The sequence below is a fragment of the Passer montanus genome, unplaced genomic scaffold, assembly GCF_014805655.1.
Source record: "Passer montanus isolate IOZ18808 unplaced genomic scaffold, ASM1480565v1 scaffold55, whole genome shotgun sequence".
Taxonomy (NCBI): Eukaryota; Metazoa; Chordata; class Aves; order Passeriformes; family Passeridae; genus Passer; species Passer montanus.
Window position 1 is genome coordinate 2,596,196 of NW_024370485.1, and position 122,161 is coordinate 2,718,356.

Sequence of the window (122,161 nt, forward strand, 5' to 3'; positions counted from 1 at the left end):
TTACTTTGGTAGTTCAGGAAATATTAGTCTTGTAAAACAGAATAGCTATAGATTTTCTTAGTACTCCAAACAGCTCTTTTCACTTCCCTGGTGCAGTCTTCCTAGAAGACATTATCTCTTACAAGAAAAGATATGTATTAGATCTCTATTTATGAAACACAATATATGTAATATCTGATAACATACAGAGAGTGCTAGCAGGGAGGGGAATCAAGTCATGCAGCTGACACTCAAGCGTGAATTTGCACATATAATCTTTAGTCCCTGTTACCTTCCTTCTACAACAGGCAGGTGAAAAATGTTGTTCATCTGTCAAAGCACCTTGTGGGAAAGAATGCACAGTCAGATATGGATCTGTATTTATTGCTGTTAAAGTGGCACACTGGTATCAGCAAGATGAGGCTTGTCACTGGCTGATAGTAAAATGTCTCTGGGAATGGAAACCCACATCAGCATCACTGTGGACCTGCAGAAGTACAGAGAAGCAGATAAGGCCAAGCCACAAAACCCCAGTAAGGTTTACTGTCTGTGAACAATTTCTCAACAGACAAAAAAGTATGAAACAACCATCACAAAGAACATGGAGCCCAAAGGTTTGTGCCATGCTCTTCTGTTTACCCAGATCCATAAGGGAAAAGATGAGGAGGAGGAGGTGAATCTCTTTTAGTGCTCCGGGGAGGAAGATGGCAGCAAAACTGCTGTTTTGGCCCAAAGTGGAAGGGCTGAGAGCAGTTACACTCAGAAGACAGAGAAGCCTCCATGACATGAGGTCAGGAATGGAATGGACACAGGAATGGACACAGGAATGGACCACCTGACCCTGATTGCAGGAGGGCTGGTCTCCAGAACAGCCCATGAGTAAGAGGTGCAAGACTAAGTAAGCACCTTTTGCAAGTGGAGTTGCTTATGATGGATGAAAATATAGGTAGCTTCAATATCTTCAGTGAGGCTGCATTGGAAACTTCATTGTTTTTCTAAGCTTTTGTCTGACAGAAAAAAGTTAGGCTGGAGAAGAGGGCCCCATCAGAAAACAGACCCTGTATGAAACAACTCCACAGCCTCTCTAAGAGGGACTGCAGAACAGCATTGCCCACTTCAGTTATGACCTGAGCTCTTGTCATGACAGGCTTTTCAAGCAACTGTGTCAGTCTGAGAAACCACAGCAGTGACGGGGGGAGGGGAAGCAGCAACGGGGAGGAGTGGGAATTTTGGAAAAGGGAAGCAGCAAAGCAAGAACTAAAAGCGGGAGACAGATGATATGAAGCTGTGTCAAAGGGGAAGTGGGAAGGTACAAAAGGGGAATATAGGAAGTGGGGACAGTTTGCAGCCCAGTCAGGCTAAAGCAAATTAATGTTTACCCTGGTGAGCACCCAATGCACAAAGAAAAATTCTCATGGCCACTCAGGACTGCCTGAGAAGGTCACATCAAAAAAAAATCCAGGGTGATGAGAAGACATGCTGTGACCACGTCCTGTGTGTGCAAAGAAATGAGCATTGTGCTGCCTCCATGAAAGAATCCTCCCTGCTATTCTGTCTCTGCTGAAGGACAAGCCTCCTGCTCACCTCCTGCCCTCCTGTACAGGGCTGTGATGTGCAAGCATCATTTCTAAAAGAGCCCCCTTACTTTTATTCCATCATCCTTGAGGGAGCAAAACACCACAGAAAGAGAGGGAGAGATAGATGGTCCTCTGTGCTTTGGATCTTTGTTGGTAAAAACAGTATCATGCATTTTGTCCCTGCTCTGCAGTCTCACACGGGTGCCATGCCAACCCAACACATCCAGGTCGCTTTGAGGTGACCCAGCTCAGGACCCTGAAAGCTCCCAGAACAAAAGTGTCTCACTGAGCAATTAATTCCCATTAGCACCTCCCTCAAACTCAGCAAAGGGAACAAGAAAGCCCAGATGTGTGCCCTGCTGTACATGCAGAAGGAAACCCATGTCAAGAGCACCTCTTGGTGGTGTGAGAGGACACCAGAGCAGCAGCAACACATTTGTATGTGCTCAGTCTGGGGTTATGAGCCTGCTTCCTGCAGGTTCCTTCTTTTTCCTGCAGCCTGTACAAATGAAAGGTATTAATGCATCAGGCGCCAGTTGTTCTTAGAGTGATTACTGTATGTGTTTTTTGAGTGTAATATCCCATTATTAAATAATCCCATTTAATCCCATTGAAATGTGATGGAAAGAAACATCCTGAAAGCTTTTATGGAGATCCCTGTTGTCCCTCTGCAGACACTGGTGGAGGAAGGATATTTATAGATTCACAGCACAGACTTCTGACTGGACAAGAACTGACTGTCCATTTGCAGTTGCAGGGAATTTTCTTGCAAAAGTAATTTGCCCAGAAATGGGCTCTTGACACGGCTTCATAGCTCATTGCTGGACATGCAGATTTACAGTGTCTTTGACATGAGGCCCACCTGTATGTGGGTTCTCCACAACAATCCCTCTTCCCTGACCAATTAAAATAGTGTTCCTCACTGGTCCCTTCCACACTGCTAGTCCCACAAGCCCATATGCCACACTACCAGGACATAAGCAAACACTGGTGGTCAGGTGTTCAGCAGATCAGAGGTCCTTATTCATCCCTGCCACCAGGTTCTAGAATGGTTTTTATCTTTACTCCAGTGGCATTCTCCTGATACACCTGCCTTCTAACTGAGTTAATATATTCTGAGCCTGCCTGTCCTTTCCAGCTTCCCTCTGTAAAAGCCTTTGTCCCTCTCTCTGATGTCCCTCTGTGACCTGGATTCCTGTGTCCCATTCCTGCTCTCATTTGCTGTGGTGTCAGTGGGTTTCCTTCCTCCCCTTTCCCTGCCACCCACAGAGGGAACACCTCGTACAGCTGGTCACTTTGTGCTTCTGAAATAGCGGCAAGACTTGGAAACATTCCATGGCTGAAGGTTTCTGGGCCACAGCCAGGGCTGAGTGACAGCTGGGAGCACTCTCCTCCAGAGCAGGTCAGTCACAACAGCCTCCTGTGGCTGCAGCAGCACAAAGGTCATCAGCCTTTGGAGAAACACTTTACTCAGAGTTCCTTCCTTCAGGAACATCCCAGCAGCAAACCCACTGTTCTTGCTCTAACTGGCCTCCAAATTCTTAATTAATTCTGTGCCACCATATCCCGTCTTCTATAAAACCCATCTCTTGCCCATCCACTCAGGAGGTCAGGCTGGAGCACACAGATGTACACACATACACTCTTTTCAAGGCTTAATGGTGCATGGGAGGAGAAGGAAGGAAGAGGAGGCAAACCCTCATATAAAGAAAGGAGTAGAGCTTCCAGGGATCATTCTGCTCTTGTCTGTTCTTTCTTAGGGTGATTGCTTTCTTCTTCTCAATGCTTAACTCTAAAAATATTTTATTTTCTGAGGGCAATGAGGACTGCCTGAGATAGTTGGGTTGTTCAGCTTGAAGAAGAGAAGGATGTGCTAGCAGTCTGGGCAGGTAAGTAAGTGCAGCAATACTTATCCCCACAGTGGAGGAGGAGCAGAGCAGCCACTGGGTTGCAGCTGCTTTCTAGAGGCTGCATGACTTCCTTGTTCAGCCTTCGCAGAAGTGTTGTTCCTTGTGATGTTTCACCCTTGACACTCAGGGGCGCTGGGAAGACCTGAAAAACCTTCATTACCCCTCATCACCCTAGTAGTCCCACTTCAGATTCCCTTCCCTGCTAACACCTCCTCCAAAGCTTGGATGATAAAGGAGAGAGGAGAAAACCCACCCTTCCACAATCTCACCCCGCTTCCAACCCTTGTTCAGCTGCCCTGGAAAAGCAGTTTGGTGCCCCGCGCTCTTCATTGGGATGAGGTGGGAAGGGAGTGGGTGAGACAGGCAGGGAGAACAAGAAATATTATTCCAGCAGCCGTCATCCCGGGCGAGGAGTCACGCCCGCTCCGCCTTCAGCCAACGGCCTCTGCCCAGCGCTGCCGCTGCGGTGCAGGGGCGGAGGGACCGGAGGCTGATCGTCGAGAGAAGTTCCCTCTTCCACTTCCTCCCTCTTGCAACCTGCTGTTGATACCCACATTTGCCCATCCCTCCCCGCTGTTTGCCTTGGCCTGACTGCCCTTTGCCTCGGGCACCGTCCTCGCCACGGGTCCGGAGCCATGCAAGCCATCAAATGTGTGGTGGTGGGAGACGGGTACGTACCCTGCGGGTCTGCTGGGGCATGGGTGGGACAGGCTCTGACCAGGGCCACGGAGAAGGGTGGATGCTTGGTGAAACTTGCCCCGCTTTGCTTCTGACCTGCGCTCCTCCCTCCCCGGGGCAAGGGACATTCCTCTTGGGAGAGTGTGGAAGAGGGCATTTCACAGGGCATCTGCACGGAAACGCTGATCATGCATCTGCATTTCCATCTGCATCCATGGGAAGTGGTGCAGAACTGTCCCATGCACAGGAGGTGATGGTGTTCCTGCCAGATTCAACTTGTAGGCAGGAGTTAGATTTAAAACCCGTTAGGTGCAAGTGCTCTCCTGCAGGTGAATGGCTCCTTGAAAGCCGTGTGCTCACTGGGAATGACTGGGAGAGGGCATGGCACTCTGGTCCTGGCAAGATGTCTGTCAGGACCTCTATATTCAGCTTTTCTCAGCAGGTTAGCCCTGTACTGGGGCATGCTGGAGACTCCTGGCAAGGGCCCTCTGTGGGCACAAGGAGAAAAAGCTCTTTCCACTGAGATAGGCACAAGTATAGGCCCCTTTGGGAGTGGGAGCTAACAAAGCCTTGCCCTCACAACGTGGTGGCTTCTCTGCCCATGTCCCCTGAAGCCTGGAAATGGCCTGATCCAAGCCATCGATGAGTTAAGCAGTTATCACTGCCTGGGGCAGGAAGGATACAGTGGACAGAGCATCTGCTCACCCTGTGGGATGAGTAAATGCAAGGGAAGGAAGGAGGAGAGTCAGTGCTTGGAATGGAACAGCTTAATTCCTTTCCACCTAGAAGCTGGGCAGACTTATGTGGGGCAGCTGTAAGGTAGCAAATGAAGAGACATTTACAGCAATGCTGCTCCCCTCAGTCACTTCCTCCTTCAGAGCTCGCCTGGGAAAGAAGATGTCCGCACACATACCCGTACATGTCAGACATGTTCTCAGGGGCTCGGGCAAGGGGGCGGGGAGAGGGAATGAGGAAAGACAGAACCCCAAATAAAAACCTCTAAGAAAGGTCCCTGAAGGCTTTAAACTAGAGCTGGATTAACAACTCCACTGGGCATTTATCTGTTACCCACCTCCCCAACCCCCAGTTTGCCCCTCACACAGAGCACCAACTCTGTAGCCTTCCCTCAAGGCAGCATCCCCTCACATCATGGTTAACCCCACCACATGTCCTGTGTCACCAATATCAGTAACAGTCCTGCTCTCAACCCCTAGGGCCTCAATTCTTCTTAAATGTCTTCTGTCTCGTCATTTTGCTTCTCTGTACTCTGCACCTCTGTAAACCTCTCACCATCTTGCAACATGGCCCCCATTGCTCTGAGCTCTTGGTTCACCACCCCTCACCTCCCTCCTGGCCATGCCAGCAATGTCACCCTCTTGGCTCAACCCTAACAACCACAGGACCTTCTCCTACCACTCAGCTCACATGATGTCCCATAGCTGTTCTCGCCCCATATCCCCTCTTAACCTCCCCATATGACCTCTTAACATGCCCTGGGTTCAGTCACAGGAGCCTGCAGATGCCACTAACCTCACCTGTGTGTTGTGACCTTCACCCCTTCACTGACCCTCTGCACAGCTCTCTGTTCAACCACACCAGTTCAGAACCTCCCCCTCGCCATGACCAATCCTCTCGCAGGCCCACACATCTCCTGAGGCATTTCCTAGTGAGCTTCACCTCCCTTGATAACTCCGTGATAAGAAGCAAGCAAGGCACCTGGGGAAGGAGCAGGGACTGAGAGAGGAGAATCTAAGAAAGGGGGGTGGCAGGAGGAAGAAACCAATGTCAGAGCATGCCGAAAAGCTCAGCTTCCTGCTCAGCTGCCCCAGTCCAGCGACAGAGGCAGGTGCCTTGTGACCAGGGTGCCTATCAAGGACACACAGAAAGGCAGAACTGCAGCCCTGTGGCTGGGGACTTTGCAGGTACAGCTGAGATGGTCTGAGAGTCCCCAGCAGCAGAATTCCAACCTTTGCCCAGGAAAGACCTTTCCCTCCCCCTGGGCTGTGCTGGTTGAGGCAGGTTGCTGTCACCACCTCCATTTTGTGTGTTCTGTTACTGAAACAGGGCCAACTATCCTAGGCCACACAAACCTGAGAAACATCTGCATCCCAGCAGGAGAAGGCTTTCATTTCCAACACCTATCTTGGCTGCTTTATTTTCTTCTGATTCTCTGCACTTCTTTCCCTCACCATGGGCTTCAGCTTGTCCACAACACCTTCCCCCACATGATAGCCTCATTGCTCCTTATCCCACCAATACTCTCACCAGCCTGGACTGTGCAGCTACCTTGCACTCCACCCTGCTGCAGCGGGCTGGGGGGAGAGGAAGGCTGTGGGGAGAGGAAGCACCAGCTTCTATCTCAGAAACACCACCAGCAGCCTCCAGCAGCCATGGGGGCAGGCACCCTTCTGGCTCCTTACAGCTCTCTGTGCAGGTGTTGCTGCAGCTTAGTGTGCATGGGAAAGATTGGGTAAGTCAGTAAAAGTTGCTACCAGTCCCTGGCCACAGCAGCTGAAAAGCAGGCAGGAGTGCCTGTACTCGAGTGCTGAAGCTGGCATGGCAGCTTTGCCATGGCACACCGAGCCAATGCACCTGTCCTGGCTCTGAGCCTACAGCACTCTGCATGCACAGCAAAATGGGCTCCCACCTCCATCTCAGAGTGGATATGTTTTACCTGAGTCATCTCTGTACTAGACCATAAAAACAAGATTTCATGCTCAAAGACAACAAACATTTCTGGACGACATCGTGTCTTTCTTCCTGCCAGGCTTCCAACTTTGGTTGTGCAGTGCCTGGCCCTATGAATGTGTTTTTCCTTCCAGAGGTCTCTGGATAGGGCTAGATTAGAGGTGTGGAAGCATTGCCCCATCTCCATTTCACCCTAGCAAGATTGCCTGCACTGCCATGAATTCCTGCCACTGTTTTCTTTCTCTTCCAGGGCTGTGGGAAAAACCTGTCTCCTTATCAGCTATACCACCAATGCCTTCCCAGGAGAATACATCCCCACTGTGTGAGTAATTCATAAACAGGTCTCGGAGTGGGTGGGAGGCGTGAAAAGCAGGATGTGAAGGGGCTCAGTGACCCCTTGTTGTGCACTCCATGGGTCACAATCTCCATGCCAGGCAGAGGAAACCCAGTGAAGGTCTCTCTAACTTTGGATCTGTTACCTTTCACAAGAAGCAACCTTATAAAACCCTGGTATAAATGGGATATTTGGGACACTCCAGACAACTCAAGGTCTATCTGCTTGCTAAGTTTACAAGTAGCAGATGAGATCCTGCTGGCTAAAACAAATAGACACTAGGCTACAACAACTGGGCGAGACCCAAGAGAAGGCAGGTGGATGGACATGGGACCCCACCTCCTTCCCTGTCCAAAGCAGTTGCTGTCATTGGAGCAGTCATAGATTCTGCATGGAGCAGAATCACAGAATTGGTTGGAAAAGATCTCTGAGACCATTAGGTCCAACCATTAGCCAAGCCCTTCCAAGCCCTCTACTAAATCATGTCCCTTCTAACATGCAGCTGCCATGAACACATTCAAAAGACCTTTGTGTTGGTTCCTCCCTATCACTGGTTTCCCTTAATCTGGGGAAAAAAAATGTACCAAAAGGAAATAAAATTTTATAGGACGAGGGCAGACACTTTTCTGTTGCTTTATTGTCCTTTTTTTTCCTACCAAGACTTTACTCCTAAGCATGCAATCCTGACAGTTGTTCTAAAATATTTCAAGCTCAGCTATCAAAGAGTGATGGGGCACATTGTTCTCAGTTCCAGCAGGGCTGTTAAGGAGTGCAGCAAACTACAGAGACTTCAATTCTTCTTCACTTCTAAGAATGAAACTAGGTTTTAGAACACAGAAGAAAGACAGGGGCTTGGCTCTAGAGCAGGCACAGTTGTGGGAAGGATATTGGGAAAAAAAATTTGAAAAGAAAACAATTTGTGAACTTGCATGCAAAGTATCAAAGGTGTAGCTGCAGCCAGGCACCTGTCCAGGACAGCTGAATGATGGGGAGGAGGTTGAGGAGTGGGAATTCCATAAAGGGGAGGTTAACAGGAAACCAGCATCACCCAGGTGAGCTGAGAAGAGGAATCACCAGCGTTTGCTCCTGGGTGCACATAGTGAACCCCACCTACACCACTGGAAGGGCTCCCTCTTCTCCTGTTTGAGCCATGGCCTGTCTCTGAATTTCAGATTTGATAACTATTCTGCCAACGTGATGGTTGACAGCAAGCCTGTGAATCTGGGACTGTGGGATACTGCTGGACAAGAGGATTATGACAGGCTGAGGCCGCTCTCTTACCCGCAGACGGTGGGTCACACTCCATGCCCTCCTCTCTTCCTCCCTCAGCTGCATCTCCATCCCTCACTGCAAAACTCAACATGTGCCATGGAACAGTGACAGGGTTGTTACTGCCTCTCTCTGCCCTTCTATGAGAATATCTCTGTTGATATACAACTGCCTTGAAACCAAAAGTTGAAAGATACCTTAAGGATATTTATCTAAGCTCCTGTAACTCAGCAAGAAAACAAGACATTCAAAGACACTCTTGAGCCCAGCTGACACTGACTTTGTGTGAGGCAGATGCCTTACACAGCTCTGGAAAAAACCTTCCCTTTGTAAAGTTAAGGTGGTTCATGCAATTTAAGAGCTGAGGCAGGAGCTTGTCACATTTCTGCGAACCCCACTCTCTTGACTTCTGCCTTTTAAAAGAGATATGATTTGTGGGCATGTGTTTGATCTGCTGGTGCCTCTAGCAGAACAAATGCGTGCCTCAGATACTGTGTTTACCAGTTTTTCACCACACTGAGAGAGTGATTTCAGGGTTTGAGGATCATCTTCTCTGGAGAATGTTTTTTCAAGCAGTGTTTTGGCAAGCTCAGAAAGACCTCGCTGCATCAGACATTAGTCTGAAGGTTGCCACTGAAGTAAAAAAGGTTAGGAATTTATTAGAAATTATTTGTTTGGGCTAGGTTCAGCCACCTAAAAATCAGACATGTGGTATAAAGTGGTTTTGCCTGCAGTCAGTGAAAGCAGGTCTAGTTCTCAACAACTTGCTTGCATCCACCCTGGGACATATCTCCAGGATAGGTGGAGGAATGTTTCTCCAAGATTTTTGTTTCTGTTTGCGGTAGAAGTATGGAAATGGATAGGCTGGGTCTGGCACCACTGTTCCAGCTAGGTGAAGCCGGATGAAATAGATATAACCTTGATGAGCTGGTATGGTTTTGGTTTTGTTTGGTTTGCTCTGGTTTTAATGAAAATCTGAATTCTACCATGCCCAGGAGAATCGCTTACCTAGAGAGCTAAAACTCTGAGTCCTGTGTGTGTATACTTTTCAAGCTGAAACTAGGTCTGTCTCAACTGCAGGCAAAATTACTTTGGCCTGAAAGCTCTCTGGTGTTCTGTGAGAAATGAGCAGGAAGCTGTCAGGCCATTTCCCATGAGGATGAGTGTGCCAACCGCAAAAACCCCGTCCTCAGAGCTGACCATGTGGCTCTTCTGATAATGGTGGCTATGGTTACCATGACTCAGGGCAGCAGAGATCCTTCTCTCCTCTGGAGGCAAGAAGCAGCAGTCAGGACTTTTATATCATAGAGAGAGTTTTCCCAAGCACAACCCTCTGCTGCAGAGGGAGGGTGCTGCCCACACAGACCTTCCCTCCCTCCCCCTCCTTCCTGCTTCATCATGCCATCCCATGCTCCCATCCTAACTCTGCTCCTTGGTTGTATGCCTACAGGATGTCTTCCTGATCTGCTTCTCCCTTGTCAGCCCAGCCTCTTATGAAAACGTCCGTGCTAAGGTGAGACCCTCTCCTGGTCCACCAGGGGCTGAGGGAGGTGATGGTGGTGGTGGTCTTGCAAGAGCAGTGATTACGGGTGGAGACTACCAGTAGGACATCTAGATTCAAGAGGTCAAACCTTTCTGTTAGTCAGAAATCTCCTTCAGATGCATTTCCTGGTTTGTTTAAAGAAGGCAGCCAACTCTACTAATGGGTTAGTATTCATCTTGCTGGGTTATTGTGCTGTCAGATCACAGACTTATATTCTGGTGGCTTCTTTTAGCCAAGACTGTCAAAGCACAGGCACACAGGACTGGTCCATAGGGTACAGAAGCAGGTACCCACAGCTTTTAGAGGGGAAGTAAGGAAATAAGGGAGAGATTGGTGAACAGAGAACAACAGTATGTCCTTCTTACCACTTTAAGGTTCTTCCTTGGGTGGGAGAGTTGAGGGCTAAGAGCAGCTGGTGCTTTTGCATAACAAAGTTTGAGCTCCCTGTCAGGGATTTTGCCTGAGGACCCAGCAACAGGAGTTGGCCTGGGCCAGGCTATAGTGCCCAACAGTGGATGTGAGGAAGGACAGGCTGTTAGCTACCTTGCTGACATTTTTTTCAGGAGTGCCTCTTTGTTTTCCCATGTGCATGCCCACATGTGTGGCCTCTTCTCACACCTTTGGCATTTTGCTCTGTTGCTAGTGGTTCCCTGAGGTGCGGCACCACTGCCCAAGCACTCCCATCATCCTCGTGGGCACAAAGCTGGATCTCCGTGATGACAAGGACACCATTGAGAAGCTGAAGGAGAAGAAGCTATCCCCCATAACGTATCCTCAGGGTCTTGCTCTGGCCAAGGAAATAGGTATGTGTTTGGGAATCATCTTGGACCTACTGAAAGGAGAGAGGCAGAGAAGGGCTTCACCTCAGTTTAACAAGGTTTTTGTAGTGGTATTGCACAGTGGAATCTCCAAGGGACACAAAGAGACACATCCAGGTCATGGGACAAAATGCACTTCGGGAGACTCAGGAAGGAGATCTGCCTCTTGAGGAAGACTCAAACCTTCAGCTCCCTGTTTTCTGCCTCTCTCTGGCCACCATCCTCCACATACACACACAGCCACACACTTTCACATTCTCCTCCCCTTTTACTCTGCTTACTTCTGTCTGGGACAGTATTTTTTCTGTACAAGCCACAGCTGCGTTGTGGGCAGAGGCCACTCCTCCATATCCGGAGGGGTAGAAGAGAGGCTTTTAACCTCTCTCAGGAAGAGTTGCAACTGCAGTTTCCTGTCTCTGCTTGTGTCTGCTGGGGCTTATACATGCTATCCCAGGTATGGGTGTCTCACCCCACCATCCAGCTCTTCTCAAATGTGGCACACAGAAGTAGGAGAGAGGGTGAGAAACACAGCTTGAGGGAGCTTTCAAGAAGGAGCTCAGCAGAGAGAGTGTCTGGCCAGGATGACATGGTCAGACACACACAATGGCTCTGCTCTGGCTACACGGGTAGCCAGTAGGCAAACCTAGGTCTAGTGCAACTGGCAAGCTTTTTCCTGAAGTCAAGACTGTCTGAGTGAGTGAAATGTGTCCTGACAATGTGTAATGTCTTTGATCACCTGAGATGTGTTTATTCAGCTTGAGGAAGAGCCAGGTGCCATGCTTTCTAGCATAAGGAGCAGAGACCTGGGTATCCCCACTGCCTACTCCAGCTCTTTCCTCCCCACTGCAACGCCTGCTTTCCTCCTGACAGACTCTGTGAAATACCTCGAGTGCTCGGCTCTGACGCAGCGGGGCCTCAAGACGGTGTTTGACGAGGCCATCCGAGCAGTCTTGTGCCCGCAGCCCACCCGGACAAAGAAACGGGCATGCAGCCTCCTCTAAGCAAGTAAGTGACAGGGATCCCTGGCAGTGACACCAGTGGGGCTTTCCTGCTCCTGAACCCACATGGTCGGGGCCCCTCTGTTCCTGGTGAGGCTGTTGGAATGGGTCACCTTCAAAGAGAGAGAGGGAGACAGCTGATCCTGCTTGGGGAAAGGAAAGGACAGGACATGGTATGATGCACCTAGGATCAGCTTCCCTCTCCTCTCTGCTTGACTGTGGACAAGTTGGTTCCCATCTCTTGATGTGGGGCAGCCTAGGATTTTCCACGTGTGCCCTTACAGAGAAGAACTGTCTGTCAGCTTCTGCTGCAGAGGGAAGTACACCCAGGCTGCCCTGGAGATGACCTACCCTGAGACCTATGAGGCCATAGCCTTTGCCTGTAGAAAAAAAAAAAAGGAAAAGAGAAAAGTTGTTGATTATTCATGACGCTTGACAGTGGCCCTTCCTCTTACCAAGCCCTGCTCAACTCAAGGGGTTTTTTGTGTTGTTCATTGGCAAGTGGCAGCTTCTCCTACAGGACTCCTTTATTCCTCATGGTGTCCCTACCTGCCTCCACTGTATTGGCAAGTGGCAGGGACTTGCCAAACAATAAACAACTTCTCCTACAGGACTCCTTTATTCCTCATGGTGTCCCTACCTGCCTCCACTGCAGTGAAGGGCAGTAGAGGGAGGAGAGAGGCTTCAGGACAAGAGTCAGAGCTGGTCAGAGCCTGATGAGAGAGAAGAGTGAGAGCCTGCTAGTTTGGATCCTGTCCCTTCATACTCCCACCATCACCAGAGCAGAGAGTAAAGGAGAGCAGGAAAATGTTAAGCTGGTATTATGAGGTGTGTCATGTGTTTGGCTGTAGATCCCGGTCTCATCCTGATGCCAGGCACTACCCAGCACACAGGAGAGTGATGGCTCCAGCAGCCCAGAGCTCAGCACCTTGCGGCAGTCATTGCTTTTTCCTTCTGCGGCTTGAAGGACAGCTGTGGGTCTGTAGCACTGGTTTATCTGCTCACACAACATCCCTGCTCTTCCCTCGCCTGCCCAGCTGCCCCTTCCCTTCCTTCCGGGCCCCTGAGGTTACAATGTAGTGAATAAGTCATAATAAAGAGACTGTACATTCTTGTCATGTCCGTGGTGTGTTGCACCTCAGGGGGACACAGCCTGGAGCCGTGAGCAGTGCGGGGCTGGGCTGGAGGCAGCGCCCAGCTGTGCCCCTCCTTCGGCGTCGACACGCAGCCCCGCAGGGAGCTGGGGGGCCCAGTGGCTGCAGGATGATTGCTAAGCTGCTGCAGCTGAGCCCCCCACATTCCTTTTGCCCTTCCTCTTCTCAGTCTCCATGTGTTGGAAGGAAAAGTTGTCTCCCCTCTGTGCCACACACAGGATGGGATGCAGGCTTCGGGAGGGGACACCGGGATGCAGACTCCTCTCCGTGGGGACTGCCCCCGCAGGTTGCTGGGGACATCTTTTCACCAAAACATTGCTGCATTAATCCTTCTAAGCTCTGGCACTCTCTCACACTGCCAGACACAGGCAGAGTGAGAATAGGAAGGGGGAGGGCAGGGAAAAAAATTAAAGAGGGAGGAATGAGTCACCAGTCCAGACAAATTGCCTCCAAGACACTAAAATTAAGCTGAAGAGAGTGGTCCCAGCGGTACTATGGATCTGGCAGCTGTGAGCACCTGCTTTCCTGATGCATTGCAGGGACTTCACAGTGAGTGTTACAGGGTGGCTGCTACTGCCACTACTTGCAGGAGAGGGGAGGGCTCAGGGTGTGATGATTGGCACTGCAAAATCCTGCAGTCCTAGGAGGGCACTGAGAAACTATGGAGTTGAGCCAGATTACTGCTCCTGGATGCAGCAACACTTGTGAGCTTCAAAGGCTGCTTCCTGCACTGAGGAGGTGCATTGGTGATGCCAGGTGCAACCAGACACAGTGCAGCTCCTGAGGTACTCTGCTGCCAGGGAGATTTCTGCAGTTCCAATTCATGGCCAGATCTGAATGAGGCAGATAATTCAGTGATGTGAGACAGCACCTACAGATAAAGTTCAGGGTAATCCCTGGCAGGCACCCTGTGGCAGGGAGTTCCACAAATACCTGCACTGCACATGGGCTGCTGGATGAATTGCCCAGGCCCCATCCAAAGGTAATGTAAGTCCAGAAGAGTAAAAATTAAGCCTCTGGTATAGGCATATACCTGTGAAAGGGCAAGGGACACAAAGTACTTGAAAATGGTATCTAACCTCCTTTAAGCATCCTGAGCATGACTCAAGGCAATATATTTCCAGTGGTTTATTACTTCTCTCCAGTTTTCAAGCCTTGGCTTTTACCTTTTCAGTCTGCCCCATCCCCTATAACATACAGCAATTCATATGATGTGTGTGAAACAAAATTCTGTATCTGCTTACCTGTGGAGGTGCACAGGCTGAGCTCTCCTCCCAACACAATTTAAGCAGTTTGCACAGGTCCCCACTGCAGCTGAGGCAGAGAATGGGACGGGACTCAGAGCACTGAGGGAGTGATCTGGAGACCTGGAATTTGTGATGCTATGACTGTGCTTATGCAAGGTCAGCAGGACTGTGTAGAACTCTACTGTTTCATGGCTGTTTCTTCTAACAAAGGAGCTTGGGGACTTCTGCGTGGTGCTACAGACACCTGCCCTGCCATGGTAAAAAAACTCTGGGTGCTACCCATGCCATTCCTTTCCCAATGAGGATTCCTCTCTTTTCTGTGTCTCCAGACAGCATTGTGGCCAAGTTCTGGCCTAAAGAGGCCTGGCAGCTTTGAAGTCCTGCACTGCCTTCATCAGCTCACCTTTGAGCAGCACTGGCTGCATATAAAGTTGCCCAAGTAGGTTTGGATGCCAGACCCTGGCTGTGTTTGCTCACAGAGATACTGTCTTCTTTTGTTAAAACTGGAATTTACCCTAGGGGCTCAAATGCTCACAATAGCAGTGCCAGATGTCAAGAACTGGGTGATGCACAGCAGGAGGAGTCACTGATGTTGGCTGCAGGGCAGGAAAGGGGGTGAGAATGACAGGGAAGCCCTTTGTGCATGGAATGGGATGGAAAATCCTTCATGGGACAACTGCCCTCACAAGATTAATTTCTTTCTTAGATCAATTTCTTCTGGGTCCATGACTTCCAGCAGAGATTAAATTTGGTAGGAAAGTTTGGAGCTGTTAAACTGGAATATTTTCCCAATGAAGGTGCAAAAGAGAAGAGATCATGCATGGAGCCAGGGAAAGGGAAAGAGTTGAAAGAGACAGTCCTCTATCTGCCCGTCTATCCTCATCTCCGTCCATCTGGAGGTGCTCACAGGGCAGAACAGAAGGGAGAAGGGTTTGTGTGCTCAACATCCAATTTCTGAGCACCCTGTCAGACAGGAGGGTGCTGTGTGCCTGCAGCTCCGAGCAGCACCAGTCCTGCCTGCAAGACCCTTGGAACAGGGGCCCGTCTCCTGGGTGCCCCTAGGAGAGCCGAGCCGGGTCTCCCCTCTGCATGCCACTCTCCCACCACATAGCTGCTCTCTGAATCCCCCTTTTCAACCTCTCCCTCTTCCCTCCACCGTCCTCATCTTCTTTCACCGCACTCCTCATTCCTTCATCCTCCCCTCTTCTGCGCTCCCCTCATCCCTCTGCCCATCTCCTTGCGCCTCCCTCTCCCGCTTTTATTCTCCATCCCGGTATCTCCCCCCGCTCATCTTTGTTCTCCTGCCCTGTCGTCCACCCCCTGCTTCTCCTCCTTCTCCTGCCGGTGTTCCCGTGCCTGGCGCCCATTGGCTCCCGTTCCCCGGTGCCGGGGCCGCGCTCCCCGTGCCCGCGGACGGAGGGGGCTGCGTGGGGCAGGGACCCGCGCCCGTGGGGCCGCGCATCGCCCCCCGCCCCTCCCGGCCCGGCACGCCGGGGCCACGGGCGACTCCGGAGCCCGGGAATCGCTGCTCCGGTAGCGCCCGGCGGGGCTCGCTCCCTCCGGGAGCGCTTTGCTCCGCCGCGGTTGGGAAAGAGGAAGGGGGAAAGCATGGCACGGATTCTCCCGGGGAAGCGGAGGGAAATGTGCATCCCGACGACATGTAAGTACCCGGCGGCTCTGCCCGCTCTTCCCGGATGTCTCCCGCGGGCATGAGTCCATGCAGAAGTTAAGTCCGCAGTTCCAGAGAAGAAAACCTGCCGACCGGCCCCTGCTCCCGACCCTCCAACTCTGCCAGTCCAGCCTGGTCCTTGCGAGACAGCTCAAGCCCGAGGTGAGACGGGAGAGCCCTGAGCTGGAGCAGGGCCCTGGGAAACAGGGGGGACACGAGGGGAGGGGGACAAGAGAGGGTGGTGCAGGTTATTTGGCTGTGTTGTCCCTCCCAGCTGCTATTCATGGTTTGTTACCAGGACTAGGCTCAGCTTTCAGCATTCACCGCCTCCTCTCATTCAATGCAGAAATATATATATATAAATAGATATAAATATATATCTATTTATTTATTTATATTTCCCCCCCTAAGGAAAGAAGCAGTGCCAATTTCACATCTCCTTCTACCTCTCTGCCTTCCTCCTGCTCTCCAGCTGCATGAACCAGGCATATTCTGGTAGCACCTGTTAGAGGATCCCAAGCCTCTTGCAACAGGTGCTGTCCACATCAGGAACAGATCCAAGTGCATGCCAACACACTGTCAGTGTGAGTCCAGTGTTCCTCACCAACTCCTACCTGTGCATTTGCTGCCAAAGCAACCAGCAGAGTGGACCCAAACTCGATGGAGCACGGGTGACCAGTGTTTTTTCCTGCCAAATGAGCCAAAATGTGTGACATGGCATTTGAGCTGGTCCATGGTACTTGACAAAGTTAGAATGGCAGTAACAGACTGCACCTGCTTAAAGATCAAGTTTCTCCCCTGCAACTGCCTGAGAAGGAAAATGAGTTTATAGGAAATATATGCTTTTTTTTGTTGCATGCCTTGGCATTTTTGATAGGGCTTCTGAAGCTACCCTGAAGCTGGATTTACTGCGTTGTTGAACACTCTGAACAGCTGGCTTTGAGGTCTGGACCCCAGACACAAATGCTTTGCAAGCTCAACCAGGAGTATCTCCATCCATATTTGGTATTTGTAAGGCTCCAAATGTTTGGCCTGTTTCTTCTTTAAATTCCTTTGCATGCAGGAGGAACATGCAAAGGGATTCCTATCTATGTCTTTAGAGGATCATCCTTTTATGAACATACTGTTCTGGCTTCTGCCACCTTTTGTAGGAATCTTTGTCCCTAGAGCAGCCATTGCCCTCCTCTTTTCTCCAACAAGTGATTTGTGTCACTGAAACAGAATTGGAAAAAATATCAGAGGAAACATCCTTGAACTTAGAGTTTCAAATCACTTCCTATTCAGCTTGTTCATTGCAGCCACTCATGATGTGTGGGACAACCCAGTGCTGCAGGACCCCATGAGATGGGCTTCTGTCAGGACAGCGTGTCACAGCCCAAGGCACCTGAAAACTTAAAAAAATCTAAACAATCCCAGTCCTTGAAAGCTCAAATGCTCTAAAGCAGGAAACATTTATACAATAGCCTGTAGAAATGGCCTTAAGACATAGTTGCTCAACTGTGTTTTTATGGGACCTCTCAGGTGAGGTTCCTTCAATGTAAAATTTAATACAACTGTGGAGTCTGTAGGGTTTGACTGTCTGGTGTCCAAGGAATCCATCTAAAGCTCAGGTCTCCCCTAGGGTTTACAGAACTTGGAATGGCACCCACAAAACAAACAAACAAACAAATAACAAAACCCCAACCAAATTTAAAAAATTCCAAGCACTGTAATAATAGATATTTGTGAAGAAAGCTGTGATGCTACAGAAAATCACATCTGCAAGAAAAGTCTTTGGAGCATCTCTGGCCTCCTGAAAGTAGTTAAGTTTGGGAGTCCTTTCCTTTGACATCCCCAGTTTTAATTTCAATAGAAAAGGAGCTTCAGAGCCCTAAGAGATGTGAAAAGGTGAGCTTGAGGTTTCCCATTCACTTCCACCAAGTCATCTTCTCTTCCAAGGACCTAATTCAGGAGGATAACCCTGTCAGTCCACACCTCCAGAAAATTTTTCCAGAGCTGGAGTAATCCTGGAAGAACCACAAATCTCCCTTGCATTAGGTTTCCAGGGTGTCCACAGGGTGGACAGGGTGTATTTCTCTGGTCCACAGTATGTGCTGGGCTCTGTATTTCATATATGGAGCAGAGTAATCCTGGAAGAACCACAAATCTGCCTTGCATTAGGTTTCCAGGGTGTCTCTGGTCCACAGTATGTGCTGGGCTCTGTATTTCATATATGGAGCCCTGACAAAAGGCACATCCATTCTGTCCCTGCAGCTCCTCTTCAGTGTCAGCAGCGAGCTGGTGGTGAATGGAGAGCTTGTTTGCTCAAGGCTGTCTCTCAGTGAGCCGAGTGCTGTTTCCATGCCAAACCCTCGTGGAGCAGTCAGGCTCCTCTGCTTAGGAAGGCTGGGACACTGCTTTGGTGTTGCAAATAGCTGGGGCAGGCAAAGCCTCTGCAATTAGCACTGTGTTGCAGTGTGCAGGAGAGGGAGGGAATGGCAGGGAGAACAGGAGAAAAAGAGGCAAGAGGGATCTGGACTGATTGCTCTTGGTGTACCCAAAATTATCTTTCCTTTACTCTCAAACTGGCAAAACACAAACAGCAGCCCTTCAGCTCAGGTGCTGAGCTAAGCCTCTCTGCTTGGATTGAAAGTGCTTTTCCTGCTCCTGTGGGGCTAACAATAACCTGGCCAGTCCAAAAAGAGCTTCAGCAAGCAGAAGAATAAATATTCAGAGAATAGGAAAGTCAGAGTTGGAAAGGCACTTTGCCACTGGATGCTTTTCCCTCTTTTGTTTTTAAAGCACCTGCCACTCATAAATGAGGACCAGGCCCCTGGTGACCATGTCCTCAGTATTGGATCCATTAGCAGAAAATGAAAACTTTCCCTGTCCTTGTGCTCGTCTGTTGTTCTTTCCCAGAGGATCTTTCGCTAGAGGAGAGGCCCACATTGAGCCCTGTTTGTCCCTCCATGTCCGCTGTGCCTTGCAGGACTAAATGGGTTTGATATTGTCCTAGATTTTCCAGCATCTGCTAGCATCCACAAACTCCCCTTGATTTCCCATGCCTGCCCATACCTAACACACAGTTAACGCGATGATTTTACCTATGGCTTGTTCAGCTGTCATACCCCCAGTATCAATGTTTTTTTTCTCTTCCCTTCAGCTCCAGATTGCTAACTGATCCTGCAAGGACACTGCCCCCTGCCCTCTTCCCTGCCTCTGCTATGGACACTTCTGCTTTTAGCCTCCCCACGCCGGCAGTGTTGGAGGAGGGGAATGCCTCCAGTGGCTGGGCAGGCTTCATTATCCCCAACAGCTCCTCCACTGTCAGCCCTGGTGTAGTTGTCAGCGGTGTCCTCATCCCCGTGGTCTACCTCATTGTCTGTGTGGTGGGGCTGGCTGGGAACTCCCTGGTCATTTACGTGGTCCTGCGGCACTCTGTGAGTGAGTCGGTGACCAACGTGTACATCTTGAACCTGGCCCTGGCTGATGAGCTCTTCATGCTGGGCCTGCCCTTCCTGGCTGCACAAAATGCCCTGTCCTACTGGCCATTTGGTTCTTTCATGTGCCGCCTGGTGATGGCCGTGGATGCCATCAACCAGTTCACCAGCATCTTCTGCCTGACGGTGATGAGTGTTGACCGCTACCTGGCTGTGGTGCACCCCGGGAAGTCCTCCAAATGGAGGACAGCACGGGTGGCCAAGGCCGTGAGTGTGACCGTGTGGGTGCTGTCTTCCATAGTGGTGCTGCCCGTGGTTGTCTTCTCAGATGTCCCTTTAGGGATGAGTACATGCCACATCCAGTGGCCAGAGCCTGCCTCGGTGTGGAGAGCTGGCTTCATCGTCTACACTGCTACCCTGGGCTTCTTTGGACCACTGCTGGTGATTTGTCTCTGCTATCTCCTGATTGTTGTGAAGGTTCGCTCCTCTGGCCGGCGGGTGAGGGCTCTGTCCTCCAAGCACAAGCTTTCAGAGCGCAGAGTGACCCGCATGGTGGTGACTGTGGTGGCTGTCTTTGTCCTTTGCTGGCTTCCCTTCTACGTCCTCAACATAATCAATGTTGTCTGCCCGCTGCCGGAGGAGCCATCCCTCTTTGGAGTCTATTTCCTTGTGGTGGTGCTGCCGTATGCCAACAGCTGCGCCAATCCCATCATCTACGGCTTCCTCTCCTACCGCTTCAAGCAGGGCTTCCGCAGGGCCATCTTCAGGCCGTCCCGCCGAGTCCAGAGCCAGGAGGAGCCAGCGTGCCCCCCAGAGAAGATTGATGACGAAAGGGAAGAGGGTGAGATCAGCAAGATCACCAGGAATGGAAATGACGGGCAGGAGCGCCCTCTAAGCAGTGGAGAAGGAAAAAGCAATGAGCAAAAACCACTCCCTGAGGAGCCTGCGGGATGCGAAAAGAGCAACAAGCTGCATGTCAGTTGTTTATGATGAAAGGGGTGGTGCAGGGGAAAGAGACATCGGGACTTGGGATCCCCTTCACCTTCTCTGCTTTCAAAGGCAATGGGAGATGATACAAGGGAATAATAAAGTCCAAGAGTAGGCTTAAAAATGAATAGGGCACCATGATCTTGTGGAAGAATCAAGGCATTGTTCTTGGCTTTGGAGGAGACACCTGAGGTTTGTGTGGTACCAGTGTTACCAGAAATTGGTAAAAAAATAAAACCTCCTTAACACTAATGTAGCGTTAAGAAGCAGGCATTCTTTATTTGGCTGGATGCACAATGGAATATCTCCTTCAAAATATCATGCATGCTGAGTACAGAAAAAGCTCCCATTTATGTACTATATTTTACATACATGCTAATTGATTTTCCCAGTATAAACATACATATAATATTAATTTTCCCAAACCCATTGATGTATTTTCCCTCTCCTTTACACATGTGTTCTTCTGTCCTGGGAATCTCTTGGTGGTCCCTTGTGGCTGGTCACCCCAAAGTCATACCTGACTGCCTGGTGAACTGGTGAAAATTGGCACAACTGGGCTGGTTGCTTTCAAGTTCTTCTTCCTACAGAATAAACATTGTGCAGTTCCACGGGCCAGTGGCTTTTGACGAATAAGCATCGCATTCACCACCAGGAGCAAATGATTTTTCATCTGGCAACACCAGGTAAAGGGCAGACTGCATTTAGGGAGAGCTGAAGAGGTGATGGACACTGAGAGTACAGAGAAGCAAGGTCAGCCCTAGAGTGGTGATCTGCCCTTAGATGATCCAGCTTTGGAGGGCAGAGGCTGCCATCTCATGGTGGCACCTCGAGGAAGTCCCCAGATATACCACATGTAGGCAACCCAGTGCCTTGACTTACAAACATGAGAAGTGGTCTACCTTAAAAGATGAGCAGGAAGGAGAAATGTCTGCAGCGAAGACATACCAGCCAGTTGCATGCAAGGCTGGCCCCTCTCTAGTTCTTCAAAAAGTCTTGGGGACAGATTTCCTGCCTGTGGTGGTCATGGCTGGAGACCACTGTCTGCTCAAAACCTCCTCTTTCTTTTCAGAGTTCTTGTGGACTCTGGGCAGGATGACAAAACTTACCTGGGAGAAAAAAAATGGAATATTTCTTTCCTGCACCTTGCATTCTCAGGGTTCTCCTGATGCCTCTGCACCCTGGTGGGAGGAGTAACAAGTGTAGAGAAGAAGACAATGAGACGAGTTGGAGGCAGCATTTCTTTTCTTCTCCTTATGCTTTACTATAAATAAAGAAAAAGCCTTTGGACTTAGAAGGCCAGGTGGGCAAAACCATTCTATGTGTTTAGGGGAGGGGGTGCTATAGATTTGGCTCTCCTGAGAATACACAATGTCTTTGAGTCAGTCTCTGTATGGAGTCATGTTTGGCTGATACAGGAGGTGAAGGCAGCTCTCAGTACAGGATGGGGCAGGAAGCAGACAGAGATCAGGGGATCTCCAGTGTGTGAAAGCTGTGGTTGTAAAGAGTCTGGGCAATACTAGGAACCAATTTATCCTGTAGGAAGTGGTAGAGTATTTGTCCCAGAATGGTGAACAAATGATGTGTCTGCATGTGCACAAAGGTAGTTGTAGGCAAAACTTTGTTCCCTGGACTGTACATGTATGGGGGTGGCTGAAGAGGATTGGTGACCAAGGCTGGTGGCAGGCTGGTGCCAGTCTTGGGCACTGATGCTCATTGCTGGGGGGTGCACATGTGTGCAGGGGTACCTAAGGGGGTGTGCATGTGTGTAAGTGTACACTAACACAGAAGAGGGAGTGTGTTTATGTGTTTATGCAGGATGTTTAAATGCAGATGTGAGTGCCTGGATAAGAGTTGGAGAGCAAGTGTGCTGCTGTGCAGTTGGATGAGTGCTTGCTCGAGTTGGTTGTTGGAAGGAAGTTGTGGATGGGCCCATCTGAGCGTGCAGACTAGAGGAGCAGCACTGTACAAGGGTATGTGGGATGAAGGCCTCCCTCTCCAGTTTGGCTTCATTCCTGCAGCTCTGCTAAAATGACTGTCCCCACACTTTTAACTTCTCCGTGAATGCTATTGCTAAGTTACAGGCACTGAAATGACCCTCGTACCACAGCCCTTTGCACAGTTTTCTCCCCAGACAATTTTGAGAAATGAGAAGGAGGGTCCCACCAGAAGGAAACATACCTCCTGAGGTTAGAAGATATTGCAGGAGGTGACTTGTGAGGGTCAGTTATGGGAGCTGGCTGGGTAATGGAAAGATGTCTCATGGGTCACTTGAGAAAAGGTAAGAGAAGGGAAGGGGTGGCATGGGGTTGGGTGTGCTGGGACAGAAGCCAAAAGTCCTGGACTGGGAAGCAGAACAAGCTGCAGCAGCTGAGGATCATGGGATCAGAACCACTTTATGAGGAAGCAAGAGTCAAGGTCACACAAAGGCAATGTGAGAAGACGAGAGGGCCTGGCAGGCCTCAGAAGTGCAGTGCAGGACACCCGACTTTGGAAAAGGACTGTCACAGGGTGTCAGGTGAACAGACATCTCCTAGCCAGGTCAGAGAGCAGAAGAAGGGTAGGCAGGGACTGCAGACACAACCAACCAAAACACATTCAACTGTGCTCTCAGTCATTGGTACTGCCATCGCCTCCATGACAAAGATTGTCCCCCTGAAATCCTACATCCTCATATTTCCTCTTTAGGCCTGAGACACTGGTGCCAAGCTGTCCATGCCTGGAGGCTCAGCCTGGGGAGCTGAGCTGCCAGCCAGACCACTCAGGGACTGCTCAGCTGCCCTTACAGCGCTCCCCTGAGCACGGGCAGACTCCCAGGAGTGCAGGCTCAGCTCATGGGGAAAAGAAAGAGCTTGGTAGCCAGTTTATATCTTCTGCTATGTCTTTACATCTTTTTTTTTCCTTCAGTCAAGGCATCAGCTTCCCACACCGTGGGCCCCAGTCAGAAAAGCAGCCAAACTATTCATGGGCATGGGATAAAGTTTGAGCTGCCAGCCAGACCACTCAGGGACTGCTCAGCTGCCTTTACAGCGCTCCCCTGAGCACGGGCAGTCAGACTCCCAGGAGTGCAGGCTCAGCTCATGGGGAAAAGAAAGAGCTTGGTAGCCAGTTTATATCTTCTGCTATGTCTTTACATCTTTTTTTTTCCTTCAGTCAAGGCATCAGCTTCCCACACCGTGGGCCCCAGTCAGAAAAGCAGCCAAACTATTCATGGGCATGGGATAAAGTTTGCTGGACTAAAAAAAGCCTCTATTTTAGTTTCTTAGGGAGCTCCCGCAACAACCACTGGATGAAACACAACCAAGAAATCCTGGCAAAATAAGGATGGACTGCCTCCATAAGGGGCAACAACTGGTGGAAAGATTTAAAGGGCTGACTACCAAATGGTCAGGTAGATGGACAACACAGCACTTCAGACTCTGGTCTGTGTTGCTCCTGTTGCAGAGGAGGGCAGAGCCAGGTGAATGCTGGACTCCCTGGGCAGAGCCATCCCTGCAGGACAGAGCAGAGATTGTATTATCTGAGGAGCTTGTAGCACTGCTCGTGGTTGATGGCCAGGCACTGAAGCAGGCATGTGCCTGTGCTCAAGGACCTTGCAGGAAGCAGCTCAGGACGATGGGGGGCAGATAGAGGATGGGTTTCCTTATCCATGGAGTGGCAACCCAGCTGCCATGGGGAGATGGGGGGAGTTCCCCAGCTGCCAACACACTTAACTTTAACAGTCTCCTTCACCACCAAACTGAGCTGAGACTTCATTTCACAACGCCTTTGCAGCTCCATCTGCTGCAAATCACCATTCAAGAAACTCCTTCGACTGGTTGGCTTCTTAAAATACCAACATTCCTTAAGAGCCCCAGCACTGCAATGCCAGCACCAAGCAAGTGTGCCAAGGAGACATCATTTTGACACATGGAATCTGAGCTCCCACCAAGGCAGCTCTGCAGGGCAGCCTGCTGGGGCAAACAAAACATGTTCCAGAGGGATCTGGAAAAAAAAATTACATAGGGGTTTAAAAGAAAAGATACACAAGCATCACATTTTTCTGTCTTGTGTTTTCTTTGCCCCCCTAGGCTGTATCCTGTTTTGCAGTGACAAATTGGGGAAATAAAAAATTAAGATGAACAGAAAATAAGACTGGGGGAGGGGAAGGAAAAGGTATTTCTTGTCCAAAATTCATGAAGAGAAAACAAATGCCACAAAATTCTTCAAACTATCACCACTGATTTAAAGGCTGGTTTTCATAGGAACAGGCATTTGGAATGATGATCAGAAGGCCACTGCCTCCTGACCCCTGTTCTTTCCTCAGCACTGTCTCCCTGTTGGTGAATCCCCAGAGATGTCTGTGGTAATGACATTAATCTGACTGCCCTTGTGATCCCTCTCCCTCTCCTTAACAATGCTGTGGGTGACTCTGGGCAAGCCAGAGGCCATGGGGACCATGTGCAGTGGCTAAATGAAAGTCTGGATGTGTTCAGGGGGGATTTGCTCCAGTCAGCTATGGAAAAGAGCTTTTCTATTCTGGGTGCAGAGACACAGAGATAAGGGCTCCATCAAGCCCTGTGCTGCACAAAAGGTTTCATTCTTGTCACGTAGTGATCAGAGCTGCAAGACTAGAAAGGGCTGCAATGATTGCAGCAGCATTGTGCAATCCTCTTCCCAGTAAACGTGTGATTACAGATGGGCTGATAGAGACACGGGAAACCCATTCTGTCAGAGAGTTTGTGCACACACGTCAGAGCGCACAAGAGCAGACAGAGAGAGGCATTTGTGTGTGCTGTGCATGCATGCATGCAAAAGAGTGTTTATTGCACGATTGCATGTGTGTCTGCATGTGTGTGTGTGTGGATGTGGATGTGTATAAACATACAGACATATTCACGCCATGCACACATCCAAGCACAAATATGTGTGCATGAGACCTTATGGGGCCACCCACACAGGTGCCCACACCCCCAGACCGGCGTGTACCGCTCAGCCTAAGCATGAATGCCAAAAACATGGCACATCCACCTTAATGCACACGGGCTCAGGCTGGGAGAGGGCAGCTGCACCTTGCCAAGGGCCCTCCACACACACACACACACACACACACACTGGGCTGGAGCAGCTGCTGACCCACTCAGTGTGACCTTTCTGCCCTGCAGTGGATCTTTGAGAGGAAAACTGGAAGGCTGGTGAATGGCAGAGGAGCTCCAGTGAGGAGAGCCGAGGGTGTGTTTCCAGGCTGTTACCAACACAGCCCACACATAATGTCATTTGAAGCTGTTGTTAGGGAGCCGCTGTATTTGTCATCAGCAGGGAATCACAGCAGCTCAGATCAGGCGACAACAAAACTGTCCAGGCCATGCTCTGCTTTCTGCTGTTGTACAAGGAAGAAGGGGGTGTGTGGAGGGGGCAGGAAGCATTGTTGTAATGGAGTAGCCTCTAGAGAAAAGAGACAGGGGAATACAAAAAGGGGAAACACCTTTAAAAAGAAGATGCTCCTAGCTCTCCTGAGGATCCGACAGAGAATCGAAATGCTTTATCTGCTCGAACGAGTGGAAAATATGCAAATATTTGCTCATGAAAAATTGCTGTTCTTTGCCTTCCCAAGCATAAACTATGCAAACGCCACACACCACGCAGCCGGCTCACGCAGATCCCGCTCTCGGCGCGTCATGCACACACGGACACACGCGCGTACCCAGTGCGTCAATGCAGCGGGCAGGGACACGTGCCGGGGCTGCAGCACAGCAGCCCGCTCTCCGTGACAAACAGGGCCGCGGGGCACGGCAATCCGGCTGGCAAACGGTGCCCGGGCAGGCAGTGCCCCGCCGCGGCTCCCCGCGGGGCTCTGGAGCCGGAGCGGCTGCGGAGCTGCGGGCGGGAGGGACGCGAGAGCCCATCCCGGCGCTGCCTTGCCCACGGGAACACGGGACACCGGCGGGGGACACGCAGGGGCGGGAGGGACAGCGCCGGGGTGGCGCCGAGTGGCGCGGGGACGCGGGGATGCAGGGGATGAGAGGATGCGGGGCACGCGGGGATGCGGGGGCTGAGAGGATGCAGGGATGCGGGCGCTGCGCGGCGCGTCCTGCAGAGGGGGATCGGACACCGGCCGGCAGCGGCCAGCCGGGGATCGCCGCCGCGCTCCTGCCCTTCTCACCGGGCTCCTGCCCTTCTCACCCGGCTCCTGCCCTTCTCACTGTGCTGCCCAGCGGCACGGAGCCTCTCCGTGCTAACCCCACTCGTGTGAGACACCCGGAGGGACCTGTGCAGGCATGAGAGGCGTGCGTCGCGGCACAGAGAGGCGCTTGTGTCCTGGGCTGCATCAAAAGAAACCAGCAGGTCGAGGGAGGTGATCCTGCCCCTCTACTCCTCTCTGGTGAGACTCCATCTGGAGTGCTGCATCTAGGTCTGGGACCCCCAATATGCAAAGGACATGGACCTGTTGGAGCACATCCAAGATGACAGTGGTGAAAATAATCAGAGGGCTGGAGCATCTGTCCTATGAAGAGAAGTTGAGGGAATTGGGGTTGTTAGCCTGGAGAAGAGAAGGCTTCATGAAGATCTTATAGTCCATTCCAGTATCTAACAGGAGACTACAAGGACTTTTCACAAGGGCATGTAGTGATAGCACAAAGGGGAATGGCTTTAACATGAAGGAAGTCAGGGTTAGATGAGATATGAGGATGAAATTGTTCACTGTGAGGGTGGTGAGGCAGTGGCACAGGTTGCCCAAAGACACTGTGGCTGCCCCTTCCCTGGCAGCATTTAAGGCCAGACTTTGAGCAAGCTGATCTACTGGAACATGCCCCATCCCTGGCAGGGGGCTTGGAATTAGATGATCTTGAAGGTCTTTTCCAACCCAAACCACCCTGTGATTCTATAATTCTGTCATGTCAGTCTGGTTGCCGTAGTGGAAAGCACCCCTCACAGATCCAAGAGTTCGTGAGCTCTTAACCCCAGCTTCCTTGCCCACCCACCTGTCCACTCATGCCCCACCACCCCATCCCCCTCCACAAAGTTTTTGCTTTTTTGGTGAGAAAGCTCATGCATGTCGCTGAAGAAAGTTTTCTCACCCCAACCGCTGTGCACCTTTCTCAGCGCTCCTTGTGAGAGCTGATATGCCCCGAGTAGTGATCTGCTGTTGATAAGTGATACGGGCAGGTCTAGGAGGGGGGTAGGAGAGGATGGCAAAGGAGTAACATTTTCTGGGTCTACACAAGAGTGGATGGGAGGAGGGGGCCTTCAGGTGCACACAGATTCAGAGAAACAGGAGGCAGCAGGCTTGCCTGAAGGTTATTTTTAAGAACTTGTTCAAACAGACTACAATGTCACCTGATATCTCCCACCCAGCCAGGCTGCTGGATCTAGATGCTCACAAGGCAGCAAACGCCTCCTGCTTGCAGTAGGGATAGTCCTTGCAGTCATATGCCAGAGCTTGGGGGATACCAGCACAGTTCCTTGGTCTCACAGGCAGAATCACAAGGCGAGGGTAAGAGTGGGACACTCAAGTTGGAAAAGCTGCTGATGGGGAGAGGGGCAGCCTGGGCAATGCTGTGGGGCATCTCCAGCTGATGCAGCTTGTGAGCTACTGTCAGATTCCCTCCCTGCTCAGCTGTGTCACACAAGGACTGGCTGTGGGAGCACTGGGAAGTAAAGACAAACTCACACTTTCATGCTCAGTATTGGAGGCTGCCAGGTCTAGCAACAGCTTTGCTCAAGCAATGAGTGCAGGTGAAGGGCTCTTCCAGCTGCTCCTCAGCCACGTGGCATTTCAGCAATGCACAGGAAAAAAAAAGAAAAGAAAAAAAAAGAAAGCAGAGTGTTTGCTGCCAGGCCTTGATCTCTGTGTGAGACAGTCCAGGCCGCCAAGCAGCACACAGCAGAAATCCCTGCTGGCAGAAGTGCCTTCAAACTCAGCAGCAGCCTGCATAAAGCCAGGGAACGTGTCATTTCTGCTTGGTCCAGGCCCACACGGGCAAAAGTCTAAAGAGAAATGTAGCCATGCAGCTGACATTTAATAGGTCTGCCCATCCTTAGAGACGTAGAAAGTATTCTGAGCCAGTAGTTTTTAACCATGCTGGTGCTCTTGAGTAACTAGGGCTGGCTGTTGCACAAGCCCTGTGCACAGACATGGAGTCCCCAGGCTGGAAAAGATTCATGTAATCATAGAATCACAGAATGGTTTGGGCTTGAAAGGACCTTTAAAGGTCATCTATTCTTCCCAGCCTCTTCTGCTGCCTGGCCCAGAGATGATCAGCAATCCTGGTACAGCAGAGTGACAGCTGCTGTTACAGGATAATCTGAGGGCACCACAAATTACTGAAACAAAAAACCACATTGCCACCTTTTAATGTCTCAGGTGTACCCCTCCCTATTTCAGGCACTATGGAAGGGCAAGGCAAAGGCACCCAGGAGCAGCCAGACTGTGATGGAGAGGAGGCAAGTGCAGAGCAGTGCTGCTGATCCCTTCCCAGCTCTTGAAACACATGTGAGCTCTCTCTCCAAGGGTAGTAACAGCAGTAGCCAAAAGCCTGAACTTTGCTTCCAGAAGGAATCAGCTGTTGAGCTGAGCAAATTGTGATGCTGTGCAGGGTGGGTGGAAGAAGGGAGGGAGGAAAGGAGGGAAGAAGGGAGAGAGGGAGGGAGAGCCAAGCCTGACACAGGCCAGAGGAGGAGGGGAGGCACTCACAAAGGCCTTGGAGGCAGGATGGAAAAGACAGTAATTACATAAGAGCACTTGGCGAGCATCTGGCTGGAGTCAGCTGGGCTCCGCCGGCCCTCCCTCCCTCCCTCCCGCGCTGCTAAGCAGGAGCAGCTGAGGATACAGGATACGGGATACAGATAACTCCGCGCCGGACCCTGCGGAGGGGAGCGGAGGTAAGAGCTGCTCCGCTTCCCCTCCCGGCTTGCCACACTCTTGGAGATTAGGGGCAGATGAGTGGGGAGCACGGGGAAGGAAAGGCAGCTGTGGTGGAGGAGAAGCAGTCAGGAAGGGGAAGAGAAGTGGCTCTTCCTCTGCCTCTTGGTGCAAATCATATTCCTTAACTCTGGGTTTGGTGAGGGAGGAGCTGCGAAGGGCGAGTGTCTCTCTGTGTGTGTGTGCAAGTGTGCAAGTGTGCAAGAGGGTGGATGGTCCACAAGTGCCACAGGGGGGCTGAGCTGTACACAGGGGCCAGAGAGGAGAGAAAGCATCCATTTCCTTCTCCATACCTGTGGCAGAGGTGGGTAACAGGATGGATGCAGCCACTGAGGTAGAGACAGTCTTTGTCCCTCTATTCTGCCAGTGTTGTGGTGGGTATAGCAAAAGGGAGGAAATGGAGGAGGAAACAGCTGCTTTAGAGCAGGGATCATTGCAGTATAATCCGGACAGTGCTTGCCTGGGCTGCCTCCAAGGCAAAGTGTGTGATGAGGGAGAGCAAAGACTGTTGGGCACACGAGGTGCCCTGAGGCTTGGACTGCACTTTAAAGCATGGCTGGCACAGGTTTACTGGATAGAATTCTCAAAATCTCCTCTAAATGTAACTGCCCTGGCAAAATATTGCTGGTACACACTGTTCCCTTCGGGGAGCAGGGCAACATTACCCCAGCAAAAGTGTCTTTACTGGCATAAACTTCTGCCCAGCTGGGCAATGCCACCAGAGCACGTCTTTGTTAGTTGGCTCCTGGCAGGTCCCCATTCAGCCCAGATGAGACATTAAATACAAAGTCCTGCTCGCTCCCCACTGTGAGCTGTTCTTGCATTCAGATGAGACACAGGCAAAGGCCCCAGCTGATGAGGTCCCCCACGAAGAACATCTGCTTGGCTGTGAGCAGATGGAAATGTGGGACGGAAATGAGGACAATGGCCTCCCTGCTACCTGTTTCCCTTGGAAAGGTGGAAGAGGGCAGGCATAAAGCCAAGAACCCCAAGTAGGTAATGTCATGTTTGGAAATAAGCCAGGCAGGAAAACCTGAGAGAGGCACTGCAGAAGCTTTTTTGGGACAGAGAGGAACTTTGTCTTCTATATCAGTCTCCAAGCTTTCATGCACCCCAGAAAATTTTCTTGCCTTTAGTAGTACTGTCAGCTGCCAAAATTCCCACCAGGAGCAGACAACACAACTCATCACAAAACCCCTCTTCTGTCAGCTGGTAAGGCTCCATTAGCAAGAAGTATTGCCCTAACCTTCCCCCCCCTAATCTCCCAAAAGGGGAAACTGAGGCACGGGCAGACTTGGGCAATTTGTAATGGATATTATTGCATGTCAGTGCTGGAGCCCAGGGAGGAGCTCACGCAGTGCATTTCTCCGTCCTCTTCCTGCCCCAGCTGGAAGGCATGTTCACTCCATGTTCATTGAGCTCCAGGCTGACAGGCAGCCTGAGAATATCTCCAGGCCTCCCAGCCCCCATTCCTCCCTTCCCCCTCAGCTCACAGTGCATATTTTCCCAGAGTTTTCCGCTTGCTTCTCCAGTGGTTCTGGGGTCCTGCCAAACGCCAGCCACTCTCTGGGAAGCGGGGCCTCCCGTTCCTAAACCAAACAAATGGGAGAAGGGAAACGGGGGAAAAAAGTCCCAGCACACGTAGACACGCTCAAAACCTGATTCCCCTCAGAAACCTTGGAGCCTTCTGCAGCTCCTCTCGGAAACTGCAGGAGGCACAGTGCTGACTGGGCATTTCTGACCCCTGCAGAGCAGAGATATTGTCCCTCCTTCCCTCCTCCTTCCATATGTGCACACACTCCCCCCGTCCACCCCACACACACCCAGGGTATAAATACCCAGGTCAGTTTTGGTGCAGGATAAAATCCTCTAATCCTCTTCCCAACAGACTCTGCAGTGTGAGAAAAATCTCCCATCTCTCCCACCCTGCATTCTTCTCCCCTCCAACATGCCCTTCATTCCAATGTTCTGGTGCATCCACATTGTGCTTACCCCAAAGGCACAAGCTTGTCAGCTTGGCGCCAAGCTGGGGACAATGGTCACAGCCAGGGTTTGTTTCCTGATCCCCAGTTTTGCTGGCAGGCAGCTCCCAGCAGCCAGGCTCTGCTTCAGACCAGGCACACCCCTCCCATCCAAAAGGCTCAGCCTGGGACCTAAACAAGGGACATGACCGGGGGATGACACGTGCTGGAGCACAAGGCTTGGGGCTCTGCCCAGGCAGAAGGGATGACCAGAGAGGGAAAAAACTGATGCCTCTCCCAGTTGGCAGCTGCTTCTGCTAGAAATATCATGCCTGGGGCAAGAGGCCACGGTGATGTGCAGAAAAAACAATGCAGGAGAGAATGAAAGATGAAGTTTGGGGACTATGAGTGGGTCAGGCACAGCTGGGGAGAGAGCATGGCCAAGCATGGCCCTGGGACAAGGGACTAAGGCAAAGGACTGAGGGCAGAATTCTGTAGCACCCTGCCTGAAGGAAAGCCTGTCTCCTGCACCAATGCACCTTACCTTGTGCATCCTGAGACGCCAAGGGTGGGACACAGCCCTGCTGCTGTCCTCCCTTGCACAGGGCACAGTCCGTGCTGCCTTCATTTTTTGCTGGCTGGAAGTGAAAAGGCGGAGAATAAAACCAAACCAACAACACGTACAAGAAAGAGGCACTTCCTAGGAAAGAGTTAAAAAGACGCTGAAACCCAAGCCGGTTTAGGATGGAGAGCACCCAAAACCAGGGAGGGAGAAGGAGGGAGAGGAGAGGGGAGGGAGCCGGTCCAAGCCCAGCTTGCGCACCCAGCCAGCGCTGAGCAGCGCCTGTGCCAAGAGCCGGCTTCCTTAAAGCCATGGGCTCGGGGGCCTGCCCTGCAGGCGGAGGGGAGCCGAGCAGGGGCAGGGACGCGGAGCGGGCAGCCTCCGGCCCCCGGGGTGAGCGCCGCGCTGGCCGGGGCAGGCAGCGGGATGGGGCACGGGCTGCCGCAGGGGCTTTCTCGGCTGCCGGCGTGTCTGTCTTTCGTAAGCACACTTCTCGGCAAGCTGCAGAGCCTCGCGTCCTCGGCGGTGAAGCAGCTGTCCCGCGGAGCCGGCCGTGCCCTTGGGAAGGCGCTGGGCTCTGCCCGAGAGCCCACCGGGCACGGGTGGGAGGCACTGAGCCGCCGGGATGGGGAATTTGGTGCGGGAAAGGAGGGGGCTGAAGTTCCCAGCCCACGGGAGAAGAAGCATCTCTGCTGGGACATGGGGGTTTTGGGGTTAAGTTCCCAGCCCACGGGAGAAGAGGCATCTCTGCTGGGACATGGGGGTTTTGGGTTAGATTCCTATAAAGAGTTGATATGCAGTGATAAGAGGGCTGGAGAACTTTTTTACAGCGCTTCCCACAGATTGAGCAGCCTGCCAGAGCATGCTTGTGCTAAAGAGCTGTTGAGGTTGGACTCAATGACCCTAGAGGTCTTTTTCAATCTTAATTTATGATTTATGTTTCCTTCCTCTCTCCCAGCCTGGGGACTGAATATTCTAGTGGCTTTAATGGTTTGTCTAGTCAGCATCCAGCCTTGTCCCAGGGCCAGCACCAAGTCTCCACTGGCCTGGGCAGAAGGGCGTGGGGCATCCTCTTGGGCCAGAGGATTGCAGCCTTGAACAAGCATGTAAGCTCCCTGCACTGGACAATGCTATTTCATCCCACCCCGGCTCCAGCCACAGAAAGATGTTTTATCATGATCTCTGTTCCATCCCTTATGTCCTCCCCCTTCTTATACCTCACTCTTGGCACTTCCTCATATCTTCCCAGGTCACCATGGACATAACCTACCTGCGCACATCCCTGACCTTCCTTTTCCTCCCTCTTGTTGTGTTTGGGGCACCCGCTGATGAACCCAACCTCGCAGAACCAGGCCCTGGTGCTTGCAAGCGCTGTTGTGACTCACTGGACTCTTCCACAGATACCCCACCAGTCCCTCCCAGCCACCACCACTTTCCCTACCCAGTGCCAGAGGTCCGTCCCTATATCAACATCACCATTCTGAAGGGTAAGTCTTTGCCCCGGGATATCAAGGCCGGCTCAGGGACTGATGGCATTGCAGTGGAGGTCACAGCTGGATTGCTGGCATGCTGGTTGTGCTAACAGACCACCAGGAGCCGTCCTGGAGGATAAGTGACCACACACACTGTGCCCAGGGTTTAGGTGTTTTGTGCTGTGATGAGGAGTAGCCTGGGGGGACAGAAGTCAGTGCTGTCTCTGCTGTGATCTCTGTGTCTCAGGATGCTGCCTGCTGCTGACTCTTCCTCCTTGCTAACACAGGACAGCCTCTTGCCAAGCTGGGAGGACACATTCCTTGTCTCAGACTTACAGAGTCCTGTAGTGCCTGAGGAAGGAACACTCCTTATCAACTGCAAAATAAGTATGTTTGGAGGGCATTGGCACCCAGGGAGCTTGTGGGGAAGCCTTCTCCAGCTCCATGGGCCATGTGCATTTGGGAGCAGGAGGAGGGCAGAGGGAAGCAGCAGCTATTTGCAAGCACCTCCAGGTTAAACTTGCAGTGACCCTCAGCTCATTCCACCCTGCAGTGGCTGGCTTGGCTAACAGGAAAGGGTTCCCTATTTTAGATCAGCTCCTCCCTTCAGGACTACCCTTTTAGCCTTTGCTGTGGGCAAAAGCCTGTTCCCAGATGGATGCTGCCACACGCTTCTTGTAGCTCTGTGGTTTGTCTGGGTAACTGGGCGGATGCTCTCCCTTCCCTGCCCTGCCTGGAAGTAGCTGCAATCCATCAAAGCTCAGAAGGGCAGGTAGAGGACTAGACTAGAATGGGATGTCGTAGGAGGACCTTCAATACCACGCAGGGGATGGAGAGGATGAAAAGAACAAGGTACAGATTTTGAATGCTGTCACTTAGAGCTGGAGGCTGCTCTGAGTCCCATTTCTTCTCTTGTATACACAAAGTACATTGTGGTGCTGGTCTCTCTATTGCTACCTGCCCAAGTGTGTGATGGGCAGTGCACACACTCCATGTTAGAACTGCATATTAATTATACAAGATGCTCAAAGCATGCCAGTATTGTGAAAGCACCATCCCTCTAAGTTGCAGTGCTCCATCTACCCAGTCAAGGTGGGATCTTTTCCCTCTGACCCACCCTATTGTCCATCCCTAATCATATTCCCCCACAGGTGTTAGCAGTTCCTCCCCTCCTCCAGCCTACAGCAAGACCAGTGTGCATCCTCTGAGGATAATCGGGTCATAGGGGAGGTGTGTGAGAGGACAAGGCTGTGCTGGAGGTAAAGGAATGTGGGGGAGGAAGAAGAGGTCAAGAGAGGTACTTTGGACTGCTGGGCTCCCTCTGAGGCTGAAGTCTCCTAGGGAGATGTCCTGGTGCCTCCGGCAGAGCTGTATCATTTGGTGAGCAGGGGATTCATCGAGGAAGAGACTCCAGTCACTCCCAGAGCTCTGCTAGCTCCTTTCCCATGAAGAGTAGTGGTATTGTCACCCTCAGAAGTGTTCCTTCTTCTGGCATTGCCCCATTCTTGTGCAATCCTCTGTCTCCTCATTAGTCTTTCCCACCACCACTTCCACATCTTCTGGTATCACACAGGAGTCGTGTCCTCTGCTTCCTCCTGTAGGAGAGAAAGGAGACCGGGGAGAGCCTGGGATGCCAGGGAAATGGGGCAAAGAAGGACCACGAGGCGAGCGGGGTGCCCAGGGCCAGAAAGGCAGTAAAGGACAGATGGGCACAGCAGGAGACCCCTGCAAGCATCAGTACGCTGCATTCTCCGTCGGTCGCAAGAAAGCGCTGCACAGCAGCGAGGGCTTCCAGGTCTTGATCTTTGACACCGTCTTCGTCAACCTCTACAGCCACTTCGACATGTTCAATGGCAAGTTCTACTGCTCAGTGGGTGGGCTTTACTATTTCAGCCTCAATGTCCACACCTGGAACTTCAAGGAGACCTACATGCACATCATGCACAACGAAGAAGAGGCGGTCATCCTGTATGCCCAACCCAGCGACCGCAGCATCATGCAGAGCCAGAGCCTCATGCTGGAGCTCCAGGAAAATGATGAGATCTGGGTGAGGCTCTACAAGCGGGAGAGGGAGAATGCCATTTACAGTGATGATGTTGATGTGTACATCACCTTTAGCGGGTATTTGGTCAAGCCCAGTATTGAATAACTCCTCTTCCTTAGGGCCTCTTAGGCCTTTTCCTTATTCCTCTTCCTCTCTCTCTCTCTCTCTCTCTCTCTCTCTCTCTTTCTCTTTTTCTCTCTTTACTGCCCGTAACCACTGCAATTCACTTGGAAGTGGGCCTGTCAAATCTCAGGCACCGAGTGTGAAACTTGCCACACTGGCTCCCACCTCACGCTCTCTTGTAGCCAGACCTGTATCTGTCCACTTTACATCATGGCACTACCACCTCTTGCCGCTCACCTCATAACCCCAACTTAGGTTATTGGCTTCTTCTCGATCTGCCAGCAAGCTGGCATTTTAGGGCTCTAGAGCAAGAGGAAAGCCAAAATGCTGCTCCTGGGCCTGTGTCCCTCCTTGGGGCTTAATACACAAAGGACTCCTGTGGAAAGGGCTACAAAGTTCCCACTGCTGAGGTACATCCTGGCTCCTCTCCATCCCAACTAGACATAGTTTTGCAGCCTGAAACAAGGTCTTGATGTCACCTCTGATATATGTAATCTGGAGAGCAGACTGGGGTTTGATGGTGTCCTGTAGCACAGGGAAGATGTAGGAGCACTGGGAGAGGATATTGTCTTTCCAAAAGGGAACTGTTGGCCTTCTAAACTGGCTTTCCATAGACACTCTTCTGTGTACAGAGTCCAGGCTGGTCGTCAAACCTAGACGTGGTGGGATTGTCCTCCTCTGTGACAGCTCTATCTCTTCAAAGAGATGAAGGGCCTGACACCTGGCCAGATCCTTCATGGGCGTCTGTCCATGATTCAGTGGGGGCAATCATTCTGTTCCCACTACGGATCACCAGTACAGAACGAGAGACAGAGAGAGCAAACCTTGAAAACCCCCTCCCACACCTCCCCTGGGGTGCTACTCGGTCTTGGCTTGTCAGCTATGGGAAGCTAGTCCAGAGAGCGAACCCAAATCTGCTCTCCTTTGGCAGAGGTGCCATTTCATTGTCCTTCTGAATGTGGTTCTCCCACGCTGGTACTGAAGGATCACTGTTTCAGGGCCTGAGCTCGAGGCTGTAGGGGCAATTGCAGTTCAATCAATTCCAAACGTGGATAGGCTGCCACGTCCTTGCCTCTGTGATGGAATAGAGATTGAGGTGAGACAACAGCACCTTGCCCAAGGGTTAAAAGCTTCCCTGTCCTATGCTCCATGCCCTTTTCTGGCAATCTCATCAGAGTAACTGAGGAAAGCATGTGGCTAAAACAAACCCTCGCTCTTTTTGTCAGGTTGGAGATGTCGCAGTGAGAAAGGAATGCCAGTGGTAGGGTTTTCTAGTACTATTTGTATTGGTCTCACTTGTGTCCCTCCGTGGGGGATGCTGCAGTCCTGGGGGAGCAGGTGAGGCTGGTTCAGCACTTTAGGAAACCTACTTCCACATGTTGTGATGCTCTCATAAACAGCAGTGCCAGGACTTGTCTCCTTTTTGAGTCTCAGGGCAGGACAAGCAGGAGAGACACGGGTATTTCTCCTCTGCTCATCACTGGTCATGAAATCTTCAGACTTACCTGGGTTCTTCTGTCTCATTGAGGAGCCATGGTCTCTGCCTATAGCACCTGGGACTACCCGGGCTCTCCCAGAAGAAATGTGCATCATTATACCAGATTATGTTTGGTACACACAGCCCGGGATAGCAAAGGAACAGGGACCAAGGCTAAATATTAAAACTGACCTTGAAAAAATTGCAGGGCATTTTCTCTCTTGTCCTGTTTACTTACTCTCCATGCTTTTCTAAGGAAGCTCTACAGACTGCAGTGAGTCTCAGGAACTTTGCTCTGGATCCTCCCCACCTCTGTCAATGAGGCAATGTGTATAAAAACCAAGCTTCACTAAGGCAAGGCTGATTTTTTCACAGGGAAACATGTGATGAAGGCATCATGGAAACTAAAGGAGACTGTGGGTTTCTTCCTCTCCCTTAGCAGGTCAAGTGTGTGGAATTGCTCAGAGGCAGGATTTCAAATAGCAGAGGAAGCAGAAAGCTGGAAGTGATGCTCGGGACCGAATCCCTTTCTCTCATCCTCAACAGGCTGCAAACTCAAATATAGTAATTTACAGTGTATAGTGCCCCATATCTCCCTGAAGAGAAGCAAGCCTCTCTAACACTGAATATCTCCATAAACAAGCTTCCTTCTTTCTCCTTTCCTAGTTGGTGATTGAATGCTGGTGACAGGTCTCCTGTGCTATCCATGAGCAGCCAGAGGGTGCCTGATGCACGTGAGAGAGGAGGGCAGGGGGACCAAAGGGTGTGTTTAACAGGCTTCTGGTGCTAAACAAGATGGCATTCCCTTGGTGCTAAATCAGATTTCAGGAGTATTGGGTGCTTTCTGGAAAGTGTAGTAGGCTGAGTTGTGATGTACTCTGGAATTAATGGTGCTTTATGTAACAAAACCAAACAAACTCCAAGAACTTTTGTATATATATATTTTTTCAGTGGTATTAAACTTTTTTCCTTGGTTGTTTTGCACTTAAATCTGTTTTTCTCTCCCAACCTATTCCTTCCAGCTCTGGTTATTGCTGAATGATGTGATGGAAAAGACACTGGCCTGAAATTGACAGGTACAAAATTTAACTCAGCTCTGAAACTTCCCTAGGTAATCCTTGGCAATCTTGTGTCTGCTTCCTTTGCAAAGAACCATTACCTTAAAATACTAACTGCTTGAACACTTCTAATTATGACAATCCTCTCCCTTTTGCTGGAAAAGCTTTCAGGAAATTCAAAAAAGGATTCTTTGGAGATTACAAAAAAACTCTCAGGACAATACAATGGGTTGTAGGAGCAGGCTTCAAGTACTTGTTTATATGGAGGAAGGCTGGGTTAATGTTGGAGTTCTCTTGAGGGAGATCAGATCCCTTTATCTTATGAAATTTTTTAGCACATTCTTCTATCAAGTACTTGGTAAGCACTGTTTTCCCTATGACATTTCTCTTTTCTCTGCCAAGAGCTGAAGGCCAGGAAGTCCAGTGTAGGAGGGATAGTAAACTGTTGACTGGACACTTGTGCTTCCTAATATTGGAATGAGTGGCAGTTCCAGAGTTAAGCTGGACATGCATATTTGGAAGACCTGTGTGTGATGAGAAAGGCCTGAGATTCAGGTCAGAGGTGGAAGGACAAGTGGCAATTGCTCATAAAGTTCAGGGAGAAGGGAAGACATGAGCAGGGGCTGGAGACTTGTAAGCTTGAGTGAAAGCTCTAGAAGGATAGAATCCTAAGGACAGGGAGATGCCTTTTGGGGTCTCAATCCAAGTCAAAGAGGTACATGGAGTTTTGTTTATCATCTTGGGACTGAGGGGACTCCTGCTGAGGTAGAAGGACAGGCAAAAGAACAAGATGAGGTGCCCATATAGGACCTGCTGTTTTGAGTTTAATTTGCCTTCACATAGTTTCTCCTGTGGTTTGATGTGTACCAGACACTTCATTTGGCAACGGGTGGAATACATAAGCATACACATCCCTACAGGCCTCTTTGGTCCTGTGACAGGCCCAGAGCAAGGGCTATATATATCCTAGTAAATGCAATACTCTGTCAGGTCAGAGCCCAGGCTTCTTCCCATTTTTTATTTACTTCTGAGGAAGCAGATAAAAATGTGTCCTCAGGAAGTGTAGTGGTTGTGTTTATGCATGCTCCTGTTCCTTGAGGTGAGATGCTGGCAGATTGGAAGTGACTTTGTCACACTTACAAAAGGTGAGGAAAGGAGAGAGGGGAGGAGGGAGGGGGGACGGGAAATGTGTAGCCAGATCTTCAAGAAAAGTTTTCTATGGTTCAGCCTTTCAGCCTGCCATCTGAAGAGTCTCCTCAGCCAAATTCCTTGGGGCTAAGATGCACAGTGACAGGCAGGGTCTGTAGCTGGTGCCACCCATCACACCATGAATGCCTGACCAAGGAGTTGCTGCAGGTGAGGCTCAGCTCAGGCAAGGTGGACCCTGCAATGCTTTGAAGGAACAAGGTCTAGAATAGGTCAGATCAGCCCCACTGGCCTGCCAGCAAGTGCACCCATGCCCAGAAGGCCATGAGACCATTCATTCATTCATTCATTCATTCATTCATTCGCCCCAGGTCTGTGTTTTTTTCCATGCAATGGAACTGCCATGTGGAACGTGATTCAGGGGTTGGTGACAGCCAATATCTCTCTCCTGGACAAAGCAAGTGCCCTGGGATGTGCAGCTACAGCACTACCCCTGGAGCTGTGCCTATAGTTTCCCCTGAAAGAGTGATCCAAACTGTGCTGCAAAAGGCTCTGTGGACACGTCTGAAGTTTGCTCAAGGCATCTGCCACAGGGCTGTGCTGAAAACTGCCTTCCTGCAGGTCCCTGGTCTTGCAGGTGTGAAAGGAAGGGAGTGGCAGAAAGGATGTGAAGTGCAGGACATGGTGCTGTCCCTGGGAAAGGAAGAACATGCCAGGGACAAGTCAGGAGAAGCTGAAGGCCCTGCAATAGCTCCTTGTCCTGTGATAGCTGTGGGAAAGGGCAAGAGAGAAGCAGGGCAAGAAAAGAATGAAGGAGGCCTTTAACCCTGCAGGTGGGCACAGATGGATGTGCTTGCATCCAAAGCACCAGGGAGAGCAGGACCTGGCTGCTTCACAGCCTTTGTCACAGGAGGGGCATTCACAGGAACTGTCTCTGGCCTTGGCTCAGCTGCCAGCTGTGGTGCAAGGTCTGCCCCACATCAGTGCACTCTTCAGGGGCTGCCACACTGTACTGGAGCAAGTTTCCCCTTGGCTGCAGCCTGCTGTCCTTCCTCCTCTCCCAAACCACCCAGACAACATGCTTCACTCCCACCTCAGCCTTGTTTATCTCCCAGGGTCCAGAGAGGGAGAGGGGGTGATGCAGCACCGCAGCCAGCATCGCCCAGTGCCACGAGCAGAGCTGCCACCTCCTCCATCTGGCACATTGCAGATACCAGCAGTGGATTCAGCCTGCCCAGACCTCCTTTCTCTCAACTTCCCTTTCCCACTGCTGGCTGGGAGCTACCAGAGGATTTGAAGGGTTGGACGTGGACCCTGCTCAAGGCTATGTGGGTGGTGGGGCACAGCTGCATTTGAGGGCAGTTGTTCCACTGCCTCGTGTGGCGTGGCCCTTCTCTGACCGCAGGGGCAAAGCAGGCACTTGCCCAGTCACGCCAGGCTTCGGAGGCCAGCTCAGTGCACACTCTGCTGTGCCACCCACACATACCAGCCTCACATGGACATCTCTCACCTTCCTGACAACGGAAACTGTTGCCCTTTGCAAGCCTGGCTCGCTCTGAAGATGCTATCAGGAGGTGGGCAGAGGGTGCTGAGGCTCCAGGCCCCTTTGGTACAAGCACAGCTCCCTCATCTAATGAAATACCTTCTCCTTCACCCACGAGCTCTCTGTGATCTCTTGCCTTGCAGTTATACCACAGTGAGGGCCAGGGCAGAAGGTTTAAATCAAAAGCTTCCGACAGTTTCTCCTTCCACAGACCATCCAGTCTCTTGAGTTTGTGTCACTTAACTCACAAATGACCCGTGAATTATTGCAAAACTTCACACTTTTCCCAGTCTCTCTTTGCAACAGTTAAAATGGGAAGGGAGCAGGATGCAGAGCTCTCGGCTTGGAGAGGCAAAGGAGTAGGGAACTCCCCATCTACCTGGGCAGGTTGCAGATGTGCCCAAGTCTCACAGGTGCTACCGAGGGCAGGTGCAATGCTTCAAAGAAGCCAGAGGAAAAAATGATCCACGGAGAAGAAGGAAGACAATAGATCTCTTGTCTAACTGACCCCACATCCTGCAGGCACCATTTTCACTGTTCTGATCCCCTGCTCTGAAGCCCTGATCACCTCCTAGGTGTTTGACACAACAATGCCCTAGAGCAAGCATCTTCCATGGGATGCCTGATGATCACAGCGTTCTGTTTGCCCCACACATGCTTTTCTGGGTTTGTGGCATTCTCACATTCACCCCTACAGACACTATTTTTCTCCCCACATGCCCTTAGTTCTTTCCTTGAAGAAGTGGAATGGGACAGATCACTAGAAAGCACATTCCTGGCGTCCTGGCAAAAAAGCCCTGTCACCTGCAGCCACAGCCAGCAATTCAAGAGATCTTTAGGGCCAATGGTGCACAGGATTACTATTCCATACACAATTCAAAACACCTCTCAAGCCCTTGCTTTGCCCCCACTCCCACTTTTCAATGTCTGGTGTGCTGGTGGCATTGTTTTAGTCTAAGAGAATTTTGCAGGCTTTGACAGCTGTACCACATGGTTTTAATTTTTTTTCTTTAATTCTATTTGTTCATTATATGGCAGATACTGAAGCACTCCTCTGACCCTCAGACAAGCTCCCTCCTCCTCCCTTATCCCCAATCCTGCCAGCCGTGGAGGCAGAACACCTGAGCCTTCAGCTCAATGGGTAGACCAGGCAGGGACAGTGGTGAGTTGGCTCAGCCCACGACTCTCCTGTTCTGCAGGATGGCAACCTGAGCCCGAAGGAAATGGAGAGGGATGGATGCATAGCCTTCTCTTTGTTGCAGGTCTTTTTTTTTCACTCCTCCTTTACATTCCTGTTCCAGTCCTCCTCAGCATTTCAAAGCACTGTGCAGAGAGCTCTCAGAGTGCAAAGTGCAGGGGGAGCAGTGGGAGGGCAGGTGAGGACGGAGAAGGGCGAGAGGAAAAGGTCAGTGACGAAAGCCCAGAGCGATGGCTCTCGGCTAAGCTGCGGTCTGTCCGTGGTGCACTATTTCTACTCGACAGCAATTCACACATCTGGGGACCACAACTCCTTCCACCGCCCACGCTGGTCCCTCCCCACCAGGGGGGCTGAGGCAGGGGAGGGGGAAGGAGGGAGAGATGCTGCACCAGCCTGTCCACATCATTTCCAAGACCAAAAGGATAAAAACCCTGAGCAGTCCTTTCCATCAGCCACCTTCCCTCTGAACACAGAGCATCTCCGATGAAGGAACCTGCCGCCTGCAAAGAGGGTCGGGAAAGTAGCAAGAAAGGGGGGGGATCTTTTGTGGTGCACAGAAGGTCAGCACTGGAGAAATGTAGTGACAGTCTTGTCCTTGAAACATAAAAGCAACAGTACACATTTCCTATTAGAATGAAAGCCTCACCTAGGCAGACCGTGGCTAAGAGAAGGGACTCTGGTGCCTGTGCACATGTGCTGTCCTTGGCCTGTTTTCAGGGTAAGCATTCAAGTGGAGCCAAGTGCTTGATGCCCCCCGTGCTTCCCCTCTGGGCCTGAACTGTGCTCTGTGTGTGTGTATGTTTGTGTGCACCAGTGTGTGCTCAGGTGCAAGCCCGGGGCAGTGCCCCCATGGACCTTCCCCGCAGCCTGCTCCAACTGCAGGGCACAGCACCTGCCTAAAATAGCCCTCCCAGCCCCGTGCAACTGCTCTTTGCAACTGCAGGGAGAGGGAGGGTGAAATTCTGAACTGCTTCATGCTCTGTGCCCTTTCCAGCCTCTCATGTGGGAGCTACCAGAGCAACAGGGAACACTGATGCACAAAATGACATTTCCCCCCTGCCCCTGTGTGTCAGTCAGGAAAAGAAGAGGAGGAAAGCGTGACCCTGTGTGTCTTTCTCTCAGTGAAGTAAGTCCCATTTTCTCTGAGACATAGACATCCAATTTCCCAAACAGGAGCACAGCCTGTGGAGCAGATGAGGTGAGCTGCAGCTTGGGCTTTGTGTTGTGGCAATGAACTTGACAGGTACCACATGGACAGGGTTCTGGTTTGGATCTCTCGAGGAGCATCTACAGGTTCCTCAGAGACCAGTGAAGAAAACAGTAGTGTCCACGGTGCTTGTTTTTCCTCCAAGTGGTGGTCTTGCAATGTTCTCCAGGATCTTGTTAGTAGTCTCCGCTAACATGCAGCCTTGCCTACCCGTAGCCATCAAGAATAGTCCTTTTGACTGTGTGCAGCCTCATGGAGGCACAGAGCCACTCTGCTGCAGGCAGTTCCTCCATAGGAGGAAAATCCTCAGAGGAGCAATCCCAGAGGTAAACCCTGGCAGGGCTGTGCTCTCAGGAGGGCTGGGGGGCTCTGTGTTCTGAGCTGTTTCACAAGGTAGTGCTACATCCCCTGAGGGAGTGAAGTGCCCTCAAATCCTTGGGTCAGGTGGTCCACCTGAGCACCACTCTTCCCTTCCACACCTTACACCCAAGTACCTTGGCTGTGGCCTTTCTCATCAGACCTTCTGCCTCCCAAGGTGGGGAGCAGCAACATCGGAGGGCAAATGAGGGGAGAGCTGAACCCAGGAAACCACAGAGCAGAGGGAAAAGAGCTCTTCAGGCTGAGCCCAGGGGAGAAAGAGGAATGCAGTTCCTGAGCAGTGAGCTGTAAGGAGACAGGAAGCTGCCTCCAAACAAGTAATTTCTGTTCTGGCATTTTAACGACATGAAAGTTAATAATTACTGCAGTCACAAATCAGTAACCCCCAGAAGGGCTTAAGGGGGAGTAGGAGGTTGGCCCTTGGATAAGCATGACATCACCAATCATATTTTCAAACAAAATCAACAATCTAATTAACTCCCTTTCTAGAAGCTGCTGAGGCAAAGAGATGAAGAAAACGGAGGAGCAGGGAGAGCTCTGAGCAGAATGGGGGTGGTGGCTGTAATGATTTTTTTTTCCTCTAGAGAAGGAAGGGAAATGTGATTAAACTAGAAACAAGCCTTGATAATCAAAATACCTGAGGGTTTATTCACAAGAATCTCCTTACAGTATTGTGTCTTGCCTTCAAGCAATTTTGAATGTACAATAAATCCCTAAATTCTTCTCAATTTATTAGGTCTGGAAGCTGTCATTGCTTCATATTAGGCTTGTCAAGTATTTGTACCCTCTAACTTTAAACAGAGAGAGATGTAACACACTGACAGGCTGAAAAACAGAGCAGAGCTTTATCTCTCCAAGACTGCCCAGGTAATAAGGTAATGATTTCCCTCAAGGACAAGAGCAGCCACTGATGCTGAATAGCAAATCAGCCAGCATTCAGCTCATTACCTTGCCTGGGCATAGACTTGGTGTAAGGCTGTTCTCTGAGTCCAGTGCTGCCTTCCTGTAGAACATATCACTTGCACAAGCAATCCATCTTCAATACAGACCCGTGAGTTCTGTAGGCAGTCTAGCCATGCATCTTCAACATTTAATGCCAGGAGAACCCACAGAGATTTGCAGTCAAATATGGCCCCATAGCCAATAATGGCCCCACAGACCTGGGCAGTGGACCCCTGGGTGTGATGCAAGAGCCTGGTCTATGAATCTGTTTTTGAAGAAGATGGGAAGGTGTCCTTTACATCCCTTTCTCTGCTGTGGAAAGTGAGACTCAGAGAGGATGTGAGAGCTGCATACACACAATCATGGTCCCGTGGGTAGGTACCTTCCTTCCAGTTCCCACTGCTGAATTTTCCATCGCAGTGTGCCAGAATAAGACCATCTGCATGCACAGGCACCATGATTAAGCTGACAGAGATCACTTGCCACACTGCTGAGGCTCAGATGCCTGCTGGGCCTCAGACACCTCGTCCCCAGGCTCAGACAAGGCTGTAGGCAATGCCCTTCCTTCATGTTGCTAAGCCAGGCCCAGGGTGACAGCCCAGGTCTTCCTTGAGAGTCTCTAGGGGGGGACTCTGGGTCTTAACAGCCCTTGTGGCACCATGAGCACTCATCAGGGAGACAGGCATCCTCTCCTAGGAGCTTTCTTAAAGCTTGGCTCTGCTGCTGGGCTCCAGCCCCTCCAGCCAAAGCCCTGACACTGTCTAGTTCAACCCAAACATAGTGAGGAGCCAGGGCTCAGGTCCCAAGCAGGAGCATCTCGTGACTGTCCCATGCTCCTCCTCATGAGATCATAGCAGCGTGTTCACAGCCAGGCAGGCTAAGAGTGAAACTGCTTGAAAGTAGCATGCTCTCCCTCCCACCCTTTTTCCCCCACTTCTCTAGGGCTGTGACCATCACTGTCAAGGAGTGAAAGTGAACACCTCCTCCATCACCTCCCACCTCTGGCCTCTGACTTGCCTCAAGTGAAGGCACCTGTGAATGCCTCAGCCTCCTGCCACTTTTGTCCATGTTCTTCTGTAGCCTACAGGGCTAGGGAATCCCTGCTTTTGAACATTTTGTGTATTCGTGTACATTTGATGTCTACTGCCTTTATCAGGCATGTCTGTCAGGAAACTCTGTAGGGCAGAATTTGTAAGGAAAGAAATGCAGGAATATCATCTGCTCTATAGGTAGGCTTAGTACTTGCTGCCCAGCATTGTTACTCCATTGTGGTACCCGATTCCAGATCTTAAACTCTATTGCTTAAATACCTCTCCACTTAAACACAGTGATGGAGATTAACCTGAGGGCAGTGTTTAGTCTGTAGCAGCAACATCTCTAGGAATCATGGAGCAGGAGGGAAAAAAATCTCTCTCACATCAGCCCAAGTTTGCTGTTTTGATACAAAGCAAAACCTCTTACAGGCTTGTAATGTGAACAAATTCAATAAAAACCTCACTTATACACTGAGCAGTGGTTTCCCACAAGGCCATTTTTACAGACATTTTTCGGAGTAGAACCACAGTTTAAGGGGAAAATAACTGCAGATTTAGAACAACAGCGTAGTTTTGAGAAGCGCACGCATACGATTGGCAGGAAATTCAATGCAAAGGTTATAGTTAAAATAACATTATTTGGAAAGTACCAGAAATAACTTGCACAGCTTCTAGAGACCTTCACTGTGTATCCTGTCAGGAAGCAAACTTCAGTGGCCACCAGGGCATCTCTGCCCTCATGCCTTCACCTCCTGCTGGTTCTGTGCCCTTTCCACTGCTCCACTCCAGAGGGCCAGGGGGACAGGACACGGAGATGGATCTGCTGAGCCCTCCAGTGGGCTCACTCCGGTGAGCTGGGCAGTTTGCAAGGCATCCCATTAGCCTGACACCCTGGTCCCACTGAGCCAGCAAAGGGAAGGGGTGTCCTCAGCCTAAGAAATGTGATGAGCTGATGAATTGTGGGGTAATTTGACACCACACAATGCTTCTGCCTTTCATACTTCTTCTGTGTCTGTTCCCCCGTTCACCTTTGCCATTTCGCAGAGACTGTCAGTGGACTCACAACTGAAAATGAGCAGTTTCAGCAGCACTCCTCTTCCCTAATGAGAGCAGTGTGAGGGCAAAAAGTCTTGTGCATAAGTACAGGCCTCAGTCTTGAGTATTTTTAAAACTTATACTGTCCCTGAAATGAATCTGGACCAAACAACACCTTTAACCAAACCTCTATCATCACACTTTTACCTGTCACTTTACCACTGAACAACAACACTGACTGCAGTTTACCTATCTCAGCCACCATTATGGGGACAGGAAGGTAAAGACAAGAACACCTTGTATGTGTTGCTGACAGTGTGGTTTTGTTTGGCTTCTCACTTTACGAATGGCGCAATTCCTAACAATATCAGTGTGAAGGAGATAAAAAGTGCCACATTCTCAGTAGCACAACATCTTGGGCAATCAAGTTCAAAAACTGTGCTGACAGCAAGCACAATTTACATGTGCCAGGTGGGGTCTGGACATAATACCATTATCATGTCTCTGGAGGAAACCCTCTCTTATTTACGCCTCATGGTCATTGCTTCAATACATTTTTAAACTGTGTCTCCAAGGAAAATATGCTGAGGAAGTTTGTGTCTCCACACATGGAGGTTTGATTGCCTCTAGCTGATCCATCGGACCATTCCCCCTCCCTTCACAGTTTTGGAAAAGTCAGTCAATTCCAGTTGCCCTTGACAAAGAGATATATCCCTTATTGAGCAAGGGTATCTTGATAGAGAAGTGTTGCTTTTCCATTGGGACCCTCCGTGGGAAAGTCTTTAATGTAACATCAGTCCTTACTAGATGGCAGAAAATCTGCACAAGAATATATTGTAGAGAAACACATCTAGAAAAAAACAGCCTCCAGAGAGGCAGTTGATCATACAAATCCTTGCTTCCAACTGCTTCAGCCACCCATCTCCTATAGGGATTCACTACATGTTAAGTTTTCCTCTTCCACTGTTTCAGGTGCCATAGTGCACAGCCAACCTCATATGATTTTTATGCATATATTAGGGGAAGAAAAAAAAAGAAGGAAAAAAAGGGAATCAGTGGACTTTTTTTCCCTTGATAAGCTGAACAATAAAAAAACCTGTGCTTTGTACATTTGCTTTCCCACAGTGATCTCTGGTCTTAAGGAAAGTATAGATTTCCCTAGCCTGAAGGACAAGCAGGAAAAATTGCAGTTAATATGAATGTTCCATTGCAGCTGCAATGGTGGTGATTCCAATAACTTACAGAGAATTTCTCTGCTTCAGGTGAGGATTTCTGTGCCAGAGAAAGCTGCATTCATTTTCAGAGCTCCTGGGAAAGGTGGTCTGTGGCCTGATGATTCATGCCCTTACATCTCCATCCTGATGGGAGCCCCCAAGGTGCAGCATACACAGCCAGCAGTTACCAGAGCAGGAGAGCACACAGCCCATCCTCTCCCCTGCTCCTCTTCAGCAGAGGCTGGCTGGTTTTGATTCCCTAGTTGTCCTCCCCAAGCCTGGCCTGACAAGAGTTTTCAGATGCATTCAAATGACAGCTCTCAAGACTCCTGGTCCTTGTTGTGTGTGGTGAAGAAAGAGGTGCTACATTCCAATACTGCTGGCTAAGTGAGTGCTTGGTTCTGGATCAACTGCAATGCTTTCCCAGAAATGGCCATGAGGATTGACTATTGCAGCCTTCTGCAAAATGGCTCTGCCTTCAAACTACTCTGTTTGTCTCCAACACTATTTCTTTTTGAGGTCTAGTATCTTCTGACATCCAGTCTCTGGGCTCGGCTTCCTGTGACTAAGAGCCCATCTTCCACCTACACCCTTTTTCCATTACCTGAATCCAAGATCACTTTGTTTTTATACTAGGTTCCATCCTCCAGGTTCATAGAGTCCTCAAACAAGAACTACCTGGAGACTTGAGATTTGCCTCTGGCAACTTTTGGTCAGCAAAACCTTCTTGCCAAACCTGAGCTTGGGCCTTGAGCTGCTCTAGGAGAGAAAGATGAGGAGCACAGAGTGTGGTGACCGCTGTACAAGTAAGAGGAGACTCTCATCATGCGGCCTCACACCAGGGGCCATCATTGTGCAGCCCAGACCAGACAGGAAACGTGATGTGCTGCACTTCAGAGAATTCTATTTCTGTATGGAAAAGAGAAAGGGGTGTGAGGACATCTTTGCAGGTCCATGTCTATCTGTGAACCGGGCAACCATCAGGCTGTGGATTTGCATTTGTACATCTGCCTTGGCTTGGGATGTGAAGGCAAAGAAAGGGGCTCTGTCTGCAAAGGAGAGGGCATAGGAAGTTTTGGAAGAAGGTGAAAATATTTTTTGTATCTTTTTCTGGCCTGTTGAATGGACAAGCCATACCAAACAGGCCCTGCAGCTACTGCAGGGCGGTATTGCCTGGCTGGACTAGCTGCAATGCTCAGGTCAGAGAAGGATGGTTCTTCTTTCTGTGGAGTGAATGGGTTGTTTGGCTGGGTAGGGAGGCAGTGGGATGGGTGTTCTTGTGGTGTCACACCATCTGCAAGTGTGAGGGTGTGCCTCAAACTTGCTCACACTCAGCATTGACCTGGTTCTACTCCCACTGTGACCCAGCATGGATCCTCTAAAACTGGGGCAACCATGTCTGGTTTCATTCAGGTGTTGCTCAGGTCAGCAACTCCAGCTATTTTTCACAAAGTAGTCCATGGTATTTCTACTGTAGATAGACTCCTGCCCCCAGTTTCAAAGTGATCTGTAAACTTGTGTAGACCCTGAGAGCAATATGAGTGATCCATTTAGGTGTCTAAAAGAGGAAGCTATGGGTCTTGCAAGTATCCCAAGAGGTCCTTTTTGCTCTCTTGCCTCCCAGCAATGGTTTGAAACTGGCCCCAGAATGTCTGAGCATTGCTAACACCTGACCCCTCTAACCCGTTTCTACACTTACTGCTTTATCAGCAGGAAGTAGAATGTGGTTTGGTTTTGTTTTTTTTTTATTCTTGGCCTTACTAGCCTTTTCGATACTTTGGGGCCTTGTCTCAGTCTGACAAGGCAGGCAAGCAGCAGCTTCCTGTGCACAGGTGAGAGGGAGAAGACAGAGACCACGCGCATGTGAGAGAAGCAGCTTTGGAGCAGAACTGCTGGGGTGTGGGCACCTCTTCTCTCATGGACATGCACTGAACCAAGATATCTGCCTTTATCGCTCTCTCTTTTTCCCCTCACCTTTCCCCTCACTGGTTGACATTCATCACCTGCTGCTGTCCAACCTCCGACCCCTTCGTCTGGACTGCTCAGTGCCTGGAGCTGGAAGGTAAAGGGGGTAATGCCAGCTCTCTCCCGCATGGGGGTGGCTGATCTGAAAGCATCTTAGAAGGAGTTTCAATCTGACAAACTGCATCTTGCTCTTGGGAAGGGCTGAGAACATATTTATCTCTCTGTCTCTCCACAATCCTCTCAAATCATACCCCGCATCTCACAACCATGCCGCTCGCTTTCTCTCTTTCTCTCCCCTCTCTGCTAATGTGTTGTCATCATGTTTTTCTTCCTCTGAACCTAATCTTTTATCACAGTGGGAATTGGTGTTAAGCTCATGCCGGCCCTTTATAAACCCTCTCCTCACACCCCTCTGGCAGTCCCAGCAAGGTCCAGTGGGGCTTCCATCTTGTTCTCCTCAGGTCTGCCTGAGCTCCAGGGCTGGTGAGAGGTGGGGGTGGTTCCTTCTCCTGTGGGCAAAGGCAGATCCCAAAGTCCAGGTGTCCAGGTGGATGGGGAGAGAGGCTTGGATGAGAAGACTGTAAGTCTGTCTAATATGGAACATGACTGTACAGGCTTTATAAGACAGGGAGGTTCCCTGGGTGCTTTGGCTGGATGAGGGCTGCTGCTGAGCTTCATAATTAAAAAGCCCAAATTTTCTGATACACCTCAAATCATGACTCCTTCCAAAGCAAAACAAGGGTCTACCTGGAGGGGATGATGCATAGTTTGTGAACTACTATGTAGTATTTTTTGATATAGTAAAGCCTTGACTTTGTAGAATGTGGTAAACACTTTCTTCTCCCTGATACCCCCACCTGTCCCAAACATGCTATTCAAAATCTGCCTCCTAAGCCATGAGCTCTGCAACTAACTTCTGTCAGTTGCATCCAGGGACCCTGTTACTCAGCAAGCACCTAGTTATTTCAGCCCTAGGGTTTACCAAAAAAAGAAGCTCTTCAAAGCGCAAGCTGTGCACAGCCGAGGCAGCACTCTCTACCTGAGTCAGCAGGCAGCCTGAGACAACGCGCACGGACTGCTGTGCGCTCACTCACGCGTTTTCAGAAGACGCGATTCCTGCAAACAGCCTCTGTGCTGCCCTGTGAACAGCCTCACTGCTGAGCAGAGCACCCAAGGCAGGAGAGCAGTGGGGTGCTGAGGGAGAAGTGCAGACTCCGGAGTGAGTTTCTGAACCTAGAAGACTAGCACGGCATCCTAGGACAGCGGATGCCTCTTGTGAGATGACATCTTGACATCTTCCTAAGTTCCCTTGCTGAACTGTGTTGTGGGGGTGTCTTCTCTCTTTCAGTGTGTCGCCAGTACTGATGAAGCCCTCATTGCTGGTGCTGTCTCACCTCTGCCTGTTCAGCTTCATGCCTCCCTCGTGGGCATCAGACTCAGCACAAGGTAAGAAGCGATTCCTTTCACCTGTGCCAGCTGGGTGAACAGGGAGGGGAGTCAGCCAGGGCAGCGTGTGTGCCATGTACATTCCTGTGCAATGTTTGTGTTGTAACATGCAGCCAGAGGAGGTTGCAATATTACAGGTCTCTGACGAGCACATCAGCCTACAAGGTTCTAGAGAAATGAGTGGCACTGCCTTTCTTACTTGGACTTGTCCAGCAGAGGATTCAGTCAGTAGTTTGGGATGGGGCAGCATTGTCCAGGGTGGTGATTAACGCCAAGCATCGTTGCTAATTGAGCCACATTGCTGTCTGTCTCTCCTCTGCTGGCAGGTGCCTCCAGCCTCACTTGTTGGTATGACTCACGGGCAGCTCTCTTCTGCGACTGGGACCCGGGCAGGGACCTGGCTGAAGCACCGTGCCAGCTGGAGATTTTATCACAGAAAGACTTTTATGACAGGTGGGTGACTGGAGAGACTGAGGAAAAGCAATGCCACTTTACAAAAATGTAGGCTTCCCCTTCCCAGGCCAGCTATAGTGGAGAGTGCTGAGGTGTTTTGTTTTGAACTCTGTCTCTATCTCCATGTGGGCTGAGATGCTGGCAGCCACTGCTCAGTGTTTGCCATCTGAGAGTCCCAAACTGTCTAGCACAACCCATCTTCCAGCTCCATGACTGTATCTGAACTTCACTTTTCAAAAAATTCCTCTTCCTTGGCAGACACCCTCGGGACTGAATTTTTCCATTTTCAGTGGAAAATGAGGATGTACAGAGATGGGGCTGGAGAAGGGTGGGATTGAAGTTATACAGAGGCTATTTGGCAATTGCCAGGATGAGCTGAGATGTTGCACTTTGAGTAATGATGAATGAAGAAAAATACTCTTCCCCCTTCTTTTCCCTGGCTCTTTTGCCTCTTCCAGTTCATGATGTTTTCCTCTCCCATATGCCTCCCAGCAGAGGGGAGGTGTTTGGCCAGTACTGCAGTGGGGGCTGGCTGAGTCTCTGTCATCTCCAAATAGGACATCTGCAGCCAAGAGGCTTGCCAGCCAAGCCCAGGGCTGCCATGGGTGCCTGCCATAAGGAGAGGCTCGGTGTGATTCTGTCATCGTGGGGGTTACTTGTCACTGTCATAGAGACACCTCCAATTGGGTTAGATTGACAAATATGTCTTGAGGCTGGTGCGTGGCCCTAGAAAGCTAAAACACTGGTGTTGCTCCATGGGTGTGAATCAGAGACTGTGGCTGGAATTGGGGCTGGATGTGGAACTGTGCCGTTCTTTGGCCAGGGCTCTAGGAAGAGAACCCTCCTCAGTGTCAGTGGGTCCCAGGCCTGATCTGACCTTAGACCTCAGTCAGACACTGCCCCACTGCAGCCCCACAGATGCTCTCCACCCTGCCACACCCCATGCCATGGCTCAGCTGGGGCTCTCTTGTCAGAGCAGAAGAGAGGTCACGGTGTAGTGCTGCCACTTGAGATGTGCTGTCCTGCTGACTGAGATGTGACCTGGCTCAGAAGGCACATGTCACTGAGTGTCTGAGATCCTACAGGACTGTCAGTGCGGGGAAGGAGACCTGTAGATCCTAGAGGGGTGAAACAGGCACCTGTCTTCCAGGGCCAGGTTGCTGTAGGTGAATTTGGGCTCTGTATGCCCTCTGATATCAACAGGAAACAGAGAAGATAGGAAGAGGATTTTGTGAAATCTTTGAAACTGGAAATTTGCTGTTACATTTGTCTTGAAATAACTGGGGTGCATTGACTTCTGTGTGCCAGCACATAAAATTTGTCTGAGTGATACAATGGGGAGAGAAATTAGGATTAAATCTTTGCTGTAACCTGTTCAGCAAATACAGTAGGATGAAAAATGCTTTGAAAGCCCTTTAGTGTTACATAATGTTTGACTAACTACAAAACTATAACTTTTCAGCATTCTGGAGTTATATCCCTCACCTGAAAAACGCAAGAAGCACTGCAAATTACCCAAGGCAGAGCATATGACAGGACTGAGGAGATGCATCAAAACCTTCAGCCAAAATGTTAATGTGAGTAATTCATCTGGGATGTCCTGGCTAACAACAAAGGGGAAAGGATTTATATATGCATTTTGGGTGTATAAGCAGTGCAACATCCAGGGGTAGTATCAAAAGCCCAAACCTAATCCCTTAGTCCGGATCAGGGATGGGGCTTGGTGTTGTGTGTTGTTGGTACATATGCTTTCCGTGGATTCCCCTGCAGGAAGGATTGGTTTCATTGTGAGCCGTGCTGGCACAGAAGAGCTGCAGGACAGGCAGGTCATAGGCAGTGTCCCGTGTCTGAATCACCTGTGTTTGAATTACCCTTACTCTGAGGAGGGATGGGCATCACCCCCAGCTCTGAAGTCACCTCTTGATCTCTTTTTCCTAGAAATTATCAATATCACTTTCCAGATCATTAGCTACTGTGAAATGTGATTAGATGTATCTAATGCAAGTTGCAACAGCAACACATCACTGGAGCTAATGGTGATGCAAATCTTTTAGCTATTATTCTTTATTTAAATCAGTCTTATTTTGGATCCATTGTGTACTTGCTTCAGTCACATCCAGTGTCACTGCAGTTCCCGTGTTTTCAGAAAACACCCACCCAAATTTGAGCTAATATTTTTATTGGTGAAGTCACAATCAGTTCTAATGACAGACAAGCTTTCATACTTGTGCATATCATGTGCAAAGACAAATTGCAGGGTTGGTATATAGCTCCAAAATCTTTTCTTTCTAATCAAGCTAATTTCTCTGTTACTTATTCCGTACTGTAGGATGTATGTGGCCCCTCAGCATCACTGCATTTCAAGTATCAAGTGTAATACTAATGTGGTTTCAGTCTTACCAGAGAATATAAAATGATCTGGTAAAAATAAAATTTCTCAATAAATGTCACCTATAGGGAGTAACGTTTTCTCCTGCTTAGTTAGCACATACAAGAAACTAGTGTATCACAATATTTTGTGCCCTTCTTGCCAATAAACAAACAAAGAAAGAACTCCAATCACATGAAATATAAATTTTTGGTTCTTCACTCACCACTGAGATTTATGCCCTTCTGCCACAAACACCTTCCATATTTATTGTCAAGTATGCCTAATCATCTTATGCATAGGCAATGCTTAGAAATTTGAATGCTTATTCACGAGGTTTCATTGCCACTAATGGTTAATTTTCCTTCCAGGATCAGTGCTTCACCGTTTCAGACAGTCTTAACTTGTCTGTCCATTGCCACACTGGAGAGAATAAAACCAAAATACCTGAGCAAATAAAAAACTTCAAACCACTTGAAAATAGTGAGTACTCATCTGCCTTCTGGTCTCTGAAACTTCCCCATGAGAGGATAGCTAATTTTCCTTCCTCATCCACTGCTATGCTACACCCACAGCTGATTTTAGGCATTTGTCTTTTGCTTGTCCCCTGCTACAATGAGCACAATAGTGACTCCTGCCACTTGCTCCTCTGTCATGCAGTGTCATGCCAGCCACATTCTGTCCTGCCCCATATCTGGCTTCAAACTGGTAATGATAGTTCAGCTGTCCTCATGAAAAATGAGTGCTGCAGGAAGGATGGAAATCTTGCTGCTCTTCCTCTGCCCCCCTCTAGTTATGTGCTTTCTCCCTTCTTTAAGACAACTTTGGCATGTTTCAGTCTTTGCTGAAGGGATTCAGCTCACTAATCCAGAAGAAAAACATCTGCCTGGGACATTGTTTTGCTGGCTGTGTGAGTTTACCTGTCTCAAGGAGATGTCCTGCTGCTGAGGAGCTTGGTGTGCAGTCCTGTTATAGACAGAGTATGGGGATATCAATCTTGCTTCTTCTCTCTTTCCAGTAAAGCTGAGGCCTCCAGGAGACCTTCAGCTGGTTAACATAACTGAAAACACCTCCAACCTGACATGGAGCCTGAATATTTCCTCTCACTATTTGAAAGGGACGCGGAAGTACCAAGTGCGGTACCGACACGTGAGTCAGTCCTGGGAGGTGAGTACAGAGGGGAAGCTGGGACGTGTTACCGTGTGAGTCCTGGATGAACCCTGCTCTTGCTTATGTCCCCCAAGACTTGCTCCTGGGCCTCCTCTCGGGAGGTAAGCAGTTTTGGTGAAGCTGGAGGGAGGATGATAGCCCCTGCCCTTTTATCTGTGTCACCTGCTGCCAGTGTTTGGTGATGACAAGGAGGCAGATGGGGATCCTATTTTACTTAGTGCTGCCACAAAAAAATTCAGACAGTTCCAGGACAGACCTGAAAAGTATGGGAAAAGCAAAGCAAAGAAGAATTCTTCTTCAGGGTGAACAAGCTGTGCATGAGGTGTAAGGACTTGAGACAAGTTTTCTCTGAGGGTTTTGGAGAAGATGGATATGCGAGGCTGTAAATCAGGGTGTTGACGATATCCTAAATTTGCCCTACTCCCAGGAGGCTGCAAACTTGCCCATTGAACAGGACCAGATGTGGATGAATTTTGAGAGACTCTCACCTAACTCGAAATATGAGGCAGTTGTCCGTGCAATGCCAAGAACCAGAAGAAACTACAAAGGCACATGGAGTGACTGGAGCAAGCCAGTCCTGTGGAGAACACACGCTGACCGTAAGGGTAAGCCAGGGAATCTGACCTGGGGGGGGAAAACAGGGACTCAGGGCAAACAAGGTAGAATGGCCAAAACAGGGTGAGAAGCTGAAGGAAGATGTGTAGGGACAGCTGTGTTGACCAAAGAGTAATAGAAAGGTTGAAAACTGTCCCTCCTGATCTGTTAGATGAGATAATCTCAGCATCACAGTTTAAGGCCAAAGACCCCCTGACCCCAGCAAAGCCCCTCTGATTTCCAGAAGCCAGGCAAAATTTACAAGGTATAAATCAGGGACTGCTTCCCCAGAGCAGTAAGGCCAGGTGTCTAACCAGCCAAAGCAGTGGCCAAGACTGGCATTTTCCCAGATGCTAATGTTACCTGGGAACATTCTCCCAGCTTCCTAAAATGGCACAGTTCAGTGGAGGTATTGATTAGTGAAATGCAGTGAAGCAGCTCTCAGCTCCTGAGCTGAGGAACACCTGAGCTTGGGAAGCAAAGTCCCATGGAAATTGGGAGAGACTTACTGACTTACATGTATTATAAGACTCCTTCAAAAAAGGTCTGCTGAGATTTGCATCAGTATGAAGTTCCAGCCTTGGAAGACAATGCCCTTCAGTGAGTCGGTGGCTGTGGCCTCTGCCATTTTGTTTTCCAAAAAATAAGCAGGTAGAGGTTATTCCTTCTCACATTGTCCCCATCCTGCCTCTGCCCAACCCCTCCCTGTTGTTCCTGGTCTTGGTATAAACAGAGGAGCTATGTTTAGAAAGGGCACTGTGTTGCTGTGGCGATCAAATTTTGACAGTGTGTGATGTCAGTGAATTGGATACAGCCGCAACCAGTTGTCATAGCAACCAAGACCAAAGATAACCAGGGTACCAGAGGCAGAGGAGACAAAGTGATCTGAGTAGCATCTCAAGGACAGGGAAAGAAAGAATGTGCTAAAAATGTCCCCTCCATCTTTTATTTTTCTCTGTTCTCTCCTAAATGCTCCAGAGATTCTCTGCATGACCAGGCCTAGGGACACGAGGGATGGGAGGAGATGAGGGGCAGGCAGAGGAAACAGGCACCAGAATAGCAAGACCAAGGAAAGGTGCACTGGGGAGATATGTGTGAAAGAGACAGATTAAGGAGTGTTTGAGATGATGCCAAACAAGCCTGAGGAGTGCTGGCAGCCCTGGCAATGTGGGAACCCAGTCTCTTTGTCTTAACCCTACAATCCAAGTACTAAAACATGGTGTGAAGCTAGAACCTTCCTAGCCTCCTAATGCTTCCCTATACCTCTCCAAAGAAAGAAGCCAGTCCCTTGTTCCCTAACCTTCTGTATCCTTATCCTCTTGCTTTATCAGAGACCTGTGAACCCCATGACTCCCTCTCCCCCACTGACCATTAATGCTGTTTCAAGCCTCCAACCCCACTTTAGCTGGTTTTAGGAGTCCCTGATTTCCTTGGCAATGAAACAGGTTGGTGGACACGTCAACTAGCAGACTGTGCCACCTCATCTGTGACCACCCCTAGCTGTGGTGCTGTTATGATCAGGGAGTTCAAGCTTTGTTTGTTCAGCACAAATTATCTCTTAAGCAATGCTTAGACTCTGAAACCCATATCAGCTCAAAAGCTTCCTACACAACACAGCAGAACTCACCTATACTCTGACCTGTATATTAAAATTGTAGATAGTATTATAACATTATATAAAAATTATAACAAAGGCCCACTTTGATCACCTTGAGCAGCCATGAAAGGGTTGCAGCTTCCACCTACAGAATCCTGGTTAGATTTTAACAGCCGTTTCCTCATTCTGTCTCATCTTGCAGGAACATCCCAGCCAGTCCTGCCAGTTCTGATAGTGAGCACTTTCATCTTTGTGATCATTGGGACTGCCTTCCTCATTAACTTACGGACGCTGAAATGGTAATTGAGAATTAAGTTTATGTCTCTGTTCCTCTCCTGTATCTTGTGTGTATTCTCAAAACTCAGATTATTTTTCACCTGGTGTTACTCATGATAGAGATGGCTTTAAGCCAATCAATTTATGGTTTATAGCCCAGCCTCCTGAGGCTGATGTTTGCCTGTGGAAAAATAACACCACCCAAGATGATGTGGTTTCACCAGCACTGTCGTATTGTGCCATTCTCCTGTGACGTGGTGCCATGCCCTGGCTAAATTTAAAACAGCTGCCTCAGTACATCTATTGCCCAGGGGTTAGAGTGGTGTTTCCTGGCAGGGATGCATCAAAATTGCCTCTTCAAAAGCAGGTCAGTGGGTTGGGAACTCTCCCTGTAGCGGGGACCAAGCAAGCCTGGTTACCATTACCTTCTCATTTAAACATTCCAGCAAGAGTTCAGGCAGGATGAGATGACATTGGGCCTGCAGGCAAAACTCCCAAGTGAGGAGCACAGTTCTGGTTCTCCCTGGTCTGTGCAGTCCTCACACACTGATAAAACCTCTATGATGCTCCAAGACCTCTTTGTCAGTGTTTCTACCCAGACACTGCTTTTATTGAGGACTGAAAGTGTCTCACAAGGTTACTCGACACAATAATAGGTACAGTGACCCCTCAGCTTGGTGCAAGGTTAGAAACAGTCACAGGTTTTCTCATCTCAGGTCAGGGGTAAAGAAGCAGGGAGCTGATATTCATGGCAGGGAGCAGGGACAAACATTCTCAGGGATAAAATTGCAGAGGCTGGATGGTTTCTCTGTAGGGAAAGACAGAGAACCATGCTGAAGGAAGATGGATACTGAGAAAGTCACTGGTCACTATTTTACCCTGAGTCACAACACAAAGTTGAGGAAGTGCTAGATGTACAGCACAGAGGGAGTTAAAAAGGCCTCCTTTCTCCACAAAGTATAATTAACCTAGGGGAATTGAGTGCAGAATAATGCTGAGGTAAGATGCTGGAAGGATTAGACATGCATGAATAAAAATAGCATCTGCAGTGATGTAAGGTAGTTTATATGCAAGAGCTAGCAAGCTCTGATGCTTCAGAGAGTACAATGATTGCCTCCAGAGGTCAGGAGGGTTTTTCCTCACAACATCCTACAGCAAAGCTTCAGCAAAATGATGACAAGATGATCCAACCACTCTGAGAAGCTGAGGAGCTGATTAGATCACTCCATGCTGCCTCAGGATGACAACGCACTGGTTCCAGGGAAGGAGAGGCCTCTGCACAATGCAAGGCATACTCATTCAGAGGGCTTGTATTGCCTGTGTGCCCCAGCTATGCCATGCAACATCCTGCTAGGAGGGCAGAGAGCTGTGGCAGAGCTTTCCCAGGGATGGCCCTGCTCAGGCCACATGGTCCTGAGTCATTGTGGTGATAGCAAAACAAAGAAGGGGCAGCTCACAGCAGCGGGAACTTGGAAACAAAGGAGGCCTGCTCAGCTTGTCATCAGGACAGGGGCTGAAGGGGGCAGGTGGAGGGGTCTAGGTGATCAGGCAAGGCAGGGAAGAAACCAGTAAAACCAGGGGTTGTCCTTCCCCAGGGAAAAGGCTGGGGGAAATGTATTTTCCAGTGCCAGGTTTATCTGTCTCCTCTCCATACATCTCATGGCTCTGTAGTGCCTCTCAGACCACTCAAGAGGAAGGAGAGGCCTCAGGCTCGAGTTCACCTCTTCCTCCATGCCAGGGCAGTACCTGGGAATTGCAAGGCATTCTTCTTGCCATAGTGATGGTGATCAGGATCAGGCCCTGCTTCATTTGTCCTTCTCATTGTCTCTCCTTAAGGTTTAAGAAGATCCTGAAGATTCACATCCCAGATCCTGAGAAGTTTTTTCCCCCACTTGTTTCGGTTCACGGAGGTGACATTCAGGTGAGAGCTGGGGATGGAGCCATAGTAGGGAGAAATAATGAAAAGGAGCACCCAATTGCATGTGCCCAGGACAGATAGACCTACACATGACATGTGCGCCTGTAGCACCAGCTGCGGGGTTCTCTGCTCAAGTTCTATTTTCTGACCTTCTAAAACCTGACACTCAGCTGAGGCATCTCTAATTACAGAACAAAGAAATGGCAAACCACACCAAGCACAGCACCCTGCTCCCCTAATCGGCAGTCTAAGAGACAACAAGGGACCTGCAGGAGGGAGCTTGGCCTCTCAAGATCCCCCTCCAAAGCACAGCACCCTGCTCCCCTAATCGAGAGACAACAAGGGACCTGCAGGAGGGAGCTTGGCCTCTCAAGATCCCCCTCCCTCCCAGTTCAGTGCCTCCCTACTTGCCCTAGCCTGTCCAGTTCTTCCCTAGATTTCCTGCTGTGAGCTTCTCCTCTGCTCCTGTTGTGAATTGTAATCACACTGGATAGCACCTAGCTATTCCTTGCATTCTTCTCTGTTTCCTTTCTTTTCCCACTCCACTATTCCCCTTCCCTAGTCTCTCTGTGAGTATGGGCAGCTGCAAGGAGACAATTACCATTCTGTGCAGCATTAAAGGGAGCGTCAGATGCAAGACGTGGGAGGTGATTCCAAGGGGCATCTTGCTTTAAGAAGGACGGAAACAATCTGCAGAGGGTTCAGAAACAGCAAAGCTTTGGAAAAGCCGAGGTGTACAAAGCTTAGAAAGCTTAAACTACAGGGAAAGAGTACAGAGTAGGGGGACAGGGTTGTGCAGCAGACAGTCAAGACACTTTATCAGTGCAGAAAGAAATTTTGCTTTACAAGCCATAAAGGCAATGGATTTGGGTGTTATCAAAACCAGTTTATTTTTGAGGATAATGATGCAGTGAAGGATGTTGCTCATGATAACTATGAAAATTAGGCACAAGGGGCCTGGAAGAGCACTTTAGACAAGAAATCTGCATATGAGAAGCTTGTTCAGCACCTAGGAATAGATTGCATGAGATGCACCTCAATACTGTTTTTCATGCTTCACATCATCCGGTCTTGTAAGGGTTTTTCTACCTTTTTTATTCCCTTTGTTTCACTTTAATTCTCCATCTTAAATTCCATGCTCCAGAAATCTCAAAACATAGGCTGACAAGATCCTCTCTTAATTTTAATGTGACAGAATGACATACTGAGAATGACATACTGTCTCTGAAAATGCTGCAGATGAGACATCATGAATGGGAATTTCCCTCCCCACAACCTCTGGTAACCCTTACTTGGACAGAAAAGGGATCACTTGATTGCTGTGGCCAGTAGTTGAAGAAACCTTTGGTTCTTCTCTGAGTGCAATACTTTGGTAGTCACAGCCTCTCTCTCTCTCCTGTGTTTCTTCCCCACCAGAAATGGCTCTCCTCCCCATTCTCCACGTCTTCCTACTGTGTGAACAGCACAATCCCAGAGATCTCCATGCTCGAGGTGATGCAGAAGAATGACCAGGAATCCCAGTTTCTACTTTCCAAGGGAACCCAGTCTCCTGATCCTCCCATAGAAACCAGTGTGCACTCTGGATCCAGCTGCTTCACCAACCAAGGCTACTTCTTCTTCCACCTTTCCAACTCCTTTGAGATTGAGCCCTGTCAGGTCTACTTCACCTACGAGCCTTTCAGCCAGGAGGGCAGCAGCAGCAAGGATGGTGACTGTTACCAGGCTCTCCCCTCTCCAGACCTCTGCACACTGGCAGAGGACATGAATGTGCTGCCCAACAACTTCTTTCACTCTATCGAGGGAACCCAGAGCTCCCAAAAGGGCTCCTTGATGGAAGAGACAGCAGGTGAAGCCCAGCAGGCCATGGCTGTTCCTGGGGCTCTCCAATTGAGTGGAAGCACTTCACCAACACTGGTTCTGGAACAGGATGAGAAGGTGATGGACAAAGCAGTTTCACAACCAGCTGAGGCCGTGTGCCAGCTGGACACCGACTTTCCTGACCCACTGGACCTGCAGGACAGCGATACTGCCAGTGTAATGGAGGGGAGTGGGAAGGGGGGGCCTCCAGCTGACCCCTGCACACCAGCAGCAAGTGCTGCCTCTTCCTTCTCCCAGCCTCCATCTCCAGCGCAAAGACAGGATGAGGAGCCATGCAAAACAGCCTTCTCCAGCCAGGACCCAAGCACTGGTGCCTACCTTTCTCTGAGGGACCTCCAAAGCCAGTACAGCCATTGCTCTGTCCAGGATCTGCCTGGAGGAGACCCACAGGTGGGAAAGGCCACCTCTGCAGGGAAGCCTAGATAGATGGACAGTTTCTCTCCTCAGGACACAAACATAACTTCAGCATCAATCCCATTGGGACTGCTCAATAATGAGGCTGGAGAACACAGGCCAACAAAGACTTGCCTTCACAAGAAAATCTGTTTTGCTGTTAATACTGGCTCCGATGGCATAGAAACTCCTCACATTTCTCAAGTGACACTCCTAACCTCACCTATTCATTTTTCCTTTCCCAGATCCCAGTAGGAGACTGTGCCAGCATGTCCATGCTCTACATTTTGGTATAAAATAGCAGTCAGCTTTGAGGCTGAGCGGGCATATGATCAGTTTGTCTCATACTGGCCTAAAAACCTCTAATAGGACAGAGAAATGCCCAAAGGTGTAGCTATGAGATTTCGTACAGGGGCCAGTAGCACTGCCAGTCAGTACTGGGGCGGATGATGAAATGGATGAAGACATCTCCTCCTGACTGACCAAGGGTGTGATTTTTTCCTGATGTCCTCATTTTAAGCTTTAATCAGAGATTACATTCTAAGCTACTTGATCCAGCTTTAGACTTTAGAGTCTAGACTTTGGAGTCTCTAAGGTCGGCTCAGAGCCACAGCTGTATCAGCTGTCTAAGCAGTGCAGTGTAAAAAAGAAATCCCCTCTATTGAGTCAAAAATACTGGGGAAATCCCCTCCCTCTCTTTCTTCCTTCCAGCTCTGATGGTGGCAGTAAAAAGAACTCACACAGTTTCCCATTCTTGCTACAATATTTTTCATGAAATCGAAAGCCTTTCTGCCCTGCTGGCAAACTACAGTTATTTGACTATGATAAGCTGATTGCAGAATAGTTCATCCCACATCCTGTATAAGTGGAAAACATCACAGCAGTGCTGCCCATTCCTTCCACTGCTGAAGGGAAACCATTGCCTAATTAGCAGCAAAGATGTGGTGAATGAGCCCAGAAAACTAACCCACAAATCATCACCTTTACTGAAATGAAAACCTCAATCCATTTGCAAAGAATGGGGATAGCACAGACTTTGTTTTTCTTCTTCCTCTACATGCCCTGATCTGGCTTAGAAAAAGCCACAGGAGAAAAGTGGTAAGGTAAAGGAAGATCCCTGCATTCACCATTTGTACCATCTGTCCATTTTCTTGCCGTATTTCTGGTCTTTTCAGCAGTGGGAAAATACCAGCCATGGGCTAAGAGTTCTTCCCATCTCTTAAAAACTCTTCTAATTTATACCAATTATATAGAGAATTTATACCAAAAAGTTCAAGGATATTGAACTTGTTAACGCTTCTGTCACAGCTGTGAGTGTCAACTAGAACTAATTCTTTCCTATCTCTGTCTGTCCAAGCATTGAGATTCCTGCTCCTACACTGTTAGCTGACATTGCAGTATGCATCCTGAATGTCATTATGAGTCCCAGGTGCAAGGTCCAACCCACTGGCTTGGATTTCACCTGAAAAGGGCTGCTCAGATGAGTTGAGCCTACTTTTTTCTGGAAGGGCTTCGTGAACTATCCCTCTCCTCTCATCAGTTCCTTCACCATCTGTCTCAAGACACGGACTGCTCCATTGTGTCCAGGAGAAAACTGGAGACACAGCTTCCCAGACAGGAAAGTACAAGGTTTTCCCAGCTTTTTCCTGTATTTTGAGAGTCTTCTAAGATGGACTTTGAAAACCTTCCCAGAGACACTGACTCCCTTGCCTCTGATGGGCAGTTTGTTATCCTACATGGGCCAAGGATCCAAGCTGCACTGTCCCCATGTAGACTTTCTTAAGCTTTTCTGTTTTCCTTTATAGAATCATTAAGGGTGGAAAAGACCTTCAAGATTATCGGGTCCCAATTTTGACTGAATACTACCATGCCCACTAAACTTTAAATTGCAAAGTGCCACAACTACTTGTTTTCTGAACACTTCCAAAGATGGTGACTCCACCACTTTCCAGGAGAGCCTATTCCAGTGTTTAACCACTCTTTCAGTGAAGAAATTTTTCCTGATATCCAACTTGAATTTCCCCTGGTGCAATTTGAAGTATTTTTCTCTTGATCTATCACTTGTTATCTGGAAGAAGAGACTGACCTCTACCTTGCCACAACTTCCTTTCAGAGAGTTGAAAAAAGCAATACTGTTACCCTTGAGCCTTCTTTTCTCCAGGCTAAACAGCCCCAACAATCCCTCAGCTTGTGCTCCATACCCTTCACCATCTCTATTGCCCCTCTCTGGACATGCTCCAGCACCTCGATGTCCTTCCTGTATTGAGCATCCCAAAACTGAGTACAGGATTTGAGGTGTGGTCTCTGCACAGCGGGATGATCCCTTTCCTAGCCCTGGTGGCCACACTATTCCTGATACAAGGCAGGATGCCACTGGGCTTCTTGGCCACCTGGGCACACCTGGCTCATGTTCAGCCACTGTCAACCAGCACCCCCAGGTCCTTTCCCACTGGGCAGCTTTTCAGCCACTCTTCCCCCAGTCTGCAGCACTGCATGGTGCTGTTGCGACCCTGTTGCTACCAGGACTTGGCACCTTGTTGAACCTCATGCAATTGGCCTTGGCTCATCAATCCAGCTCCTCCAGACCCCTCTGCAGAGCCTGCCTACCCTGCAGCAGATAGACACTTCTGCCCAGCTTGGTGTCATCTGCAAACTGACTAAAGGGGAGCCCTTGATCCCCTCATCTAGATTATCAACGTGTATTAAACAGATCTGGCCCCTATACTAAGCCTTGTGGAACACCACTGGTGACTGGCTGCCAACTAGATTTAACTCCAATCACCACAACACTTTGGGTTTGGCCATCCAGCCAGTGTTTCACCCAGCAAAGACTACATACATTCATGCCATGGGCTGCCAGTTTCTCCAGGACAATGCTGTGGTAAGATAGTGTAAAAGGTTTTACTAAAGATTAGGTTGACAACCTAATCAGAACCTTTCCCTCTTCCACTAAGTGAAGTTCACCCTGTCATAGAAGGAGAGCAGGCTGGTCAAACAGGACAAGCCTTTCCTAAACGCATGCTGGCTGGGCTTGATCCCTTTGTTGTTCTGCACCTGCCATGTGATGGCACTCAAGGTGACCTGTGCCATGATCTTCTGTGGCACCATGGTCAGATTTGACAGGCTGGTAGCTCTCAGATTCTCCTTCCAGCCCTTTTTGTAGATGGGTGTCACACTGGCTGACCTCCAGTCACCTGGGACCGCTCTGGCTAGCCAGGACTGCTGATAAAGATGGAAAGTGGCTTGGTGAGCTCTTCTGCAGTTTTCTCAGTGCCCTTGGGTGGACACCATCCAGCACAAAAAATTTGAGAATGTCTAAGTGGCACAGCTGGTCACTAACTACTTCCTCCTGGATTCCAGGGGGCTTATTCTGCTCCCTGTCTTTGTCTTGTAGCTCAGGGGGGTGGGTACCCTGGGGACATCTGGTCTTTCTGTTAGAGACTGAGGCAAAGAAGGCATTAAGTAGCTCAGCCTCATCCTTAATGACAATATTCCCCTGCCAAGTCAAATAAAGGATGGAGCTTCTCCTTGACCCTCTTTTTGTTATCAATGTATTTGTTATTTTTGATAACAGTAGTTAGATTGAGTTCTAGCTGGACTCAATTTTCTCTCTGTATGACCAAACTATACATCCATACTCTTACTGAGTACATCTTGCTGCTAAGATGAGTACAAAGCACCAAGTCTGCTTCTTTGTAAATAAAAAAAATATATTAAGTAATTTACAGTGTCTTTCTGTCCTTTGGGAGAGGGGAAATGACTAACAACTTTTCTAAACAGGGAACTAAGCAAAGTTGCTCGAACTAATATACCTTTAGCTCTCCTTCCTACTCCCTGCCCCAAGGGACTCAGACACCTAAAAAAGAAAGCAGAGTTAGAGGTGATCCTGTGGCAAGCTCCTGAGGACTGTCCTGCTGGCTCAGTATTTTTTTCACCCCCCAACCCCCTCGCTTTTAGTGAAAATGTTGACAGCTTTGGAGCTGGCAAGCTGCTAGCACAGCTTTCGCAGCCATGCTGGGTGTGAATGTGTGACACACTGCGGCAGGAAGTGCTCAGCGTCAGATCTGGCGATAACCGGACCTTTCTTCCAGGAAGACGCAATCATGTGGGCTTGTATGTGAGTAACGCGGGTTGTGAGTGCCAGAGTCATTGCACTCTCAGTGATTTGGGGACCTTTTGCTGCCGGGTTCCCAACAGCCTTTTGGAAATGTCACACGGGGAGCAGTCACACGCCGTGCTCTCCCCTCTCGAGCCCACGAGAACACGGCGTGCGGATCGCAAACCCACAGAAACACGCTACGGCCGTGTCCCTCAGTACCAGAGGCAAACCAAAGCTGAACAGCACTGTTGCTCACCAGCACGTTGGTAAACCAAAACATTGGTGTGGAAAATATCAAGCTAACAGCCACAGGCACGAGTCCCCTCTTTATCTCAAGCCTAGAGACAGCAAAGATAGCTGTCACATCTCTCATCTCCTTTCCAAGATACCTTGTTCATAAATAGATACCACTCTCAGCCTCCTCCCACATCTCTTCCTTTTTTTTTTTTTTTTTTTTGCTGTGGAGAAACAGAAAGCAAGGGGTACTTGCAGGAAAAAAATTCCTCTGAAGTCAGATCTGATCAAGGGTTTGGGTCCTTGGTTGATTCAAAAGCCTGTGGTGATAGATGTGGTATGCTTGTTTATATAGATCAGATTGAGATTCTACATTTTTTGTTCTGCTGAAAACACCAGAGAATGAAGATTCTTCTTTCCAGGAAAATTTAACTCAAAAAAGTAAGGTCTTTGACATTGAGAAATACCCTCAGATGGATTCTGATGCACTGTGGCAAGCCCCTCATGGTGTGAACTCAGAAAAGCTATATATGAATGCATTTGTGCCTAAAGATGCTGCTTGTCCCTCATTATCTGTGGAAATTCTGGTTCAGAGTAACTTTTTAAAGTGAAATCAGGTCTCAAATCCCTTGAGCAGTTCTGAAAGCATTACCAGTCAAACACTCTAGCTTTCCACCTACATTGAATGTTTATCTACTAGAATCCACCATGAGGCAACTACAGCAGTGGCTTTTGGTCTTCATGCAGTCCCAGACTAAACCTAGCCCAGTGAGAGAGATGAAAAATATCTATCCCTGCACAGCTGCCAACATGAGCCCAAGCAAGCCCTGGCCCAAATAAGCTCAACCCCAGGTCGATGTCACTGGCTAGAGCTCAGCCCTGGGTCAGGAGCCACCCATTTATTGATAGAGCAACTCTGTTTTCTCTGCTCTAGCTGCAGTGTCTCTGCTTTCCGTGAAAAACAAAGGGGCACATGCAGACCTGCAGGACTGTAAGCAGAAGATCATGAAGGAAAAGTAGCTGACAAGAACCTGGGGCTGGAAGAAAAGCAGATGCTGCAGGGAGATTTGAGTGGCCGTGCAGCTGAATGTGGGGAGCCCAGTGTCAGGAGACTGGGCAGCGAGAAGTGCAAGAAGACAAGAGGGAGTCTCTGAGGCTGGCACTGGGAAGCACTGTGCTTCGCTTTCATCTGATGAACACTGTGGTGACCAGATCTGCTCTCTACTGCCGTCTTCCCTCCTTCCAGCCATCCACCCCTGCCAGCCAGCACCTGCTCCCTCCCTGTGCTGGGAGCACACACCGATGGGACCAAAGAGGGTGCCTAACAAATACAGCAGTTGCTCAGCAACTCCCCGTCCCCTGAGGAGGACAATGTAAGCAATCTGCACCAATCTCCTGGACTGCTCTTCTCTGCACAGCTACAGGTGCTCCTACCTTGACTTTTTCTGGATTTCCCCTGCTCAGCCTGCAGATCTTCTCCTGCTTTAAGCCTCCAAACCCTCCATTTCAGAAAAGAAAAAAGCCATTGTGCAGGGTGCGCTGACCCACTGCAGCAGGATGGCGCAGGACAAAGGCCGAGCTGAAGGGACATGGCACCAGGTTATTGATCACTGAGAAGACCTTGAGCTGGGTAAATAGATGTCCCGCTTCCTCCCCCACTCCCTGCAGGTGTGAGTTGGGGTGTGGGCCAGGTCTCACAGGCAGCAGCAGGCTTTAGAGGTAGGTCTGCAGCTCTGGGGGAAACCCCAGAGCCTGCCATCAAATCTACTAACAAAGAGGCTCTTCTGCTGCTTCCTGCCCTCCCTCCCCTGCCCCTCCATCTGCGGTCGTGTGCTTATGCCTGCTGTTTCTGAAGGGATGCTGTGGTAGTGAAGAAGTGCCCTTGCTCTCCTGGACTACCCAATTTGGCTCCTTGAGGAGGAGACCATTCCCAGGGGTTGCATAGAAAGGTGCCCCATGAGGAGCAAGGGAGGGCAGTCTGTGCTGGGCCTGTTTGTACTGCCTGCCCCTCTGGAAGGGTGTGTTAGAGCAAGTGGATGTGTGACTGCTTGTCTGAGTGTGGATGTTCACCAGGCTGGGTTTAATCTTCTGGAGTGAGTTACCTGGTGCTTCCATCCTGCAAATGTCTTTCCATGTTGCAAGGCAGCCTGGAGGGCTTGGGGCTCCATAACTGGAGGAGGAGGCTGAAAAGCCCACTCATCCTTATCAAGTGATGCTCAGTGGCATCCACTTGGGCTAAAACGTGCATGAGGCCAGCCACCTCTTCCCTCAGCTGTAGCAAGTCCCTCCCATGCACTCCTCTCCCCATGTTCACATGCATCACTGGGAACAGAGATGACTCACAGACAGGACACAAGCATTCCACAAGACCTCTGTGTTCTCCTATGCAGATGCATCCAGATCCCTTTCCAGGCACAGAAACACAGAAAACCTTTGAGGGCAGGCATCTACTGTGTGGTGGCAGAGGAAAAGAGGAGGAAAGTGGGTGACAAAACCGGTATTAATGTGGCTCTCTTGGGCAATGGTATTTCTTACCCTCAGAGTGTGGGGCTGACAGAAGAGAAGCAGTCAGGAGGAAGCAAAAGAAGCAGCCTGGGGGAGATGAGGGGCAAAGGAAGACAGAAGGTGTCCCCTGGCACAAGCAGGCGGTGGTGAAGGGCTGAACAATATTCAGGTGCTCTATCCTCATTACCTCAGCTATTGAGCCAGTGCCAGCATTGGCTTTGCCTGGGAACACACGGCCTGGTGGGAATGGCAACCTGGTTTGCTTACTTTTAGGGATCAAGATAAACATGGCACAGCAGGCAAAGTGTAACTTCAGGTTCCCAGGCAGTGGCTGTTTTGTGCAGCTTTTGCTCACATTTCAGGTCACTGATTTTCTTCCACATTGATTTCTGGATCAAAAATATACCAGTTTTAAAACAATTCCCAGCCTGGGAGGACAACACTTTTGTATTCAGAGAAATTCATTATGGTACTAATTTGCACTTTTGACAGAAGCAAAACCCAGGGAATGCCTTTGAATACCAATGGATTACCAAGAGATGTAGACGAGACAGTGTCCTGGAAGCCTGTCTCCCACTGATTTAGTAGTTCTACTCACATTTGCTCTGAGCAAAATCTTTGATGATTTGCACAGTGATCTCTTGAGGCCATAGATCTTGGGAGAGGAGGACAGATTTGGCATAACACCTTCAGAGAGGGTGTAAGGGGAAACAGAAAAACCAGCCTGACCCTGGCATGCTGTGTCACCAGACGCATCTGATGGAGGCCGAGGAACAGGAGGAAGACTCCAGCTCCCTCTCAAATGACAAATCAGAAACTAGCTCACATCGCTGCCTCCGCTATGTGCCCCTTGGGATAGCCTTTCTTGTGCTGGCTGGAGCTGCTGCAGCAACCTGGTATTTCCTAGGTAAAAATTCGCTTTTTTTCGCCCCAGCAGAAGGTGGAGGGGGGTGGGTAGTCAAAGCAATGCCCAGCCCAGAGCACATTAGTGACTCTGGGTGGCCTTTAGACAATCATGCACGGGGGTAACTCCCTCTTTCCTACCTATCACTGAGGTAACCCAGTAGTGTCCTCTCTCGGCAGACTACAGACCATGGCATCTGGAGCCATCCATCCTGCAGTTTTACTGTGGCAGCCTCCAGGTCCTCAACCGCCGGTACTCCCCAGACCTCGGGCACGTGGAGTCCAGAGCCTTCTGGGTGGAGTCAGCTAAGCTCCAGAACATGGTGAGGGCAGTCCCAGGGACAGAGCCAGCCCTGAGGCTGCTCAGTGAGTAGAACGAGGAAGGGCTCAGGCACTCCCATCCAAGGGCGGGCTTGGTGGGCCTGTACAGCAAGAGGGATGAAAGATGGGATCAGCCACTGTAACACTGCCCTGTAGTTGTCAGACAACGTTCTCGTTGCAGCTGATGGAACTTATTCATGCCACAGAGCTGGGTCGGTACTACAACTCCAGCACGGTGTATGCCTTTGGGTGAGTAACGTCATATTTGCCTGTTCCTGTGTGAAAGCTTCCAGTAAATTGTACTCTGGTTTCACTGAAATCTGCCCATGACAAAATTCTGCAGTCCCTGCCATGACCTCCAAGCTAGGCTGGACAGTCCAGATTCAGAACAGTTCCAGCATAATAGACCTGGGGATATTTTGATGCTCCTCTTCATCCCAGGTCATGATGAAAAGCCAAAACTGAGAAATTTTTTCAGAGAGACAAAAGTTCAAGAGAGTAAAAAAAAAAAATCATTGGGAAGAGATTAAAAAAAAATAAAATTGTCTTGGCATTGTCAGTAGAAACCAAGCAGCTGGAAATGAATTTTTCTAATTCAAGAAAGCTATTTTATGGCCTGACTCTAGGCACCAGAAGGGAGAGGTCAGAATGCAGCACGGAAAAGTTATTCCCACCAAGAATCCTGGACCACCTGGGAATAGGATAACAGTGGAATGGGACAGATGTGAGACTACAGCTTTGCAGGTAGAACAGGATAGCAAAAATTATTTCCAGACTGATGATCATTTACTTCTGATTTTTTTCCTATGGAAAATCACACCCCTAAATTTGTCTTTTACCTAAGGAATATTCCAACTTTGATGTAGTTCCATTTTCAACTGGGGAAAGAAAAGTTTCACTTACACACCTTCCTCTAGCCTTTTCTGAACAAAGATGTGTTTCAACACCTCCTTGCCCTCCCCCAGCCAATTTTCTCTGCCAGCTGGTTGAACAGAACTTTCTCAGGCACAATCTCCTGCAGCTTTAGTCCGTCCAGCATTAATGGGTTGTGGTAAGGTACCTGGTCATAAATCATCCACTTGTCACCACTGGGAGATGAGACAGTGAAGTCTTGAGCTTCTCTTTTCAACCCCTGGTCAGTAGTGCCCAAAGGTCATTTCTACGTGAAATGAGACTACTCATTAGACTAGTCTTGATTAATTATTGTAATAATTTGAGCTCATATGGTCATCACTAAAGCCAGATGGCATGGAACTGCTTCTTCCCACAAAGCACTGACTCACACCATGAATACTGCAGCTTTCCTGCCCCACTCAGAGAGGTTCCTCTGGGTCACAGCAGCAGAGTTGGAAAATTTACACAGATATGTCTGATTTATGGAAAAATAGTGGGGAGGGTAATTCTCCAGGGTTTGTTTCTCCAGTAATTCTGGAGATGATGAGCAAGAATATTTTACATGCAATTTCTCTGTTAGGGAGGGAGCTCTGACCTTCTTCTTCTGGTTCGCCCTCCAAATCCCTGAGAGTCAGCAGAAGGAGGCAACTGCTGAGAGGGTAAACACAGTGCTCCACCAAGAGCTCTCCACCAGCTTCAACAGGTCAGGCAGCCTGTCCTACCAGACGGAGTACAGGGTCAACCCAGACTCCCTGGTTCTCCTGGGTAAGTACCAGCTGCTGAGCTGTGGCCTGAGCAGTCAGAAATACTCCACGACGTAGAAGGTTAGGAGAAAAGGCCAGGAGTCTATCGAAGGAGACAGAGGAAACCTGCAGAGGATGAGAGAAATAGGAAGGATCAGGATATACAATGTTATGCATTTTTTCCTGGTAGAGAAGAACTGAAGTTTGATTTAAAAAAAAAAAAAAAAGAAAGAAAAAATCCTTCCTTTGATAGATTAAAATTATTGGAGATACACCTGACCATGATCAGCCTGAGCAGTCAGAAATACTCCACGACGTAGAAGGTTAGGAGAAAAGGCCAGGAGTCTATCGAAGGAGACAGAGGAAACCTGCAGAGGATGAGAGAAATAGGAAGGATCAGGATATACAATTTTATGCATTTTTTCCTGATAAAGAAGAACTGAAATTTGATTAAAAAAAAAATCCTTCCTTTGATAGATTAAAATTATTGGAGATACACCTGACCATGATCAGATAGGTGATTCTATTTTCACCCATCAGCTTTGGCTTCTGTAGAGCAAGGTCTTAGACAGGTCATGACTTTGATCAGCCCAGCTTGAAAATACCAAGCACTTAGGTTTGCTACTTTCCTTTGGGAGATTATCCCAGACTGTTTGATAGAGAGAACAAAAGCAACATATCTGAGTCACCACTAAGTCTTCCTCTGAGACAAAGCATCATTGTCACTTCAGTTCCTGACATATGATTTTAAGGATTATTTATTGTTGCTCACAATGAAGGTCACAGCCTGTTTAAAAAGCCACCCATGCAAAACTGCTCCAGAGGAGTTGTTAGGTAAGGGACTAGGGGTGTATATGTAGTCAATGCATACAAGTCCAATGGAATGTATATTTGATCGTTGTAATGGGGCTTAAACTTGTCAGCCTGGTCTGATGCCTCTTACAGAGTACCAAATCTCACAGGTTTTAAAATACAATGTGTTTCTTCTCCTCCTCTTGGGACTCCTATTTCCAGGTTTCTTCTTCCCATGAGATGTTAAATCTCCAAGTTGCTTGTTGGGTTTTTTTTGTTTTTTTTCCCCCAAGCATGCAATCTTACATTATTCTAAGATGAAGCTTCTTTTATTATACCCTACCTATACTTTAACTTTTACCCCCACATCCCAATTGCTTTGTGGGTCGTTTTTCAGGGCCTGTAAAGAAAATTCGATTTCCTCTAAATGATTTTCACTCCCTCATCCAGACCATCATTTTAAGGTCTTAGTCAGAAGATGCATTAGCATCTCATCAAGACATCTCCTCCCACAGTTACCATTAGCTCCTTACTTCTACTTATGATTTGTTTTCAGCACACCAGATCCTATGCTCAGCCAATTTAAATGAACTTTCTTTACAAAGATATCACAAGGAAATATGCTAAATCCTTCCAAGTCAGCTCATCTAGCATTTTCCTTTTATTTGCTCACTTCATAATGCAACTCATAAACAAACAAAAATGATAGTGCCATAATTTTAGCTGTTCCCAGTTCCCTCTTATTTGCTTTGCCTCTGTTTCACTGTTTTATTCATTTCAGCAGACCACACTTTCTATTTTGGACTTAACACACCAGTTGTAGTTTATCCAGCTCCTCCTGCTTTCCCTAGTCCTTTCCCTCTCCTTTTCCAAACAGAAGTACAGTCTGATAACTGAGACAAAAGCCAGAAATTTCTTACACTGTTGGCCAGGGTGACCTCCAGCCAGTGACTTCACCTGGTTTAGTTTGCCCTGTACAGTCAGAGTGAAGAAAGCCAGCTAATAGCAGTCATTAGAACTTCATTGCTCTCTGGCAGACTCTTGCTGGCCTGCTCAGCTCTAAACTCTGCCTTGAGACAGAGCTGCAACCCATTGACTACTACAGGAACCTCTCCAACATCTCCAGTGCTTTGTTTTTACTAACAGCCACACTCATTGCCTTCCCCCTTCCCCAAAAATTGTTCAGGATTTGCTGTTCTCTACAGGAAGGTTTTATTACCTTCAGATAAAGGAGTACTTAGTACCAGCTCTGCACAGACTATTCCCTACTACACATGAGCTTGCCTAGGAGCCGGCCTTATGCCTGCAGGATCCTATTTTCCACAACAACTGTTTTTGCTATGACAAAACCACTCATCTCTCCCCATGGATTTGCTTGGAAGCTACAAATGACCAAAGCCCTGACCTAGGCAAACCCCCAACAGCAATCCTCACACCCAGCTGACCTCACAGTGCCTTTTATTTTGGCAATTTTTCCCAGTAGCACCTGATCTCTGACTGATTCCAGTTCAGCTGGAAGGCTGGAGAAAAGCCCAGCTCTCTTAAAGTGTTATTCACCCTGTGGCTGTTTTGCAGAGATTTGTAGCCCATGATGGTCGCTTTCCCTGCAACTCCCTTCTCCAAAGGTGGACTCTACAGGGATGTTGAGTAGCTCGTTGCACAGTGGTCATCAAAAAAGAACGCCTTCTCCACCCTCAGTGACTCCCATATTTTTGATTGGGCATTCTTTAAAGTGGGACAATAGAGGGTGAAGGGTCTGGGAAGTGGGGTTGTGCCCTGTCATGTGGCTGGCAAAGGAGGGGAATGACTGCCTGAACCAATGCCCAGCCCTCCTGGGAAGGGCAAGAGGTGCTGGAGCAGCACACTAAAATAGGCAAGGAAAAAGGCAGAGAAGTCCCTGCTGGGCTGGAAAGCAAGAATTAGGGCTGTTGGATTTGGGTCGGGGGCAGAGGAATTTCCCAGAGAGATGGGCAGGGGAAGGCATAACTGAAATAGGTGCCTGAGAGCAGGCAGAGAGGCACCTGGAGCATGCCACATGCTGAAGATGTAAGTGAGCTAGTTACAGAAGGAAGGGAGTCCTCACCTGCCATGCTAGGTGGTCAGATTATCTTTTTTTTACCCAGTTTATATTTTTGTTTATCTTCCTTTATATATTTTCTTTCTAACAGAATCCAGTGTGAAAGACATAATAGTGCTGCAATCCACTCTGGGTAGGCTACTTTCTCCTTTCCTTTTGAGTTCATGACTTTATGGGAGGGATTTTCACCAGGAACAGAAAGCTTGTTGGCTTCCTGGAGTTGTAAATCCTGGGAAGGGGAGAGTAGGAACAAGGGAGCACCAGTGCTGCTGCTTGGCCAGATCCAAACTACATGACTGCTATGTACTGGATGGCTCTGGCAGAGATGCCAGCTGCCAGGGGCAGTGCAGCCACCTCAGACTTGTCCTGGTCCTAATGAGAGCTATGAAACAACTGGGTATGCTGGTACCACAGTGCTGATTCCAGGCCCCATGCAATGCTGCTGACTGGGGTGGGGGTTTCCTGCGTGGTTCTGCACTGGATGTGCCTCATTTAGGAGTCTGTTGTCTTGGCAATGTTTGAAGATGCTTTTAGTAATTTCAGGCAGTGTTGTAAGTTCTCTGTCTGGCAGCTTGCATTAGATATGCTATTAGAAGCTCACCTTTAAGCTGATATTTACTCAAAAATCCTGGTGTGAAAGTCTTCTGAAACCTGGAATTCAGATGAGGGAGATCTAAAGCCAGAAAGAATATGGGGTTGAGGAGAAAGAGGTGAAAAAGTAAATAAAGCCAGTGGAAGATAACTGTGCTGTGCTGATATTTAAAGCCTGAGGTAGAGTTAGGTTAACAAAGGAAGAGGGGACAGTTCTTAGAGAAACTGGGGCAGTGGTACAAAAGGATCAGTGCCACCACAACATACGTAAAAGTAAACCGAGATCACTGGGATGAGTCAGCCTTACCCTAAAAAAGGGCTTACACTGATATACCAAGTGACAATCCTGTATGTTAATTTCTCTTACAACCACCTCTATTTCAGGTTGCTACAGGTACAGCTATGTCCAGGAGGATGATGTGCTAAGGCTGGAGGGCCCTGACTACCTGGCCTCCAGTTGTCTTTGGCACCTCCATGGCCTCAAGGGCTACATGATCAAGCTGCGCCTGGAGTGGACTCTGCCTGACTGCAGGGACCGCCTGGCAATGTACGACGCAGCCGGGCCCCTGGAGAAACACCTCATCACCTCGTAGGTAGCTCCTGAGCAGGGAGGACATGGTGGGGAAGGCAGGCAGGATAGCACGACACACCACAGCAGGGGAAGGTGTCAGACAACATCAGAGGAGGTTCTCCTTGATGTACAACCTCTCTGTTGTTGGTCAGCTGTGGTCACTGATGTGGGATATGTCTTAAAACCATGCTGCAAGAGCTGTTGCTGTTGGCCCTTTGTTTGGTTCAGATAGTGCCTTACAGCTGCTGTGTGTGGATCACACAGATGTCCATTGCCTCCCTTTCTCATTCTTCTCTTTCATTTGTTTATTGCTTCACTCCCATCCTTTAATCTCTTTCCCCTGAGGATCTACGGCTGCAGCCGGCAGGAGCCCATCGTGGAAGTCCTTTCATCTGGCCCTGTCATGTCCATTGTGTGGAAGAAAGCCATGTACAGCTACTATGACCCCTTCATCCTCTCAGCACAGGCGGTGCCCCTCAAAGGTGAGGAAGGCTGGAGGACAGTGGCTATAGTTACAGGGAGAAGATTTGTTTTCTACTACAGTATCACAGTTCCTAGAGGTTCTGCATCCCTGTTAGGGACAGAATTCATTCTGGTTTGCAGGGGCAGTCAGTAAAAGGCAGATTACATGGCCTCCCCTGGCTGAGGCTGAACTGACAGAAAGCAGGGCTTTGAATATCTGTATTACAGCTTGTGAAGTGAACATTACTCTGCGGGAGAGCCTGGAGCTGCAGGGGAAGATCAGCACCCCACACTACCCCAGCTACTACTCGCCCAACACACAGTGCACCTGGCACATGACGGTAAGAGCCAGCTCCCACAAAAGTATCCACCCTGTCCCCAAAACCCAGGCAGCACGCTGCACATTGTCGGGGTACAACCAGGGCACTTTGTCCGATCATCATGAGGAGCAAGAAGAGGGTTACAGCCTGTCCAGCCTCCACATAAGGCGTGTTTCTGAAGGGGAAGAAGTCTAATATTGCATACCAGCATAGAGATGCCATAGCTGAGGTGGAATCTGAAATCTGATCTCCAGGGGGTTCTTCAAAACAGAGCCAGATTGGTAGGAATTGATAAGAATTGCCAGGCTTTGATACCAGCAGCAGAGCCACCCTGGGCTATGGCACGGCTCCAGTTTAGAGGGTGCTTCATTCTGACCTGCAGTGTGGTCAGAGACATCTGGCCTTCACATTTGCTCTGCTTGTTTCTGACTTGGGGAGTGTGCTGCAACACTCCTAGGAGCCATCTGCCCTCTGCCGTCTGCTCTGCACCCCCATGTCTGCAGGTCCCGTCCCTCGACTATGGGGTCACCCTCTGGTTTGATGCCTACGAACTCAGCAGGCAGAAGCACGACCTGCCCTGTACCCAAGGCCAGTGGATCATTCAGAACAGAAGGTGTGTGGTGGGGTGCTGGTTGTGTCTCTCACTTCCCACCTGGGATAAAACTGGGATTAAACCTCTGCAGGTTCCCCACTCACTTCAGCCACCATATGTGAGGAAGAAGAGCCATACACTGAGCTCTTCAGTGACCACTCTTTGTGCTGCTGCCTCCTGCTTTTCTGCTCATCTTGTTCACTCTTTACCCAGTGAACATATTTCTCACAGATTTGCTTCAAGCTACCAACCTTCTTTCTCTGTCTTGCTGTTTGCATCAGGCTTCTTAGTTTTCTCCTGTGTGTGTAACCTTGGTGTCCTCCCACGTCTCCTGTGTTTGCAAATCTGCCTGTCACCACCTCTGCAATATTATCTGTGTGTGCCATTGCCTTGCAGCCACCTCCGTACAGATCTTCCCCTTAGCTCCATATCCTCCTGCTTTGACTGCAGCCATTTCCCCTGCAGGACTTCCCACAAATAGCATCCATATGTAGCTGGGGCTACTGCTCACCACTGCCCAGGTGCAAAGGATGGAGACCTGTTGTGCTCCCATCTTCTCAAAGCAGGCTCTTAGACACATGGACCTATAGCTTTTGTTTTTCCTCCCACCTATTGCAAAATTGCCCGTTTCCCTCCAAAACCTCCCCTGACCCACCTCATTAGCGCCTTCTCCATGGTTCCTGTAGGGGTAACTTGTCTTCCTAGGAAGAATCTGATCCAAAAGTTATGTTACCCTGGCTTAGGATTTCCACTTTTTCTCTCCCTGCCTTCCTCTCTTAAACTGTCAGTGCCACAGTTTCTACAACATGGCTTCTTCAGGAAGATGATGAAGGACAATCTCCTTACACTATAAGAACTGAACTGCTTTGCATGGCCTGATCTCAGTGCTTTCCAGAAAGCAGGAAATGTCCAAAGATAGGAGGGTCCCTCTGGACTCTGTATCTCATGCATACAGGCATTTTGTATTCCTGGTTTGCCCACAGCACCCCGTCTGTGTGACCCCCTTCCCACCCCAGCCCCACGGAGCCCCCTTGCCCTGCTTTGTGTCCCGCCTCCCTGTCCAATCCACCTGGCCTGTGTTTGCCCCCCAGGTTGTGTGGCCTGCGGACCCTGCAAGCCTACGCTGAGCGGATCCCAGTCACATCCTCTGCTGACATCACCATCACCTTCACCTCGCAGATCTCCTTAACTGGCCCTGGCGTGCAGGCAGCTTACAGCCTGTACAAGCAATCTGACCGTAAGCTCAGGTTCTTCCCTGCTCCTTTGTGGGGGGACCAGCAGCCCCTCTGTACTTGGCTTGTGCCTGGAGAAACACAAGGCACAGCCTGGGAGCCCTAGGTGCCATCCACCCTTCAGGAAGATGCTCACAAATCAGTGATGCACCAGTGATCCCCCCAAAAGAAGAGGCAGTTATGTGCAAAGCTGTTTCTGCCCATGTGGCCCTGCCTCTTGTGGCCAGAGCATCCACGCAACAAAACCCAAGGTCACAAAATTGCCTAAAATCTTACCCTCATGTCAACATTGCAGACTGGCCTTGGGAATTCAATGAGAAAGCACTTCTGCTTGAAGCAGCATTTGTTTTGATTACAAGATCTCTTAGAGAGAGCTGTTTCCTGCTCACCTTGGAATCCGTGCAAACAAGAGATAAATAAAACCACACACAAATACACACATATGCAAATGCCACCCACAGTCTGTCTTTCCAAGGTTTCATCATCTCCCTCCTAAAGGGTGCCAGTAATGCACACCAGTCTCTGAATGCGTGCACCTGTCAACGTGTCTAACAACAACCCCTTCAAGGTCCCACATAAATTTTGATAGCAACACCAAAGAGCCTGTTTCAGCTTTCCCATGACATTCAGGAGACACGAAACAGCCGTGATCCTGACGTATGGCGTGCCAGACAGGTGGTTGTCCTGGATATTGCCCATTGGTACCATGCAAAACAGTGAAAGCCCTCTTTCCCCTGGTGCATATCCTGGCTCCATATGTCCCTGTTAAGAGCAGACGACATGGCAGATTTTGGGGAGTGCAGTACACTGCAGCAGCACTCGTGTGGTGTGGGGGGTGTGCAGTTCCACCGTTTCAAGCCATGGTGCTCTGCTGCCAGGAGGTTTCCAGTCACTGGGGAATAATTACTCTCTTTCGGTTTCACAGCCTGTCCTGGGGAGTTTCTGTGTTTGGTGAACGGTTTGTGTGTCCCAGCCTGCGACGGGATCAAAGATTGCCCCAATGGGCTGGATGAGAGAAACTGTGGTGAGTGATTTCTTCTCCCTGCTGGTCCCTGGTGTCAGCAAGACACAGCCCCTTGCTCCTCAAAAGGCAGGGAGAAATGGTGAGGACGTGGGTGACCAAGGCACAGCCTTGTACCTCAACTTCAGGAACTTAAACCTCGGTGCCCTTGGAAGTCTCATCCCACTGTTCTATGGCTTTAGCCTGCTCTGAAAGGAGCAGTAATGCTTCTGGCTGCTGTCACAGTACAGCCTTCCCGGGAGAGTCCCCTAGTAGCAGGAGCACCAAGAGTTCCAGGCAGCCCGAAAGAAGCCCCCTACCCAAGCTGTCCCCCACCTTGTCCTGCTTTCCTCCCACCCAGGATCTGAAACCAACCTGAGCCCTGCCCTACAGCCCCCTCTGCTGTCACACCCCTCAGCATCCCCCTCCCTGCTCTCACTTCCCCAACTCCATCTGCCGCCCTTCTTTCTCCTCTTTTCCCCCAGGCCATTTGTGACACTTCATCTGTACAGATCCTCACTCATATATTTTGCCCCAGTTTGGGAGCATCAAAGTCCTTGATCAGCCTCAATCAGTTCTTCATGCCAAAAGCAATAAGTGCTGATTCAGGCTCCACTCTTAGCATCTCAGAACTCCTGCAGAGCCCCATTCTCATAGGTACAGAAATTCAGGCTTAGACATGGCATTAGACACCTAATTCATCTATTCTCTCATCTCTGGTGTGATGGGGGCTCATCATATTGATGCCACCACTAATTTTTCATTAGTTGTTTTATACAGATGTTTTTTTCACAGATAAAGAGCCCTGAACCACTGGAGAGAGTGGCCATTTTGAAAGATTCAGAGGAGGTGTAGGAAAAGTCTAAAGTGAAAGGAAGGAGAAATCTTTCTAAGGAAGCCTTAATTCAGTGCTAGAAATGTGAGAGCTCACATAAGATTGCTGAAGTTGGGTTTTGTATTGTCTGCAGTGTTGCTGAGAATGTGCTCTGTCCCATCGTCCAGCTGTCTGACATCAGGGTTTGCAAGCTTCCCTCCTGTAGACATGGATACATTTGCATCCTTATGAACATCTAATATTTTCTTGAATCCCAGTATCTTCTTGGCCCCAGGGATATCACGTCATTCAGTTCCACAGATTGGCACAGACCAAGCCTGACAGAAACCCTTTACTTCCTCAGTGTTTTCCAACATTATATTTGAAAAAGAAAGTAGAAACATTATTTCTTTCCTTTCTTATACTCTTGCCTCTAGTGCATCTCTGATTATTCACTTTATGTTGGTATGGAACAATCCCTGTCTTTAAAATCAAAGTTCAAGTTGCCTCAGACCTTCATGTGCCTTTAGTCATCTAGAAGCTTCATGCCATTAATGAAAAAATGTAGTCATTGCAGTAAGAAAATGGTACACACAAACAGAACAAGTTCCTGCTGTGGAAATCTAAGAAGTCAAACCTCGGTGGGCAGGCAACTTAGACCCATCTCCATCTCCAGTGTCCACCAGAACTCATGGACATTGCGGAATCCTTTGTTGTTCAGGACTCAGCTGCAAGGGGAAGTGGTGGTCTGTATGCAACAGTGACCCATGAGCTGGGGTTGGCAGCAAGGCAGGAGGAACAGTGACCTCACCAGATAGGATGCAGTCCTACAAAACCCTAACAAGGCAAGCAGACCAGGACTGGTGGTGGTAACTGAAGAGTCCATGGACCTCACGACGAGTGCATAGTGCTGAGTTGGGTCTGAGGCCAAGACAAGAAAAGTTAAGTCAGCAACAGCGAAGTGTAAGACAGAGTGCAGGCATACCTACAGTGGAGATCAGGAAAAGCTACACAGCTGCACTATACCAGGTCTAGTCTTAAGCACAGCTTATGAGATGGGGGAAGAGGCTGCAGAGACTCCAGGATTTATGACCCTGACCTCACACCTTGTCTGCCTGATTCCCATGTGCTTCCCTCCTGTGCAGTGTGCCCTGCAAAGTTCCAGTGCCATGAGGACAGCACTTGCATCGAGTTCAGCAAGGTCTGCAACCAGCAGCTGGACTGTGTCAACGGGAGTGATGAGGAGCACTGCAGTGGAGGTAGGGAGGGGACAGTGCTGGGATGACAAATGCCCACCCCTGTGTTCAAACCAAGGCTGTCTGTAGAGTATTTCCCGCATGTGACATAAGGGCACCATCTGGGACTTAGTTTGCCCAGCCTCCTCACAATGTTTGTGAGCTGTTTGTTTGTTCAGGAAATTCCCTGTCATCATTTATGGAGTTCCCCCAAGCTCTCTACTGCCCTTTCTCCTCATTTAAAGGACTTCAGGCAGCATCTACAACCAGCTGGCCTCTCTCAGTCTTGGCTTCCCTTCCTTTTTTCAGGGGTTCCCTGCGGTCCTTTCACCTACCGCTGTGAAGATGGGACCTGTGTGAAGAAACCCAACCCCCTGTGTGACACTACTGCAGACTGCAAGGACCTGTCTGATGAGAATCACTGTGGTGAGGAAATGATCAGCCACACTTCAGCCAGGCAGGTTCAGGATGACACGTAGCTGCAAGTTGCTCCATTTTCTCCCACCACCCAGAAGAGGCACCCACACTCCCTTGTTCCACCACCTTCTCCCCACCTCAGTCCCACAGTACCAGTGCCCCTGCTCCACCCTGCAATGGCAGGGACAGCAGCAATGAGCCAACTCTGTGCTGAGTTGAGCAAGCTCTTGCTCTTTGGACAGCTACTCCCTGCCTCCTTCAGGCAGAGGCATCAGGGCAGACAGACATGTCTCACAGGCCAGGGTCAACACACAGGCTGCCTGTTTGACCACTGTGTTGGCTTATATGCCATTGTACAAGGCTCCAGCCAGGAAAATCACCCATGTCTGCATGGCCACTGGCAGGGAGAGAGTTAATGTTTTGATTTCCCTACTTGTTTTTTTCTGGAGCCTCAGTAGGCAGTGAAGGGGAATGACCAGGAGGGTTTCCTGACAGCGCAGCAGTTAGCACAGTCAGCATGCTGCCCCAAAGGCATCCCCAGGCTGCAGCTGGAGGTGGGGAATGCTGGGAGGGAGTGCTCACTGGACCTGTCCTGGGCAGTACATAAACCATGTGCTGCCCGGGTAAGACAAGCAATTAGAGGTCAGACTCTTCAGTCAACTAAATAGGAAAGGAAGGGCAGGAACAGTATTTTATGTTCCCTTCCTTCCCTGAAGTACCTGCTATGTCTCCTCCTCAGACTGTGGGATGCAAGCCCCTCTCAACAGGATTGTGGGTGGTACGAATTCCGTGGAAGGGGAATGGCCATGGCAGGCCAGCCTGCAAGTTCGGGGCCGCCACATTTGTGGGGGAACACTCATTGCTGACCGCTGGGTGGTCTCAGCCGCGCACTGCTTCCAGGATGAGAGGTAAATGGAGAAGGGAGGTGCTGGATAGAAAGATTGCATTGTTTTCCATGTCATGCATGATGGGAGGCTCTTCTGACTGATGAAAATGTCATGGGGCAGCTGCACTCCTCCTCTGGCACGTCAGCCATGGCTTGGAACTGAAGAAAGGGATATGGATATATGCAGTATTATCTGGTGGTGTGCAGGGGAAAAGGGGCAATGCTGGGATTCACAGAGCAGCTTCTAGGAGGAAATGATGGCAGAAGATGCTGCACAGTTCCACCTTTGTTTTGGCTCTGTGTTGTCCCCACACTGTCACAACGATGGAGATGTCAGCATGTGCTAGGATGGGGATAGCATTACCTGCAAAGTGTGCCCTTTGGGTCCCATGGTCCTCTGCTGCATCCTACAGGCTGGCCTCCCCTTCCATCTGGACCGTTTACTTGGGTAAATACTTGCAAAATGCCACCGGCCATACAGAGGTGTCCTTCAAGGTTATCCATCTCTTTCTCCACCCTTATTACGAGGAGGACAGCCACGACTATGATGTGGCCCTGCTCCAGCTGGATCATCCTGTGATCATCTCGCCCTTAATCCAGCCCATCTGCTTGCCTGCTCCGTCTCACATCTTTGAGCCTGGCCTTCTTTGCTGGATCACTGGCTGGGGGGCCCTCAAGGAAGGCGGTAGGTTCAACGTCTCTTGGTGGCCTACTGCAGCAGTGCTGAGGCAGAAACATAGGTTCAGATGTGTCATAGGCAGAACAGGCTTCTGTTCATCCCAAAACATTGTGCCTCCTTCACTCCTTCTGATTTTGGGTAATAGGTTGACCAAAGTTACCTGTTGAGTGCCCTGAAGCCTCATGTGGAGAGGCAGGCATGGCAGTCTGGTAATCTGTATGGGGACTGTGTGTGTTTCTTCATTCAAAGACTAGAATAGCCCTTCAGGTCAGCTTAGTGCCTTTACCCACTTACAGACTTGTTCCAGCTGCTTCCAAATTGGAAACACTCAGGAGACTATACAGAACTGGACACTCCTGGTTTGTACTCCTAGACAGAAGAGCTTAACATCCATTTCAGTGAGAAACAAACCCAACCCAAGACTCTGACAACCCAGAGGTTAACCCAAAGCAGAATACTCCTTGTCCCAAAAGCTGAAGTGCCCACAAAATATCCCTGTAGGGAAAGGAGTGAAGGGGAATTTTATGCCTTCCACACAGAAAAAGTGCTCTGCTGAAAGTCAGAGACTGTGATGCCAGTGGAGAACAGAACAGAAATTCCAGTGGCAGGTTTCAGCATGCAGTGAGGTAGGCATGGGCTAGGGAAAGTTCCACCCTAGCTCACCTGTGCTAATTTTGGTGCTTTACTTTTCAGGACATATCAGCAATGTTCTGCAGAAGGTGGATGTGCAGCTCATCCAGCAGAACATCTGCAGCGAGGCTTATCACTACATGATTACTCCCAGGATGCTGTGTGCTGGGTACTACCAGGGCAAGAAGGATGCCTGCCAGGTGACAGAGGAGTTGTGGGATCAGGGTTGACTACCAGAGGTGGGATGTGTCCCAAGTCTCACAAATGCAATCCATAGCCTGAAATGAGGGAGGAAAAACCATATAAGGTCACTTTCCCAACACTTCCTCTGACCTAAGTGGCCAAGAACAGCTCTCATGACCACTTCTTCCCAGCACCTTTCCCTTAGACAGGAACCAAATACAGTTAAATTACCCTTTTCTCATTTCAGCCCATTCTCCACTCTACCTCCCACTTTCAAGTCAGGTGACTACATCAGTCTCTTACACCCTCAGCCTCTTTAGCACCTGTCATACACACTAACCTGTGTGTTCCTTCATTACTATTAATCTCAAGGAATTCCTCTTTGCCATCCCTCATGGAATCCAGTTAAATTACAACAATTATCCTTGCCTGCCATGTATTTGGAAATGCTATATGGACCTGGAGGAATCAGTAGCACAATCAGCTTTTTGGGGATCTGGCTGAGGGGGAGGAATTTGCATAATGGAGGAATAACTATGTTTGCACTGGAGACTGTTTTTGACATCTGCCTAAAGTACAAGGAATGTCCCAGGCACGAGTTGAGGGGATACAGGGACCTGTATACAGAGGGGCTCAAAGACAACGCAATCAGGCAGCAACAGAAGCTGGTGGATCACCACCACTTCATTTTACTTTTCTTTTTTCTAGGGTGATTCTGGAGGTCCACTGGCCTGCAAAGAGCCCAGTGGCAGATGGTTTCTGGCTGGTTTGGTCAGCTGGGGAATGGGATGTGCACGTGCAAATCACTATGGAGTATACACCAGGATCACTCAAGTGCTGGGCTGGATGAACCAAACCATGAGCTGAGAAAAGTGCATCTCTGTCTTCTCCCCATCACACCTACACTCACATGGCACTCATTCCTGATCTTGCTCACTTGCCTCCCAAAGAAAGAGAGTGTGGGATGTTGTCAGACCCAGGATGCTCTTCTGAACTGGGTAAAAAAAGGCTCCTGCAGGGATTGTAGAGAGAAGCAGGCAGACCGTCTTCCCCATTAGTGCTTCCCAGGGAGCATCCCAAGGGGCTTTTAGGCCATCCATCCAAAAGTGGGGAGAAGGGAGCCAGGTGGGGGAGTTGGGGGCAATGACATGACACACAGCAATAGGCCCAAGCTGATGGTTTCTGAGAAGAAGAATAAGAGGAGCTGAACTTTCCATGAACCATGTGATTCAGCCACAGTCTTATGCTGGAACATTTGCTGAAAGAAAATGTGACTGATGTAGTTAGAGATTCCAGTAACTGTGAAATCAATCTGCCTCCCTCTTCCTTCCTGCTGCTTATCCTTCATCCCCCTTCCCCTCCCATCACTCCTCCTCTTCCATCTCCCTAATTGCTTCTTTTCTTAGCTGGCGTGTGCTGTTCAGTGTGCTGTTCAGCTCAGCCAGCCAACTCTTCACGTCTCACTGACTCCCAGGCATGAGCCCAGCATTGCACCCCCAAGCACGTGTCCTGCCTCCCTGCTGGAGCAGCACCCAGCCTCCACTGCTGCACTTCCCCCAGAAAAAATGCTGGAGCAGACTCCCATCCCCTTCCCTCAGCCCTTCTAAATACCTTTAACATCAGGGCATCTCAACCTCTTTCATCTCCTATCTCAGGTAATGCAGGAGATGAAGAAGGCTTCAGGGCAGAGGGTTTAAACTGCAACTGCTGAGGGTTTGGTTTTTTAACTAAAGATATATGTGTGTGTATGTGTGTGTGTGTACATAATTGGCCACTCTCTGGAATTATAAATAAAATTAATTTGAGGATTTTTCTGGCTCTAGTTTGCCTCACTCTGCTAAAAATTATCTCAAGTTTGTATGTTTTTGACCAAACTCCAGTCCTGGCACTGGCAACTGGCAAAAGTTTCCACACCCTTGCCCACCCTCCCACATCAGATGTCCCTGGGATCAATAAGTTTACTAGACAGGTGGTCCTCACTTATGATTTAGGGCTGCAGATACCAATAAGCAAACCTGCTCTGTAGCCCAGCTGCCTGCACTGGGATTGCAGCAGCACAGACACAGTGGGAAGTACCTCCAGCCCCCAGAAGACAGGCACAGCACAAGCAGCTTCTGGTGGCTCCAGGTGATGAATCCAAACTCCTTTTCTCCAACTCCCACCCCCTTACAGCAGGAATGAATTCTTGCCACTTAAAATGAGAGGCGGCAAGGAGGAACAGACTGTGAATTTTATTCAGGAGTCTTCAGACACAGCAGCGAAGCAAACACCCCGCTCCCCAAAACTGGGATCTGCTTGGTGCTGGCTGACACAGCACCAGGTACCAGCATATTCCTGGTACCCAGGCAGCACAACATTCTCCTCCTCACACTGCTGGCACAGAGCTGCTTTGGGGGGGACAAGGAGGGAGGCACCAAGGAACGTGATACCCCAGCACAGGGACACCTCCGAGTGATACAGGCGGCCCAGAAAAGGACGGTAGCTCTGCATTTGTCCCCAGGCCACAAGCCCACACCAGTTGCCTGCAACAGTGAAAGGGCAAGGGCTGGTCTTTCCACAGCCGCCACCACCTCGGCCCGCATTTGCATCCAGGGTGCTCAGGAAGGGACCGCAGGCTGCAGTGGCTGATCGCTGATGTCCCCACCAGGGGCCACTGTGACATTAAGGAAAGCCAGATTGCCAGGCATAGGAGGGGGCTGCGGGCTCCCACTCCTACAGCAGCTCAGGGGCTCCATGGAGCATCTGCCCTCCTCCAGGGCTGGAAGCTCAGGCCTCCGAAGTGAGTTTGTAAAACAAATGGCTGCATGTGAAGAGTGAAGGGGGCTGGGGGCATCACTGCGGGAGAAGGGGCTGCCATACACTGCAGTACAAAAATAAAGATATAAACAAAAATTGAAAAGGCTGGAGTGGAGTGTTCAGATCACATCCTCAGATCTCTGGCTTGTAACAGCTAGAGAAGGAGAGAGAAAGAGAAACACAATCAGTGACAGGGAAAAAAAAAGGCAACTGAGCATGGAGGAGAGAAACAGAAAAGGGGAAATGACAGAGGAAACACAAACAGAAGAAAAAGAAAAGAAATGAGGGTGGGAAAACAGAAGGAAGAAAAAGTCCATGTGATTAACATACACAGAGTCTTAAGATAGTAACACTCGGGTCCCACAGCCACAGACAAGGAGGCTTTCAAACAGAGGGAGAGAGAAATGTCAGCCAGCTAACAAGTGCCCTCCACCAGGACCAGTGGAGATTGACACCGAGCATCTCTGGTTTAACAAGAGCCTCACAGTTCTGCAGTATGGAGAGGAATCCTCCTTCTAACGCTTTCCGTACCCAGCCCCAGGCATGTCGGCCAGCCAGCCTTCCTAAGCAGGAGGCAGAGCAGAGAGCCTCATTTTGCACACAGCTGTGAGAACATCTGCAGTGGGGACCAGCTGCTTCTGCTCTGCCTTTGCCACCTTTCCTACTGCACTCTCACCCTGGGCAGAGCCAAGGGGGAAAAGCCCAGGGAAGGAAAAAATAACAGACTGTCTTCTGCAAACTGCCCGGGCTGGCAGGCAAAGGAGCTGCGGACGGCAGTCTGGAGAAGCGATCTGGCATGCATGTCACGCAGACACGTGGCAAAATTCCACCCCTTCCCTGAACCACCCCTGCCTGCTTTGTATTCATTTCCACCCCTCTCCCAGCTGCACTCTCCTTTCTGCTGCCAGAGCCTCTGGTCCACAGGCATAGGATCTGCTTGGCAGGTAAAGGCACGCTTAGGATCAGAATATGTAAAGCCACCTTAGGGATGAGTCAACCTCACACCTCCCTCCTTCCCCTCCCCAAGCTCTACAAACCAGGGCCATACCCACAAGAGGGAAGTGAGTCACTCATGCAGAGCTCAGGCTGGCAGGAGCTGGGAGTGCAGACAGGTAACATACCTGCAGAGGAGGAAAAGTGAGGAGCAGAGAGAGACAGGGCCCTGGGCAGAGACCACTCTGAGCCCTGAGAGACAGAGAGAGCAGAGGGAAGGATGCTGGAGGCTGGCGAGTGGGGCAATGTGGGAGGTAGATGACAGTGCTGGGATGGACACGGAAGGGAGCAGGAGGGAGGGTCCACAGGAAGAGAGTTTAGCACAATCCCGAATAGATGGACGGTCTGCAAATAAAAATAAAACCGTAGATAAACCAAACAGTTAAAAATACAAAGCAGCAGCCATGGTAACAGCTCTCCCCTGTCAGCTTTATCTCCAGAGAGACTCCAACTCCTGGAGAGGACAGCCCCCACACCCCACACCTGTTCTAGTCTTCCCTGCTGCTAGCTGTGAGCTCTCACCAGAAAGGTGGACGAGTCTATGCCTGGGGGGTTATTTTTATCATTTTCCTCAGGGATTTGCTGCACCTTTCTCCTCTGCTTCTGCTTCTGCCTCTGCCTCCTCCTCCACCTCCTGCTCTTCCTCCTCCAGGTCCTCCTCTGTGTTCTGTGGCCCAGCATGTGGGACAAAAGGAAGAAAGAGTGGAAATACTTGCAAGATGAGCCATGGCAGTTCTTTCTGACACACAACGGAACAAAGCAATTGTCATAACACTGGAATAAAAAGGGACCTTTCCCCATGGCCAAGACAATTCTAGGTCAGGGAACAGAGAGGGCTGTTTTCCTTTAGAGTATCACACCAGGGTACCTAACCCACTTACAAGTGCTGTGACCCCACTGTCCAACAACTGCCATCAGTTGCTAGTGTTCCTTCCTGCATCCTGGGTGTCTACAGAATGCCATGCACTGCCACATGTTTCTGTCCTTCCCTCAAAAGGGGAGGAGGAGATATCTGCCCCTCAGGCTGAGACTCAAAAAGGAAAGAGAATGCTGCAAAACCTTCAGGGAAATAATGCCCTATAGGCAGTGATAAACACAGAATGGGCATGAGGAGGCATGAGGGGGATGTCAGAGTAGCATGAGAGGTGCCAGGGTGACTTGCTAAAGCCATTTGCCACACAGAACCACACACCACCCCTCCAACACACACACTCCTCCTTTTGGGCAATGGGTATAATGCCACGGTCCTGAGCACCAGGACAGGCCCCTGTATTTCACCACTGAGGTGCCCCACTGTCGCAAGGCAAAGAGAAAAGAGAGAGCAAAGAGGAAAGTATCTCATAGGCAATGGGAGCAGGGCCATAGCAAAGTTAATCTCACCTTGGCTTTGTGGCTGGGCTCAGAGCCCACGCCATTGGGAGAGTTGTACAACTCCTTGGAGACCACGCATAGGAATTCTGTCTGATCCTCATTCCCATAATTATAGGATGAGCCAATGTTCACAAGCTAAAAAAGATGAGAGTAAGAATCACAAGCACATATTCCTGGAAACACCCACTCCACTTGGGGAGCAAAGGCAGAAAGCCCACCACGCAGCATTAAGTCCAATCCATAATCCTGTTGGAAAGGCCTCATAACTAAGCTGAGGAGACAATACAGAGAACCAGGAGAGAAGTCAGTCAGGATGCAAAACAGGCTGGCCTCACACAGTATCCTCTAAATCTCTAGAAAGGGGCAAGAAAGAGTCATTGATTGAGCATGATGAGTCAATCAATGAGTTACCCAGTATTCTCAGAGAGGGAAGGAGCCTTGCCTGGCAACTGCATGGTATCCATGATCTTTTCCCCAGAAGACAACTCCTTCTCCCCCTGCTCTGCCTCACCCATACCTGCTCGAAGCGCCATCCATCTGACATAGTGGAAACCATCTGAGTGAGCTCCTCTTCCTGGCACTGCAGCACACGGTAGACATGCTTAGGAGGCACCTGAGAGCAAAATTCAGAGCACACTGACAACTGTCACATGCTAAAAGCTGTTCCCCTCCTGCACAATGAAGTGGTAATACCTCTCCTTGACAGACCTGTCCTCTTCCCCATGTCCCGGGTGGGAGTGGGGAGTGGAAACCACAGTCCAGCTTTCTCCTGTGCTGTCACTGGAGGCAAGAACAGTATCTCTCCTGAAGAGTAGGGACTGAGCTGAGTGCTCCCTGCATTGTCCCCAGAAGACACTGCCCTCTTTGATGGGGAAGTATGCACTTTTAAGTACAAAATAATTTTTGCAAATGCAGAAAATGCTGATGGGGCTTTGCAGCACAAAGTGGCTGTGCTGCTGGAGGCTTACAACCTGAGGCAGACAAGATGAAAAGTGAGATAGCAGACAATCCTCCCTCTAAGAAAGATTTTCAAAGGTTGCTGGCCAAGACAGGTGTGATTGTGCCACAGGATTGATCCCTTGTCTGTATTTAACTCTTTCACAGCCATCTCTTCACCTGTTTCCTCCAGGTTTCTCTACAGGTATTTCCATGCTCTTCATTGTAATTACACTCACAGGACTCCCCAGACCAGTCCTCCTCTCCATGACACCTTTGCTCTCCTCACAAACATTCATCTATATCACACAGCAACCAGATGCCTTCTTCCAAAAGCTAGGGAAGCTCACTTAGTTTCAGGGATTACCTCCAGCATTAGTTCTGGGATGCAAAGCAAGACTGCATCCCAACTAAACATCCATTTAGTTACTTGTTTATTGTAACTAAATTGGTTGTAGTTTGTCCCCTGCAAGATTTTGCTGCATAGGGATTAGCACATAATCTCTAATTAGTTTCTTCCTTCCATTCCTTGCTGCTTCTCTCACTCTGGACTCAACTCTCTCCTTTTTTACACCCCCTGCTTTCCCAACCCACTCTATCTTGCCATACCTGTGCTACTGTGTAGTCCTTCTCCTCCATTCGATCCTTGATTATTCGGATCAAAGGACCAATGTTATAGAACTCAGCTTCTTCAAGGATGCCTGAGAAAGACAGAGAGAAGGACCACAAAGGCAGAAAGTCAGCAGCCCATCTTTATTTTTTGACTTGCAAAAGATCAATTCTGAGTTTCACAAGGTCCATAGGGAGAAATTATATTACTGCCTTACTTTTTAACAGGCTTTAAACCCTTACTGCAGAAAATTGAAACTTGGCTCTCTGCATCTTGCTTCTAATGCTCACCCCAACTTCCTTACACTGCCTGCTACTACAGAAACAGGCACTGCCAGTGAAGGTTTGTGCTGAGGACTGCTAATACCTTTACCAGATACCTGGCCAAAGAGAACAACTGTAGGCTCCAGTCTCTCTCAATGACCATTTGTCTGACTCAGACTCTCTTATTAAGGCAGAAAAACACAACTTGCAATTCTGACAAGTCACCAAAAGACCCTAGAAAAGCCTAACTTACCTCCTAGGCCACTTGGAGTTGCAGCCCTATATGACTTTATACAATCTTTGGCTCTCTTCCCAGTGCTTCAACTTAAAACAGGTAAGCAGAAATGTTTTTGTTTTTTTCTCTATGGTGTTTGCATCCATCACCTCTCTTGAGACTCACCTGTTTGCTAACAGGTCTTCAGGGAAAGGGAGGTGGTTCCCAGAGAGTCAGTGAGGGCAAGGTGGCTGGAAGCCAACACTCACATGTGCCCAGGGCAGTACAAAGAAAATATAGATGGGGAGATTGATCCTTCACTACCTGACACACTCAGACCTCTTCTGTGTCTCTCATTCAGCAATGAATTTTCTAATGGATTAGTTTTACACCAGTCTGAATGTTTGCAGCAGGATTTAAAAAAAGGCAATGCAAATGAACTGGACTCCTGTTTATGTTTCAGATTTAATATTAAAACCTGCAGATGAACTCTCTCTGACCTCAGGATTACAAGAAATGCCAAGTAGGAAACACCTCAAAATTGTGCTTATTATAATCCTGTACCATTAGTTGGGTATATTTTTGGAATTATAACTGGTAAGACTATTCTGAAGAAAAATTTCCTTGCTTTAGGTAAAAATGTGTAAGAAAGACAAAAAGACTAATGACCATGTAGAAACTGTGCTTGGCAAGGGCTGGACAGTACAACCTGCATTTGGAATTGGCTCCTTATTAGACCCTAGCACCCAAAAAATAACAAGGCACTGTGGACTGCTGACTGGTAACACTGTGATATCACCAAGTCATCCTATTGGACCCACTGCCAACCTCAGATGAGGGACTGGTTTGCCTGACCTGTTCCACTGGAATTTCTGCAGTCCAACCCATGAGAGCACAAGCAGCATACAGTGCATATCACTGATTAATGATGGTCTTTATTACAGTCAGTAGAAGAGATGAGCTTGGTTTTGTTTGGTCTACTGGGCTTTCATTCCTAATTAGAAACAGACATTAATAGAAAACTCACTCATAGAGCCTGGTTAAAAGTAGATCAGGAGCAAGTAAAAAATGGCTTATCTGAGATCTTGCCTACTTCTGTCTTGGTGACATCTCTGCTGGACAGTTGTGATGCCACAACACCTACAATGATGCCTTCCTCAACCACTCCAAACCCCTTTATTAAAGGAGACAACATCATGTTTTGCAGAGATAGCTCTCTGAAATCCCCTCACATCAACATCCAAAACAAGAACAAGAGACAACAAGGCTGACCACAAGTCCTATTTTTTCTGACTACAGTAAGTGGGATTTTTCTGAGTTCCACAACTCACCCTCTTCAGCCATATCTTTATCCAAGACCAGCTTCCCATGACGGAGGAAATTCAGAATCGGTCCAAAGTAAGTGGGGTCCCGATCTATTAGGTATGCACCAGTTTCATCCTAGCAACAGATATAGATCACAAGGAGAAAAAACCCAAGGAAAACTTGTAACCAGCTGTCAAATGCCCTAGAATACAAGAAAATACAAACCTAAGCAAAATTGTCCACTATTTCTAAGATTCTTTGGAAACCACGGGTCCCTGAGAGTCCCTAGCCAAGTCAGTCCAGCTTGGATTTTAACTGCTGTATTCGTCTGCTCAGCATGCCCATCTCAGCATGAATCAATCCAGGTGAAAAAGACCAAAAAATAGGCCTCAGTCTCTTTGTGCAACTGTGCATCCTGGCCTGGTGCGAGAGAGCAGAGATTCCCTTACAGGAACAAGGCTGAGTCAGGCAGACACAGCTGGGAAGTAAACCCAGGATGTGGGGTGACAAAGAGGAAGGAGAGCAGGAGCAGTGGGGAGATGGCCTCTCTTTTTCCCAGCTCAGGAAGGCAGGTGCCAGGCTACAACAAGGGGAAATCCTTCCCAGGAGAGGAGGGGAAAAAAGCAGGAATTCCTCACTCAGTTGCTCCTGCAGCTGCCGGGGTCTGGCTCCATCCCTGCATCCCTCCAGCCCTCCCCATGCTCGGTGGGGCACGGTGCGGGAGGCAACCCAGCTGCCTTACCCGGTCCGACTGCAGCTCCTCGCCCTGGCACAAGCGACACAGGAAAGATTTCTGCTCCCGACACAGGGTCTGCCTGGTGGTGAGGAAGACGGTGCCCCCCACATTGAGCCTCACCCACTTGGCCTGGGTGCCAGCGGGCGGCGGAATGTCCCAGGTGCAGCGTAGCCCCACGGCGCCCTGCATCTCCTCTCTGCCCTCCATCCTCATCCTCACCCCCACCTCCCCCACGGCGTGCAGGGACTGCCGCAGGTGCTGCCTGTCGGAGAATGCCGGGATCTGTAGTTTACGTGTTTCCCGGGGAGCAGGATCTTCCCTGTGACTACCAAGGGAGTCCTGAGAGGAGGAAGGTTGCTCGGTGCTGGAGGATATCACTGCGGATATTGGGGTGGGCAAAGCCACAGCTCCACAGCGCTGACACTTCCTGACTTTTCCCCTGTTCCCGTTTTCAAAGATCATGGGACAGTCAGCACGCCGGAGGTGCAGGGTGTTATGCAAATATCGTCGGCATTTATTTCCACAGTCATCCTCTCTGGCTCATTAAAAGGTTCTGGGAACTGTAGTTTCGCAGGGACATGCACAAAAGGGTGATGGGAACTGTAGTTTTCCCGGCTCGCTGTTCCCGCAGTGAGGATGCTGTAAGGAAGGGCACTGCACCACATGACCCCAGCCCTGCGGCTGGTATTCTGCCTGCTTCCAGTCCTGGGTCTTGTCTGCAAGCTCCCTCGGAGACAGGAAGCACAAGCTGCTCCCTGGCAGCCGGCAGATTAAGCCCCTCAGCGCTGTACTTCACAGCATTCCCTTCAGGACATCCATTACCCAGGCTCAGCAGTCAGTGCCGCATCAGTTGCCATACTTTCTTGCAGCAAAATACGCAGACAGTTGCCTTCTTGCTAACATATGTAGGGACAGTTCTGGGAACTGTATTTTGGATCTGCATGAAGTGCTGGCAGGGGGCAGGAATAATTTTTCTTCCAGCTCAGAGGAGTTGCTGACTCAGCAAACTCCCCCCCCTGGGCTGCTCTACCAGCACTAACCCCCCGTGTCCTTCCCCTGGGCTCCTGCCATCCCTGTTTGTGTCTGGGAAACAGAGAGTTGTAACTCAGAGACTGTAACAGAGACTGTAACTCAGCTCTGTGTGGAGTTTTACCTCTGCCCCAGGCACGTATCACCCGCCAAGGCTGATGTGCCAATCCCGTGTTATGGAATCCAGCCCTGCCTCTGCCACTCGCTCCTGCCAGGCCGAGCCTGGTGTTCAGCAGTTCATGCCCCAGGGGACTCTGTTCAAACACACTCCTTGGCACAGACACAACCTAAACAAGCTCTCTCCAACAGCTCTGCTTTTCCCACTCCCACCTTAGCACAGCTGTGCTTGCCAGCAGCTTGAGCACGTAAAGAATGGAAAGGAAAGGCTGGTGCTTCACCACATTGTGGCTCAAAACCTTCCTCCACCTAAGCAACTTCCTGGCTCTTCCTTGACAGGGCAATGCAGCACTGCAGAGACACACAACACCTTATTTTTCCTGCATTTAGATCTTAGTGCCTTTGTAGGTGGGGGCTTATTGAGTGAAGAGGCTGGGTAAAGAGAAACGTTATGTTTTACTCTTACATTCCTTTTCTTCTTGTCCTTCCTTCTTCTTTTACTTGCAAATCACTCCCTTTTATCACTACAGAACAAGGCAGCATCGCCCTTCCCCCAAATCATCCAGGATTTCCTTCACAAAGATGGCATGTGTACTTTGCTCTTTCTGTGGAAGAGTGCCAAGGGGAGGAGAGGAAGAGAGGGTAACACGGAAGAGGTTTCAAGATTGCTGACCTTCAGCTAATTTAAGTACAGGAACAACGCAGCTGCTCCAGGGTGTAAATTCAAATAATTTTGAACCAGCATTAGTGACCATTAACAGAGCATGAAAAAATATTTTTGTCTACCTATATGGAGAAAGCTCTGGCCAATATTACTGCCCAGCCTTGGGACCAGTCTCCACTGAGCAGTAACATGCATCAAAGATGCTCAGACCCAGGCTGAAGCATCACAGCGCAACGCAGCTCTGGGCTGTCAGACTGCTGTCCTCCTAATTCTGGCTCTGAGTCAAACCACAGTAAATTGGAGACCTATGCCCTGCACTCTGGTGTGTGGACCCTGTCTGTGCTGGCTGCAGCTCCAGCACAGAACTAGGTGAGGATTGGGGCCCTCTGATATGAATGCAGCAGTTGGGTGGCAGCCTATAGCCCCTTATCTCCCCCTCCAAGAAATCTGCCCTGCCTTCAATTCTCTTCCCTCTTTTACCAAGGGCTCACCCTCTCCTTTTCCTCCTCTCACATTCCCTCAGCCTTTTCTCCTTTTTAAGGTCCATCTCTTGTTCTCAACACCTTCTTTTCCAACCTCCCCCATGACAATGCTGCTCACGAGTCCAGGATGGTCTATATTCAAGGCATACTTCCATCAATACAAGTCTCCACTTGTGGCTGGAACCTCAAGTCTTGCTCACCCCAGGGCCATGGGGTGAAAAGTTAATCGTTAAATCTAAAGAGGTCTACTGTGAGTAAGGAAAGATGTCAAGGAACACCACTTCTATCATCAGAGCCTTTTTTCTGCAATATACAGCAAAAAAAAATCATTGAAAATGCACCAGGCCAGGGATTTCCCCACAGTATGTGAAAATCCTCTTTAGGAAGAAGCCAGTGTGAGGTGATTTACCAACTGAAATGTTCTGATGAGTTGGTGGCATGGACTAAATACAGACTTGAATGCACACTGTGAGCAGATGTAGTTCTGAGATGCAATAAAGGCACCCTTGTTAAGGTCCCCTAAAATCAAGAAATAGGGCACAGGAGAGGTAAGTTTAAACAATCAGTGGTGTTTGGTCAAAGGTTCGACTCAATGATATCTTTCCCAGCCTTAAGGTTTTATGATTCTGTGACTTGTTCCTGCTGCCTTTATGACAACCATGTATAAAACACATGCACAGAAATGGAGAGCAAGCAAGAGCTTACACAGGGCTGTGTGATGCTGTAAGACCACACAACCTTGCAGTCCCCAGTGAAATCATGGGGACCATTGCTCAAACAAACTGGGAGCAGGAAAAACTTGACAGGCGCTGGATACTGAACAAGAGCTGAGGAGAACAGAGCAGGAGGTAAATTGGGAGTGTCTTGGTTCAGCAGTCAGGCCTGCAATGCAATCCTGCAGAAGGCTACACACACTGCAGTGCTCTGCAGCTTGGTACATGGCATATGATGCATTGCTGGCATTGCAGAGCTGCTCTTATGGAATCATTGTGTTGTGGAACAGCAGTGGGAGCAGAGATCACCATGGGTTGGCACAGAGTGTCACCACTCTGACAGGCTGGGAACACATATTGGGGATTACATAGCAGGAGGCACTGGAGAAGAAACCAGGAAAAACTAGTTGGCATGTCCATGTAGGATCAATGCCACTCTCTTTTCTGCAGGAAGTGGAGAGGGCAAGACAAGTGATGCTCTGACATTTTGCCAGTAAGCCAATAGGGAATCAGGCAAATAAAATTCCCTACACTGGACCTGGGGGTGGACACAGTTGAATAATAGAGTCCAGCTTGACTGCCAGCTGAGCCAGGCATATTGAAGGATGAAAAGAAAGGCTCCATGGCATACAGGCAAGCTAATCTTCCTCCAGCTTCTTGTGCTGCATGAGGTCTGTGAGCAATGCACCTGCATTCAAAGCAGTGTGCAAAGCCTGTGTGTGGATGTGCATCACGCAGCACCTTTGCTGAAGACTGCTGGGAGAAGGAGACAGAATGCTTGTGCAGCACCTGGCTGTAAGCTGGGACCAGGAGAGATGGGAGGAATATGAAATGTCCCTGCAGCCAACACTAGTTACCATGGCTCATGCACAGTGCTCGGGCCAGTGGTGCTGGTAGAAGAAGGGCTGCTCTAGAATTTGGAAATATTTACAGAGGAACAAAGTTTTTTGGGAAATGAAGCATGAAATAGTGCAGCCTGGCTTCTAGGGAGCAGGATGGAAGAGGAAGGGAGATGACAAAGAAGACAAGTGAAGAACAGGGGACCATGGGATTACTTTTGACTAGACCAGACTCTTTGCACAGAATCCAAACCTCCTTCAGGACAAAAGTATTGCAGATAGTCAAATATACCAATAAACCAATAGAGAGTTTACATGCTGGCCTGGGATTCTCAAATGTATACAGAGAGCTGTAAAAACTCTAGTCTCAAGGTAGCCACAGGTCAGTGTGAACTTCCTCCTACATCAGGACTGTTGTTTAGGCTACCTTTTTGGCTACCATGAGCCCTATTCCACCAAAGATATGCTATCACCAATTCCCTGTGGCAAATTTTCCACAGGAAAGTCATTAACATTAGTGATTTGCATTATATCCACTTCTCCCCAGCATTTGGTTCCTATAGGAAACCCACCCACTGAGTCAGGGACATAAAGATCTGCAGAACATTTATAGTCCTGGTGTAAGTCCCCTCAGCTGTTCCATATGTCCAGTAGCATCTGTTATAGCTCAAAATAGGTTTTTCAAGTCTCCAGGATTTGAAAACATTGTCTCGGTCTTCACAACCTTCTCAGTGCTTTGCCTGCATCACCAGAAGGGATCTCAACTAAAAGGAGGAGGAGCATCAGAAGACACTCTTGGATAGATTTTTGATACATGATATAAGAGGGAATACCCCAGAAAAACAAAGTATCTTGCTGTGGGAAAGAGGATCTCAGTTTCTCCTCTGTGGAGAAATCAAGGCAAAGTTAAGCATCTGGGGAAAGACTTGCCAAAAGCTGGGAAGAATCACTGAGATTTTGTAGCACAAAATTCAGCCCAAGAAGAGCAGTTGAGTACTGCCAAGCTTGGCATAAATACCAGAGAGGGGGAAGGGCCCTGCTGGATGTGATCAAGCCACAGGGGTGAAATGTAGAGCAAGGGGAGAGGGAAGTTTTCCATGTAATTTGCAATCTCCAGGTGGATGGCTGGGCTGTGCCACACACCTCCCTGCAACACACAGGACAGAGAAAAGCATCTCAGTCTTAAGAGGAAGCCCCCAAGACTGCTGGGTCAGTGGCAAAAAAGAAACAGAGTGCTTAAGAGGCATCAAAAAATGTTCTGGAAGGACACACAAGAGCCAGCTCATTGCATCTATTGCAAATAAGTCTGAAACAATAAGTCAATTTTCCTAATAACTAAATTTTCCAGAACAGGCCCTCATCTGGCCACATAATCACAAAATCAGCCTCTCTGTGTTGTTGCTGTGACAAGGGTCACTTGTTTCAGACCCCTGTGCACTCTGTGTACTCAGCACTTGCTGCAATGCCAGCCCAAGTCCTCCAAGAGCTGGGTTGTCAGTCTGGATGCAAGCAGGGAAATGGCAGGCTGTCAGTCAGGGTGGTCAGACCCTATGTGTAAGTGGGGAGGACAGAGGAACACATAAACTGGACAGTGAAACTCCAGCTGCCCAGGAGGTGAGCAGAAACAGAACTTGCATGCATGCAAGCCAAGGCCAAGAAGAAGCAGCCAAAAGAAGTAAGAAGAAATGCAAAGAATAAACTCTCAGCAATGGGGAAGAATCCAGTCCTTACAGTCAAAACTGTGACAATAAGCATTCACTGCATTGCCTAGAAAGTGCAACCCCATCATCCACAGATTTTTACATCCACAGATTTACCTGTTACATGTTGCTGCAAGCCCAAGAGAAGAAACTGTCACATTAACTTTTAAGTTTGCAGGCTTTTTTTTTTTTTTGGGGGGGGGGAGGTTTCTGTGGGTTTTTTTGTTTAGTTTTCTGCATTTTTTGTAGAGGAGAAAATCCCAGAGAGAACAAATTCTTGACCATTATCAGGGGTACCTGGTGTGCTTTCAACTTTTAGACATAAAACAAAAAGGTCTTAGGGAAAAATAGGTGCCAGTATGGGCTATTCCTCTGAAGGTCTCAGTTCTGCTAAGTTTGTAGGGGAACATTACATGGCAAGAATGAAAATACCCATGCAGTCCATTTTCCACTATGTAAGCTGACATCCAGTGTTTCAAGAACAGAGCTGTAACCTACAACTGTGGACTTTAAGGCAAAAAAGCAAATGGACTAGGACTGAAAGCTGGAAGATGGTGCAGAGACCCAAGAGAGAGGCATGCCATTGTCCTTCCCGGGTCAAAGAGCTGTTGAGGATAAGAGGTGTGGTTCTACTCACAGAGAGAAGGAAATATCTCATCTGAATCTCACTGTGGACAAAGTGATTCCATAAAAACAGAACTCCTGAAAAGTATTCACCTAAGCAACACTCAGGCAAGTTCCATTGAGCAGAAAGACCTTGAAACACTTTTATTTACATCATTTAAATCCCAGAATCTCAAGGGGGATTTTGGACAATGGGGCTACAAGGCTGGCTGAGTACACATTAGAGTCCAAGTACAAGAAGATATACAAATCAATCTCTAGCCTAAGTGCCAACCTGAATGCTGTATTTGCTCCTTTAACAGCCATCTCTTTCCACAAAGTTTTGCACTCAAAGTGGCCATAACATGCATGGGTGGGACAGAAGCAGAGAGCAGGATTATGAGGCACAGTTATATAAGTATGACCATCCTGTGAATGAGCATGACTGAATGTTTTGAGTCAGGAGCTTGGCTTAACTCAATTAATTCCCCATGCTGGCAGCAGCACTCTCTGCCATCCATCTGATACGGTGAAATGGTCACAGAATCACAGAATGGCTGAGGTTGGAAGTGACCTTGGGAGGACATGTGTTCCACCCTATCTGCTCAAGCAGGGTCACCTAGAGCTGGCTGCCCAGAACTGCTGTCATCTTCATCCTCCTAAGCAGCAGCAGGGTAAGGAGAAAGTGCCGAAGCACCATGTGCGCATGATTGTTATCCAATGCCTTCATCTCAATACACATAATCAGGAATGCTAAACCCACCTTTTCCAAATCCTGTTTCAAGGCAAGCTACGTGCACAACTGGGAAACAGTGCAGCTTATTACACTCTTTTCCCCTTTCCCTCAGAAATAATATTTTCAGGCTGTGCCCGCATGTACCATTCCACCCAGGCCCCGTCGTACACTGCGACATCTGGCTTGCCACAGAGGTAGGCCCCCAGGGCCACATGGCAGGCAGTGACCCCAGAGCCACATGTGGCTACCACTGGCTTTAAGAGGTCCACCTTCTTCTCCTGGAACAGAGTGCGGATCTGCTCAGGGGTCTTCTCTAAGCCAGACTCTGTGAGGAAATCAGTGAAGGGGATGCTCGTCGACCCAGGGACATGACCAGGCTCAATTCCTAAAGAAAAAACAGTACAGACAGGAATTAACCTCTATTGTCTGTGACAAGTCTATTGCAAAGCCTCTTCTGCTTCACTGAGAGGAATATTTATTGCTTAGAGTATTTTGTTAAAACAAGTACATTTATTTTTGTTACACTTTGCTTTACTAGATTACTGATTACTCACGAAGGATAGCTCTATGTGTAACCGTGTTACCACATGGGCACAACCCTGTCAAGTTCCATTCTTTCCTCTAGTTCCCTCCACTTCTTTCTCCCCATCAGAGCAACTCACACTGATGAAGCACCTCCACAGGCCTTTCTGAGGAGAAGAGTAGCACCAGTACTTGAAGAGACCAATGAGAATCTTTGGGGTGTATTGAAAGCTATGTTCCTCACCCCAGCCCCTCATGAGGACAAAAAGATACATGGCTTCCCTACTGCTGAATTTTCCCAGAGTAGCACTTGCTAGTCAAAGGGAAGGAGGACAGGTGGACACACTGCCTGAAGTCCCATCCTATAAAAGACAGACGTTATTTCCTAGCATTACCTCTACATGAGTCAAAGTGATGGGCACATTAGATGAAACCCCTCTTTATAAAGCCACTGTCTCAGAAGGCGCATTACCATCTCGGGGCTCTGGCTCTACTCCCCGGAACCGTCCTGCAGCGCGGGCATCCACTAGTTGGAAGCGACGGGAATCCAAGTTATCTAAGACGTCCTCATATGTTTTCACCAGGGACTTGTCCAAGGAGGCATGGAACTCAGATGGAGTTACCTGGGTTTTCCCAGAGCTAAGTGCGTTCCCCTCTCGCTGCCAGTTCTTCAGGCCGCCATCCAGAAGGGAGACAGCTTCGTGTCCAAAGACCCGGAACATCCACCACACGCGAGGTGCTGAGAAGAGACCTTGGTCGCTGCCATCATACACCACAACATGGGAATCATTCCCCACACCCAGCTTCCCCACATACTCAGCAAAGTCATTAGCCTTGGGCAGCATGTGATCGTAAGGTGAGGTTCGGTCACTGCACTGGTCAATGTCGAAGAAAACCGCACCAGGGATGTGGCGCTCCTCAAACTCCCGCTTCGGATCGCGCTTCATCTTCGGCAAATACCAGGATGCATCCACGATTCTCAAGGCCAGGCCAGCTTGCTGGGACTTGATGGCTTCTGAAAGCCATTTTGCAGACACCAGAGCTCGGTAAAGGAGTTGTTGCGACATCGCTCCTGAGTCCTGGCTAAGATTAGCCAATTTCTGGATTCTGCCTGAGTCCACCTGACTGCAGAAGGTAGAGAGTCACAAATTAGAGACCAGTCTTTCAAAAAGCAACTAGACAAAGATACATTTTGGGACCCGTGTCTGCACTGAGGTGCTGGCTAAGCCTACAGTGAAGGGCTTGAAATGCTCCAGCCCTGCAAGTAGTTTCCCAGAGCTCATCCCAAACAGTGCCCCGAGCGGGACAGCCACGGTAGTCGTGCCCTGCTCTCGGCCCCATCCAGGGACGCCAGCCAGCAGCGACAGCAGCCAGAACGGGACAGCCCCAAGGACCGAGTGCACGGCCCCACGCCTCTGCCCGCCCCGGAGCACACCCGCAGCCGGGGCCTTACCGGGGCCCCGCCGCCGCCCGCTGCGAGCCCCCCCGGCTCGGCGGGGCCGCGATTGCCGCCGCTTCGCCGCGTACCTCCGCGCTGGGCCTCGCTGCCCGCCAGCCACGGCGCCGCCGGAGGGCGGGAGCGCTCCCAGCGGGCCGGTCCCGGCCGTGCGGCCGCCTCCGTGCCGCCCCTCGGGCCGCGCCTCCCGCCGCCATTTCGCGTGTGTCGGGCCGTGTCGGGCCCTGTGTGTGAGGGGAGCGCGGCGGCGGCCCCGCCGGTCCCCAGAGATGGCGCGGCAGAGCCTCAGCCGGGCGCTGGTCACGGCCTCGTGGCTGGCGGAGGCGGTGCGGGCCGGGCGGGTGGGCGCCGGCCTGCGGGTGCTGGACGCCTCCTGGTACCCCCCCAAGGAGCGAAACGCCCGGCAGGAGTTCAGGGAGAGGCACATCCCCGGGGCGTCCTTCTTCGACATCGAGGAGTGCCGGGACAAGTCCTCCCCCTATGACTTCATGCTGCCCAGCGAGTCCCACTTCGCCGACTACGTGGGCGGGCTGGGGGTCAGCAATGACACGCACGTGGTGGTGTACGACGGGGACGAGGTGGGCACCTTCTACGCCCCCCGCGCCTGGTGGATGTTCCGGGCCTTTGGGCACAAGGAAGTCTCTGTGCTGAACGGTGGCTTCAAGAATTGGGTGAAGGAGGGGCACCCCGTCACGGCAGAGGTCACCCAGCCCACCCCGGCTGTCTTTAAGGCCAGGCTGAACAGGGCCCTGGTGAAGACTTTTGAGGAGATGGTACAGAACGTGTCATCCCTAAACTTCCAGGTGGTGGATTCCCGCCCCGAGGGCCGGTTTCGGGGGACAGAGCTGGACCAAGGTAATGGAGGTGGGACTGGCACCTGCCCCAGAAAGGGATGAATGTCAATACTAGACTGGGAGTAAGAGCTCCTGACAGCCATCTAACAGATTTTCCTAATGCACAGGCATGCCTCAGCCCGACTCATTGATTACCTTAAGGGATCCACAGTTGCACGTTCAGACCCCAGTGCCATCACTGAATGCTTTTGTTGCAGTTGGCTGTAAAGCTGCAGGAGGAAATAGCAGAAAAGGGCTGCAGTCATTTGGTTCCAGGATCTCCCATCCCACACCCTGCAGAAGTTTATCAAAATGCAAACATGGGAGGTGAGAGCTCCCAGGGGTTTGTTCAGGGTCCTATCTAAAACCAGCAGACACATAAAAAATATCAGTATTCATACAGGCCCCTCTCACCATAATGAGTGCGCAAGCAAAAGCCAAGGTTTTAGGTAATACAGTAACCCAAGGGACATTCTCCTTATCACTCTGACTTTCAGCAAATAGAGAATTTGCTTGAGCTGATCTTTGTTCTTTTGCTTATGTAAAAAAAGTCTGAAGCCTTTAGTGAATGTGTGGGGTGTCAGCCTCTCTCTTTTAGGTGCCCCAAGTTACAGGAACAAAAACTGATTTTGTTACCTCGGTGAAACACTGGACACCCAAGCAGCAGGGGTGGAAGTCCTGTGCAGTGGGGACAGCAGGTACAGCAGTGTGCCTGGAATGAAATTGCAGTTAGTTAAAGGAGGCCCTTACTGTGTAATTTAAGCCTTGGTGTATCCCAGAATAACCTCGCTTCTGAAAGGGTGTAAAGGAAACTTTCCTGACTGACCATTCAGGAGGCACTCTGGCAATCACACTCCCACCACCAGAGACTTTTAACTGCTGGGACCAAAACCGCTTCTCAGGAGGCAGTTCCACTGAACTTTTGCGTGCCCCACTTGACTACCTACACACCCCGTACACCCCCTCACGCCAGGTTTTCTTACCGTCTCTAGCTTGGGTTTTCCTTAGCAGAGCCTCAAAAGCCTGGTTCCTTAAAGCAACTTATTAACAGTACAACGGCACAGAAACAGCCTGAGCTTATGCCTCCAAGGAGGGACCTAAACAAAGGAAGCACTGAACTTTTATGCTCTCCCAATCTCTGTGTGACAAAGTCCTGGCTCTTCCTGCTGAGTCCTCGGCTCCTGCTGTGTCTCAGTGTCCGGTCACCTGGCTGTGCCACAGGTCCTGTGCCCTCTGTTGTGCCAAGGGTCAGCGCCAGTTCCTGGCCTCTTGCCTGGGGCTCCCATGGCCCAGAGCCCAACCTGCAGCTGACACTGCAGCTGCACACCGAGCTACCAGCACTGAATGTGTTCCTCAACAAGGGAATCACAGAAATGGTTGAAAAAGAGTTTCTAGAAGGTAAAGCACAGAAAAGCTCAGCAGCAGCTGTTGGGTCTGAGCAGAGCCCACCCTGCTGGTATGTGCAGAGGGTTTCTGTGGTCCTCAGGCTGTGCTGCCCTGCTGCCCCACAGGTTGTTGTCATTCTCTCCTGGCTGTTCATGTGTGTGTTGCTCTACAGCCAGTTAGTGTGACAACACATCCCAAAGTACATTCCTGCATCCAAACTTCAGGAGCATTTGATTGTAAATTACTGTAAACATGGGTGGCCCCGGTGTCTACAGGGAGCTCCTCAACACATTTGACCTGCAGAAAGACAATGTGGAACGTGGGAGAGGTAATGGGAGTGATGGAGGAGACTGTGGCTGGGGAAAGGGAAAGTTAGGCTTATCACTCATTCTATTTCTTCTCCTACCACAGCCCATCAAAGTGAAGGTTGAATTTTAACCTCAAGATGTGACTAAAATGCTCCTTGCTGGGAGCTGGTGGATTTTGCATTCTTTCCCAAGGTGAGAGTTGTGTCCAGATGACAAATACCGCAGACCCAACAGCATCTTCAAAACAGATTTTTCCTTTGAAATGAGTCAGCATGGAACAGCTTATTTGTGGTGGTCCAGTTTTGCTTCCCACAGCAGATCCAGCAGGATAAGCACTCCAGCTGCAGCTGCTCATTCCACAGGAGCTTGACAGCTCTCTGAACCAAACTAGCCATCAGCAGCACATCAGCCAGCAGTGGGTAAAAGACAGTGCTTACACCTAAAAGAGCAATTTGAAATCAATGCTGATTAATTGCAGGGGTCATCCAATCAGGGAGGACGCAATTTAGAGAAGACTAATGGTCTTCAGGTTAAGGAACTTGCTGCCTTCTCAGGTGATTTCAGTTTAATTATTGCTTCAGTTCTTGACTTCCTAATTAAGTCAATTAATCTCTCCTGTTCTGTGAACTTCATCTCTAGAAGAGGCTAATTGCAGCTGACTCTTTTGCCTCTTTAGTTTTTCAATTCTTTGTGGTAGGAATTAATTGTCCCTGTTTTACTTTTATCCGTGCTGGGATTTAGACCTCTGTACTGGTGAAGATAAGGCATAATATAGGACTAATTTTTATTTGGTGGGAGAGGTTCACCAAAGTTGCCAGAGAAGAAAAAAGTGGACATCTCTATAGGCTAGGTCTCATAGGTCTTAAATGCAGGTATTGCTTTGGGCGAAAAGCTTGAATGTTCATGCAGAGTGTGCAGCATAAGCCTGGCAGATGTGTAGCCCTGACCTATGCACTGAGGAGTTTGAGGTGTCCCTGCACAGTGCTCTGTTTCTGCAGGAACTAGCTGTCCAGGGCTGATGATAAAAATAATTACATGATGGTTGCCAGTGCTGATTTTCTCTGGCTATCGGGCACTGAAAACTGATGAACAAGAATTATAATAACCAAATACATACAGAAAAGTTCTGAATTTTTTAATTCTTTTGCAGACATCTGAGAAAAGAGGGGAAAGTTGCCAGGCAAGAACTCTATCATCTAAAAATAAAGAGAGCAAACCCAAAATCATTTAATGAACTTACAGGTATTTTTCTTCTCAGCTCTGAAGTAATCCTTGTCTCCCTTCTGCTTATAGAACTCTTCAGATTTTGCCCATTTTCCCAGCTCTCCATCCTGCCTGCCCCAAAGATTTTGCTAATCTTGAATGTTCAGTGGGAATGAGAATGAAATGTACATTTTTCTTTCTCCTCCGAGAGAATTCTGCAGCTGGGAGTGGACTGGCTTTGCTTTGATCATGTAATAATACTTGAGGCACAGGAATGGAGAGTGATAGGCTTTATCAAAGTCTGTTTCAACCCACAGGAACCTACGAGGACTTTCAGAGAGCTGGCCAGGACCAAGCTTAAAGTGTTCCTTACAATGTGTTCATGGTAGGTTAAACAAGATCAGTAATTGTCCCTTCTAAGACATACCATTTGAATGGAAGAGAGAGATAAACAAGGAGGCAACAGAGGAGGCATTTGGAAAAGAACTATCTGCAGCCAGCACACTCCAAAGCCACAGGGAGTTAAATATGGGCTGAGCAAATCTTTATCTTTTTGACATTAAGAAATTCCATCTGGAGCTTTCATTGCAAAGGGAAGGCTAGACAGGAGGGGCTATGGTCTTAGATAAATAGCCAACAATAAAAACAATATGTAAGCAGAGAATCTAACAGATGTGGAAAGGGGGGATTAAGTAGTGAAGAAGATAACATATTGCAGGTTATAAATTGTGAGGAAGGATTGCCAGACACCAAGCTGAGTGAGACTTGGCAAAAGGAATTAAATAACAAAATCTTCTGGAACAGAGTGAACAAAAGAGAACAAGGAGAGAAAGAATAAATAAGGTTGCTGTGCACTTAGCAGGGGTTCCAGGTGGAAGATTACTTGTGTGTGGTCTCAGCATTTTACTGAGCTCTGAGTCTGTGCTACCATGTTTTCTTCTCTCCTAAGGATAATTCTGCAGAGCAGGGAGAGGGCTAACCGAAAGATATTGCCATGCTCAAATCAGTGAGGCAGACGATCTCAATCCCAAATATGTGTCAAAAATCAGTCATGTGACATTGGAACTTCATGAGGCAAGAATTTGATACATTTATTCAAAACATGGTTCTGTGGGACAGAAACAATTGCAAATTTCATATTCAGAATAGGGGGTACAGGACAACCTAGGCAGCTGCTGGTCGTCTAGCATGGATAGACTGGGAAGCTTTCAAAAAACTCTTCAAGAAAAATTATTTTAAACAAAGGCGAAATTGAGTAAAATATGTTGGTAGACTTGCACTTCACCTAAGGACTTTATTTCCTTGCCAACAGAATTGGTTGGCCAGATAAGAGAAATGGAAACATACATATCTGGAAGTAATCTCTGATCTTTCCTTCCAGCCGTTGGAAGCAGCTATAAGGTAGACTTGTGCCATTTGCACTTTATTAATGCTTTGGGCATAACATTAGAGGGGCATTTATTAGGTCAATATGAGGAGGGGGCAAATAGCGCAAGTATTGTTAGATTTTAAAATTTGACTGAAAAGGAGATAAATGAGTTAAGAACAGCATGGACTGAAAGAAGATCTGTGGGGCTGGAAGTTGCCAGCATGACCTCATCATTAAGTTTACCTGTTTTGTTTTTTATTTTCCTGAATCATCTAGGCTTTGAAATAGGGAGTTGTTACTGAAATGTGCTGTGGCACAGCCATGGGAAGGTCTAAATGATCACATGGGGAGTATTATGTGAGGTGTCACCTGCAGATGTACGAGTGACAGGAAGTATAACTCTACAGAGAGCAACCTCGAATGCTTAGTAGCCCAAAACCCTGAACTGCTTGTGTTTCTCCTACAAGCTGATAACCCACATTTGGAAGCAATAGAAGAGGGTAAGACTTGAATTAATTAGTTTGGTGCAGGAGCATCACATGTGATTTAACCTTGGCAACAGCCTTGGCAGCTCCTGTCTGCCAACTGTGATGGTAGGAAATGCCACTTCTGTGTCCAGAAGCCTGCTGGATACCTAGAGCTTTTTCTAGGGTGGCCAAGCCAGAGAAAAGTGTATCTAATTGGCTCTTACTGTGTCTAGGCTAAGGACAGGAGGTTGTTGGGAGTGCTGAGGGCTTGCCATCAGTCTGTTGGAGCAATAGCAGAAGGGAAGAAAATCTATTTCGGCAATAGGGCAGTGTTAGCTCAAGCATAAATGGTGTATGGACTGACTGTGTTGATCTGAATACTGGAAATTAATGTTTCTCTTCTCATGAGCCAGGAGGTGCTTCAGTGGGAAGTTTCATGACAAGAATCCATACTGTTTCTGAGATGGATGCTTTTTTGGAAGGCAGCTTATAAAATGATTACTGAGGTAGCTGGGGCCCAGGCTCTGTAGTCCTAGGGTTCCTTCCTGGAGTCTCTGACAGTGACTGCATGAATCTGGAGTGTCCTCTGTTTTGTATGGAACAGGAGCAGATGTATCCTCTCCCCTGTTCAGATTCCAGCTGCATCCAGCCTTGCCTTCCAGTCCTATGTTTCTCTGCTCTTGACCTAGCAGAGAGAGATGATAAAGCTTCCTCAGCCACTTGAGAGCACTTCTTAGGCAGTCCAAGTGATTGTGGTTGTGCAGTTTCAGCTCTTTTCTCAGCTGAACACCCACATGTGTGAATAAATGCAGTTTCTACAGAATTCCCCATCTTTCACCCACAGAGTGCAAGCACTGGTCTCTGACTCCGACAGACTTTTGAATCTCTGGAGCAATAAAGTCTCCCTATAGATCAAAGTTGAAACTGCTCAAAAATGAGGATTTTTTTCAGATCTGCTCAGCTCCTGCCTGAAGAGTTGTTTAAGTGTGGTGAATTGTCAGTCTCCAGTAAGAGAGGGGCACAAACCTATTTTAAGGTGTGTGAACAGTCTGGCAAAGTGATAATGATCATGGTGCCTGGGACACCTAGAAAGTGAATTGATGGCCCAGCAAGCTTCTTTGAGCAAGAGTTCCCTTCTAGTTCATCCTCCAGGACTTCCTGATCTCAGTACACCTCCCAGTGCCTTAGGATGGCTCACAGACTTGTTTATATTGGGGTGATCACCAGTACTGCGGCAGAGCCTTGCAGAAATCCTTGTCCATTTACTGTAGGAAAGTGGTAGCCTAACCCAGGCATATAAGAGGCTTCAGTAAGCAGCTTTGCAGTCTGAGAACAATATACAAGGTTTTCTCCATTTTTGCTTCGTTTTTTATTTCCTCTCTGTCACACTGTATTGATGAGTGAGTTTTGCAGTTCTCTGTACTGAAGTGATGAGCTGTTGTCTTCTGGGACTGGAAAAAATGTGGTGAAACCGTCAGTCCAAAATACTGCCTCTTTTATTTTTTCTTTTCCTTTTTAAATGTTAGTCTCTGCAGAAGTCAGCAGTTTTTCTCCCAACTTCTCTCAGTAATGCTAAACATTTCTGAAGGATGCATGAGGTGACTCCTAGACAACTGTGCCATATTTTTAATGCACTCGGGGAGGATGAATCAAGAGACAAAGAGGGTCCATCTGGAACAGGAAGAGAACTTGTGAAGCTGACTCAGGGCAGCTTTGATTGTCTTTAGGCTCTGTCTTTATCCAGCAGAGCAAAAATTCCCTTCAATTCCGTGCCAAACCCATTTTCCCCTTATATCTCACTATGTCATGTTACCACTCTGCATAGTGATGAAACTGCAGTGTCATTATGTATGATGTCAGACTCTGTCTAGGTATAGTTTAATCATTTGACTGTAACAAAGTCAAATTATTAAACTGCCCCAATCATTCCCATCTCCCAAGACCAGTTATCCCAATGATTTGGGCAAGTAGAAGGCTGCCAGTGAAATCGATTACTATTCATGTGATTTTTTTCAGCTCTGTCTCATTAGAAGTTCAAACCTAGCAAGGAAACATTCCCTGAAACACATTTTCAGTGTAATACATAATGTTTTTGGCTCCAGTGAGGCTTGATCCAAAGCCTCTCAAAATGATTGGAAAAGCTTCCATTATTAAGCCATAAAAGTCTGAATTTGAAGGGCGTAATGCCAACCTTGTCCATCGTATTTTTACATCTGCAACTCTCTAAAGACCTTCTTTTGACGTGCAGTTTTGAACTTGCCTGAAGTGGTCAGATACACCAGCAAAAAAACAGAACCTTGGCTGATTTCATCCATGGAGTAGCTAAGAAGTGATGCAGAATTTAAATTCTGACTTCTCTGACCCCATTGTCCCAGGATAGCTGCCTCAGAAGCAATGTGGCTACCTTTAAGGTTGCTTTATAATTTTATTTTTCTGAAATATTACTTTAAGCTGATGCAGGAATAAACTGTGTACAGATAACCACTTGCACAAATTCCACATACAGGCTACATTTCTTGCGTCTGAAAACTGTCACTACACACTGCTGGCATACGTGGGGAAGGTTGGAAATACATTGTTCTATTCTTATCACAGGTGCCTTTAATGCCTTCGTTAAGGCATTTTCTGTGGTGATTATTTGATTCCTGTCATGTCTAGGGCTTCTTCAGATTTCTACATCTCATTGCTTTCAGCGAGAAAATAGTTTGCTAAATATTCTGGAAGTTTTGACTTCATCAAAGTTGAATAATATTTGTCCTTTTTAGCCTAATACCACTTTGCATCTTCATCATCAAGTGGAACAAATGAGTCTTTTGGAGGGAGTGAGACTATCTGCAGTGGTGTCTCCAATGTCTCTTGTGGGTGTCTTTCATCACCTATGTTCATGTGTCCTTGCTTATGTTTCATTTTCTGGTTCCCTCTTGCAGGGTTGGAATCTGGCCACATCCCTGGTGCTGTGAACATACCCTTCCACTCATTCCTATCAGAAACAGGGCATGAGAAGAGTATTGAGGAGATCCAGGAAATATTCCGCGAGAAGAAGGTGGATCTCTCGAAGCCGCTGACGGCCACGTGCCGCAAGGGCGTCACGGCGTGTCAGATTGCCTTGGCGGCCTTCCTGTGCGGCAAGCGCGACGTGGCCGTGTACGACGGCTCCTGGTCCGAGTGGTTCCACCGGGCCCCTCCACACTACAAGGTCTCCGAGTCGAAGCGCAGCAAGGCCTAGAGGGAGGGCTCTGTCTGGGGTAATATGGTCTAGCAGCTGTCTCCAGCCCAGGGGAAAGCAAAAGGGAGGAGGTGGAAGTAAAGAAAAAATCGGTTCGATTTTTCCAATTTTTTTAAGAATTAGCATTAGGTTTCTATTGAACTTTTGATTTTTGACAATTAATAAAATCTTAGGTGATGCATCTGTGAGTATTTCTAATTCTCTTCTGTCACCTGTGACCTGCTTGTGTTGGGGGGAAAAGCAGCTCTGCAGCATGAAAGAGAGTTACACTCTGTGCCTGAAAACCTGCAGAAATTCCAGTCTCCTAGTGAAATATCAGGAATGAATGCAAAGTCCAGTGCTAAAATACAGCACTGGGTATTGAACATGGGAGGGCCAAGCTGTGGTTCTGTCATTGACTCAATGGAAGACTTCTTGCCAGCCCACCATCTTCCCATTTGGAATGTGGAAAATGGGGGTACCTTCCATATGGCAGCTGGACCCAACACACAGGGAGATGTGTTGCTTCTCTGGGATTCAGGTAAGAGACATCAAAAATAAATGTATGGTATTAACTGGTACAGCCCACTGATTATTACCCTCTACTGCTGTTCCAGGTAGGCAACAACAAGGTCCCAGCAAGAAGGCTGAGGTTGGAGAGCTCGTGTGAAGCATTTGGAGATGCTAAAAGATCCATTATTGCTGAAATACAGTCTTGTTGATTATCATGACTATGTTAGGAAAGTCTCCATGAAATCCTGTATGTGTGATGAGAACTTTTGGGCACAGGTATTTCATGAAACATGAGCCTTTTACTCTGCTCCTTGTGTGTTTTTCCCATCACAAAGGATAACCTTTCTCTGCACTGTGTGAAGCTCCATGTTTCCTACGGAGCTGGAGCCCACAGCTCATAGAGAGAGGGAGCATTGTTCCCTAGCAACCATCTCTTCAGCCTTCATCCCACCTCCATGCCTGGACTTCAGCAGGACCTGCCTGCTTCTACAAACCACCAGTCACCACACCAGGAATCATGGACCAGGTGGGAGAGGTGGTTATGGAAGAGATTTTGCCTCTTGATAAATCATAGATATTTGGATTTTTTAAAAATCAGTTAAAGAAGAGAAAGAAATGTCATGTTCACATCCATGGGGCTCCTCAGGTTTGGAAAGTCACTGAAACCTCCTCACACTTTGGAGACCCAGTCAAACGTGGAAGGCCTATGAGATCACTCTTGGCCGTGTCTGGTGGCTGGTCAGAGTGGCCAGTTCCCACACCTGTCTAAGGAGGTTTTTTTGCCTGGGAAGAACAGCTCCCTCTTTCCTCAAAGGCTGCATGTCAGGAAAGTCAGTGTTAGGCTATGCTAAACATTTAGTTCAGAAAGAAAGATCACGTTTAACCCTTTTCAGCCCTTTGATCAATATATATCTTTTCTGATTGGTTGCCTATTGTCCCTCACAGAATTGGTTTAGCAAAAATAAGTAGACATACTTCTGTGGTTTCTTTTATCCAGGAGGATGGTAAAACAGCCTTGAAGTCCTTCTTGGTCTCAAGATGTGGAGTTCTCTGAATATTGCTTTGACTTTGGACCTTCAGGGTCAGAAGTAAAATGAAAAATAACAATCACGTGCAGTTGCAGTGTTTTTATAATAGCAGTGGCAAAAACATCATATACAATTACAAACTAGAAAGTAGGAACAGTTGCAGGCTTTGCTGTCATTTTGTCCCAGAGGAACTGGGAAAATTATTGATGAAAGGGATTTGGGAAATGCACACATTGCCTCATTACACAGAAATTCTGCTTTGTTGGAAGAAATGGGAGAGGAGGAATTTCTACATCAGCAGACTGGAAGGTTCTTCCTACCAAATATAGTAATAATAACAAACAGACATGTTTTTGTTTTAAGTAGGAGGTGGGAGTTAGCACAGCAGTTTATTTAGCAGCAGCTTCCTGCACTTTGATCATGTGTAAGTGTATGGCTCTTCCTTAAAAAGAAAGAGTGATAGGGAAAAGAACCAGATCATTCCCTGTGAGTCAGGACTGGCTTCCTCTCCTCATGTCTTGTGGCTCTGTTCTTTTTGTGGAGAGAGGTTCTGCAGAACATACAGCACTGACTCCTGGAGTCTAGCTGATAAAGTAACTTCGGCTTCAGGACCCCAATACTGTGTAAATCTTGGTGCTGCAAAGACCCCTCTCAGGATAAAAACCAAGGCAGCCCTGGTGGAGCACTAGGCTTCCTATCACATAGGCTGCCACCTTCATTCCCACAACTGCCTCAAGAGCAGAAGATAAGGTCTGTGTCATGTCCTGAGCTAATCTGACAAATCCAAACGTACATTCCTACCTGATCCAGATCCCATTTGTCCAACTGCTAGTTCCAGCAGGCTCACAATTACCATATGGTAATTGTGATTAAATTCCACCACTGTGGGCCAGGGCTTCAGTTTTAACTTGTCACAGCCTTTGCATGGGCTAAACCTATCAAGTCTCCTTGGGATGAGGAACACATCCAACAAGCAGAACACGACAGAGGCTTACACAGATGTTCCCTCTGCAGGAAAGGCACTTCTCATCCTAGTTTGTCCCATGCAAATGCAATGCCTACCGAAGCCGCTAAGGGAGATTCAAGGAGAGGCCCAGGTCCCAGGGATTAGTCATAGCTCAAAGAGCTGTGCAGGGATGGAAATGCCAGGAGTTTGCTGCACTTTGGGAATGTGGATTGACAGAGTTTTGCTGTTGTTTGTATTTCCAGAAATGTCAAGCTCAGGGCAATGCAACATTAGAAACGGGACAGAAAGGACCCAACGACTGTACTGAAATGACAAAACACTCCTTGGCCTGGACATCTCTTTCAGATTACCAACAGCTGGATTACAATTTGAGAGTAAATCTCTTCCAAGGTGAGGGGACACACCGCCTACCCCTGACCTTCAAAGCTGGTTCCATCTATGCTTTGCCAGGGCTCAGACAGCCACACTGCTGTGGGTAGAGATCTGACCATTGGTAATACTCACTTTCCCTTCTTATTCCTTCTATCCAAAGTCACTGCTTTTCCAGGCTGTGGTACCTGAGGAACTGGAATCTAGATACTCCCATATTATGTATTTTATCCCTTTCTTTTCTTTCTTTTTTTTTCCCCCCACAGGGTGAAAAGTGAATATGAATCATAACCCCTGTCATCCTGTCCAGAGTTGTCCAAATGGACACCAATGTTCCCTGTCATCTCTGGTTGCTAGTTACCTCCAATTCCAGTGCCAACATAATTTCTCCTCCAGACCTTTAGACACGTGGAGCTCTGAAATATCTTTCCCTAATCTCTGTTTCCAAGGTCTCCAGGATCTCTCCATCTAAGCAAATGTTGGAAACTGAGCATTCATCCAAGAAACTCTGAAATAATTGTCCCTTGTCGTAATTTCTCAAGTACCAGCATAAGGCAGATTCCTTTTCCTTGTACAGCATGTTCCATGACAAGACCTTGCTGGGTATTGAGGACTGCATTGTCCTGGGTTTGTGTGGTCACACAGAAAAGAAGGACATCTTTCCTCTGGGAGCCCAAAATCAATATTGTCAAGACAAAGGTGTGATTAAAAGGAAGGTGAAGAGGAAAGGATTGGAGATTAAAATAAAGCCCCCTCGTGGCTAGAAGTAAAGAGGGGATAAAAAGAGAAGTCACAGTTGGCAACTCTTTGTTAAGTATTGTGGCAGAAAATGAGATCAAGAAGGCCTGGAGTGGTAAGATGGTGAGGGTTTTGTGGAGCTGCTAGGAAGCTACTCACTTAGACGAGGAGATTCAACAGGAGGTAAGTGGGCACTTGACTGAAGAAGGGGCACTGGGATACAAATAAAGATGGTACCTTGCAGTACCCTCTGCGTAGATCTCATATGTGAGGATGAAAAGCAGATAAATTGGCAAACACAAGTAACCTCCTGGCTGGTGATGATGAGGCTATTGTTCAGCACCCAGCCTCAGACCTGATCAAAGGTCCTGCAGTCAACACATGCCTTTTCTTGAGTCCTTGCAACTGCTGGTGTTGCTCCCCTGCTCAAATCCAGGACTGCAGCAGGGTGATTTCTACATATAATTCCTTATTTTCTGTTCCTTACAGGTGGCCCACTGAAGATCCAAAGCTTGATGAGAGATTCCTACACCCCTGACATATTTCAGAAGGCAGTCATAGATCCCAGGCATTGGCATGGAAGGAGAATTAGTGAGCTAGGTATGACTTCTGCCAGGAAAAGTACATTGCTGAATTCCTGAGATGGGTGCTGCTTTTGCCAAGGACAATGGATGCATTTGGGCAGAGGCACAAGGAGACTAGAAACTGGCATTTTAATAAGAGAGAAGCTCTACAGCTAGAATAATCCTTGGGATATGATACTATGGTTGTGTTCATGGGTCCCAGGATGAGGGAAGAGATGAGAATCTTGACTACATGTTTCAGAAGGCTGGTTTATTATATTATGATATTATATTGTATTGTATTGTATTAAAATGCTATCCTAAAACTATACTAAAAAGAATATAGAGAAAAGATCCATCAGAAGACTGGAAAGGAATAGAAAGGAATGAAAACAAAAGCTCGTGACTCAGAGAGTCTGAGCCAGCTGACTGTGATTGGCCATTAATTAGAAACAACCAACATGGATCAATCAAAGATGCACCTGTTGCATTCCACAGCAGCAGATAATTATTGTTTACATTTCTTTCCTGAGGCTCCTCAGCTTCTCAGGAGAAAATCCTGACAAAAGGATTTTTCACAAAATATCATGGTGACCTGATAGCACTAGGAGGGAAGCTGTAACTGAACTATGATTTCCCTTCTTTACAGGAAGATGGTATGAGAAATATTTCCTAGATCTTAATGTGCAGAAAGAAATGAAGAAGAAACATGGGGGGAATAAAACAACCAATTCCTAGAAGATGAAGGTTGAAGATTGGTGTGCATTCAACAATGAGTCTTTTTCTTCCACCATCTAATAAACCTGCCTGTGAAACCTGAACCCATTGCCTGCTGGCTGGTAACAGCAGATTTGTTCTTGGTGCTTTCTCCCCTCTCTATTAAAGTGTCTCTGGGGAGAGCAGTGTGAGATAAGTCTGAATATGCATACAAGAAAAGAATCATTTTGTTGTTCCCACCACTGGTATGGTGGGAAGGATTAGTGTGTGAGGTCCATACCCTTGCAGAAGGATGTGGTGTTGAGAGGAGCCCACACAGAAATTCACCTGCTCAGCATATAAGTTGGAGCAGGACCTGAGAGTGGTGTAAGAGGGAAGTGGTGGAAGGAGTGTGTTTATGAGCAAACTCATGTTTGCCAGAAGATTCATGACACTTTGACAGCTACCCCAGCAGTCCAGAGAGTACAGAGGATGCACTGGGATCCAACCAGGGTTGTCCCAGCAGCAGAAATGCTGAAGCAAATGGAAATTCAGCTGAGAAGAGGAGGTATCAGGCTGTTTGTGAAAGCTCACGCTATTTACAGGCCAAGCCAGTAAAAATAAAACCAAAGAAACAACAACTTATTCCACCTAAAGGAACAGAAAAGCTGCAAGAAGCCTCAGGACTCCTCCAATGCACAAATCACTCCAGAATGTGCATGTACCCTTATTGAAGCTCTCATAAGCCCCCCTTGCCCCTGCCAGACCTTTACCTAGCTCAGAGGTAAGTGGCTCTCAGAGAGAAGCACATGCATCCAGTGTCCAGTCTGCACAACCTGGAGTTCGGGACTCTGTCTGGGCAGTAAGTAAGGACCACCCAAGGGTTGAACGATGCAGGATATGCAGGGTCTTTAGTGCTTCCTGATGTGTTTTCCTCACAAATTTAATGGTCTTTGTTGCAGGACTCTGCCTTCCAGCTCCAAAGTGTAGCAATTTGGTGCAGCAATCACAAAGTACCATTCTGGGAATAGCAATGCCCTGTTCTTCCCCGTCTGGTCCTAAGCTCTCACTATTTTGGAAGATTGATGCTTTGCTCAATAATATGAACTGTTTTGGGACAGAATTAGGATTGTTACTTCACCATTGGCTGGTGATTAGATAACAGTATGCTGACTTTGTTAAAGTAGTGAAAGAGGTTAAAATTTAACTAATATGGTAATCAAGTGATAATCATTTTCCGCCACCAATAATTAACCAAATATTTCCAGGCAGATGTCCAAGTCTTTCCAATTAAGGAGACTGGCCAAATTGCAGCTTGTAGAAACCTCCCTGTGGGTTTGCTTTGTACATCAGTACTGAGTGGCTGCTGTCTGAGCACACACTCTGGCCTCCCCTAAACAGCACAGCTCTGCAGGAACAGCCGGTTCTCTGTGTTGCATCCAGCTCTGATGGCCAATATAACTCCAGGTACATAATGATCACTGTCTTCTGAGACCACAGCAGGTCCTAGTGCAGGAAACATGGAGCTGAACAGAAATCTACTGATGTTGTTTGGCATATTGGAAGCAGGCAGTTCAGGGCACAGTCAGCTAATAGGCAACACATAATGTGTGGGATGAATCCACACATAGATGTACAAATTTGTTCCTACTAGATATTAAAAATGCCTACTGCCATTAGAAATGGACACTAGGGTGAGCAGGCAGACTGCAGGATTATGGTTCAGCTGGAAGCAAATACCCTTTTACTATTCATGAAGGGCTCATTAAGAGAGTAGATCAGAAGAGAAATGAACTGAAAAGTCCTAAAGGTGCACCACTGGGCACAAAATGGGGTATTTGCCTCTTGCAGTGAAATGAAGGCACTGTGTACACTTTTTACAAATGAAAATATTGTATAAGCACTTAAATAGTATCAAATTCTTGGTGCTGTATAATGGGGTGACAGCTGTTTGATGACAAATGAACATACCTGTGTCAATCCCCCTTCATCTTCTTTGCTTTGCCAAATGGTACCGCTCAGTCAGGACAAAACACTTTCAGACAGGTGACACATGAAAGCTGCAGAGATAACCAAGATTATACTTTTCAGTAAGGCAGCACAGCCGCTGGGGACAATCAATACCTGAAGTCTTTGAGTGCTGAACAGACTAATTTAGCCACAACCTTGGCAAGGAGCATTTTCCTGTGTGGCACTTTGTGTTTTAGAGTGCTTTGGATATCCAAACACATATATGGAAAGCCAGCCTTGGAATCTCCAGGTACCATGTCACATGCAGTTAGACAAGAACAGAGTTGAAATAAGAGTGCTCATGCTCACTGCAGCTGAAATCTCCCTTCTATCCATTCTTCAGCTCTCAACAGTTCATTCCTTCTTGCTTATTTTGTGCTGGTGTTGGCACTTCCCTGCCCATGCTCTGACCTGAGTCAAATTGATAAACCAGCAGAAAATCAATACATAAGGAAAAACAAACCAAAAATTAACAGGTCAACCAATTAAAATTTCTAAGCAAAGGACCTTGTTGCAGAGAAGGCAATGAGTGATGGCATATGCAGGTGTGGGGAAAGAGGAGTAGAAGAGAATGGAGGTGGAAATGGCCTTTCACTGCCTTTTTTATGCAGCAAGAAATTAGTTTGCCTCCACTGTATTGTCTCACAGAACGCAGTGCTTTGCAACACAGGTAGCCCGTATTTAAGTGATTTTACAGGGTCTGATCGTTGGGTGGCAGCTCTGAGCCAGTGTTTTTATCTGACAAGTCAGAAATTGGAAAAAAATTAGTTCTCTGGTTTAGCTAAACCATTCAGTGAAATTGCTATTTAAGAACTGTTTAGGTCACCTCTAAACAGTCGGTGCACTTGAAATAAAATCAGACTACAAGGACTTGAAGTAGAAGAAACTGGTTTCACCCCAGCTTCTGCAGCACTCTCCTCACAACTTTTTCTAGCAGTAATGGCTATTTCCCAGTTCAGGTTTATGCATCACTGCAGTTAAAGCACAGATCATTTTGCAGGACATCACTTTCAATAAATATCTCCTCCTATTATCCAAACAATATGTTATTTTTCTTTTCATTTAACCCTCTGACCTCTGCCTATCTCATGCTTTCCTGAATGATTCCAACCTTTGGTGTCTTCGCTGCGAATGACTTTGAATGGCCCATATAGAGAGATGGTAACAACTGAAGACAGACACTGCAAAAACTCTTATTAGAGTTGAAGACAGACACTGCAAAAACTCCTTTTAGCATCTTCAGCCAGCTATTTGACTCAATGCTTTGTGCTGTAAACTTGCACGGAAGTAAAACTCAAATTCAGAGCTACATCTATCCTGAGTAAGCCCAAAAAGAATGGAGACTTACTGCTGATCCTGCCTATAATGGGATCAAAGAGAAATCCAGCACTGCTTGAAGTGACAAGAGATCACCACAAAAAGGGAGCAGGTGAATTGACTTCAGTGGATTTCACTCTCAGGCACTGAGTTTAAAATACAATTGTGTCTTACATTTGAAGGTATTGAAAACTCTCATTCATCAAGAGAGAATGGTGATTTGAGGGTTAGGAATTACCTGTGGTGCTCCACTTGATAGTGGTAGAGCAAATGAGCAAGGGAGCAAGAAAGGTATAAAACAAAACCAAAACTCAAATGGTGTGTTCCTCAGGGTTCACTTTGTGTTTTTCTTGCCACAGACTCCTCTCTGACAGAGCCAGGGTTTCGTGGATTGAAGCTGGAAGAGCAGTAACCCGGTGTCAGGGGTGGGATCACTGTGCTTGGAAACAGTACAAGAGGTTTAAGAACAACTCCTTACAGATGGAGAACAGGCTCTCTCAGCTTTGGGCAAAACAGGGGTGAGGGCTGCCTTGAAAAATATACAAGAAGGTTCTATTGTTGATTTTAGTGAAGAGGCCTAGAATTTTTATGCTGAGTTGCCGTTTTATCCCTCTTAATAACATTCCTTTTATTTTAAACCCTTGGATTCATTGCTTCTGAGCAGGAAAACTGATTATCCAAGCTCATTATGTGCCCAAGTGAAATCATTTTCTTTTCCTATAACCCGAGAGCCTTGAACTGAAATTGATTAACTATTTTTAGAAAGAAGCTCTAGCTAAATCTGACTTCTTCCCCTGCCAATCACACCTATCAGGGGAGTGCAAAACAAGCCTATCTGAATGCAGGTGCCTAGGAATTATGGCCTGTCCTTTTTACCAAATACATTAATATAACTAAGAAAGAGGTGGGGTTGTTTGAGATCTTTCACCATGTTGGACCAGAAGCTGGAAAGAAGAGGTAGCATTTTTGGAAAGAAAAGGGGATAATAGTGGTGTTATATTTTGAATTTTTGGTTTGGTTATCTAACGCCCCTGCAACTCCAGTAGGCTTTTCTGAATCTCAAGGCTGGCTAGTTTCCTTTTCCAGCAGCTTTCTTTAGGGTTTTGAAGACCCTTGCAGTGTCTTCCTTGCCACTGCTGGATGAAAAGAAGAACAGGACTTGGCTGCTACTAACACCTCTCTAGCTGGCAGCTCTCTAAGGTGCCAACTGCATATAGACAGCAGATGACCTAATGGGGTCCACTGTCTTCCAGGAAGCCAGAAGGAGCCTCTGGCCACATCTTTTGTGCCTTCCTCAGAAGTTGCAAGCCTCAGACTTTCCTGTGACCCAGGAAGAGGTCAACTGTCTACTGCCAACTACAAGTGTCCCAGTTCCAAGATATGGAAGCACAATTCAGCTTTTGAGAAAAAATGTTTTTCCTGTAAATAAAACCAGGGGCCATTCTCTGGCTCTCTAGTAAAATGGCAAGGACTGGCTGCATCTGCAGACTTGCTGGTCTCCTTGGTCTCCCACAGAGCCTCTGCAGTGTAAAACACAGATAAAGTTCTGTGTCTCTTTTATTCAGCTCAAAGTGCCCGACACACTGTGTTACAGCTGTACTCCCAGTGAAAAAGGATGTGCTTTGCCCAGCCTGGGTGCAAAGCCTGCTGGAATGCTGCTGAAGGACACTCCCTACAGCCTCAGCCAGTGCAGTCGTGTCCATGTTGCCCAGTGGGAATTGTTGCTGCCCTGTGCTCTTTCCCAAGTGGTGCCAGGTTGTTATCTTGGAGAGCACTGGTTGGCACAGGCAAAGCCGTGGCAGGGGCAGTGCTGACAACAAAACGGTGCGAGGCAGTTGCAAGGCGGTGTGTGATCCTACATCTTGGCCCTGATTTATTTGGCACTAATAACTCAGGCAATGTGACTGCTAGCATCAGCATTTATGAAGCTCACAAGCTTTCAGGGATATTTTGCAGTGAGTTTTTCAAAATAAAGGGCCCTTGTCTCTTATAAGCATTGAGTGTGAAACTAGACAAAGGGAGAAGACAACAATTTCCAAGAAGCTGCAGACAAACCCGACTTTCCTTCACATGACTTACAAAAGTACAGATTAAAAAGACCTGACCCTCACTCCTAAGAGCCAGATAATTATCACGAGACCCAGGAGTCAATTTAATTTGAGCAGCTTCCCCAACTGCTCTGCAACCTAGGACATTTTCCCAAAGAGAGTGTTCTGGTCACCTTCCCACTCTGTCTTTGAAGACATGATATAAATTTGAGGCACTATGGACATTTTGGAGCTATTTCTGATCAGCGACACACTGGCTGGGACCAATGCAGCTCTTCTTTGTTTACATTCCACTTTCAAAGTCAGACTTTGCTTCAAGGAGCAAAAAGTATGTCATTTCTAAAGGATGAGGGGGTAAGGGAATACCTGTGTTTTCGTGAGAAAAATGTGTTCAGGCAAGCTGAGAGGAGTTCAGCCAACAAGATTTCCACTGCCTTTTCTTGAAACCTATTTCCAAAGGAAATGCAGAAGAAGAAAGGAAGCAGTTTTCTATCCTCAGACTTCTATCCAGGGAGGTCAAGGTCTCCAGCTGCAGTAATTGCTTATGACTTCCATAGGTGTTTGGAAGGTGACATAGGAGATAAATGGGTGAAAATGCTTTGTCCCCCATTGAAATAGGTGATATCCATGTGCAGCCTGCTCTTCCCCTATGGCTAGTAAGTCATTTTAGGATTAGATATTCAATAATATAATTTGAGTATGTTTTAATTACTCAAGACTAGAGACAAGACTTAGTAGTTCACCTTTATCGTTCTGAAAGAAGTAGATATTTATCTGTGCCTCCACTATCAGGTCTAATTAGAAGTCGTGGTTTTCTTGATCATATCCATGGACGCACTCGGGGTATTGTGAAGTTCTGGAAGTCAAGGTGTTTTAGACCTTTGTGGGACATTCAGGTCCATTTCTTTGTTCAGAACCATTTCTTTGTTCCTGGTTAATCAGAAGGAAAAAAGCATGACTACCTCAGTAGGATGCTTCTGCACTGCCCTATGTCTGGTTGATGAATCCTTCCCTACATATATTTTATTCTGTTTCTAAATCAATATTACATTATGATGGCATACTCATGTAATTCATTAAGTGACAGGAATAAATTCTCTAATATCAAGCACTTCTGCTTTACTCTCTCTTTCTTTTCTCAAAGGAAGATGCACTCAAAATAGCTATTTTGGGTTGGTGGGGGTCTGGGCCCTGAGCACAACCTTTTTCATGCCTTCCCTCAAAAGGGGTTTGGCTGCCCATGCTCAAGGCT

General features: G+C 48.6%; 9 protein-coding genes and 1 long non-coding RNA gene across 31 annotated transcripts; 8 read left to right on the top strand and 2 right to left on the bottom strand.

Annotated features, from left to right (window-relative positions):
• The first annotated feature begins 3,928 nt into the window (after positions 1-3,928).
• On the top strand, positions 3,929-12,912 carry RAC2 (Rac family small GTPase 2). 2 transcript variants are annotated; one of them, XM_039725548.1, is made up of 7 exons: positions 3,952-4,136; positions 7,083-7,154; positions 8,339-8,456; positions 9,886-9,948; positions 10,622-10,781; positions 11,667-11,801; positions 12,646-12,912. In XM_039725548.1, the coding sequence occupies exons 1-6, from the start codon at positions 4,102-4,104 to the stop codon at positions 11,795-11,797; spliced, it is 579 nt and encodes a 192-aa protein (XP_039581482.1). In that variant the 5' UTR covers positions 3,952-4,101; the 3' UTR covers positions 11,798-11,801; positions 12,646-12,912. The 2 variants fall into 2 exon arrangements, with proteins under 2 accessions (XP_039581483.1, XP_039581482.1); XM_039725549.1 differs by lacking the exon at positions 12,646-12,912 and having other exon boundaries at positions 3,929-4,136; positions 10,622-10,785; positions 11,667-11,727.
• A 1,506-nt stretch (positions 12,913-14,418) lies between these two features.
• On the top strand, positions 14,419-20,654 carry SSTR3 (somatostatin receptor 3). Of its 2 annotated transcripts, none has more exons than XM_039725551.1 (2): positions 14,419-16,026; positions 19,007-20,654. In XM_039725551.1, the coding sequence occupies exon 2, from the start codon at positions 19,068-19,070 to the stop codon at positions 20,271-20,273; it is 1,206 nt and encodes a 401-aa protein (XP_039581485.1). In that variant the 5' UTR covers positions 14,419-16,026; positions 19,007-19,067; the 3' UTR covers positions 20,274-20,654. The 2 variants fall into 2 exon arrangements, with proteins under 2 accessions (XP_039581485.1, XP_039581484.1); XM_039725550.1 differs by having other exon boundaries at positions 15,045-15,855.
• An 8,264-nt stretch (positions 20,655-28,918) lies between these two features.
• Positions 28,919-37,795, top strand: C1QTNF6 (C1q and TNF related 6). Of its 2 annotated transcripts, none has more exons than XM_039725553.1 (3): positions 28,919-29,132; positions 32,945-33,182; positions 34,769-37,795. In XM_039725553.1, exons 2-3 carry the CDS (start codon positions 32,951-32,953, stop codon positions 35,314-35,316), a joined length of 780 nt encoding a protein of 259 aa, XP_039581487.1. In that variant the 5' UTR covers positions 28,919-29,132; positions 32,945-32,950; the 3' UTR covers positions 35,317-37,795. The 2 variants fall into 2 exon arrangements, with proteins under 2 accessions (XP_039581487.1, XP_039581486.1); XM_039725552.1 differs by lacking the exon at positions 28,919-29,132 and adding an exon at positions 31,918-32,088.
• An 11,588-nt stretch (positions 37,796-49,383) lies between these two features.
• Positions 49,384-65,267, top strand: IL2RB (interleukin 2 receptor subunit beta). The gene is made up of 11 exons (XM_039725586.1): positions 49,384-49,398; positions 49,613-49,628; positions 50,880-50,977; positions 51,304-51,430; positions 52,893-53,007; positions 54,170-54,281; positions 54,817-54,965; positions 55,396-55,573; positions 57,362-57,458; positions 59,272-59,356; positions 60,770-65,267. The coding sequence occupies exons 3-11, from the start codon at positions 50,896-50,898 to the stop codon at positions 61,655-61,657; spliced, it is 1,833 nt and encodes a 610-aa protein (XP_039581520.1). The 5' UTR covers positions 49,384-49,398; positions 49,613-49,628; positions 50,880-50,895; the 3' UTR covers positions 61,658-65,267.
• A 1,596-nt stretch (positions 65,268-66,863) lies between these two features.
• On the top strand, positions 66,864-85,626 carry TMPRSS6 (transmembrane serine protease 6). Of its 6 annotated transcripts, none has more exons than XM_039725515.1 (19): positions 66,864-67,587; positions 68,348-68,438; positions 69,213-69,369; positions 69,546-69,688; positions 69,868-69,935; positions 71,161-71,345; positions 74,284-74,325; positions 75,168-75,372; positions 75,700-75,836; positions 76,045-76,157; positions 76,640-76,749; positions 77,820-77,965; positions 78,886-78,984; positions 80,920-81,033; positions 81,319-81,435; positions 82,166-82,334; positions 82,726-82,997; positions 83,685-83,821; positions 84,513-85,626. In XM_039725515.1, exons 3-19 carry the CDS (start codon positions 69,222-69,224, stop codon positions 84,669-84,671), a joined length of 2,364 nt encoding a protein of 787 aa, XP_039581449.1. In that variant the 5' UTR covers positions 66,864-67,587; positions 68,348-68,438; positions 69,213-69,221; the 3' UTR covers positions 84,672-85,626. The 6 variants fall into 6 exon arrangements, with proteins under 6 accessions (XP_039581449.1, XP_039581447.1, XP_039581452.1 ...); XM_039725516.1 differs by lacking the exon at positions 68,348-68,438 and having other exon boundaries at positions 66,865-67,381; positions 67,468-67,587; XM_039725513.1 differs by lacking the exon at positions 68,348-68,438 and having other exon boundaries at positions 66,864-67,676.
• A 390-nt stretch (positions 85,627-86,016) lies between these two features.
• KCTD17 (potassium channel tetramerization domain containing 17) lies at positions 86,017-94,732 on the bottom strand. Of its 10 annotated transcripts, none has more exons than XM_039725521.1 (8): positions 93,035-94,732; positions 92,319-92,427; positions 90,510-90,601; positions 89,482-89,577; positions 88,974-89,099; positions 88,182-88,260; positions 87,649-87,938; positions 86,017-86,754 (listed from the first exon to the last, which is right to left on the bottom strand). In XM_039725521.1, the coding sequence occupies exons 1-7, from the start codon at positions 93,488-93,490 to the stop codon at positions 87,682-87,684; spliced, it is 1,215 nt and encodes a 404-aa protein (XP_039581455.1). In that variant the 5' UTR covers positions 93,491-94,732; the 3' UTR covers positions 86,017-86,754; positions 87,649-87,681. The 10 variants fall into 10 exon arrangements, with proteins under 10 accessions (XP_039581455.1, XP_039581456.1, XP_039581454.1 ...); XM_039725522.1 differs by having other exon boundaries at positions 87,722-87,938; positions 93,035-94,731; XM_039725520.1 differs by having other exon boundaries at positions 86,017-87,938; positions 93,035-94,731.
• Positions 94,733-99,314: 4,582 nt separating this feature from the next.
• Positions 99,315-103,905, bottom strand: MPST (mercaptopyruvate sulfurtransferase). Of its 3 annotated transcripts, XM_039725330.1 has the most exons (5): positions 103,706-103,905; positions 103,359-103,434; positions 102,879-102,952; positions 100,906-101,558; positions 99,315-100,296 (listed from the first exon to the last, which is right to left on the bottom strand). In XM_039725330.1, exons 3-5 carry the CDS (start codon positions 102,917-102,919, stop codon positions 99,998-100,000), a joined length of 993 nt encoding a protein of 330 aa, XP_039581264.1. In that variant the 5' UTR covers positions 102,920-102,952; positions 103,359-103,434; positions 103,706-103,905; the 3' UTR covers positions 99,315-99,997. The 3 variants fall into 3 exon arrangements, with proteins under 3 accessions (XP_039581264.1, XP_039581262.1, XP_039581263.1); XM_039725328.1 differs by lacking the exons at positions 103,359-103,434; positions 103,706-103,905 and having other exon boundaries at positions 102,879-103,212; XM_039725329.1 differs by lacking the exons at positions 102,879-102,952; positions 103,359-103,434; positions 103,706-103,905 and adding an exon at positions 101,887-102,022.
• LOC120509992 (thiosulfate sulfurtransferase) lies at positions 102,064-110,862 on the top strand. Its single transcript, XM_039725331.1, has 2 exons — positions 102,064-102,744; positions 110,383-110,862. Exons 1-2 carry the CDS (start codon positions 102,159-102,161, stop codon positions 110,679-110,681), a joined length of 885 nt encoding a protein of 294 aa, XP_039581265.1. The 5' UTR covers positions 102,064-102,158; the 3' UTR covers positions 110,682-110,862.
• On the top strand, positions 104,275-108,934 carry LOC120509994. Its single transcript, XR_005629384.1, has 2 exons — positions 104,275-105,658; positions 105,937-108,934. It is a non-coding gene; the product is annotated as an uncharacterized LOC120509994 (long non-coding RNA).
• A 134-nt stretch (positions 110,863-110,996) lies between the features above and the next one.
• Positions 110,997-115,914, top strand: TEX33 (testis expressed 33). Of its 3 annotated transcripts, none has more exons than XM_039725333.1 (4): positions 110,997-111,699; positions 113,411-113,558; positions 114,765-114,875; positions 115,488-115,914. In XM_039725333.1, the coding sequence occupies exons 1-4, from the start codon at positions 111,691-111,693 to the stop codon at positions 115,574-115,576; spliced, it is 357 nt and encodes a 118-aa protein (XP_039581267.1). In that variant the 5' UTR covers positions 110,997-111,690; the 3' UTR covers positions 115,577-115,914. The 3 variants fall into 3 exon arrangements, 2 of the variants coding, with proteins under 2 accessions (XP_039581267.1, XP_039581266.1); XM_039725332.1 differs by having other exon boundaries at positions 110,997-111,201; XR_005629383.1 differs by lacking the exon at positions 110,997-111,699 and having other exon boundaries at positions 111,725-113,558; positions 113,804-114,875.
• Positions 115,915-122,161: the final 6,247 nt, after the last annotated feature.

Excerpts from the sequence above, each read along its gene's own strand:
- RAC2 (XM_039725548.1), top strand. The coding sequence starts at position 4,102 with ATGCAAGCCATCAAATGTGTGGTGGTGGGAGACGG. Across the intron at positions 4,137-7,082 it reads TGTGTGGTGGTGGGAGACGG|GGCTGTGGGAAAAACCTGTC; the intron begins GTACGTACCCTG and ends TTTCTCTTCCAG. Across the intron at positions 8,457-9,885 it reads CGCTCTCTTACCCGCAGACG|GATGTCTTCCTGATCTGCTT; the intron begins GTGGGTCACACT and ends GTATGCCTACAG.
- SSTR3 (XM_039725551.1), top strand. The coding sequence starts at position 19,068 with ATGGACACTTCTGCTTTTAGCCTCCCCACGCCGGCAGTGTTGGAGGAG.
- C1QTNF6 (XM_039725553.1), top strand. The coding sequence starts at position 32,951 with ATGGACATAACCTACCTGCGCACATCCCTGACCTTCCTTTTCCTCCCT. Across the intron at positions 33,183-34,768 it reads CAACATCACCATTCTGAAGG|GAGAGAAAGGAGACCGGGGA; the intron begins GTAAGTCTTTGC and ends TTCCTCCTGTAG.
- IL2RB (XM_039725586.1), top strand. The coding sequence starts at position 50,896 with ATGAAGCCCTCATTGCTGGTGCTGTCTCACCTCTGCCTGTTCAGCTTC. Across the intron at positions 51,431-52,892 it reads CAGAAAGACTTTTATGACAG|CATTCTGGAGTTATATCCCT; the intron begins GTGGGTGACTGG and ends ATAACTTTTCAG. Across the intron at positions 59,357-60,769 it reads TTCACGGAGGTGACATTCAG|AAATGGCTCTCCTCCCCATT; the intron begins GTGAGAGCTGGG and ends CTTCCCCACCAG.
- TMPRSS6 (XM_039725513.1), top strand. The coding sequence starts at position 69,222 with ATGGAGGCCGAGGAACAGGAGGAAGACTCCAGCTCCCTCTCAAATGAC. Across the intron at positions 76,158-76,639 it reads AGTGCACCTGGCACATGACG|GTCCCGTCCCTCGACTATGG; the intron begins GTAAGAGCCAGC and ends CCATGTCTGCAG. Across the intron at positions 77,966-78,885 it reads CCTGTACAAGCAATCTGACC|CCTGTCCTGGGGAGTTTCTG; the intron begins GTAAGCTCAGGT and ends TCGGTTTCACAG.
- KCTD17 (XM_039725521.1), bottom strand. The coding sequence starts at position 93,490 with ATGATCTTTGAAAACGGGAACAGGGGAAAAGTCAGGAAGTGTCAGCGC. Across the intron at positions 90,602-92,318 it reads TAAAGATATGGCTGAAGAGG|GCATCCTTGAAGAAGCTGAG; the intron begins GTGAGTTGTGGA and ends TGTCTTTCTCAG. Across the intron at positions 89,100-89,481 it reads ATGGATGGCGCTTCGAGCAG|CTTGTGAACATTGGCTCATC; the intron begins GTATGGGTGAGG and ends CATCTTTTTTAG.
- LOC120509992 (XM_039725331.1), top strand. The coding sequence starts at position 102,159 with ATGGCGCGGCAGAGCCTCAGCCGGGCGCTGGTCACGGCCTCGTGGCTG. Across the intron at positions 102,745-110,382 it reads GGGGACAGAGCTGGACCAAG|GGTTGGAATCTGGCCACATC; the intron begins GTAATGGAGGTG and ends TCCCTCTTGCAG.
- MPST (XM_039725328.1), bottom strand. The coding sequence starts at position 103,102 with ATGTGTCTGCTGGTTTTAGATAGGACCCTGAACAAACCCCTGGGAGCT. Across the intron at positions 101,559-102,878 it reads GCAACTGTGGATCCCTTAAG|TCAGGTGGACTCAGGCAGAA; the intron begins GTAATCAATGAG and ends TACCTTCTGCAG. Across the intron at positions 100,297-100,905 it reads AGAGCCAGAGCCCCGAGATG|GAATTGAGCCTGGTCATGTC; the intron begins GTAATGCGCCTT and ends TTTTTTCTTTAG.
- TEX33 (XM_039725332.1), top strand. The coding sequence starts at position 111,124 with ATGTGGAAAATGGGGGTACCTTCCATATGGCAGCTGGACCCAACACAC. Across the intron at positions 113,559-114,764 it reads GAGAGTAAATCTCTTCCAAG|GTGGCCCACTGAAGATCCAA; the intron begins GTGAGGGGACAC and ends TGTTCCTTACAG. Across the intron at positions 114,876-115,487 it reads AAGGAGAATTAGTGAGCTAG|GAAGATGGTATGAGAAATAT; the intron begins GTATGACTTCTG and ends CCTTCTTTACAG.